Source organism: Diadema setosum, chromosome 7 (genome assembly GCF_964275005.1).
Source record: "Diadema setosum chromosome 7, eeDiaSeto1, whole genome shotgun sequence".
Lineage (NCBI taxonomy): Eukaryota > Metazoa > Echinodermata > Echinoidea > Diadematoida > Diadematidae > Diadema > Diadema setosum.
Window position 1 is genome coordinate 16,452,811 of NC_092691.1, and position 144,179 is coordinate 16,596,989.

At 39.5% G+C, this 144,179-nt stretch overlaps 3 protein-coding genes across 3 annotated transcripts; 2 read left to right on the forward strand and 1 right to left on the reverse strand.

The window, feature by feature from the left end:
* The first annotated feature begins 12,681 nt into the window (after positions 1-12,681).
* Positions 12,682-59,886, forward strand: LOC140230918 (T-complex protein 1 subunit alpha-like). The gene is made up of 12 exons (XM_072311057.1): positions 12,682-12,855; positions 13,869-13,954; positions 26,919-27,047; positions 31,556-31,653; positions 32,230-32,340; positions 33,405-33,586; positions 38,353-38,479; positions 40,398-40,573; positions 44,001-44,124; positions 50,481-50,673; positions 57,714-57,877; positions 59,657-59,886. Exons 1-12 carry the CDS (start codon positions 12,786-12,788, stop codon positions 59,847-59,849), a joined length of 1,653 nt encoding a protein of 550 aa, XP_072167158.1. The 5' UTR covers positions 12,682-12,785; the 3' UTR covers positions 59,850-59,886.
* Positions 59,887-67,720: 7,834 nt separating this feature from the next.
* LOC140231080 (uncharacterized) lies at positions 67,721-115,809 on the reverse strand. Its single transcript, XM_072311232.1, has 7 exons — positions 115,728-115,809; positions 84,614-84,784; positions 72,719-72,996; positions 71,955-72,036; positions 70,148-70,276; positions 69,559-69,646; positions 67,721-68,990 (listed from the first exon to the last, which is right to left on the reverse strand). The coding sequence occupies exons 1-7, from the start codon at positions 115,807-115,809 to the stop codon at positions 67,721-67,723; spliced, it is 2,100 nt and encodes a 699-aa protein (XP_072167333.1).
* Positions 115,810-133,548: 17,739 nt separating this feature from the next.
* Positions 133,549-135,510, forward strand: LOC140230385 (zinc finger protein 862-like). Its single transcript, XM_072310534.1, has one exon. The coding sequence runs from the start codon at positions 133,549-133,551 to the stop codon at positions 135,508-135,510; it is 1,962 nt and encodes a 653-aa protein (XP_072166635.1).
* The last annotated feature ends 8,669 nt before the right edge of the window (positions 135,511-144,179 follow it).

Below are 144,179 nucleotides of genomic sequence, written 5' to 3' on the forward strand. Positions count from 1 at the left end.
ATGTTTGTTAAAGGGGGCACTTGGGGAGTGCCACCCCTGCCGCCCCCCCCCCCCCCCCCGCTTCCAGCGCCCTTGTAATAATTATGAACACTATTATAGTTAGTTTTCACAAAGTGCAGTTCTACGTATCTAGGTAACCTATATTCAAGTTGACTAAAGTGGCTAGAGTAAAATCACAAGAACAGAATAATAGAATTTCAACAGTCTTATACCCATGCATGCTTTTGTAAGGGAAAATGATAAATTATATTGGTCACGCTCATATAAAACAAAGGGGAACTGGCCTCGGGTGATAATCATGCGGATTCAGTGAGTGCAAAAAGTATAAAAGAACTCATTATCACTGAACTTTGAGGAAAATCGGTCAATCCGTTTAAATGTTTTCTATGTTTTAAAGTTTTGGTTAAATCAATGGGACTTGTCATCATCTTTGGATAAGAAGACCACAATTTGCGAAGCAACAGTTTTTAAGAGTTGAAAGAGAACAGGAGAAAATCAACGCAAAATCAGTAGCATTTTATTGAAGAGAATGCCAGTGTCATCCAGAAAGTAACTCTTACCTTTTTTTTAATGCGTGGTCAGTTTGGAGATCAGTCATTTTGCAGCGATGAAGAGGCTTATTACAATAATTCTGCGGCCAAAATAAACACCAAAATATAAGGCTGGTGAAACTAAACAAAAGTATTTTTCTTTTATTCTACCTCACTTTCATATGGTACCATAGAACAACAAAATAAAGAAAATAATGCATGAAATAAAAAAAGATAAGCAATGTCGTTTAGGAATAAGATAATGGGTTATATGCTATAACATGACCACCACTTAGACTTGCAATTTTCTTGTGTGCTTCATGTTTCACAAGGCAAAGTTTAACCACTCTCTCTTTTGGCCTCACACCTTTAAGTAAAGTGGATGAGCCCCTGAGACAGATTCCATCATTAATGTAACAAAAATACTAACGAAAATCTGGAAAATAAACCTTAAAAGCATGCTAAAAATCAATTAGATGTGCATGGTTGATAAGGATGATAATATACACTTAATTTGGAGGCCGGACATCACGTTTTCTTTTAACATCAGCGGGACTATTATACAGTACGAAAGCTGTTTAGGTGGGGTAGATTCAGAAAACACGTGCATTTTTCTTTCTCTTTCTTCCTTAGTGCTATGGTAAAACCTTACCTCTGAGCGGAATTCGAGCAGAAAAGTAAAACCTCGCGAAGTTCAGGACTGGAGAGAAATGAGTTAGTCTTTTAGACATGAAACAGGAAAAGCATTGCATATTTCGTGTTTTTAGTCGATTTTTAATCTTTAACACGTGTGTCTATGGGGGTTGATTTACATATTGTATGAGGCTTCTACGGCCGGCTACGACATGTCACGTGTGTACATACGTCTTGTATTCATGTATAGGTTATAATGTACTCTTTGTACTAATGTATACTCTACGCAGAGGCGGATCCAGGCGGGGCGCACCGGGTGCCCCCCCCCCCCCCCGTCAGTTTTTTGTTAAAACAAAAGAAACAAAAAGAAAAATGGGGGTGCGCCCCCCCCCCCCCCCCCCTTTACGGATACCTGGATCTGCCCCTGCCACGGAGTACTCTGCGATGTGCTCCCGGGGCTTCGATCAAAGCGCCTCAGTGCCATAATAGGGAGCTTCAGATTAGGGAGCTTTAGATTTTAGACGCGCGGACGTTCAAAGGGAAAAAAAAACATGGTCTGAGCGTGCGCAGTAGCTTGACGTGTGCTACTACTGCGCACGCTCAGACCATGTTTTTTCCCCTTTGAACGTCCGCGCGTCTAAAATCTAAGTACCGCGTGTTTTTTTTAGACGGCACAGATTGGGGAAACTAAAAATCTATCGGGGACCCTATCCCTAAACCTAACCCTAATCCTAATCCTAACCCTAACCATCAAACCCTAACCCTAACCCTAACCCTAACCCCAACCCTAACCCTAACCCTAACCCTAACCATAACCAAAAACCCTAACCCAACGTTTTTCCCATAGGTTTAACACGCGCCATGCCCCAATCTGTGCCGTCTTAAAAAAAAACGCGGCCCGGTCCCACTGCACTTACGGATGCAAAGAGGATGTAAAGCGTACAAAAAAATCTTGCCATCCGTTGGAAAACGCTACGAATCCGCTGTGTACCCATCGCATACGTGTTTCATCCGCTCTATCCATCGAGCATCCGTCCACTGTGATTTCATCCGCGCAAAAAGTTTTAAGCTGCTTAAAACTTTTAGAACGGATGAACTTTCCGCTGTGTACGATGTAAATCCGCGACATACGAGCAACAAACGTTGTATGTCCGTGCGGCATCCCTTAAACGGCCGCTGCATCCTCTCTACATCCTCTGGGCATTCTCGCAACTCACATCCGCTGCAGCTAAAAACGGAAAGAGGGAGGAAAGATATGGTACGTGGAACGTCTTTACATCGTTAATAGCACGTTAATAGAAAGGATGTAAGCGTATGCATCTCGTATATAAAGCATTTTGAAAGCATCCCCCCTTCATCCGCTCTGCATCCGCTCTGCATCCACTCTGCATCCGCTTTTTCTGCTATGCGTCCGTTTCGCAATTATCTCCGGTAACCCCTTCGGAGCTGTCATCCCCTTCCATCCGCTTTCATCCGCTAGGCTTCCGATGAACATCCGTTTAACATCCCCGCTACATACTACCCACGTCCGTTCTATTTCCGTTCTGTTACCGCCAATTTTCGTCAATTTCTGGAGCGGATGAAAGCGGATGAAGCCATCCCCGAAATTTTGCTCGTCCGCTGTGTCCTTTCTGCATACGCTTTGTGTCCGTCGGCCAGTGGGACCGGGCTTTAAAGCTCCCTATCATCTCAACGCGGACGCGCGGAGGGATGTTCTGAGCATGCCCAAAATCGCATATCAAACTCCATAGCTCGCGTTGCCTCAGTGTTCACTATGAAATACGTTCTGGGCTATTTTTACGTCCGCTTAATTCACGACGCAGAGAGCGACTTGATGCACCGATCATAGTAATTATGGGGGCGAGATTTTATTTATTTATTTATTTATTTATTCTTTTTTTTTTTTTTTTTGGTAGAACGTCCTACGCAAACGTCTCAATAAAACGTCTGCGTCGCAAATCTAAAGTTCCCTATACTGTAGTGCCTACAACCAGGGGTGAGGATCCAGGAATTTCGTGAAGGGGGCACACGCCCTCCCCCCTTTTTTTCTTTTTATTTAAATTCTTTTTGCCAACAAAAAAAAAAAAAAAATAGGGGGAACGCACCCGGTGCTCCCCTCCTGCGAATGGTTACGCCACTGAGATTTGCGACGCGACCGCTAAGGACGACGCTATAAATATAGGCTAAAACCGCACATGCGGGAGGCAGCTGTTTTCATTTTTCATCTTAATCCAAAATGAAAAAGGGTTCGTGACTTCACTGAGCACGCCAACGATTTGAGAAGGACGCGAATGTCGAAAAAATGGCAGTCCAACATTTGGAAAAGTTTTTCTCCGAATGTGTTCCGACATGGAGCCGAAAAACCATTCTTGAGGAGTTTGTGGAAAGTTCTCACGATGTATAGTACGAATGTCGCGTGTACCATTGGCATTGCTAAACAACGGCAGTCAAATACACGAACAACGCAAATTTTCAAATAATCACGGGGGGGGGGGGGGGGGAGAAGGAAAAACTACGGGATAGCTGTCTATATAGAGTTGAAGTCAAGCATGTCAAGTTATAGTTGTCTTTTGTTTCTCCTTTCTCTCTAACGGTTGTTTGCTGTCTCATGCACGCACGCTTCTTGTGTGTGTGTGTGTGCGTGTGTGTGTATGTGTGTGTGTATGTGTGTGCTGACTTCTTTTCTGACGTCCTACCCCCATAAGCAATATACTTATTTGATTTTCTGTAGGTTATCCCATAGAGGTCAGACGTCAAGGGTTGCGGATTTGCCCCCAAACATATGCGCCAAACGTTTGTGAGAATATCTCAGAAGGTACACGAACAGTTTGCGAATGATATTGTGTCAGAAAAGATCGGAAGAACTTCGTGGATTTCCCGAAACTTATACGTGAGACACTACTCTCCAAACCGTCGGGATCTGTTTGGGGCTATAAGATTTTGCGAACATCGCGCACGTCTTGCGAAGGTCATGCGCGTGTGACGAGGCTTGCAAGACATTTGCGAGAAAAAGAAAACCCGAGCAGATCACGACCGAACTTCGGGTGGGATTTCACAGAGCACGCGAACGATTTGCGAAGGACGCAAATGGCAAAATCCAGCATTCTTATTTTAGTCTGCAAAAGATCGCCAAACAAAAGTGAGGGTTCGGAAGCATCGTCAAAAATTGTTCGCGAACGTCGTTTTTACTTCGGCGAGAATTTCAAAAGAGTTTGAATTTTTTCGCGAACCTTTTCCGCACACTTAGTCGTGATTTGCTCGTGAATTGTTCTCGAAAAGCGTCTTTAAAGCCTCGTCATATGCGCAAGACCTTCGCAAGACACGCGCGATGTTCGCAAAATGTTCGCGAAACCCCAAACAGACTCCGAAACTTTGGAGAATGTCTCGCGTATGATATATGTTATGTGAAATCTGCGAAGTTTTTCTGATCATTTTACGACGTAATCGCAAACTGTTCGCGTACCTTTTGAGACATTCTCACGAACATTTAGCGCATGTTTTGGGGATGTATGACCTACGTTTTCTACAAATCAAAATCGTAGCATACATCTTAACATCAAACAATCATTAACAACTATATAGTAAAAAAAAGACCAGCAAAGAGAAAGAAATGCTTGATTTAAAAAAAAAAAATCGCAGAATCTGAGGTATGCCAAAATTATATTTGACATTAGAGATTATGTGTTGAAGAAACTGAAAAAAAAAAAATCAAATGCTTGTCCAGTGGGGAAAGGTTCTAAGAAAAAACTGTTGGCACACACAATAGTGAAATGAGAGAAAAAGAAAAGAGAAATACAGGGAAAAAAATGAACTCAAAGAGAGCTTCCATGCACCTCTCCTTGGGTACATTTTCTCCCATGATTATTGACATTTTTCTTTGTTCGCATTTCCGTCGCGTGTTCTTCGATACACACGACATTCGCACATACGTCGTGGGAACTTCGCACAAAATGCGCAAGAATAGTTTTCGGCTTCATTGTCGGAACACATTCGGAGAAAAACTTTTCCGAATGTTGGAGTTTGTCATTCGCGTCCTTCGCAAATCGTTCGCGTGCTCCGTGAAATCAATTTGCGAAGGACGAGATCGGCAAAATCTAACATTCGGAAAAGTTTTTCTCCGAATATGTTCCGACACTGAAGTCGAAAACCATTCCTGCGCACTTTGTGCGAAGTTCTCATGACCTATGTGCGATGGCGTGTGTTTTTATTGTTTAAAGCCAGTTACGTACACGAAGAACACGCGACGGAAATGCGAACAACGCAAACTATAGTTTTTTCAATAATCATGGGAGAAATGTTTCCAAGGAGAGTTGATAGCTCTCTTGAGTTATTTTTTTTTCTCTTTCCTGTATTCTTCGATCCTTTCTTTCCCTTTGATTTCTCTGATGTGTGTGTTTACGTGTGCTGACAGTTTTTCTGCGGACCTACCGCCACAAGCATTTGATTTTTTGCAGGTTCCCACACACATTTTTTTTTTCGTTTGTGCTTAAATATGTCTTAGAATGATCGGAAGAACTTCGCGGATTTCGCGAAATATACGCGAGACGTTCACTGATTATTATTAAAGCTACCCTGACACTTGCACGAATTTGGGCTTGCGCACTACCGCATTATGGCGTGCCAGTACGTGGTATTTAGTGACGCGCGGGCCGAATTTCGTCATTTCAAATTTACGAATAGTTCAAGACATGAGTGTTCTCAGTGAAACTCAATGATACGCCATGTTTACGACACATTTACGCATTATTTACGTATTCGCATTCGTTGCGAGGACACTACTTGCAGTATTTTTGTCGACTCTTTCTTTTTTAGATCATAAAACTTTCTTTCACTTCCAAGCACCTGATTGTATCTAATGATAATAAGAAATTCAACAATATTAGAGACTTGTAAAGCTGTTTCAGAGCAAAGAAAGTGTTTATAATGTAGTGACTAAAGGGCTCATTGTTTTTGAGAAACACCAAATCTTAAAAGGAGCAGGAAGCATGAGAAACAAAGGTGGGTAAAGTTGCGATGATGTTTGCCGGGATGTTTGTTATTCCGAAGATATAGTCGAAAAATAGAATACGTGCGTTATTCCGAAGATTCGGTAATCCTAACACGAAATAGCGTTCCTTAAAATCGCATCAATTGTTGCGTTATTCCGAATATTCTTCAGTCCAAAGTCTCATTCATCCGACAATGAAAAGGTTCATTACCCGAAGGTCATTTAATAATCTGTTAATAATCACTGTTTCTGTCGAGTAATTACATGTGGGTGGGAAGGGGCTGATCTATCATGATCAGGGGAACATGCAGGATCCTTTGAAAATTAACGATAGTAGGCCCTACTATGTCTTTATCTTTTTCTCTTTTTTTTGGGGGGAGGGGGTCTGCCTTTGAGTTCATTGTTACTTCTTACAAAAAACAATAATTGTGTGACTCATCCTGATCTTAGGAGAGATGTTCTTTTTTTTTTTCATCAGAATTCAATATTACAAATTAGCATCCCAGTTCGCAAAAAAGTGTAAATCTTTATTGTATGATTGTATTTATGTGTCAATATATTATATAATATAATATGTGTGTGTGTGTGCGCGCGCGCGCGTGTTTTCATTCACTTTTCAATGCTTATGATATCATGCATTATTTAAAAATCTAATGACATCACCGTATACAGTCACTAAAAGAAGTTTATTTCATGACTGGAATTGTGAAACGCATATGTCATTATCGGATTGTTGAACCTTCGTATAAGGAACATTATCCAATTTCGGCATTAACGAACACTGCATCATTAGGATAAACAAACATTCGGAATAATACTATGGTATAACAAAAGGTAATCCTATAGTTGCGCCCAAGCTTGAGTCCACCATGGCCTTAGTCTATACATCGTTACCAATTCTTTTCCCTCTTTTCTTTTAATACAATGTATTTGAAAAATTCAACAGACAACATTATCGTGTATCCCGAAATGCCCTTCCATGACCCACCAACTGTCTTCCTTCCCTTGTCTTTGGCCTTTGAACAGTGTTGGTCTCGGACTGCAGAGGTCCTGTCAGAGGAGGAGTGGTCGGTGCCCATGATACGAACAGATTATTATTAATCTGTATTGTGACAACTGTTCTTGATCACTTAAAGGAAACCAGAACGCAAATATAAACGTGGATTTAGTATAGAAGCAGCAATATTAATTGATCTCATCAGTGAAAGTTGGGGAAAATTTGACATGCCATCAAAGTTATGAATTTTTCAAGTTTCGGTGCCGCCATCGCTGGACAAGGAGACTACCACAGTTTACGTATAGAAAACGTAAAGAAAATTCAACATATTTTACTATTTTAGCATTATGAAAGAGAATCTTGCATACCTCTTTCAGAAACTAGAGGAAATAATATCACCCTTAACCTATGTCAGTAACTTGTTGATTAAATATGTATACACTGTAAAAAACATCGGTGTTAGATTTAACACCATGGGTGTTAAATCTAACACCGATCAAGTGTCAATAGAGGACCACACCGACAGGTGTTGAAAGTATTTTGTGATGGTGTTGAAAAGTGTTCACCTGCAACGGCACTTCATGGTGTTAATTTGACACTGTAGCTGGTGATATTCTGACACTGCGTTGGTGTTAATCTACTATTGACATCACATGGTGTTGAGTTGATATTGTTGGTGTTAATTTCAATGGTATAACACCCGCCCAGCTTCAATAAGGGACCACACCAACTGCTGTTACTGTGGTGTAAATTTTTTCACGCCTTTTTTTCCAAAATCAAGTACTTTATTGGAAAGTTCTTGATCGTTTTGTTAAAATTCAAAATCAACAAGAAAAACAGTAACCAAGTAACTAGTCAAAAAACATTTTCATACTTTGAAGTGACACCAGGAGGTGTTAATTTAACACCAATAATGAGCACCGAAAATTTAACATCAGCTCGGTGTTTCATATTCAACACCGGACTTTTTGCAGTGTACTTTCCATGAAAAATTAAACCTTTTTTTTTTTTTTCATGACCTGTGTACCTATAGTATCCTCCCTATCTAGCAATTACTGCACTGAAAATAAATAAATAAAAAAAATCGTGACTTCTGACTTGACAGGCGATTTTCCTCAAACTTCAGTTGATATGATCTGTTAATACAGCTGCTTTCACTCAGCCCAAATTCATACATGACGATTGTATTTAGGTTTGGGTTTCCTTTAACGCGCATATCATGCGTAGAGTGTGCGGGAGTATTCGCATTTTATGCGCAAAGGACACGCAAGTTCGTCTGAACTAGTCGTGATTTAGTCGTGATTTAGTCGTGAACTGCGTGTCACTAGGTTGATGGACACGCATTAGTATACGTACTGGTACGGCTAGTTTGGGCATAGGTTGTTCATAGTTCACGAAGTGTTCGCGAAACTTGACCAAAAAATTCGTCGTGCCAAAATTTTGAACAGTTCGAAAATTTTTCACGCATTGACGGGATTGGCAAGCATCCTCCCGCAGGTTGCCACGAATGCTTCTCGCATTGGCACGAAATGATACGTGACAATGCCGAAACCATGCGCAAACCCAAATTCGTGAAAGTGTCAGGGTTGCTTTAGTTTCCGGGTCTGTTTATTTTAGGGTTTCACGAAGATTTCGCGAACCGGCGCACGTCTTGCGAAGGTCTTGCGCATGCTTTAGAGACATTTTCGAGAACAATGTCACACAACAAATCACGACCCAGTGTGCGAAAAAAGGTTCGCAAAAACTTCACTTTTTTATTTTTTTTTTGGAAATTCTCGAACGAAACACGACATCCGCGAACGACATGACGACGCTTCCGAACCCCCGTGTTCGTTTGGCGATCTTTTTCAAACTAAAAATTTACGAATGTTGGCCTTCGCCATTCGTGATTTTAATCATTCGCGTTCGCGTCGCAGATCTAAAGCTCGCTAGGTACTGCACTGAAACCCTTGACCATAGAGCTAGAGCTCTATGCCCTTGATAGCGCCAGCTATCGTCCACGGGTACGATCAATGTGCCCGACGACTCGCCCATCAACGCTATGGCTAGGGGCCCGACTCATCGCGTGAAGATTCTTCCCGAAACATCTACTGCACACACATACTAGTACATAGCGATCGCTTCTTTTCGCCCACGTTGTAACCACCGGTTCAAAGAAACTCGTACTGTATTAGGTGTGCTTGCTACCGCACCAACATGCACATTCAGCGCGGAGGATGCAGCAGGTAACAAATCAGCTCGGCCTTAAGACTAGTCAACCCTCGTTCTGTTTGGAGCACTAAAAGTGTTATACAATCTTGTTCAATCTATGGGTAATTGTACTCAGTAATAGTAATGATGAGAGTGATAAATAATGATAATAACTTCTTTATCAACAGCTGTCATTATTATCAAGACTCACATTTATCACCAGATATTCATTTGCTAACTCTCTTGGGGGAGTCTGCGACTTTGAATGCTTCTACAGCATAATATTGATTATGGCGATACAAAATATGCCGTGGATCATCAAGAAGCCAACTTACAGTCCGTGCCCATCTTTTCTGATGGATAAAGCGAAAATGTACACACACACACACACACACACACACACACACACACACACACACACACACACACACACACACACACACACACACACACACACACACACACACACACACACACACACACACACACACACACACACACACACACACACACACACACACAAATTATGCATGCAAATTATATCGCATGAAGATAGCTGTCATCGCCTATTGATATATAGTGGGCTTGATCCTTGGTTATAAAGGTATGAGATCTAAATCAAAATATTTTCAGGTAACAGATGTACAGATATATAGTGCCATACTTGAAACTCCTCTTTTGGTCGACATGCGTTCGCGAATCTGCAAATCCTGTGTCATCAGACTTGAGACCAAGTTGTGTCTGTTGTCCTGTGTCCTGTCTTCATTGTTGTATGGCTGTGAGACATGGACAAAATAGAAGACCCTGGAGAAATTCCACCAGAGAATTTAAAGGGATGATGTAGTATTGGTGGAGATCAGGATTGGGCTTTTAACTTTGTGTGTGTGTGTATGTGAAATACCAAGAAACCACTTATGAATATACAGAGCAAACCATTAAGAAGGATTCAAAGTCTATTTGATGAAAATTGGTTTTGGAATGGCTGAAACATAAAAAAAAGTAAAACAAAGTGATCGTAACCACCTTTTATTACGATTGCTCTGTTTTTGATATCTCGGCCATTTCAAAACCAATTTTCATCAAATACATGCTGAATTCCTCTTGGAATTGCATGCTCTTTTATATTTCATTAAAAAGTTTTCATTATCTTATGACAAATGTTAGATAAGAGAAGTTAGGTCTCAACTAAAACTATACGATCCCTTTCAGGTTGAGAACACTAATTGGAAGTGCTTGACATGCATGCAGTGAGTCGGCACAACAAGCATATTGAATAAAGTCACTGCACTCTAGTCAAGATGGGTACTCTAGCCATATTATACACATCCAATTCAGTGACTGGTGTGCCGATTGCCCAAACTGATCAGTAACAATTATATTTGCATAACTTTTATAAGTAGGTTTAAGTATGTACTCTTTCATTTTGTCATTTTATATTTTATGTTATTCGTATCTTGCACAAGTTGGGTCTATGTATAGGCCATTTAATTCTTAGATGGATTTGCCTCCTTAAATCCCTCTTGTTATTATTATTATTATTATTACTATCATTATTATTATTATTATTATTATTATTATTATTATTATTATTATTATTATTATTATCATTATCATCATTATTATTATCATTATCATCATCATCATCATTATACAACCATATATATATAAGGACAAAAAATGTGACATCTTTGTGATGAATGTTGCACTGAGCACCGAGAAAAGATATAAAAAGATAGAAAAGAGAAACCGTGCTCTCTGCGTGCGTCACCTGCAAACATGCAGCCCCAGGTACTCGGCAATAAAACGTAATGTGTGTGGGCATGCAGACGCCGGGCTATTAACGGCCACTATACAATCGCTCTAATGCACCAAAATTAAGATTCATAATGATGAACGTCCAGACAGAGAGAGAGAGAGAGAGAGGGGGGGGGGGGGGGGACTTATAACAATGGGTTGCAGCCACATACACTGTAAAAGCAAATCAGATCAGTGTGGTAGGCCTATGTGCACGAATGAAGTATGAATGCCGAATCTCTATGAGGGGCTCAAGTATAGGTCGCAACTTCTGATCAGAATTTAATGGAAATTAGACGATTTGACGATGTCATTGTCAAAATCTGTCGCAGTGATTGCCAATATAAATCATTTCAACAAAACTTTTGTTGTTGAAGATGTTCATCAGCCTGAGGAACCTCAAAGAGATCGCATAGTTTTGGTTGAGACCTAATTTCAGGTTTCTAACATTTTTCGTGAGATAATGAGAAACCTCTTATGAAATATGAAAGAGCATATAATTCTATGAGGAATTCAATGTTTATTTGATGAAAATTGGCTTTGAAATGTCTGAGATATCCAAAACAGAGCGATTCTTGAACTTGTGGGACCCACCTTTTATTACGATCCGGCTTTGTTTTACTTCGTTTTTGGATGTTTCAGTCATTCCAAACCCGATTTTCTTCTAATAAACTTTGAATTCCTTTTAAAATAGTATGTTCTGTACTCTATCAAAAGTGTTTTCTTGGTATCTCACAAAAAGTTAAAAGCCCAATTCTCATCTCCACCAATACTGTATCATCCCTTTAATTAACCGTTAGCGAGGAACCTTCCCTTTTCAAAAATTCTAACGTTAGCACCTCTGAAACGCATGGTTGACAAGTCGCCAGATTTTTTTTTTTTTTTTTTTACATTGGTCTAAACTCATATTGTTTCTCATTGTAATTATTGTTGTGATTAATGCATTTACGGTGTACTACGAATATTTTCTAGAATAAAATAAACTAGACCTAATTGCCTTATAATAACGAAAGTAAACAAGTAATGTACATCGTAATTACTCTTAGATTACAATATTATGCGAATTTGTGTATAACGTGTACACGAATGTGATTGCCTTGTGTACTCTGTATTCGAAGCCACAACCTATAATACATCCATATTATGCGTGACATGTGTCAAGTCCGAGTGGTTAGGGCCGAGGCAAATGGAACCTCTTTGAAACTCACGCGGTGTCGGGTCCGCGCTCGCGAGGCACATCGCTCCCTCTCTCGCTAGTAGCTCGCCGCTCGCTGTGCTCTTGGCTCTCACCCATGATCGCCCATCCGCATGTACGCACCGTACCACAGCACACAGCCACAACTAACTAGCCATGCGCTATGGTAAATGGTCGGTTACTTGTAGTATATCGCCGTCGCGTACCGCGCGTCCACATGTTGCCTAAACAGAAACCGGCATGCAACGCAACCGAATTGCCGATTGAGGAGCCTGTGTATCATATCGCTCGACAGCCCGATCCTCGAAGCAATTCTGCAAGTTAGTCAGGAATATCTAATAAGCCTACGACTTACGAGTGTAAGGTAGAAAAGGAAAGAGACTTTCGAACATTGTAACGTTAGGCCTACATTATCTACATCTCTTAGGAAAACAAGATAACAGGGTCCAGATCTGTATCATGTCTACCTCTAAACCCCTTACAGTAAGTGGAGAGAGGACGTCGGGAGATACCGTGAGAACCCAAAACGGTGAGTCACTTTCTCTATGTCCTCAGTGCGGATAGTTATGACAATGACATTAGAAATCTATTTAATTACAGATGTAGAATACTTTTAGTATCCATATCTAACGTAGTCGTTAGACTCCACTACTTAGCATTTAACATAGACTAGACAGGTACTGTATGTCATACATGTATGTGACCCTCCATCACAAAATCAACAAAAATTTCATATCATTAAAAGGGACTGTATTTTAATTACAGTACCGGTTGGGGTGGGGATTCATGTTTTTTAACATTCCTAAGTGAGATAGGGTTCTAGTGAAAAGCCTCTTACAAATGTAGCTCCAGCACCAGAATAATTTCCACTTATTGGAAATCCAGTGTACAACCTTTTTAAAAAGATAAATAATTCAACAAAATGGCTGATTTTTATTTGGTACTCCGGGATACCATTTATGTCATCAAATGCTGAAGATTCCAATAACGTTAGAACCACAAGTTCACTGTTCGATACCGGAAATTTGCAGCTATCGTCCTCAAACTTTTTCTTTGTCGTCCGCTCAGTAAGAATGTGTACGGGGATTCGTGGGATGAATTGTGATTCTGGTGCAAGGACAAGGTGCGAAAAACGTCGTTTATTTCATTACAAAAATCGTGTCCGGAATTATAATGCGATTTTACACTGCGCGAAAAGACAACTTTTGGGAGAGGGGTATATTTGAAGTCTATTTTCCAAAAAACGGAGTGAATATTAGAATAATTTTCATAATTTTGCTGATTTTGTCATTTTCAGGACTTTGTGAATAACTTGTGCTATTTTTGGCCAAAATTTTGTCTTCTGAGTACGGAATTCAAAGCCACGAAAAAAAAAAAGCATCCGGTGATATGATCAACTTTCCTACAATAATGAATTGTTGTTCTGTTGACAGAATTCACATTTTGATCATTGATGGAATAATGTATCTCTACTACCTCAAAAAAAAAAAAAATAAATTTTCCTCACCTTGTTATCGCCATTTTTGGCCGGATAATCTGCAGTCATGGCAGCAGCAGCCATAGCCAATATCGTCAAGAGCTCCCTTGGACCCGTGGGCCTGGACAAGATGTTGGTGGATGATGTTGGGGTAAGTCAAAGAACTACCACTTAAAGTAGTACCGTAGCTCTTTTCTTGTTTGTTTTTCAAATGTCTGTTGATCATGTGGCATGAAAGTGTTTGACATGTTTGAATTGCTCAGGTTGTTGCTAAAGGGGAAGGCAGGAATTGAAGTGATGATAAGCTGTAGTTGTGATAAGAAATTCATTATTACCTCTGTGCAGTATTCTTGATATTGTAGCTTATACCACCACATAACGTATCATATTTGCTGGCCAAAAAGTGGCACTACACATGTATTTTCACAAAATTAAAGCAGTAAAGTCAGTCGAGGCATATGTGACCTGCTACAACAAAATGATCCTAAAGTCGGACGAGGTCGATTATTTGAAAATTGCATGATATAATCCCCTAATCTTTCTGCTTTAAGTTGATATTAACACATTTTATAAAAATAATCGGCTGCGGAGATATCGATGTTTAAAAGAGAGCATGTCGAGACGTCTGGAAAATCACTGTTTCGAGAAAAGCTCCCTAAAAGTCTTCCTTTCGACGCAATTGCGATCAAGGGACACGCAAGTCAGTTTTCACCTCTGGACAATAGAAGGTAAGGCCTAGCAACCCCCGAAGAGTTCATTCAAGCCATAGAGCTCTATTATACGTACTAGAGTGCGGACTCGTCATACGCGCGCACGTTAAGGCTCTGTGATCGCGTGGAGCACGATCCGCCATTACTAAGAGTGGCAAAACTTCAGTACAGTGCGAATCGCTTGTGTATTAGCATATACCGTTGCGTTGACAACCGGGGTTGACAACGCCGGATTTGCTCCTTTGCAAGACGTATACGCGATGAAAATCAACGATTTGAGTGATAATTTGATAATCTCATTCACAAAACCACGCGTTACGCAATATAATTGCTATTTTTAATGTAAATTAAAGCTAAATAATTATCTCCTCAGTAGTGTATCAATTTTCATACGCTGAGCGCTGATTGTTCATCGCGGACATTCAAGTGCAGCTACGCAGCTACAGTGTAATTAGCTCTGATTGATCGAGTGGTGAACGCGACTTGGAGATAACCCCCGGGGCGGGAATCAGTGGCATAGCTAGGATTTCTCCAGTAGGGGGCACTGGGGGCCTCGCAATTTTGTAGGGGGCACCCTGAACTGCTACTGTGATTATTTTTTTATTCAGCATATTTTTTTTTTTTTTTTCAGGGGGTGGGGGTGGGAGGCACATGGTGGCATACAATTTTTTTTTTTTTTTTTTTTTGGGGGGGGGGGGGGCAGGTCTCCAATACCTCCAGCCCTGGGGACACTGCTCTTACAAGTCCTGTATTAAACAATGCCTGTAAAAGGGGTTGTTTTTCATGGACGGGCGATGTATGCGCGTATGTGAAAAGGGTAGCAAAATCGCTGAAATCAGAGGAAAAGGCCATACTTTTACAGAAGTAGCTAGGCTACTTGAAAAAAAAAGGTAGCTTCAGAGTGAATTTGGTGTATTTTGAGATCAAAGGATCATTACTTGTACACACACACACACATACCTAACAAACATAAATACACACACATACACATCCATAACACATCCATAACAAACACAAGTAGGCCTACACACAAACATACACATCCATAACAAACACAAGTAGGCCTACACACACATACACATCCATAACAAACACAAACACACACACACACACACTTACTGAAGGCCCCACCTCAACCTTAATTAGGAATACAATAATTTGAATGGGACATAGTGAATATGCCTGCACACACAAACACACACACACACACACTCTCTCTCTCTCTCACACACACAAAGTCCTGAACATATCACACATATGAATACATGTACTACAGAGTCATTCTATGCATTTAATCTTGTCATGGGATATTAATTCTCAAATTATTCGACATAAATCATAAATGGCTGTTAGAAAATCTGTAATACAAAATACAAAATTATTTAAAGCCCAAGTACGCACTGGCAATATCGTCTGCATGCACAATTTTGGCAGATGCAGTGTGCGTGCATACATGCACTTGCCACTCTCACTTGCCACTCTTAGTAATGGCGGCGAGCTCTCCATGCGATCACAGCGATTTAAATGAGTACGCCCTCTAGCGATATGTAAATACAGCTCTATGATTCAAGCACATCAGCGTCGGCGGTCTCCTCACCAACCAATCAGTGACCAGGATGTGAGAAGCGGCTGAGCATAGCGCACCCCGCCCGCACGCACCAGTCGACTGGGCAGTGTGCGAGCTTCACGCTTCGGTTAGCAGCAAGCAGCAAACTGACCAATGAGATCACTCTGGTCGTTGTTAGGGGCGGAACCTATCTGTGGCGCTCAATCCAAATTTTCGAACCAGTTTCTGCTTCGTTGAAACGCCAAAAAACATGGCTCAGAAAAACGCTATTTTGTGGTCTTTCCTTTGATCATTTTGCTTCAAAATTTCGACAGATGATAGAAGACATGTTAGACTCCAATAATATATCAAAATCAGAAAATCCTAAGTTTTGACCAATTTTAATGCTCTGACTTCAAACTCGATTTTCACGTCTTCGACCGTGCGCGACTTTAGGACCTTTTTGTTGTAGCGGGTCACATATACGCTAGCACAAGCAAATGATTGTCTTTCCCCAGAGAATCAGCTGCCTAGCCAACACACATTTTGTATGGGACTATGCCATGTGCCAATGAGCAATGCAATATGAACCACTGAATTAGTCCATCTTACAGACAATGCTCTGTTCTGCAGTCAAATGACATCAAAATTTATATTTTCATTACCTACCTACAGTACTTATCACTGTCGCTGGTGCCAGTTCAACAAAAGTGTACAAGAAAGCATACCGTAAAGTTCCGTGTATAAGATGCACTATTTTTTCGTCGAAAAACATTGAAAATCGGGGGTGTGTCGTATACACGGGTACAGTCGAATCACGGAAAAAAATCTGTCATGTACACCCAATTTTATAAGGCCAACTTGGGGCCATGTATGCCCATCGACGTTTGGAAGGTAAGCAATCACTAAAACTTATGGATAAATGAGCGATCTTTCAATCTGGACACACACAAAAGCTGCAAATACGACATAAACTTACATCGGCCTTGTGCAGTAACGATGTATCAATCTGGCCATAGACAACAGCTGTAACAGCACTGCTGTATGCTACCGATGTCAGTCTACCAAGCTACCAACAGCCAACCTAGTAGCTGGAATACGCGATGTACAGGTATCATTACTAAATTACCGATACCGTAAAACTTATCAATGTACTAGTATCAATATGGCCATAGACAAAAGCTGTAAAATACGGAGTAGGATCGACACTATGTCACCGTAAATATGAACGATGTGTGAAGCATGCATGCATATCCATGTCGTTCGTTTGCTCTTCATTTCACGAGGCCAGCTACAATGTAGGATAGCATAGCTACACTGTAGCTAGCTAGCTAGCTAACAAGCCTTTGGCAAAGGCAGCAGCTGCAGAGAGGCTTTTGCAATGGACTCGCGTGCACACAGCGATCGGATCGGAGCGCGCTTGCCCGTTGCGCGCTGTGAGTGCAAGTCCATTGCTCTCTGTGTGCGTGTGCTGAAATTATAGCGAGCTGCCTTTTGCAAAAGGCTAGCACTGTGCATACAAGCATGGTACAAGAGACACACAAATGTTACTGGTTATCCCTCCGGGCGAAACAACAGTGAGTGTAATACCGTACGCACCGTACGTCTCGCCGTATGATCCCTCTGCTACACTTGTTGATGTTTTTCTTATTTTTCGTGATGAACCTTCCAGTCTGACATGTGTCAATATGCGAGACACCCTCTGCTATGTATGACAGCAAAGATCGTACTGTACACTCATGAGTATGCTATGCATGACACATGCACCACGATTGAAAGGCGAAACAATAGCAAGTGAGTAGCGAGACAAGTCTCGCATTTTGCGTCTTCCATATTTTGCCGATGTCCGATGAATACCATTAAAAGAAAGTATAAAAGGAAACGAAAAATAGAGCAAATATATGCTGCATTCTAGGGAAATTTTGAGCTGAAATAATATGTATGACACACGCAATATTTGCGTGGAAATTTTCGTGTTTTTTTTTCCTTTTTATTTTAGGTCCAAAAGTAGGGGTGCGTCTTATACACGGAACTTTACGGTAGCGTGATTGCAAATTGGTGTGCATAGCCATTGCGGCGATTGCAATCCTGCACACATCACACAATAGCACTATCTCATGTACTCGGCTATTTGAAAAGGATCCAGTGTGAATGAAGACACTGGTACTAGGCTATTGAAAAAAAAGTGTGTGTGAATGGACACAGTCACATGCTTAGCCATTCTTTACATAGGTCCTACACACAGAAATATCATTCAAAATCCTGACACAAAGTTTGCTTCAACCAGAAAAAAATTAATATAAAACAAACATAAATTACTGTTAGAATGCCCATGGAGAGTTGGAAAAATAAAGTTTCTAAGCGTATAAGAGAAGTAATTAAGTTTTGATCATAACAAAACTCCTTGAGATTTTTTCCCCCCTGTTTTTCATCACAAAAGTCAGGATGCAGCTTATCAGGCGCTGCGGCCTTATCGCCAGTGAATACAGTACATGGGAATCACTCTGAGGTCAGGTGGCCACACAGTTGGGTGGTCAGGTGCAAAGCTTGTGGTTCAAACTACAACATACTCTCTCATTTTTTGAGCACCTGACCTAGAATTTAGCATGTGTGACCACTATCATGGGTAAATGTGCAAGACATCTTTTTTGTCTTTATCCCATCATGCATTGCCATGGCAATGGCAAATTCTTATGAAAATCACACAAAATGTTGTTGACTGAACTACTCTCTCGGTTTTGAAGCAATTCAGTTCTCCCTATTGCCAATACACAAAAACAGTACCCGGATGTGGCTTTTTCGTCAAGATTTAGTGCACTTCTGGGACTCGGGCACTTTCGCTGCGGCCCATATTTTGCACAGCGCTAGCGTGCGCGTACGTGTACCTACCTAGCGCTGTGCTGGCCACGGATAGGCGCCAGTACTCGTGCCAGGCCTTTGATCATGTACTCGCTTGGGTGGCACAACATGCGCACGTCCATTAAAATCTTCGCTCGACGCATTTTTACCTAAGATTGTGTCTTTCCGCTTCCGGTGTACTCGTTCTCTCCTCGTTGATTGGCCGCCAACAGTCATGATCTGAATTTAGAATCACATTTTTCATCTATTCCTACCCAACCTGGCAATGCCAATTTTTATCTATCTTTTCTTATTTTGAGGATGACAAAGTATTAAAAAAGCCTCATTTTGTCAGTTTTCCTAAGAAAAAAATGTAGTACACTGTACTTTTTAAAATCGCTATTTTTAATTCAAACCAGTTTTTTTGTCTTAGTTATCTACATATTATGAAAATTAACAATTTGCTCCTCAAATCGGCCATTTGGTTGAACAAGTCTACTTTGTATGTCCCAAGCTTTTTCTGTAGTAACACAGGATAGGATCTGGTTGAAGCTAAAGAGGCCCCTAGTAACTTTCTTCAGAATCCCTTACTTTTCCTGAAAAATGCTAATATTTTTTTTTTTTTTTTTGGGGGGGGGGGTCCATTTTTTTTTTTTTTGTTGGTCAGGTAAAATGAATGCAGGTGCATGGGCAAACTTGAACACTGTGGTAACCCTTATTACAGATCAGATTGATTTTGTGATCAAGGTCTATACTGTCAGTTTTTAATGAAACAATCAGAGCTATGTCTGCACGATTAGAAGAGGTTTTGGTAAAAGAGGTGATAATTTAGTTAAATGCCTTTGAATATTTTTTTTTTTTTTTTTTTGGGGGGGGGGGGGAGATGTAATTGGTATTTGCACACACAACCCTATAAAGACATGACCAAGAAAGAAACAACCTTTGGGAAATACTGCATGCCCAGTGCCCCCTGCTGAAACAGCCTCATAAAGCCAAAAAAGTGAAATAAGACTTGTTATTAAAAACATGAAAAAAAAAATGAACAGTCATTAGGAAAGAATGGCTCATATTGGTGATGATGTACAAGTAGAAGAGGTGGAAGGGTGGCATACAACGAAGGAGGAGATTTTTTGTGTTTTTTTTTTCAGAACACAATTGTATAAGTTCAGTTTGTCAATAAGTATGAAAGTTTATCCTGTGAGTTCACATGTTCACAAACTAAGGCAAATTAGAAATGTGATTTTTACCCAACATGACAAAGTTTCTTGGGGAATCCTGGTAGGTGATGTATTAGAGTGTTAGTGTAGCTTTAGCCTGTACTATAGATTTCCAATGCATGTAATGAAAACAGGGCCATGACCGCATAATCTGCATTTTATCTATTACATGTATAATGAAGATTAGTGTAAATTGGATTGGTCCTTATACTACATGTAGGTTTTCACTTCTAGGTTCATCACAGGCAGAAACTATAGGTGGACAATTAACTTACGTACGTTAAGACTAAGACTCACAGTACTTGAAGGCCTACCTTTTCCTTTTAATTCTCTGGGAAAACACTTTCAGCAAGATTTTGCATTTATTTGGGATTCTGATCACAACAAATATGTCACATCCACCACATTGGATATCATTAACTGTGAAAAAAAAAACTTGAATGAATAGTTGCTTTAACAAAGACATTATGATTTGACTGGTTAATGAATAAGGATGCCACAATTGCACATCAATTGCGGGTAAAAAAATGTCTGTTCATATCTCATTTTGTCACATCCACAAGGAGTTTCTTGCATTCATACATTGTAACTTGAAAATATGTGGACGCTTGTGTGCAATGATTTGTGTTCTAAAAAAAACAAGGAAAAGTAGAAATTACGCGGTGCGTAATATATGTCCCCGCCGGAAGTAGCATTCAGTAGCAAAATGTACAATATAGGTAAAAAGATGAAGGTCAAAGGTCAAAGAGGTCAAAGGTCAAAATTCTATGTAGAAGTTTTGAAGCCCTCACCTAGTGCCATCACATAAAGCAAACGGAATCGAAATCGGGTTAGAAATGGCGAAGGAGTAGCATTTTGTAGCCAATGTACAATATAGGTAAAAAAATCAAGGTCAAAGGTCAAAGAAGTCAAAGGTCAAAATTCTGTGTAGAAGTTTTGAAGCCCTCACCTAGTGCCATCACATAAAGCAAACGGAATCGAAATCGGGTTAGAAATGGCGAGGGAGTAGCATTTGGTAGGAAAATGTACAATACAGGTCAAAAATCAAGGTCAAAGGTCAAAGAAGTCAAAGGTCAAAATTCTGTGTAGAAGTTTTGAAGCCCTCACCTAGTGCCATCACATAAAGCAAACGGAATCAAAATCGGGTTACAAATGGCGAAGGAGTAGCATTTTGTAGGCAATGTACAATATAGGTCAAAAATCAAGGTCAAAGGTCAAAGAAGTCAAAGGTCAAAATTCTGTGTAGAAGTTTTGAAGCCCTCACCTAGTGCCATCATATAAGGCAAACGGAATCAAAATCGGGTTAGAAATGGCGAAGGAGTAGCATTTTGAAGCAAAATGTACAATATAGGTCAAAGGTCAAGGTCAAAGGTCACAACTGAAATTCTGTATAGAAGTTTCAAAGCTCCCATGTAGTGCTATCATATAAAGCAAACAGAATCAAAATCGGGTTAGAAATGGCGAAGGAGTAGCATTTTGAACATTTTGATCACACACGGACGCACACACGGACACACGGACGAACGGACACACGGACGGACGGACGGACGGACACACGGACACACACACGTACGGAGCCCGTTTCATAGTCCCCTGCTCGAACTCGTTCGGCGGGGACAAAAAGACTGTTCTATGTGGTTCTTGCAAACAGAGTAGGCCCTACTGCTTAACAATTACCAGTTGATGATAAAGACGAATATTTGGAATTCTGTTCTAAATTTCAGCATCATGTCCACCATGTTGGATCCAATTTACTCTGGAAAACATTCAGAGTCCAGTGAACATAGTGTACTGTATGTTGTCAGCTAAAAAAAAAAAAAACCTTATACTTTGATCGTACAGTGTATGTAAGCTGATAAGAATTTCAATAATGGTTTGAACTATTACTATCAAGTATAAATTTGAGAAGACTGAAAATGTCTGTTCACATCTTCAATCCGTCACATCCACCATATGGGATTTCAGGCATTCATAACTTTTACAGCACATGAGGCCTTATCAGCAGTGAGTTGTGAATTTATAGAATATAGTATTCTCGGTGGTTTTGCATGCAAAATCATTTGTTATATGCAAGGTGTGTACAAAACAAAATACAACCGTACCAAGGAAATTGGTGTTCCGTTCACATGTCACATCCGCCACTATTGGCTCTTACTGATGTCATTTATGCTGGAAACAATACTTTCTTGTAAAACAATTTGTTTTTTAGTGTGAACTGACTTGTGCTGACTATTCTTTGGGTAATCATTTGCCTTATTTCTGTTGTTTATTGGTCAAGGTGTAAAATGTCCGTTCACATCTGTTATTTGTCACATCCACCATATGTTCCAGCTGAAATTTTAAATGTAAAAAGATGGACACTCACAATGTTAGTATTAAGTGTGTGTATGTGCCCCAACATAAGTATTATCTCCATGAAATATTACACATCCTGAAGGAGGAAGTGTAAAACAACAGAAACTTTTTGAAGTCATATACCAGGGCTGCACACTAACCCATTTTTTCTGCCGGTCCAACCTGTCTCTGTCGGACTGGTAAATGCCCCGTTTTACCATTTTTTACCGGTCCGAACAGAAAATTTACCGGTCAACAACGACAACCTAAAAAAACATTAAATGACTTGCAAACTTATTTTCTTGTTTTTTTTTTATGGACGTACCCCCTTACCCATGTACATTTTACAGATTAATATTATTTTTTTTTTAAACTTGCATTATTAATTGCACAAGAAATAAAAAAAAAGATAGGAAAAAATGGAATGTTTGTTTGTGAATTACAGTGTAAAATGATAATGAACAAAATCAGATTGTATCAAATGCGTTTGTGACTTTTTCTAAACATCGGCGCACGAACTTGCTGCGTAACCTGCTCTTGGTGGTCAGTTGGATTGCGACGATTTAATGAATTATTTTAGCTGTGATATTTTCTGATGCACGCGCTACAAGGGGTTCTTTATTTTTCTCCCGATAATCTATTCGCATTTGTGCATGCGTTCTTGAAAGGTACACGACATGCAGGGCCGAATTCGCAATCCTTTTTGCGCCCATTTCCACCTCAAATATTAGCGGGATTGTGACGATTTCATAAATTACTTCGGCTGTATTATTTTCAGATGCAAGCGCCAAAAGAGGTTGAAAATGTGTCCTTTATTTTTCCCGATAAACTCTTCGAATTTCGTAAGTGCGTTCTTAAAAAAAGATGCACCACATGGCCGAATTCATGATACTTTTTGCGCCTATTTCTACCTCAAATATCAGCGGGATTGTGACGATTTCATAAATTACTTCGGCTGTAATCTTTTATGATGTAAGCGCCGAAAGAGGTTGAAAATGTGTCCTTTATTTTTCCCGATAAACTCTTCGAATTTCGTAAGTGCGTTCGTAAAACGATGCACCACATGGCCGATTTCATGATACTTTTTGCGCCTATTTCTACCTCAAATATCAGCGGAATTGTGGCGATTTCATGAATTACTTCGGATGTAACTTTTTGTAATGCACGCACCGGCGAGAATGGTTGAAAATGCGTTCTTTATTTTTCTCCCCATAATCTCTTCGCATTCCGTACATGCGTTCTTGAAAGGTATACGACACGGCCGAATTCACGATCCTTTTTGCGCCTATTTCTACCTAAAACATCAGCGGGATTGCGATGATTTTATGAATAACTTCGGCTGTAATCTTTTATGATAACGCGCCAAAATGGGTTGAAAATGTGTCCTTTATTTTTCCCGGATAAACTCTTCGCATTTCGTAAATGCGTGCTTAAAATATATACGTCATGGCCAAAAATCATGATTCTTTTTGCGCCTATTGTTTCCTCAAACGTCAACGGGATTGCGATGATTTCATGAATTATTATTCGGCTGTAATCTTTATGATGCACGGGCCAAAAGGGGTTGAAAATGTGTCCTGTATTTTTCTCCCAATAATCTCTTCGCATTTCGTACATGCGTATACGACACGGCTGAATTCACGATCCTTTTATCGCCTACTTCTACATTAAATATCAGCCGAATTGTGGCAATTTCATGAATTACTTCAGATGTAATCTTTTGTGATGCACGGACTAGCTAGAATGATTGAAAATGCGTTCTCTATTTTTCTCCCCATAATCTCTTCGCATTCCGTACATGCGTTCTTGAAAGATATACGACACGGCCGAATTCACGCTCCTTTTTGCGTTTATTTCTACCTCAAATATCAGCGGGATTGCGATGATTTCATGTATGACTTCGGATGCAATCTTTTATGATACACGCGCCAAAAGGGGTTGAAAATGTGTCCTTTATTTTTCCCCGATAAACTCTTCGCATTTCGTAAATGCGTTCTTAAAAGATACACGACACGGCCAAAAATCATGATTCTTTTGCGCCTATCGTTTCCTCAAACTTCAACGGGATTGCGATGATTTTATGAATTATTATTCGGCTCTAATCTTTATGATGCACGGGCCAAAAGGGTTTGAAAATGTGTCCTGTATTTTTCACCCAATAATCACTTCGCATTGCGTACATGCCTATACGTCACGGCCGAATTCACGATCCTTTTAGCGCCTATTTCTACATCAAATATCAGCGAGATTGCGATATGTCATTAATTATTTCGGCTGTAATCTTTTGTGATACATTCACCAGAAGGGTTGAAAATGCGTTCTTTATTTTTCTCCCGATAATTTCTTCGCATTTGTGCATGCGTTTTCAAAATTATACATTGCATGCAGGGCCGAATTCGATATTCTTTTTGCGCCTATTATTGTTTACTCAAATTCCAACGGGGTTGCGAAATTTTCATGAATTACTATTCGGCTGTAATCTATATGATGCAAGCGCCAAAAGGGGTGAAAATGTGTCCTTTATTTTTCTCCCGCTAATCTTTTCCCATTTCGTACATGCGTTCTTAAAAGGTATACGACACGGCCGAATTCACGATCCTTTTTGCGCCTATTTCTACCTCAAATATTAGCGGGATTGTGGCGATTTCATGAATCACTTCAGATGTAATCTTTTATGATGCACGCACCAGAAGGGTAAAATGTGTTTTTTTATTTTTCTCCCGATAATCTCGTCGCATTTGTGCATGCGTTTTTGATAACCAACACGGCATGCAGGACTGAATTCAAGATCCTTTTTGCGCCTATTATTTCCTCAAATTTCAACGGGATTGCGTTGATTTCATGAATTGTTATTCGGCTGTAATCTTTTATGATGCACTCACCAAAATGTGTCCTTTATTTTTTTTCTCTCTCTCCTCTATAATCTCTTCGCATTTCGTACATAAGCTTTTGAAAGATACAACGCGGCCGGTCGAATTCATGATCCTTTTTGGGACGATTTCTACCTCAAATATGTAAGCGGGACTGCCATGATTTCATGATTTTTTTTCCTCCCTAGTATTATCTCTTCACATTTTGTGCATGCGTTCTTAAAAAGTACACGGAAGAGCCGATTTCGTGATCCTTTTTGCGCCTATCTTCATTATGAGACCATTCTGAGCGAATGAAAATATTCATTTGTGAAATGACTGTGTAAAATGAAAATGAACGCAATCAGATTCATTTACTGTATCGCTGAATATCGAATGTGTTTTTACTTTTTCTAAAAATCGACACAAGTAAATTAGTTCTAACAAAACTGCCACGCTGCTGCGAAGCCGGGATCGGATCGATCTTGCGTTAAAAAATCATGAGTAAAATGAACCAGAAATGCGTGCGCTTCTATCAATGCTTCTTGTCTGGCATGACCGCCGATCGCAAGCAAACGAAAAGCAGTTACACTGTACATGCTCTGCATGTATTGCATTGCATGGCAGTGCGTGAGCAGCGCCAAATGCGCAAGCGCGAGGGCGAATAACTGGTCGACTGCTAGTGCTCAAAACTAATGTATGTTTACTGTACAAAGTGCACCGGTAGACATAAACGAAAACTTGCGTAAAACTTGTTGAACAGTGCGATATCTTGCATTCTGTTTCTCCCTGATCGGGGCTGCTATTTTTCTTTCTACTGACCCCACCAATGGTTTTTTTTACTGGTCATGTCGGACCGGTAACTTGTGGATTTCCTGAAAAGTTACCGGTCCGACAGTGAATTTTACCGGTCTTTGACCGTCGGACCGGCGCCAGTGTGCAGCCCTGCATATACTCTATTTTACACTATATTTTTCCTTCAAAGTGGTACAATTTTCCAATAAATCCAAATAAGAACACAAAATCTGGCACCAAGTTTGCTTAAATATCACTTAATCATGTTACAGTTTCAAATTACCTGTTGGACACATAGTGTTTCAGCTCTATCCATGACATTATAGCACTATCTTTCAGCAAAATTACCTTCATCTCCAATAGAATCATTCATGGTATCAAATATTGCAATAATAATTAAGCTCAGGCATTACATTTTCCATTAAATTCACATTCTTAGGAATAAAAAATCATGACATTCTATCTCCAAAACAGAACTTGAAATTTTGACACCTAGGTTGACAAAAAGTGGCACCTAACTGTGAAACGGGCCTATATTCTTTTGAATCAACCCAGAATGGGTTGATTCATGAATGATTTGAATGAAATCAATCATGGGAGAAAAAAAAAATGCAGCATAGACAATCATTCAATGTATGTGATTTTGTTTTACAGCATTGATAATAGCAGAGACAATCATTCAACATATTTATTTGATTTCATTTGACAGCATGGATGATAGAGAACCAGAAGAGTTAGAATTTTGTGTAATTTGCAGCGTTATGTAATTAACTTGTATAAATTAGAGGAGCTGTAATATTGATATCCCATATTGCATAATCTTCAGGATGTTACAGTTACAAACGATGGGGCAACAATTCTAAAGCTCCTTGAGGTGGAACACCCAGCTGCCAAGGTCCTTGTTGAACTGGCTGATCTACAAGACCAGGAGGTTGGAGATGGTACTACTTCAGTAGTAAGTTTTATGGTTTGTTTGGCTCCTGCTTAAAGGTAGGGAATCCTATTTGCACGCCTTAAATGAAGAGTTGTATAAATACAGTGGTATGTTGAAGAGAGTATCATTTTAGAAACTCCCAGAAAGTATTGAAAGTGGAAGGTAACATTTAGTACATCTTTCTGACCGTTAGATTTTGAATTGAATTGTTTTCGGGGCTCACCGTAAATTCCAGTACATTACTAGGCTACCTTTGCAGACCCATGTACTGCATGTGTGTCCATCATGTATATTTTGTGAAGAAAGTTCATCAACACTTACAAACATTTCTATTTACATTCTTGCCACACACTCTATATGTTATTACATCAGCTCTTGTACTTTTAGATTTGTGTTTATAGATCACAAATACAGAAGAATGCAACAAAAAGGCTTAAGTGTGGCTGACACACAGAACTACTGAGTAGTTGAGTTTTGTGCATTATTCAAATTTTAGATAACTGTTGATTCCGTATTTCTAAGCAGTGGCCTAAGCAAGTCCCCTGAGGTTCATATTTAATGTTTTGCTGCATTTTGGGAGGTCTGTAAAAGGTATCCCCTACCTTTAAAGGGATAGTATAGTATTGGTGAAGATAAGGATTGTGCTTTTCACTTTTTGCGAGATACCTGGAAACCACTTATGAAATAGTACAGAGCATACCATTTTAAGAGGAACTCGTGGTTTATATGATGAAAATCAGTTTTGGAATGGCCGAGACGAAAAAAAAAAAAAAAGGAAAGCAAAGTGATTGTAATAAAAGGTGGGTCCCACCTTTCATGAGGATCTCTCTGTTTTGGAGTATATCTCAGCCATTTCAAAGCCAAATTTGATCAAATAAACCTTGAATTCCTCTTGGAATTGCATGTTCTTTCACGAATCATTTATAAGAAGTTTCTTAGTATCTCATCAAGAATGTTAGAAACCTGAAGTTAAGGCTCAACCAAAAATATACTATCCCTTTTACATCACATTTATTCTATTTAATTTATAAATTGTTTCTTATAATTTTCAAAATAAAATTACCCTAATTGTTGGCCGCACTTCTGCATAGGCCATACCCCAAGTTTGGCCAAAAAAAAAAAAAAAAAAAAAAAAAATATATGTGGAAGGATTTCATTATGCTCAAAAGTTTCATCACTTTTCAGAATTTTGTCAACAAGCATCATTTCTACTGCTGCCTGGTTATGCATGTTTCCGCCATGAAGTGTCACAGGAGACATTATGTTTTCGGGTTGTCCATCCATCCTTCCGTCTGTCCTTCATCAACTTTGTTGGCAATGTAACTTATAAATCATTTGAGGTATCCCAATGAAACTTTGCATATGAGGGTACGAAGTTGTGCCTATCAGCTTTTGGAGGCACATGCTTAAGGTTTAAGGTCAAGGTGAAATTCTTCAAATTTCACAATTCCCCCCATATCTATGCATTGCCTTAAACTTTGAGTATAATTGTGTATAATCTGTGTATGTAGGACTGTAGTAGAGGTCGCCGTGTGCAATGAAAAAAACATACACACAGGTCAATTTCCTTTTTTTTTTTATTTCAACGGATAGTATAGTATTAGTGGAGATGAGAATTGGGCTTTTAACTTTTTGTGAGATACCAAGAAACAACCTATTAAAAAGTACAGACCATACAACTCTTAGAGGAATTCAGTTTATTTGATGAAAATCAGTTTTGGAATGGCTGTGACATCCAAAAACAAAGTAAAACAAAGCGAGTGTAATAAAGGTGGGTCCCACCTTTTGTTAGGATCGCTCTGTTTTGGATATCTCCGCCATTTCAAATCCAATTTTCATCAAATAAACGTTGAATTCCTCTTGGCATTACATGTTCTTTCATATTTCATAAATGTTTTCTCATCTCACCAAAAATGTTATAAACCTCAAGTTAGGTCTCAACCAAAACTATACAATGCCTTCAAGTCAAAATAGTAAAATATGAAGTGATGACATTTAGGATAGGGATTTCAAAATTTTTTGATTCTATGAAAGGGTATAATTCAAGTGATATCGGTCTCATGTTATCACCTAGGGCTACTAGTGAAACAGCCATGACAAAAATAAAAGCTTCACCTTTTCCAAGGCAGAACGACACAGAACCCCTTCATACACACTACACTTGGCAGGGTGTGGCACGAAATACCTCATATGATATAAAGCAATATAAAGCCCATTCCTTTCCTGCCTGTCTACAACTTCCATGGAATTCTTGATTTTGATTGGCTGTTGAGTATTGTTGCCATGGTAGTTACCATTGGATGGCAAAGTTACCATAATTGTAACTTTTATGCAGCGGGCCCCAGAGCGTGGCCAAATGCGGGGCTAATTTTGGCCTCGCATTTGGCCTTTTGCGCGTTTACACTGAAATGAAGGCGGGCTCGGCCGCGGCCGAGCTGCGGCCCAGCCCCGCACTGTAAACGGGGACCTAGAGCTACCAGAATGCTAGACACTAAGGAATAACAAATATCTCCATTTGTAAACCTGCATCAAAAGACCACCGACAAGTCACCAGACATGGATTTTTAGTTAAGGGCAGATGATGGCGGAACAGTCAGCTTTAGAATAAAGTATACTGTAAAACACAATATATTCGTGGCATGAAAATTTCGCGAATTGGAGCCAACGGCCTTTCTCTCAGCATTAAATTTTCGGGACTTGCCACTGGCATCCAATGCATATTGTATAGGCAAGAACTTTCAGGTGCATTTTAATTTTGCGAATATTGCCACTCGCGAAATTCGCAAAATCAAAATGCACGCGAACATTCCCCATTTTACAATAACTCAATACAGATGGACTTTCTTAACCTACAAGTAATTATATCTTTAAGTACAGGAAAGAAAGTACACATTCTGGAAAACTGATTACTGAGAAAAGAGGTTTGAAGTTTAGGTCTATTCATCTCACCAAACTGAGCCCTGTGCAATGAATGGGCAAACAACACACACACACACACACACACACACACACACACACAAAGGGATGTGAATCTCCATAGCAACCACAGTGAAGGGATTATCAGATTAAGCTTAAATTTTGCACACTCTATAAGCATACTCCAGTCATGACTGGAACTTTCAATGCAGAAGCATTGTCTTTATGATTAGAGTTGAAAGTGTATGGGAGTGTATACAGCTTTAAAGGGTTTTGAAGAAAGGAAACAGGGCCTCTCAGACATACCTAATGAAACTATTCTGAAAAAAATATAGAAAAACTGCATAGTATGAAAAATTTCCCATTCTCTTTATGATCCCAAGGTTTAGAATTATATAGAAGAAAAATATTGTTCTTTCAGAGAATACAAACAACCAGAGATTGACTTGAGCCTTTTCACCTGTTTTGGTCCTTGTTTAAAAGTGGGTTTAAAAAAAAAATTAAAACAATCCAACTCCTTCTATAAAACCAGAAAAACTCTCAATACATGTGAGTGCACTTCAAGTTTGTTTATGGCAGATCCTGGACTGCATTGGGGACCAGTTTCACATTAACATCTTTTTGAAAATGCATTGTCGAATTTACTACGAATTTGGCAGGTAATATAGCCAGGATGTACAAATGGACACCATGACCCCTAGGCCCTCAAACCCCTCCCTCCCCCCCCCCCCCCAAGTCTATGTTCTTAGTCTGTAAGAATGCGTGGAGGATGAACTTGCAATACTCAGGTTAGCGCTAGACCCCTAGGCCTACAGGTATAATTAATCTTGCATACACAATTACCAAAAAAGTACTGTTTAAACTGAGAGCCTCTGTTCCAAATGAGTCCATCAATTGTGTTTTTTTTTTTTTTTTTTTTTTTTTTTTTTTTTTTTTTTTTTTTTAGTAGCATAATTTTGATTAGGTGCCTGGGTGTTCTCCCTGTTGATTTTTATTCAAAAGAGAAAGGGAGGTACAAAGAGTACAAAGAGATGCATACAGGTGAAAAAAGAAATGAATTATATTTTCACTATCATTAGTACCATCCACTTGTTTTAGATCATCATACTTCAACTGTATTAGTGTGTTTGATATTTGATTACATGATGTCCTATCTTTAAAAAATGTAGTATCAAGAAGTATTTACGACATATTGTTTTCTCAGTGCAACAAGGTGGCCAAATGTGTAGATACATTTTGGCAAAAATGTAAAATGTGTTTGGGTATTTCAGTTATTTTCCTGCTAGACTTACTAATAAAATACAGAGTACTAGTGATCACTAATATTTGTCTCTATATTCACATTGTTGCAAGTATTCATAATTAAACTGGCATTTGTATTTCCAAATTGCTCATGGACCATTCAAATAGGAAAATATTCAATTTGGTGATTTGACATTGATCATAGTTTATCTTTCTTTGTTGGATTGAGAAAAAGAAAAACATTTTACAGGTGAGCGTTGTACATGCAATGTGAGAAAATAGATGGCCTGTAAATCAGTGGTGGTAATGGTGTTTTGTTTTACTTTCTGTCATTTTGATCTCTTCTGTTGGGTTATTCACTTCCATTTTAGGTTATCATTGCTGCAGAGCTATTAAAGAATGCTGATGAACTTGTGAAACAGAAGATCCACCCAACTACCATCATCAGTGGATATAGATTAGCCTGCAAGTAAGGAGGTCTAGCCTGTCTGGTCTTAGCATGGAAGAATTACATATTTTTGTTTTTAGTTGGATGCTCATAAGATCAGTGATCAATGTAATCAGTGATGCTACTCCGAAGTCAAGCTGCTTTACAGCTTGATATAATTTTGTTAGTTTGCCTCAAATTAAAAAGCTTCATATAGTCACAGGTACTAAATAATCTTTCCTTCAGAAGCTTATAGTTATGATTGATACGTAAAGAGATTAAGTGAAATGGATTAGGGATATGAAATTGAAATTGTATTCTTTGATCTTCAGTGATGTAATGAAGTGCTACTTTTGATTATCAGTCAAATTCACTCTTGACATGAAGAGAGATTAAGTGAAATGGGTAGGTGATAATATGAAATTAAACTTGTCCTCTTTGATCATCAGTGATTTATGGAGAGACTCTTCCCATAAGTAACATGTAGAAACAAAAAAAAAAAGAGCAAACAAACAGAAAATATGGCAGTGAATGGCATCTGGTGAATAAATTGTGGAGGTAGAGCCAAATACACTGAAGCTTAAGACCCTTCATTGTTCTTGACTTGGAACTCTGCAGGGAAGCATGCCGTTACATCCAGGAGCATCTGACCATCAGCACAGATGAACTGGGCAAAGAGAGCATCATCAATGCTGCCAAAACTTCCATGTCTTCAAAACTTATTGGGAGGTGAGATAAAGTTTCAAATGCCCAGCAGCAGTGGAAATGGTGGAATGTCCTGCCTTCCCCAACAAGTACCGGTATTTGTTTGCTGTTACCAACTTTCACTAACTCCTAGCAACTTCCCTGCTCCTAGCATTTACCGTGTCTTGCTGTATTCCACCTTCAACAGGGAAAAAAAAAAGAGAGAAAAATTCTTGGTTGTTCACTCTACTTTTGATGCCAGCAGCAATTTGTGAAAGGATAAAATCTGCAGTGCACTATTGAGTTCAGCCATGTAGTGGTTATGAGATCAGTGTGTCAGTAACAATTGTATGTTGCACATAGTAAGAGAATAAATTGACTGTAATAGCACCTTGATAGTTTAAAGAAGTACATATATTTTTAGGCCTTAGCTTGATTGCTACAAAATGGTGCTAGGATGTCATGAAACCATGCAATTCAACTTCATACCTTTAAAAGAAGGACTTGTCTCCCTATCTGATTTCATGTTCATTTGGTGTTAATTACTCATGAGCAGTCGTGAAAAAAAAAGGGACAACCTTTTAATGCAGCTTGTAGTGAAAAAGCAACTTGCCATGCACTGTTTATTCCCCTTTTCCTGGGGTCTGTCGTACAACAATTGGTCTACATGTTATGAGAGGACTGTTTATGCATCAAGTCTCAAAAATATCAAATACTGTATGCCATGTACACTGTACAGTATGTCGCTGGGTTTTTATATTAGCAAATTTCAAAAGTTGGGTGCTATCGCAAAGTTACCAACATGCAAAAATATTAACTGATCTGGACATGCCATGTGCCTGCATACATTTCTCCGTTCATTACCATACTCCACGATCGCAAATTTAACCACTCGCGAAATTGTTGGGAAGTCCGGATTCATGAAAAATATTATACTCGCTAAATATTATGGCGTATACAGTAAATGATTGATGATTATGGGAAGTGGTAAATGAACAGGTGATTTGATTTCAGACAGATTAAACAAATTGCCTAATTTTATGGTGGAAGACATGTTAGCATGATCATGTTCTGATATAACTTCTTTTCACATCCTCCTGATGATGCAGAGACCCAGACTTCTGGTCTGAAATGATCTACAATGCTGCTCAGGCAGTGAAGACCACTGATGCCAAGGGAGCAGTCAAGTGTCCTATCAAATCAATCAACCTCCTAAAGGCCCATGGCAAGAGCTCCAAGGAATCCATTTTGGTTGATGGCTATGCACTCAATTGCACAGTGGCATCACAAGGTATGATTATAATTCACAGTAGGCATTGAAAATTTTCACAAATTTTGTAGCTTTCAGTTTTCTCCGGTTTTGGCTCGTGTTAGCTTTTATGCATTGTTTCTTCATGGTAGGCATTATGTGCCATGCATACATGCAGTATTAAAAAGTTTACGTTAACATTAACATTAGCATTAGTGATGATCGCCTCTGCCCAGAAAAATGACTTTGAAAGAAAGACTGGAGTTTGTTCTATCAGAATTTGTTCTCTTTCTGTAGGAAAATTGCACATATCGCAGTATCATCTACCTTTTTTCCTATGTAGTTTGCTCCTGTTTTGCTGTAAAACTCATATAAAGATGTACATAGCGATCAAGGCAGAGCTCAGTAGATATTGGTGTTCACTGACCCCAGTAAAGTGCCTCGTTTTGTGAAGCAACAAAAGAGTCTGTTAGCCCATCAGCACATGCTCTATTCATACCTAGGGCCTGATCAATACTTTCATTGTTCGATGGCACATAGTTGACTATGGGAAGGGAATACATGTACCCCTTGACTGCTCTCATACAGGTGGATTACCAACCTGTCCGTTATCTGTCGACCTGCAAAAAGAATCTCGTTTGGGGGCATTGGGGGCTCTTGGAGAATTGCGGGAAGAATGGGTTGATTTATGTTTGTGGACATGTCCAGCGGTTTGGCAGCAGATCTCGTATATTGCGAGACTTCAGCAGAAGATTCAATCATCTGTTTTCTGCATTTTTCACAGGTTTTCTATGGGTGGAAGATATTCATTACATTACAAGATAAGATTTTGTATGCCTGTTCAATATGAAAGTCAGTCATGCAACACTACTCGAAACTCCACGTGATCATCATGACAGTGACAGCTGCTGCTTGCTTGATCGCGTGCATACAACCGAATACAATAAGTAGGTACATGTAACAGAGTACTAGTAGTTGGTGCAGGGAGATAGGCTCACCTACAACTCAAATGCTTTAGTGTACTGTAAAAGTGGAAATTTTCACGGTGTTGAAATTTTTGCGCATTTTGCGCAACCAGAAACTAGCGCGAAATAAAAGCACACAAATATTTTTCTTGCCATATATTCCAGTAGTTGATGTCTTGATTCCGCAGAATTAAAAACATGTGAAACTCATCTTACCCAGCCGGGCACGAAAAATTAGTCACGCAAAATATCCACTTAATACAGTAATACTAGATCACACCACTATGTAGATGGCCAGCAGGCCAGGGACGAGGAGTAAGACAGCTCAATGCTGCACATCCCACAACATTCAATCATTTCAATTGTGTGATTTCATGTACCTAATCCACGAAGTCTTGTTAATGTCACAGTCTACGTTCGTCCCTGGAAATATTCACTACAGAAATAGTATGTAAAATTTAACTCTGTTGACCGGATTTGGTAAGTTTCCTCGATTTTATACATTGATTGTCGGTTTCACAGGCTTTCTTATTTTTCAATTCAATATATAGTGACATTATTTCTCAGAATGCCCCCTCCCCCCCCCCCCCCCCCCCCGAAAGAAACTATAGTATGCAACTGTCGTACATATGACAGCCATGTTTGACTCGGCAAGCAACCTAGCGGTCATCCATCGATATCCCTTCTGTAGTTTTGATCAGCACATAATCTGACAGCCTTCAAAAAGGAATTAATTACTAACTTCAACCACATTGTACATTGTACCTAAATTTGTCAACAGCAGCTCAGTGCAAGGTGATGAAGGCAGTCTCTTCAGCTGTTTTCCATTTTCTGTTGAAATTCTTTTTCTCGTGTTAACACGAAGCCGGAAAGATTGGAAAAAAAAGAAGATTTAGAAGGGACATGTAAGCATTGTACAGTTGATAATTATCTGAAATAATACCTTGGCTGGGTGTAAATGAGAGTGCATTTACTAAAGCCCACGTTTCTCCAAATATGAGCAAAGCAAACGAACAAAACTTTTTTCTAAAGATGTTAAATATTCCAGCAAAAAGGGACAAACTGCCAATATACTAATTAAACACAAAAGTTTTGATAGAACGACCGTTTCGAAATGAAAAGGAAAGGATGAAATGACATGAAAAGAGTCAAGAACTCGTATCAACAGACCAGAGGTTCGAGAACAACTTACAGGACTGAAGTGAAATGAAAATAAAATGTTCGTAGCGACACTTGTGAGAGAGGCTACATACGAAACACATGAAAAATGCTAAGTAAGAACGTACATATTGATCACATCTACAGACACATACACATCGTCACACAAATCATACATGCAATGTGCAAACAGAAACTCACCTCTCAATTGCAGCAAAATAACATTTCTAATCACTTAAAACAAACCCAACAACACTCCCCAAAAATATGTTCATACTTAGAAAAATGAAGGATAATAGGAGAAAGTAGAAGTAAAGGTGAGCAAAAGGTAGAAAATGGATGAGGGCAAATGGTTAGTATAAACTCAAAATGACACACAAACCACTTGATTTCAGTTTCTTTGTTGAGCGTGTACCCACTGAACAAGGAACTGCAGAAAAAAACAACTGCGATTGGTCCGATTTTTGGGCATCTGATTTCGTCAAAGAATTTCCATGACATGCCAAGTTTTGCATTACCTCTTGATATGTGCCAGGTGTCTTTCCAAAGCCAAAATCTCATGTTAGCTCTTGCTTTAGCTATCGTTAGTTTTTCACAAATGTTTGCTTGCATTGTCAACCGTTACTTATCGTCATTGAGAATGTTAATGTTAACATTAATTAACAGAAAGTTTCTTTTGGTATAGACTGTGTGTACCCATGGTCTTCCAATGATTAACTTGAATCAAACTTGAGCCAAGTTTCCTCATGTACAAGTACTTCTGTCAGTGAGGAATAAAAGTAGTTCTTTGGTTACCTCACGATGGCTGTCATTGGTCCAAGGGGCTGAAGACTTGAAGCAAATCTTCATTTGTTATTAGTGGCAGAAGGGACCAGTGGATGGAGAAAGAATATGATTTTTGTCTGTAGGTGTATGTCCTTTTTACTAAATCTACAAAGCCCCTATGGAAGTCTGCAAGTGTGAAAATTGAATAATGTGATGGTGGTGAGTGTCTTATTTTTGTTCCCAGGCACAGATTTTTATTGCCTTGTCTAGAGTGTCCTTTCCACAAAAGATTATTGCAGTTGAATGCAGGCTGTTCATGTAGTGAATGGTGAGCGGGGATGTGAATGTAGGTCTCATACAATACATATATGCGTTATAGCACCTAACTTAAAGGACAAGTTCACCTTCATAGACATTTGGGTTGAGTGAATGCAGCTATATTAGTAGAAGACATCAGTGAGAGTTTGAAGAAAATTGGACACTCCGTTCAAAAGTTATGAATTTTTGAAGTTTCTGCTCAGTCACGGCTTGATGAGAAGACTACTATAGCTTGTGATGTCACATGTGTAGAACGATATAAAGAATAAAGAAAATTCAACATATTTTCACTTTTCTCGCATAACAAAAGAACACTTGACTTCTCTCTTTCAGAAGGCAGGGGGAATAATATTACCTATAATATCATTTTTTAAGTATGTACTACACTTGTCCTAGTTTTCTTCTTCTTCTTTTTCTTCTTCTTCATGCTATTTTACTTTTCTCCTTTTTCTTTCTTAGTTTCCATTTTCTCTACTCTTAATCTTTCTGGTCTCATTTCTTATCCTTTTGCCTGCTTATACAATATTTTTCACACTTTGAATATGTGTATGATTCTGTCAAAGTTATATGCATTTATATTCATAAATCTTCTGTAACATTGTGTGATATTTATGTATATGCCCTGCTTATTCTGTTTATCCAGTTATGTCCTGGGCTTCTCTGTTTTGTATTTATGTATTCCTTTGTTCGATTTGTATATCAATAAAGTGATGAAATATATATACATCAGTGACAAGTCGAAGAAATGTGCACTTTATTCAAAAAGTAAAGTTTTGTGAAATTCTCTTTTTATTTTCCTTATATCGTTGTATGCATGTGACATCATACACTGTAGTAGTCTTCTCATCCAGCAGTGACTGTGCAGATACTTTAAAAATTCACATCTTTTGAACGGATTGTCCAATTTTCCCCAAACTTTCGCTGATGTGCTCTACTAATATTGTTGCCTTCACTCAATCCACATGTATATGAAGGTGGACTTGTCCTTTAAAATGACAAATTTGGTAAGCCCAGGGGGCTGGTGTTAGCCAATTGGGAAAAAGCATGTCAATGGCTAACACAAATGGTGGAGCTCGGTTCAGCAGACAACATGCAACACTGGGCCCAACATAAGCTACCAAAATTATGTCATATCTTTGAGATCAACCTTCTAAAACACCAACTGATTTCAAGTTCAGGATTATTGCTGATGCTAGTGTCGAGGTAGCACTGCCGCCAGCTTTAGCTCCAAATTTGAAATCCCCCATTCAGTAGATGACAACATGCAGAATAATTCATCAGAAGGGTTTTTTACTCTACGCAGGGACTTATTACTGTGTTGAAATAGCATTTCAAATCTTGCAGTTAAAACATCCTGCATGTTCTGGACAACAAAAGCCATCATCTGTTTTAGTTTTTAGGTCAAAATACTTAATGTAAACATACCGTCAACCAGATAAGTTTCATAGTAGCCAGCTTTGCAGCATCACCCTTCAACTCTGTGCACGTAAACATGGTCATGTTTACTCAAATGCTGATCATTTGATATGTGACTAACCAAGATGGTTTTTAATATCTTCACAAAAAGTGCATGTTTGAGACTTTTTTTCTCCCCATCTACAGCTATGCCCAAGCGTATTGTAGGTGCAAAGTTGGCCTGTCTGGACTTCAGTCTGCAAAAGACAAAGATGCATCTTGGTGTTCATGTGACGGTGGAAGATCCAGAGAAGCTAGAGGCCATTAGGAAAAGGTCAGGATTGTTTAAAGTCAAACTATTGTGCCTTGTTCTGTCCCCCCCCCCCCCCAACCCTTCTGTGTTATGATGCTCGGAATCAGTGGGTGGGTATGCTGCACATGAATAACAGCGTCATTGAATTCAGATGACAGACTCGTAGGATACTGGTAAGGGTGTTCTGTTTTGACCATTTCATACCCCATCCCAAGGGGACATTATGAACCATGCTGATTATCCAGGTGCCTGCACTTTCATAAGCTCAGCAAGCTTTACAAATTTTATTGTATCATTTTCTTGAAAGTTTTATCAAATAAGAAAGGAAATCATCATCATGTGTAGTCCCCACCCCCCTCCAATTGTGTTATTTTCCACAGACTACAAATGGTAATACTTCTAGGGCGAGTTCTAAACTTTAAATTTTATGAAGTGATTTAGAAAAAAATTGGCATGTGATGATTGTCATGTAAAGTTGTGCAAAACTATTTTGTAGAGTTAGCAGACCATGTATTTCCATGGTAAGAGCACATTATGGCCCCAAAATCAGGTGAAAGTGAGTACAATTTTTCCATTTTTTAAGTGAATCAAAAGAAATTTGGCATACTTGTAATGTCTGTGTAGCAATATTGTACTCATTACAAATGTATTTACAGTGCATACAGTATGTAAAGTTACTGTTCATTTTTATCAGCAGTGTACCAGTACAGAATTGTTAGATGGGATATTAATCACCTTCAATAATATGTGACCCGCTACAACAAAAGGATCCAAAAGTCGGGGGAGGACAATTTTCTGAAAATGACATCACATTATTCCCATACTCTTCTACGTTAATTTCATATACACATCTCATAGTATAATTACTAGTACTCAGTTGCGGAGATATCGATGATTTTATTGGCGCATGTCAAGTAGTCGAGGAAATCAGAGTTTCGAAAAAAAACGCCTTCAAAGATTTCCTTCCAACGCTATCATGGTCAACAGGAGGCAAGACAGTTTTCACCGCTTGACAATAGAAGGCATGCTCCTAGCGACCTCCATGATATTCATTCAAGCTGAGCGCCAGCGGTCTTTGCACAACCAATCAGTAATCAGGATGCCACGCAGTGACCAATAAGATCCCTCCCTCGTTGCTAGGGGCAGAGTCTAGCTGCAGCACTAAATCCAAATCTTTGGACACGTTTCTGTTATGTTGAAAGTCGGAAAATCATGGCTCAGAAAAACGCTGATTTCTTGCCTTTCCTTTGATCATTTAGCTTCTAAATTTCGGCAGATGATAGACAAAACATTAGACTAGAAAATTATGCCAAAAACAGAAATCCGAATGTTTTGACCAATTTTGATGATGCAACTTCAAACTCGATTTTCTTGACTCAGCTGTCAGCGACTTTAGGATCCTCTTGTTGTAGCGGGTCACATATTTTGAGTTTTTACAGATATGGTATAACACCGAGGAATGCGCAAAATATTCCGTATTTGTGGTGTGGCATCTCTTAAAGGGGATGGCTAGTAACTGATCAGTGGAAATCAGTGAGAATGCTGGGGGATGATTGTTCTAATTCTTGTGGGATTCATTTCAGAGTACATTATATATCTATTGTTTTATGAAAATTATTTGCTTCAGAATGGTCTCATATTCAAGTAATGTGCAGTTTAATGTTTCCAGGTTAGCATGCCTGTACAGTGACGGGGCATTAAACTGCACATTACTTGAATATGAGACCGTTCTGAAGCAAATTATTTTCACACAACAATAGATATATAATGTACTCTGAAATGAATCCCACAAGAATTGGAACAATCATCCCCCAGCATTCCCACTGATTCCCACTGATCAGTTACTAGCCATCCCCTTTAAACCTAATGTTCAGCAGTACCTATTGAAAGGCTCATCTTTCTACTTTATGTGTCTGTGTGTGGCTTTTTTTTTTTCCAGAGAGTCTGACATCACAAAGGAGCGCATCCAGAAAATCCTAGATGCTGGAGCCAATGTGATCTTGACCACTGGTGGTATTGATGACCTGTGCCTCAAGTACTTTGTTGAGGCTGGTGCTATGGCAGTCAGGAGATGTAGGAAACAGGATCTCAAGAGGATTGCCAAAGCAACTGGAGGTAGAATTGTTTCTATGATATTTAGTATAATGTAATATCTCTTCCCCTGTCTGAAAACAGATGGGGATTTATTCACTTCCTTTTTAGCTTGTTTGAGCTGAGTGGTGCAAATTCTGTGATCACTCACTGAACAGTGTCTGTTCCATGGGCAGCCTATATGATGGGGCTCAAATATCCCGAATTAGCTCCATTTGAATGATTTTGACATTTTCATCATCTTGAAAATGGGTTGTTTGATTTTGACCACACTTGACAAGAATCGTAAATGGATGGAGGGGGTTATAGGGTTGGGGTTATTGACATTTTCATCATCTTGAAAACGGGTTGCTTGATTTTGACCACACTTGGCAGGAATCGTAAATGTATGGAGGGGGTTATAGTTTGAACAAATAGTAGTGGTGGTCGTAGGGGAGCTTCTAGGGCTGGGCCAAAACATACCACAAAATTAGGGTGCTTTTGCCCAAGGGGCGTGCAGAATTCCTGGACTCTCTAGATTTTCAAAATAATTTGCCTATGGTGGAATGACTTGGGTGAGCGCTCGACTTACGGATCTCTTGTTGTAAAGCAACAACATACCTGTTAAAACATTCTACGATGTGATACAAGAAGAAGGGACAGTTGTGCCTATCCATCACTGCATTCATCATCAGGCGGGCTGGTGTACCTTATCAATCGTTTTTGAAGGAGGCTGCTGCCAGCCAGAAAGTGAAGTGCTATTGATGTCGGGGGCAATAGCAGCTCATTGTTGGTAGTCAATTTGGAGCAGGCATTTACGGATTTCTGCAAGCAGTCCTTGTATCTCTTTCTGGGTGCACCTTTGTCTTTGTGTCCAGAAGAGAGCTCACCATACATTACAACCATAGGAAGGGGATGGGCTTCCATTCTTGAGACATGGCCAGCCCAGCCCAGTTGGGTTTTCATCAGCATAGCTTTGATGCTTGTGATCTCTGCCAGCTCAAGTACTTTGATGTTGGGGACAAAGTCACTCCAATGGATGTTGAAGAAATGTGTACAGAACAAAACAAGGGACTTTTCCTTGTTGACCTCAATAAAGCCTTCGACATTGTGAGCAAAAAAAAAGGGCTTTAGCAAATTAAGGAGCGCCTGGGTTGTCCCCTGAAGTCCTTCAACATGGTTATCCAACTGCATGAAAACCAACAAGGCTGGTTAGATATAGCAGTGATCTGTCTGAACCCTTCGTGGCATAGGGTTCCAATGGCATACAGAAGGCTACGTTCTTGCACCAATCCTCTTTACTATCTTCTTCAGTATGATGCTCAAACAAGGCATGGAAGACTTCAACAACAAAGATGTTGTTTACATGCGGTACTGCACAGATGGCAGTCTATTCATCTGAGGCATCTGCAAACTCAATAAAACACATTAGCAACTTTTCCGTGAGCTAGTCTTTGCAGATGATGCCGCTATTATTGTTCATTCAGAGCCAGCTCTCCAGTGCTTAACATCCTGCTTCGCAGTTACTTCTAAGATATTTGGCCTCGTAGTTAGCCTGAAGAAAACCGAGAGAAAACTGAAGAAAAACTTGAATTAAAAAAAAACAAGAAAAAAAAAATGCTAAACAAGGTCTACTACCTGGTAATAAAAGTATACATAATTAAGAATATACAGTTGTATGCATGCATTTCTATAATTTGCATTATTTCCTTATGTATTTTTTTTAATCTAATGTATTTCATTGTTTTATAATCTAGAAGAGTTTGTATTCACAAATGGCATTAACTAAAAAGAATCCAATGAAAATATAGTTTGAAAGTGGTATTTGTATTATATTATTCCAGCCCCCATTGACTTCACGCAAAAACAAATGAAAGAAAAAAATCAAATTTTTCTTGACATAGCATGCGAAGATGTGACATAACTCTGTAATCGTACATGCTTGGCATGCAAATTTGGTATTAAAAGTTGTGCAAAAACTCTTTAAACAAAAAAGTCATGAAACAACAGTGCAAAATCTTTAAACTTTACAAAATGATCACAGTTTATATCAAGGGGGGCCTTTTAGCCCCCCCCCAGTCTTTTTAGGGTTAATACTATGTCTGAAATTACTTGCAAATATTTTACCAAAGTCCAGTTTGAAAATGGTAAATTTGTGATGGGTCACAAGATTTATACTTTTCTCTCACTATCATAATTATATAACAATATGCAATATCATAGGCAATGATACCCATGTGTTCGCATAATGAGTAGGGAAACATTATGAGAAAAAAATGGAACTACAAGTACTGTTTTTGAATCAAGATATGTTCTCTTAAACAGAGAATCAAAGCACATTTTAGGAGTAAACAGTAGCAAGCACTCACCTGCTACCTTACAAAGTACAGACAGTCCTGTTGGAATATTTGTTACCTACACCGATTCCTATCACCTTGGCATGGTACGTGTACCTTTGTAACTGCGTATGTTTCTCCCAGAGTTTGACTTTTTATACCCCCGCCAAACGAAGTTTGAAGGGGGTTAGGAATCAGCGGACGGTCGGGCGGTCCGTTGCAAATCTTGCGTCGCGAACTACTTCCTCAGTTTTCAACCGATTCCCATAAAACTTGGCACAGATGTATGCCTTGGGTTGTAGATGTGCAAGACGTATTTTTTGACAGTACCCAAAAGTACGTTGCCATGGTAACGGCATATTATGGGCAAAAATGGGTACAAATCTTGCGTTGCGAACTCCTCCCACAGTTTTTGATCAATTTTTATGAAATTAGGTACAGATGTTCATCTGAATATGTTAATGTGCAAGACACATATTTCCGCAGTGGCAAAAAGTGCGTTGCCATGGTAACGGCATGTTATTGGTAAAATATGGGGCAAAATGCTTCATGGCAAAACTGTTTCATCAGTGTTCTTCCAATTCTCATGGAATTCATATTGAATGTTTGTCTTAGGATATAGGTCAGCATGACACATTTCTTGACAGTGACAAAAAGTATGTTGCCATGGTAACAGCTCACATATTATGAGCCAAAATGATGGAAAATTTTGTGTTGCAAACTACTTCCTCAGTTTTTGCCCAATTTCCATGAAACTTGGTACAGATGTGTGCCTTTGGTTGTAGATGTGCAAGACGCATTTTTCGACAGTACCCGAAAGTACGTTGCCATGGTAACGGCATATTAATGGCAGAAGATCAAGGAAAGATCTTGCGGATTTAACTACTTCCTCAGTTTTTTTGACCAAAGCTTATGAAATGTTGTTTTGACCAAAGCTTATGAAATGTTGTTTGGCGGGGGTATAACCAGTCGCTGTAGCGACATTTCTAGTTTCCCTTTTCTTCATGTTTTGACTTTTCTCACATTGGAAAATCTTCTGGACACACTCACATGTTGTGTAAATGATGTATTATCTCCCTTTCATTTTATTTCATTATTTTTTTTTTCCATTTCCGACAAAAATGTTTCCTCTTCAGCCCAGATGGTGGTGACTCTAGCCAACCTTGAGGGAGAGGAGACTTTTGAACCCACCATGGTGGGACAAGCTGAAGAGGTTGTACAGGAGAGAATCTCAGATGATGAGCTAATCCTCATCAAGGGGTAAGTTCATGAATAGAAAAAAAGTGGAACGTGTTCAGCACAGAAAGCTGTGCATGTATATTAAAGTGTTATTGGTTTTTGGTGGTCACCCAGATACAAACATGTATCATTTGCTTTTAGAAGTTCTCCAAATGACACAGAGAAATTTTAGCTCACCTGAGCCGAAGACTTAAAGTGAAAACAAAGTTCTGGTAAGGGCCTGAGAACCCGACTGGCACCATTTCGTCTGTTATGAATGAGAAGGGCGTTAAGTGGTCGTGAACACTATGGCCCGAATTCACGAAGGTGGTACAAATGAAACCATGGTTTAAACCATGGACAAAAACCATGGAGCGCCAAGTGTCGCATGGAATATTTCGTTACGAAATCAGTCATTTCGTCGATGAAATGATTTTTTGTAACGAAATGACAACATTTTGTAACTAAATGGACATTTCGTCCACGAAATGATAATTTCGTTAATGAAACGGTCATTTTGTCGACAAAATGACCAATTTCGTAACGATAATATTCCATGCGACACTTGGCGCTCCGTGGTTTTTGTCCATGGTTTAAACCATGGTTTCATTTGTACCACCTTCGTGAATTCGGGCCTATGGGTTTAGTGGCAACTTAACGCCCTTATCATTCTCAGCCGACGATTTCATATTTGCTTGCAATATATCGAAAGAGTCTACAAAGAAACTTACCTGGCTGATGCGGTTTGCCAGAATGATGAGTCGTTTTGGAGTATTTTGAGAAAAATAATAAAAGTCGGTAGACCGACTTTTATTCCAGAAGGCTCCAGACTAACTCGGTCTCAGGGAAAACTTGACCCTATTTCAGACAATTTACACACAGTTCGTGATCGCCATGTTAGTACTCTATACTACGGGTACCAAACGAGGCCTTGATGAGCAGACAGGAAAGTGTGTGCTAATCCTGTACAAAACAAATGGACAGCGCGCGGTCCTCAAGCCTATATAGTATACGCACATCACCTCAGTTGCTGAGACGCGCGGTCTTTGAAGTTTTTGTTGTTGTTTATCAAGCGTCTTTGATTGTTTTTAGAGGTGCTTGAGAGGCACACACTAATTTTGCATGCGCGCCAAAGAGGTTTTTGATGCGCGCGTTGTAACAACTCGGACCATTACTGCGAGTAAGAGTAGCCAGAACGCTACAATGTAGTTTATACAGGCCGCTCCCATATGCACAGTACAACGCTGTACAATCCAGAGGGACAACCAATACAACTCATCCCGCCGTCAAGCAAAGCGAGGCCGAGTTATCCCCGAGTCCGAGTCTAGCCTGACCCCGTTTGGGTAAGTTCTAAGACTGAATTTTTTTGGTTAATATTTCCCATTTTCGTCGTTACCCATCGAATATCTTGTTATTACAACGTTATTCCGCACATTTCCTAGGCATACGTTCACATTTTGGAGCAAAATTTGACAACTTTTGCAGGCGTACCAGAACTTTCTTTGGGCTTTAAGTGAGCTATTGCGATCAGTCATCGTCCAGCATCTGGTGCTGAAACTTTTTATATTTTCATCTTCTTAAAAACCCCGTAATGGATTTTCACTTAAGCCTTGTGACGGGGTGGGGGGGAGAGGGTGCTCCAAATTGGGGCCTAAATTGTACATTTTCATCTTCTTCTTGAGGGGGCCGACACATATTCTTCTTGAAAACACATGGTCAAATTTGTCACCAAACTAGGCAGAAATTATCACTAAGGTGACAGTACGTACTGTACAAAATATTGCTTAAAACAAGAAATACTCTGGAAAAAAAATTCATCTGTGAATGTACTTTCAAGGTTATTTATGGTAGATCCAGGAGTTCGGCGGGGATCGAAATTTTTACATTTTGATCATTTTTTTTTTTAAACTACATAGTCCAATTTTCTAAATACAGGGTACTTATACCAGTGTAATAGAATGTGCTAATGGTTATCATGCCTCCCATGGAAGCCTTCAGAGCTACCCCCCCCCCCCCCAAAGTTTGCAATGTTCTCAGGTAATAGTCTGCAAGGATGCATGGAAGGTGAACTTGCGATACTTGGGTGAGCGCGAGACCCCTGGGTCTCTTGTTTTGTTAATCATCAGATGGAAGTACAATATCTGTGATTCTACGTACTAGGTGACCCTGCACCACAAAATCAACAAAAAGTCGCCAGACATGGATTTTTAGTTAAGGGCAGATTCTGAAAGAGCTGACTCTAAGCTTTAAAATGATGTATAAGTCAGTTCAAATGGACTCTCCTAATCTATCTAAACATTGGAAAGAAAACACACACTCTGCAAAAGTGTTAACGGGGAAAAAGGAGCTCTGAAGTGAAGGGTCTATTCAAGCACTTAATCTTTAATAACCCACACTAGCTGTGGGACAGATGGGACAAAAAACAGGATGTAAACCACCGTAACAACAATAATGAAGGGATTATCAGATTAAGCTGAAATTGTGACTGTGCATCATAAGACCAACAAAAAGTCGCACACACTGATTTTTGTGTGAGGATTAAAAATAGGTGACATGGGTTAAAGCCAAAACATAGTTCTGGTACGGCTGCAAAAGTTGTGAAATTTCGCTCCCAAATGTGAACGTATGCCTAAGAAATGTGCAGAATAACGCTGTAATAACAAGATATTCGATGGGTAACGACGAAAATGCGAAATATTAACCAAAAAGGTTCAGAACTTACCCGAACGGGGTCAGGCTAAACTCGGACTCGGGGACAACTCGGCCTCGCTTTGATGGCGGGCTGAGTTGTCTTGGCTGTCCCTCTGGATTGTACAGTGTTGTACTATGGGAGCGGCCTGTATAGCGCTTCGCGTTCTGGCTACTCGCAGTAATGGTCCGAGTTGATACAACGCGCACATCAAAAAAAACCTCTTTGGCGTGCATGCAAAATTAGTGTGCGCCTATCAAGCACCTCTAAAAACAATCAAACACGCTTGATAAACAACAACAACTTCAAAGACAGCGCATCTCAGCAACTCGGGTGATGTGCATAATACGCTTGACGACCCCGCACTGTCCATTTGTTTTGTACAGGATTAGCATGCACTTTCCTGTCTGTTCAATTAATATACAGAAGAATATGGCGATCACGAACTGCGTGTAAATTGTCTGAAATAGGGTCGAGTTTTCCCTGAGACCGAGTTAGTCTGGATCCTTCTGGAATAAAAGTCGGTTTACCGTCTTTTATTTTTTATCTCAAAATACTCCAAAACGACTCTTCATCCCAGCAAATCGCGTCAGCCAGGTAAGTTTCTTTGTAGACTCTTTCGATGTATTGCAAGCAAATATGAAATGGTGCCAGACGGGTTCTCAGACCCTTACCAACACTATGTTTTCACTTTAACTTAGCCAATCTTGAGTTTTTCATATATTCTGAAAGAGCTAGTCTTCTACATTATGCTGAAGGTTAGGGTCATAAAATAAACAGGAAATTATGTTTATAACAGTTTTTCTAGAACACTTTTTTTTTTTTTTTGTAGTATAGTGTGATTAGGTGTGTCTATAGAGGTGCCTTTTCATTTCATAAAAGCTCTGAATACACTTTTCCCTTTCAACACTTATAACTTTAGAAAGGATGATGCTACTACTTTGAAGGTTGGCATTAATCATGGACAGAATGTGGTAATAAAGCATGCTCAATTTCAGCTTGATTTGATCATCCCTTCATTGTTGCTCCTGTGGTTTACCTCCTGTGTTTTATCCCATTCATCACACAGCTAGCATCGTTTGGTAAAGATTAACCCGTTTAGGACGAGTCTCGGGCAAGTGTCTATGAGAAATGCACGTTGTAGCAAAATTGGTCTGTCTTCAACGGGTCAAGCTTATGAATCGACCCTGTACTTCAGAGCCTCTTTTCTCAGTTCACGTTTTCTGGAGTGTGTGCTTTCTTTTCAGCATTTAGACAGGTCAGGATAGTCCATTTGAATTGAGTTATACATCATTTTAAAGCTTAGAGGGATACATCGTTTAACATTTTAAAGCTTAAAGGGATACATCATTTTAAAGCTCAAAAGGATCGTATAGTTTTGGTTGAGACCTAACTACAGGTTTTTAACATTTTTGGGTGAGATAATGAGAAACCTCTTATGAAATATGAAAAAGCATGTAATTCTTAGAGGAATTCAAAGGTTATTTCATGAAAATTGGTTTTGAAATAGCCGAGATATGCAAAATAGAGCAATCTTACTAAAAGGTGGGACCCACCTTTATTCCGATCGCTTTATTTTACTTTGTTTTTTGGATGTCTCAGCCATTCCAGAACCGATTTTCATCATATAAACTTTGAATTCGTCTTAGAATGGTATGCTCTGTACTATTTCATAAGTGGTTTTTGGTTATCTCTGAAAAAGTTAAAAGCCTAATCCTTGCTTCCACCAATACTGTACCATCCCTTTAAAGTCTGTTCTTTTAGAAGCTGCTCTTGACTCTTGTGCAGGGTCACAATTATACAATCCCCTTTAACATGTTCTGTCCATATTTGATGCCAACTTTCAAAGCAGTAGCATTGTCCTTTCAAAAGTTATTGAGTTGAAAGTGAAGAATGTGCATTGGATTTTCAAAGAATTTTCTCTGAGACAAACCTGATCACACTACTCTACCAAAAAGGGGTTGTAGAAAAAAACTTGTGAAAACCCACTTTCCAATTCATTTTATGATCCCAAACTTAAGAATAATGTAGAAGAAGAATAGCCCTGACAGAAAATATGGAAAACTAGAAACTGATTTGGTGGTTGACCTGTTTCACAATTTTTTAAGTCCTCACTTAAAGGACAAGTCCACCTTCATAGACATGTGGATTGAGTGAAGGCAACAATATTAGTAAAACATATCAGTGAAAGTTTGGGGAAAATCGGACAATCCTTTCAAAAAGTTATGAATTTTTTAAATATCTGCCCAGTCACTGCTGGATGAGAAGACTACCACAGTGTATGATGTGACATGCGTACAGCGATATAAAGAAAATAAAAAGAGAATTTCACAAAACTTTACTTTTTGAATAAAGTGCACATTTCTTCGACTTGTTACTGACGTATGTTAAGGGTAATATTATTCCCCTTGCCTTCTGAAAGAGAGAGGTCGAGTGTTTTTTTTTTGTTATGCGAGAAAAGTAAAAATATGTTGAATTTTCTTTATACTTTCTTTATGTCGTTGTACACATGTGATATCACAAGCTATAGTATTCTTATCCAGTCGTGACTGAGCAGAAATTTCAAAAATTAATGACTTTTGAACAGTTTGTCTGATTTTCCTTAAACTCTCACTGATACGTTCTACTAATATTGCTGCATTCACAAACCCCACATGTCTATGAAGGTGAACTTGTCCTTTAAAATCAATGGCCCGAATTCATGAAGGTGGTACAAATGAAACCATGGTTTAAACCATGGACAAAAACCATGGAGCGCCAAGTGTCGCATGGAATATTTCATTACGAAATCAGTCATTTCGTCAATGAAATGATTATTTTGTAACGAAATGAACATTTCATCCCCAAAATGATAATTTCGTTAACGAAATGGTCATTTTGTCAACGAAATGACCAATTTTGTAATGAAATATTTTGTGCGACACTTGGCGCTCCATGGTTTTTGTCCATGGTTTAAACCATGGTTTGATTTGTACCACCTTTGTGAATTCGGGCCAATGGGTGAGACTTTTTGGGGGTTTTGTGATGCACGGTCACATATGGTCATGGCAATGTTTCCTAGCAAGAGGCTTGTTCTTGTGATTTTCTGGTGAAAGGTTAGCATTTATGGAGATGAACCTGAGCATTTATTTCATGCAGCAGTACACTAACAGTGGATAAAGGATGGCTTGGAATCTCCAAAAAGCCTCAGACTCATTTGTGTTACAAAAATAGTCTAAGGTCACCTAAGTTCTTTCAACTGGGTTAAAGAAATTAAAATCTAAGAGTTGCAAGTGATATACGCTGTAAATGAATGGTCTAGGTATAGTGGTAGTTACAGTGTGCCTCAGTCATCTGCAGTGTTGCTTACACAGTGTGTATGCATGGAGAATGTGATAGAATGTTTAACATGGCCCTGCCATAACATGATCATACTTCATATAATCAACGTTATGTCTTATGACAAATGTGCAAATAAACAACTTGCGAGTACAATCAGCAACCACTGCATTGAGTGCATGGCATACAGGTACGTGTACATGATGAAAACAGAAAAACTTGCCCTCATGATGCGTTTATTTTTAAGCGTCATTCTGTCTCATAAAGGTGTAAAAAAATTTTCATAAGTATATCACAGACTTCGTTCATATTCTTGTTGTTGTGTTTTAGTAACTTTGAAAACAAACTAATGTGACAACCAAACACACCTCATTTATGTACCACTATATAGCCCCAAGGTACGCAGTGCAGCCTCCATAATCCTACGAGGTGCCAATGACAATCAGTGTGATGAGATGGAGCGATCTGTCCATGATGCTCTTTGTGTTGTCAAGCGTGTCGTAGAGAGCAAGTCGGTGGTCACAGGAGGCGGGGCAGTGGAGGCAGCCTTGTCCATTTATCTTGAGAACCTAGCTACTTCACTGGTGAGTATGACATAGAGTCAAAACACATCAAAGAGAATGATCGTTGGATAGGAATACACTGTATTTGTGAATAGTATAATTTTGCTTTCTAGTTTCAAAATACGTTGTATGTTATTTATATGTGGACTTGCATTTGTCTTTGTAATGTAGTTTGTAGAAAGTGAATGGCTCTGTTGCAAATGTTTGCCAGAAATGAACTTGCATTCATTAATATTTGATAACTGATCTGTAAACCACATTACCTTCCAACAGGTTGATAAAGACAATATATTTGTCATGGAACAGATATCACTTCAATGTTGATGTGAGCAATGTGAGAGTAATGATGAGGTCCATTATCATGATCATTGGTAGTGTAGTGATAGTGCTTGTAATACATTCAACACATGGAAAGTACCATGCTATTGTGAATATGATACTGTACGAGCTGAAATTTTCACGTACAGATATTTTCGCGAATTGCTACTAGGAGGACATTTGCGCGTGTTGTTAATTTCGCGGTTGCGACGGTCTAACTGAACGTAACTATTTGCGCGTTGTTATTTTCGCGTGTTGTTATTTTCGCGGTTCAAAGGCGATTCGCGAAATTCGTGAAAATAAAATCACTGCAAAAATTTCAGCTCGTACAGTAATTGAATGATACATGTGGATATTGATAATGATTAGATTACATACAGTTCGACCTCTATTATCCGGCCATGTTGGGACCGGCGCTCATCCGGATAAGCGAATTGGCCGGATATGGGAGACACAATGTTATTGTGTATAGCTGACGTCCAAGCTGCAGTCCCAGTGCACTGTCAGCTAGGCAGGTAGCGTACCCCGCAACGGTGGTGTAATCTATGCTAGCCTGCGTAAAATTGTAGTCTCTTCTTCACAAAAATAAAGTATATCTTTATGTGAAAATCATACATGTTTTGCCTCATTAGATATTGAGAAACCTATCATGCACATCTTATGAAATTAGTGAAATAGATCCATGAAAAGATGTTAAAGTCACTGTTTTTTCTCAATTTTTGGATGAAAAAAAAAGTCCTTCATTGCGTGAACGCGTCCGGATAATAGAGATTTCCGGATAAAAGGAGGCCGGATAATCCAAGGTCGAATGGTATATGTTTTTGTGTTTTTTTTTTTTTTTTTTTTTTTTTCATAAGGCTATCTGATAATAGTGCTAAGGAGCAAACATTTTCTGGTCATCTATCTGTATGTTGATACATATACATATTTATTTTTAGGTAAGTTAAAGCATCTTGGTCAAATGTATAAGTGTGCATGTATACATTTATGGTCTTACAAAGATGGACAATAAGCTTCAGAGCATTACATCAAAGGATGCAGGATTAAAGACAGTTACAATTTAGATGCAACATGTATGTATCATACTCAATGAAGCTAAGAATCATGATAAGTAAGCGTGCAGTCTCTTCATGAAGGTGAAGTCTGAAATTTGCATACAATAGTTTTGCTATGATTTATGAAAACATCTTTGATGATTCTTGTTTTTTGTAAGGTACAACCATAGACTACATGTACCAGAGATCTATTTGTTTGCTTGTGATTGAAGAAATATTCTGAATTCAAAGTAGGAAGAGAATATGAATACATAAAAGTGCATTCAATTATGAATTTTGGGGGGGGGGGGGGGGTGACGGGGGTGGGGGCATAATATCTATACACAGTGCAATCGTCATTCAAGCATGGGATCCATTCATAGAGTTACCACATACAATTGTATGTAACTCTATGGATCCATACCTCACCTGTACCTCTGCGACATGCACTAAAGCGCTGAATTAAAAAGTTTGCTGCTGAGGATGCATGCATGCAAGCTGCTGCATGCAGTGGGTAACTCCCAGCAGAACCTTGCGAACATTGCTTCCTTTCAAGCAGAAAAAGAACACAAGTCTGATTGTTGGATTTTATATTTCAACCTATTTTTATGCCTCCGCCACGAAGTGTTATCAGAGGCATTACAAAATTGTATGTTTTCTGGTTGTCTGTCCGTCCGTCCTTTCGTCTGTAATCAGTTTTGTGTACAGCATAACTAAAAATAAAGTTTGCAGTATCCTAATGAAACTTGGCATCTATATGTATGAGAGGGCGAAGTTGTGCCTATCAACTTTTGGGTGCACATGCTCAAGGTCAAAGGTCATAAGGTTGAGGTCAAATGCTCAAACCACTTTTTCCCTCATATGCATACAATGCCTAAAGGTATGTATACTTAGTGTATACATGTACTACCAAATTAAGATTCTCCAGAGAGAGTTTCGAGTCATGAGGTCAAAGGTCAAGTGAATATGTTAAAATTTCACTTATTTCTCCATACCTCGGAAATGGTTCAAGATATCTTCATGGAACTTGGTACATATGCATGTACTGACTGGCAGTGATTATCTTGGGAATTTTGGGATCATAAGGTCAGGGTCAACTCCTCAAAATTCTACTATTTCCCTCATATCCATGCAATGATTTTTCTAGAAACTTGAACTTGAAACTTAGTGTATGCAGATATTACCCAAGACAGATTTACTGGAAAACGTTTTTGCCAAAAGGTCAAAGGTCAAGTGAAAATGCTTAATTTGAGTTTTTCCTCGAAATCTCGAAAGTGGCTCAAGGTATCATGAAGCTTAGTACATTGTTATGCATGTACTACTTGACAGTGATTCTCTTGGGAATTTTAGGGACATAAGGGTCAAACGCCACGTTAATGCTAAAATGTTACTGTTTAATACTGAAATTACACTTTTTTTCTCCATACCTTGGAAACTACTCAATTCATAAACATATGAAAAGCTCAAAAGTCAAGTAAAAATCCTCAAATCCCCAAATACCTGCTCTCAAACAATATAACCATTCATCCATTTAAACCTGGTTCAAGGGAATAATAATAATAATAATAATTGCATTTACATGGCGCTTCATACTGACGTTTCTAAGCGCACTTTGCTACCCATACAAATAGATTAGAAAACACAATAACATTAACAAAATCAGCGTTAACAGTAACAAAAGAAAGAAAAGAAAAGAAAAGAAAAATACATGTGATACAATGGTACAATAATTGATAACTGTGTGCGCCTCCAGGAGAAAAAAAAAAAAAAATACAACTGATTAAACAGGTGAGTTTTAAGAAGAATTTTAAATGATTCGACAGATGAGGCATTCTGAATATACAGAGGGAGTTTATTCCAAAGAGTGGGAGCAATGGAAGAGAAGGCTCGGTCACCATAACGGGTTTTTGTACGTGGGCCATGAAGTAATTGGAGAGAGGAAGATGAACGGAGGGGTCTGGCAGAAGAGGAGGAGCGGAGAGAGACTAGGTTTTGAAGATATATGGGTGCAAGATTACGTGTGATTTTGTACGTCAGAAGTAGGATCTTGAAAGTAATACGGGAATGGACTGGAAGCCAATGTAGTGAGCGGAGAACAGGAGATATATGGTCATGTCTCCTACTAAGGGAGACTAATCTAGCGGCTGAATTTTGGATACGTTGGAGAGGGGATATGTGAGAAAGAGGGAGGCCGGCAAGGAGGGAGTTGCAGTAGTCCAGATAGGAGGAGACGAAGGCATGGACGAGCCGCTCAGCTGATGATTGATCAAGCAGACGCCTGATCTTCCCTATTTTGAAAATACCCCATGATGCAGACTTACAAATGTTTGTGATATGGTGTTTAAGAGTTAAGTGTTTGTCCAAAGTAAAGCCAAGGTCTCTAACACAGAGACCTTAATAATCCCATCCCGAGTAGTTAGATCTGGTAGAGGAACTGTGCTCCTAAACTGTGATGAGAAATGGATGAGTTCAGACTTGTCTTCGTTCAGACGGAGTCTGTTGGCAGTGGACCAGGCTTTGATGTCGTTGAGACATTCTCTCAGTGAATTAACAGCAGCAATCCTATCGCCAGGTGACATAGTTATGTAAATTTGAGTGTCGTCAGCATACATAGCGTAGTTGACTCCATGATGACAATTGATGATTCTGGTGAGTGGACCTGTATAGAGGAGAAAAAGAAGGGGGCCGGCAACGGATCCTTGCGGAACTCCGCAGCTGATAGGACTAGGACGTGAACAGGTCCCATTGATTATCACCCTCTGTGTGCGATCTTGAAGATATGACTTGATCCATTGGATGGCAGTGCCTGTGATGGAGTAGTCATTACTAAGTCGTTGTAGTAGCAATGTGTGGTCGAGCATGTCAAACGCAGCCGAATAGTCAAGAAGAAGAAGAGCAGCCTCATTGCCCTTGTCGACAGCAAGAAGGAGATCGTTGAGCACTTTCAACAAGGCAGTTTCTGTTGAGTGGAGGTTGCGGTATGCTGACTGGTTTGTAGGAAGCAGATGATTACTGTCAACATAAGACATTAACTGTGTAGACACAATCCTTTCAAGAAACTTACTCACAAATGGCAGATTGGCAATTGGTCGGTAATTGCTCAGGACATCGGGATCTAGGTTCGGTTTCTTCAACAGAGGGGAAACAAGAGATGTCTTGAAAGGTATTGGAACTATACCCGATGACAATGATGTGTTAATGATGTTTTTAAGAACCGGAAGCAGCTCATCAAGGCACTCTTTGAGCAGCCAAGTTGGAAGAGGGTCCAGAGTGCAAGATTTTGGTGGAGATAGCATGATGAGACGTCGAAGCTGTTCATCAGTGACCGGATTAAACTCGCTCAGGTTGCAGTTCAAAGAGTTCTCAGGAGCCTGGACGGATAACTCCAAATGGTTCACGTCAGATACAAAGGAAGACACAATATCATCGATTTTCTTCATGAAGAATATACTGAACCTGTGCGCCAGTTCTGAATCAGATGAGTGTTCAGGATAAATAGAAGAGTCAGAAGGGGTGGACAGTTTCTTCACGAAGTTGAATAGTCGTTTAGAGTCAGCATTGGCGATCTCTTTTCTCAGGTACTGGGACTTTGCATCGGTAATCAGACTGTAGTACAGCTCACATTCTTGACGATACAGGTCCATGTCAGTCTGCATGCCGGACTTCAACATGCGACGTTCAGCACGACGCCAACGCCTCCTGGCCTCCCTAATCTCATCAGAGAACCAAGGGGCATTGGGTCTAATTGTCACAGTCACGGTTTTAACAGGGGCATGCTTGTCCAACAGATTACTCAGCATGTCATTATACATTGAAATTGCTTCTGTAGGACAAGATGTACACTGGGAAGTCAACAAAGCCTGTTTAATATCATGGCGGAAAGAGTTGGTGTCAATATTGCGAAGCTTTCTAAAGCTAACTTTCCTTCTAGGGTTTGGTGGGCTTTTAAAATTAATGGCGGAAAGAATGGCGGAGTGATCAGATGGCAAAGATGGCAATACAGTGATATGGGAAATAATATCTTCAGATTTCCTACTAAAGACTAAATCAAGTGTGTGGCCTGCTTGGTGAGTGGCACCCTTAACATGTTGATGAAACCCAAAGGCTTCAACGGCATTGAGAAAAGACTGAGCGAAACTATCAGCAGAATCATCTACATGTATATTAAAGTCACCAAGAAGAATGGTTGGATGAGCATCAACAGCAGCACTCTCGAGGAGAGTTAAAAACTCATCAAGAAAGTCGTTGCTGGTAAAGGTGTGACGAGAGGAATGGGGTGGGCGATAAATGCAATAAACCCGAACAGTAGATGAAGAAGTGAGATGAATCGTGAGATCTAGCAGTTCAAAAGACAAAAATTTGTGTGTGTCATTGACAACACAACGCGCAGCAGACCTATACAGGACGCAGGAAGTGAACAATCAACACATTTGTGACAAACATGTCACTTTAATATTTTCCCAATAATATGAAACTGTTGTCATGCATTGTCAAGATGTACTATAGACCTATTGGGAAAACCATGCATTATGGCGGAGGCATACCAGTCGCCATAGTGACATTTCTAGTTTACCAGTGTGATGGAATATGCAAATGGACACCATGCCCCCAGAGAAGCCCTCAAAGCTACCCCACTACCCCCAAGTTTGCATGTTCTCAGATAGAAGTTTGCAAGAATGCATGAAAGTGAACTTGCAATACTACCTCCAAGTTTGCAATGTTCTCAGATAGAAGTTTGCAAGAATGCATGAAAGTGAACTTGCAATACTCAGGCGAGCACGAGACCCCTGCGTCTCTTGTTTAGACCCTATTATATACCTCATATATAGATTCCTCTCATCTGATTGGTTAAAAGTGGAGTCATGAAAATAGCTGTGCCCCATTTTTGATCAAAATAACGTCATGATTTACTGTGCCCAGGGCACAGAATCAACTGTGCCCTGTAAATAGGTTTGGAGACAGTCGCAACCCTGTACACATAGATCTCTTTACGCACTAATGATACGACCGCCGCGCTGTCGATCAGCGTTGATTACGAGTGCTGTAAAAGAGACTAGAATCTATATTTTCGGTATCTATAATATTTCGGAATCGATATTTTCTGTATAATAAACAAATAATGACAGCTTGATATTCGGGGCACAGTTAAAATTATGTAGGCCCTCGGTGATGTGAAAACCATAACTATGCCCTCAGCTTCGCTTCGGGCATAGTTATGGTTTTCACATCACCTTGGGCCCATAATTTTAACTGTGCCCCTCATAGCAGTCATTATTTGTATTCTGTATAACAATTGTTGATAGTAATTGAAAAAAATATGCAAAACAAAACAGAACAAAGTGACACAGGTCATGCAGGAAATGATTGATCTTCAATCTAACATGTATGCTGAGCATTAAACATTTTGTTTGTCTTTTCTTTTCTCTCTGTGTTTTGTTTGTTTGATACATGACAGCTAGTTACAAATGCTACCACAACTGAAAGAAATAATTGGTTACCTGGTATGAACAAGATATGTATATATACGTACATGTTTTTATATCTATCTTTTCATTTTTTGAAGTGCTTTGAGCATCGAAAGGTGGACCTGTGCACTATACAAGTAGCCACTATTATTGTTGTTGTTGTTGTCGTCGTCGTCGCTGTCCTCGTTGTAATTATATGTCTCTTATGCAATATCTTGGTGTTATTTTCCTTTCTTTCATGTAGAGTTCCAGGGAGCAGCTGGCCATTGCTGAGTTTGCCAACTCTCTCCTGGTCATCCCCAAAACTCTGGCTGTAAATGCTGCCAAGGATTCTATAGATCTCGTAGCAAAGTTGAGGGCTTACCACAACACCTCTCAATTGCAAGCTGAACACTCCCATCTCAAATGGTAAGATTTGTATTCCAACCCAAAGTACTGTAAATGTGAAAATTTTCCTAGTGTGGAAATTTTCACACATTTTGCGCGACCAGAAACCAGTGCAAAAATAAAAACTATTCTTTTTTGCACACATGCTCCAGTGACCCAAACTTCAAGAACTTAAAGATTGAGAAGTTTGGCTGCCAGTGTGGATGGTCGACCAAAGATCGCAAAGACTTCGCAATCTTTTTGCCAGTGTGACTGTGGTTGATGTACAATGGTTATCATTTAAGCACTTAAAAAATAATGCATTCCTTTTTCCTTTTCCCATTCCCATTTTCAATTAGTGGCATAAGTTGCAAAGAACAAAAGGCAGCTTCTGGGCATCTTAGTGCTATGTCAGTCACCTGATTCTATGTCACACTATGTTAGAAAAAACCAAAGCTGGTGTGTAATGATTGCATCTATCTCTTTCACAAATTGTAAATGTTGTCATGATCTGCATATTGTGAGACGCAGCAGTTGTCAGGGCTTGTGGAAACTTGGCCTGAGAAATTGGTGACTTGAATGCCATTTTAGTTTTGGGCCAGGAGCTGTAAATTTATGATGCAGTCAGTTGTAGGATCTCTACTGGAGACCTGAAACAAATGTAGATACAGTATTCATCGCATAATCGGGACAGGTTGGGAGTAGCAAACACGGCCCCTTTAAGCGAGGTGCCCAATTTCGCAGTGAGCACTCGCCATACACTAACGGCATACGACATGTACATGTAGTGCACACACACACACACACACATGCATACTGACATACTGTACATGTACATGAATACACAACCACGCTACCCCTCTCGGCGCGACACTCTAGCTCATTCAAAACTGAGGAAGATTGTTTGTTTTGTTTGTTTGTTTGTTAATTTCCATCTGCGAAGATGGCTGGATAGCCCATATTCAGCTACGTTAAGCTGGTCTTCCATGGGGTCCAGTTGGATGTGAGGTGGGACCACTTCACCGGGTTAGACACCCTGCTCTTTGCAATGAATGAATGAAGCGGGATCTTTTACGTGCATGAGTTATTACTCTCTCATACACGGGACCTCCATTTTATGTCCTATGTTTTGCCTCTTGCTAGAGGGGACGGTATGTTTACACACAACATTGCTCAGTCCGGACTCGGGTTCGAACCCGGGCCGCGTGATCGTGAGGCAGATGCGCTACCGACTGAGCCAACTCACCGCGTGACGTACACACAGTCACAGATCACAGTGTATTGAAAGTTGAAACACTCAGAGACGAGGAATTTGGACTTTGCCCTCAAAGTGTTTGACTGAGATTAAACAACATACACAGCCTGAGCTGTGTGAGCGAGGCATGTTTTTCCATTGGATGTGAGTAGGAATTGCAAGCGAGCACATGGCTTTGCTTATGTAGGGGAGAGGAATGTTCGCGAAAGCATGTGTTTCGCAATGGCATGGATACTTATACACGGCGCTTTCGTGGCTATGCATGTACGTGTACTGGATGGACGGAGGTCAAAACACACCAGTCCGAATCTTTGAAATATTGTTGTGGTATTTTGGTAGATTTTTTGTGTAAAATATCAACAAAATCAAAGATCGTTTGAAGAAAAATTGTCCCATTTATCAGAGGTCCCCGCCCGATTATCCAGCGAAAATAACATGCATTGGAAATGTTTCTGGGAAGCGTTTGTCATTTAAGCGAGGTTCCCGATTATCAGATGCCCGATTATGCGATGAATACTGTGCTAAAGTTTTTTCTTTATTCTTCCTCTCTCTCTCTCTCCTCCAAGGGTTGGCTTGGACCTCGTTGAGGGCATTGTGAAGGACAACAGGGCCTGTGGTGTGTTGGAACCAGCCATATGCAAGATTAAATGTCTCAAGTTTGCCACAGAGGCAGCAATCACCATACTTAGGATTGATGACCTCATCAAGCTGGCTGCAGAGCAGGAGTCTGGACCACCAGGCCACCCTGGGATGCATTAGTAGGATTTGGAGGTCTGCTTATTCAAGCTGATGTGTCATAGTGAAGGGAATGGGGTGGGTGGGGGCAACCTTCCCATGAAGGTGACTGTAGGAAGTGGATTCACTAGTGTGATACGCATTCAGGGGATTAACAATCTTCAAGGTAGCTTTCTCTGTGGCTGGTATTTTGTTTTGCAACACTGTTAGCAACATGAATATTTGCTTGTTAAAATAATTTGATGTAACACACTTGTGTATATGTGTGATGCACAGTTAATTCAAGAGATGATAATACTGAATCCTCCAAATCCCATGTAGATTCGTTGAAGTTGATAGCTTGGTTATCAATTGTCAGAAATGAACCCCAAAGCAGTAGCTTATTATGACACTCTTCTCTGCTGAATGTGGGTAACATGCTCAAAGCATGCCGCTTCATTGTCCACAGAAATATAGGAGAGTATATTACTTTGACAAACTCTGTTGGCTGATTATGTGGAATCACAATGTAGCCATTTTTTTATCCTCCGCACTAGATTTTCTCTTTTTGTGGATTGGGCCTGCAAGTACAGATAATAATAATAATAAAAAAAAAGACTATTAAGTGCTTTCTACTATAATATAATTAGTTAAATAACAAAAACAAACTTATCTGTAATTATCACAAATGTCCACTATGGGTTCTTCTGTTGTTGTTGTTGTTTATTTAACATAAGCTCATCCATTGCTGTGTCTTTACTTAATTGATGTTCACTTCTGTTTTGTCAACCACATGTGACATTTTTTAAAACCTGTGGTGTTCCAGAAGTCACAGCCCCCCTTTTTTTAACAGGAGCTTCTTGTTCCATGAAACCGACCAGAACTCAAGCTGCTGTAAAGCTGTGTGTGCATCCAACACAAGGCAGCATTCTATTTAGACAAGCATGGCTTCATGAACCAAAGCTGTTGTTTTGATCATATCCTAAATAGCTACTCTTGGTGATCACTTTCGATCTGCATGTTTTGAGATGGTCCTAACCACCTTGCTGTTCAATATCCATCTTGTGCAGCAAACTTTATTTCTTTTATGATAGTCTAACATTTTATAGTGGATGACTCATGTTGGAAACAGTGTTAATACAGAGGGAAACTCGATATAACAAACAATGCTATGAGATATCAGTTATTTGTGAAGAAACTTTCGCAGTCCAATTTTCTTTTCACACTAGTCTATGTATAATGCTACACTTATAGCGAGATCAGCTGTTATAAGATAGCTGTTAAAATGTGATAAATTGGGTGACTTCAAAACAAAGAAAAACATACATGTAGTTTAATATTCAAACATGTTGTAGTGAGGTAAAGCTTTTTAAACTGTGTGATCATATGTGAAGATTCTACAGCTCAATGCAACACAAACCGTGTCTTGCACATGTTTCCTATTCTACATCGCACTCCAGCTAGGCTGTGTATGTGTGTGTGTGCATGCTGTATGTATACATGCACAGAGTGTTCTGGGTTACAGCCCGCGTACAGCCCTATGTGTACATGTATCATCATTACACAGCAGGTGTGAGGCAATCTCCTTATGTTGTGATTGGCTTTTTACCAGGGCATTCCCAATCTCCACACATGCATGCATAATGTACGTGTACATTAACATGAAATGTCACACAGTATTATGCATAACATGTTCAAATCTTCCCCACATAACACATGCTTGCCAGAACCATCAAATCATATGTGCACAGACAATCATGGCACGATTGTCTCCATAATAACTGTTAACTATACATTTACAAATCGAAACATTCATTAAAAAAAGAATACACACATTCTTGAAATCATACATTGTATTTCAGTGGTGAAAAACATTTCTTTTTTACACATAAGGTGAGTAATTCTCTCACACACATTGCAACGTTATCAGTATTAATTGCAATGTGATCTGTAGTCCTACATGTACAAATTAATGTTTGTAGATTTTTTTTTTTTAATGCTAACTGATATAACAAGATACCAGCTCTAACAAGGAAGACTGCTTGGTTACAATCTCACTGTTATATCGAGTTTCCACAGTATATCCAGCACCAAGGTGAATTTAAGTACTGCACACAGATCATTCCTTCTCTTGTTCAGTATGTTATGATAATACATTGCTTATTTGTAGCGCATATCACTCCGGTATTATGTATGCACATTAAGGGAGAGGACTGAAAATGGTTATTCAACCTTTGAAGCTGTCCATGTCAATGAGATAGAAAACTTGGCATTCCTCTACTGAAAGACATACTGGTAGTAAAGCAAGAACAGATTCACTGTTGGCATTACTAAAGTAGGGCATAAGGTATCTCCTTTCCTGCTCTCTCAGGGCAAGAGAAGCTGTGAAAGGCTGCCTAAAGTTCTTTTGACTTTGTAAAACAAATTGTTTGGTTGATAATTTAAAAAAGGGAGATAAAGCAGGCATATTTCTTTCAAAAAAGTTTAACACAGCTGCAAGCTGTGGTCATAAACTGTGAAACGAAATTTTCGCATACATGAAATTTCATGAAATTTATGAGGAGCCAAGATTCACTGAAGCAAAATGCATGCAAAAATGTTAATGCATACACAATGCATTGAATGCTAGGGGCAATTTGCGAAAGTTTCATGCAGTGATAAAGGATGTTGGCTCCAATTTTAAAAAGTTTCATGCTATGAAAAAAGGCAGTCTGCTCCAATTCACGAAAGTTTCATACAGCGAATGTTTCTGGTTTTACACTACACTAGTGGCTTTCAGGTCATGTTTACTTATTACCACTGTCTTGTGTACCTGAAGATTTTGTGCCGAAGGGAGGGTTTTTGGTATGTGTGCTCTGTGACTTTTGGTTTTAAAAGAACATGACAGCAAGTTGTGCTCTCCTTTCAGCAACTAAATTGTACCAGAAAACAGTTCTTGTCAGGCTCTGCAAATGGAAAAGATATTTAAATGACTCCACATGATGAAGTCCCCGTCATGCTTGAACAGCCTGCTATATCATTATCCCAAGCATGCCAAGTTGTTAATTGACTACAATTAGTGAGGATAGTATCAATCCCCCCCCCAAGAAAAAATACATATAAAATAAGAATTTAAGTAAGTAAACATGTTAGATTACTTGTTGTAGTGCTGTGTTGTGTGAGTAGCTATTTAAAATATTGCAGAAATGTCATTTTCAAAGTACTCTTGAACATGCACATAATACTCCTTTGTTTTGTGTGATGTGTGCAAAATCAGATGCATTTACTGTTACACCTTTTCTTACTATTGTTTTGAATACATGAACATTAATAAAATGATCAAATTGAGGAGACTACCTGTATATACACTTTTTGTCAGTTCTTGTTGATTTAATTTCCAGATTTACAAAGTTAATACCACATGAAAAATATTTGATATTGCAGCAATACTAATTATCATCTATATAGGAAGATTTAGCGGCGCATTAAAAAGGCATATTTTTGTCCACTCGATTTTCACTGTGCAGTACGAGAGTGTATTGAATGAAATGCATAGATCAATGTTTTAATTCCTCTTAGACCATGCAATAATACACTGTATTTTGTCTCATCTTTTGCACAAACTCGTAATTGTTACAATTCACAAGCATGCAAACATCTGGTACATACGCAAGAACAGTGCCAGTCGCTCCTTTTTCAGGGCAGAGTTGACTTCAAATTCTAGGAGAAGTTTGGTTCCTTTTTACAGTTTATGCCTTCTCTAGATAATGCTTATGTATAGATGATAATAATTATATTGGATGGCTTTACTAGTAATTCATAGAATACCAGGGAATATTGCACTCATTAAAAGGGCCAATATTTCCTGGTATCCCATTCATTGCCATCCAATATGATATAATTGCCATATATATATTTCTCTCTGTATGCTGTATAAGTTTAGAATTTTTAGATGTGAATGATTATTCAGTATATCCAACAGACATGAGGTGAGAAAGTACAAAGGCAATTGTGTCAAAAGTTTCACCATATTCCATCCCTAGCTCCGCAGACTTTCAATAAATACTTGGTTTCTGATAGCCATATGACATCTATTATGTGGCCAAGCTGTTAAATACAATGAGCAACAAATTCCTGTTCAAGGAATAAATTATTATCATCTCCCAAAGGTGAAAAGTTGAGTGTATGCTAGTTGCGTTTCATGCTTCCACAAATAACCTTCTTGGCAGCGGCATTCAATCTTGAGTCCTTTTAATACACTGTGATGAGACATCAATTCAAGGAGCAAAGGACTAATTGGAGACTATTGTGGCTCGTAACATGTAGTTGAAACAAAACGTCTAGGAGAATGTCCGACAAATTTAATACTGTATGTACACCAAATCTCGAAAATACAGGTCTGTACTCAAGTAATAGAAGGAGACATTTTAATGCATCTTCCAGTTGGTGTAGTTATCACAAAATATATCATGGATATGTCATTTTGTCTACAATATTGCCCAAATGACAAACAACGAACAATGTTAACACTGTGTGATCCGTCTTGTCTTTAAACTGAAACTCCATTCTGTCTTCTGTATCACTTTCATAGACAGAGTAAAAAAAAATAAGTTGAACAGAATTGTAGAAATTTTATTCAAATGGGACATAAGGATAATTTTACATCTTTACAAAACAGACATGCCTGTTGCAACAATATATGATTGTACACTTTGTAATGCAAATAAGATGATGTAATAATGGGCCAAATGCATAAAACTAGCAATTGCTTGTAAGCAGTTGCTTCAAGCACAAGCACAAGCTTGTTTATAGAAAGATCTAGCTCAAGCAATTGCTTAAATCCTTATGCCTAACCTTTTGCTTGTGCTTATACCTTTCGCTTGTCCTGCACAAGCAATTGCTTGCGTTTTCAACAAAAGGGATGTCACGCCTGTGCGAACACAAGAACAAAGGCGGGTGTGACAACATGTATTAGAAAGGGTGTGTGTGTGTGAGAAAACATTTCCTGACATAGCAAAAGAGCTATTTAATGACGCTCATAAATGCACACACACATACTGGCTGATTCCCATCACTGCTATAGTAGCCCAGATCTGCCAGGTAGGTTGCACATGGAGAGGGGTCCCCTCGCTCTCCACAGATGTCAGACATCCTACCTATTTCTTATCACATTTGCATTCTAACCACTGGACATTCCCCATTGTTAAAACAAAAAACAAAAAAGTTTCTTACACTGCTTCTCAGGAGGAATTTCTTGTAGATTTTAACTGCTCCTGCACAAGTTTGGTCTTTCTTTTATGAATATGAAAATGATACTTAACCCTATTTCCACTGGGGGGGCAATTTGCCGCCCCCCCCCCCCTCGACGTTTCGCGTGATTATTCCGCAAAGCGTGATGCTCTCGCCGCGACATGTTATGACATTTCTTTCAAGTATCGCGCAACTTTTGAGACCAAATTTGTTGCTCCAGGGCATACCGCTTTGAAGCCACGCCCCTTTGAAAAAAATTCGTCGACCCCAAAATTGCTCAAAAACATGATTTTGTGTACAAATCCAATGTAAATTGTGTTTTTGCAATTAATTCATATAAAGATAAGTATTTTTACTTTCAATGGCTGATAATGATTTATTTTAGCCTGATTATGCTTTAAAAACTTTCTGCGACAAATTTTGACGAAAAAACAAAAACAAAGTTTTAAAAAAACCAAAGAAATTCATAAGAAATTCAATAAACAATAAAATACATAAGAAATAATTATGAAACCGAATTTTTGCTTCAATATTATTGTTGAGGATATTGAAAAGAATATGTTCAGCAAAAATTAGAAGTCCTGGAGCTTTATTTTTTTTAATTTACAGGCAAAAAAATATATATATTTTTGCATAAATTAACATAGATTAATCAATATAAAATACATAAATGAAAATTTGAAAAATCTAACTTTGCATTCTTGTAGATTACATTGGCCTCTACCTTAGTGCAAATTTTCGCGAGGATCGCCTGATCCACGACCGAGATCTGAAGATCAGGGGGGCATTTCATGAAGGAACTTGTCGGATAAAATGTCCAACAAGTCAATTATATCCGACAAGTTCAGAGAAATCAGCCAATCAGACTAAAGAATTTCTCAAAACTTGTCGGATAGAAGAGACTTGTCAGATATTTTATCCGACAAGTTCCTTCATGAAATGGTCCCCTGATCAAACATTCATTGTTAAATAATGATATACACTGTGCATATCTTCAAAGGTGGATTTGCATAGACATTCAGGAGACTTGGTTGAGACGTAGATATCATCTCACCTTACTCGGCATTTGTGTCTGGACTGATGTCAGTTGAAAGAAAATTGATTATATTTTCAAATTTCCTAACCATGTCATTTATATCCAATTTTAACAAAACTTCTGTTCTGGTTGTTTGGTTTTGCTTTAGTCACTTTAAGTTACTGTAAACAAGGAGTGACCTCAATGATTTAAGGACGAATATTGAGTTTGAATATGACATATTATAGTAATACGTGCACATTTACACACTATGTACAAAATAAGTTTGAACTTGTGGCATGAAATTGACACATTCGTTCCAAGTTTATCGGTATGATTATCAGCACTAGGAAAAAAAAGTATTTGCTAATTCAAATTCATCTTGAGAAACTTCACTGACTTGAGCACATTTTTGAAAAGGTAAGAATTTTATCAGATTTAGTATAATCAGCATGAGTAGGTTAAGATTGAATATGACATCTAATCCAAAGGAAGACTGCAGATATTGAACAGTTTTCTATTTATAACTGATCAGACGCCATGCATGAACGTCAAAATGAATTTTTTAGCTACTGACAAAAGCTTAAAATCACTACTAATTGATTCCCTTCAAATGACCTTGCCATGAACTTTCATGGCTGCTAGTTACGGATTATCTGGAGTGCCTGGATGGGAGGGAAAAAATGAAAATAAGAAATATCGAAAGTTCCTGGATGCATTAAATCCGACAGACACTCACTACCGCAGAGCATTTAGAGCTGATGATTATAGCAGATGAGGCAGCTCAGTGATCTATTCGTCATCAGCGATGCAAAGAGGTAGGTTAATGGATGGGCTCGTTACACAGCCGTCAAATGGAGTGTGAAGAGAGATAATGAAATGTCGAAATGGCGACTAATCTTGCACCAATATACTGACGTGTCTGGGCCAGATGAGTGTGGTATGAGACGTTTACGCAATCATACATGTTTTTTTTTTTAATCATAATAAATACATCGTACATCATAAAAAGCATCGATGTCATGGACCACATGCTGATCTTGAAGAAATGTTAAACACCCCACTGGAATGACCCGTGGTTACATACATTGTACAGGAGTAGACATTAGGGAGACATTAAGAAGAAGTGAAAGATTCAAATGATCCAGTTGCACAAGTAAGATATTAACCCTTAATACATCAAATAATTACTTGTACATGATATCATATTATACATATACCAACTTGCTCTTATGTTCTGATTTCTTTTATCATCACAATTCATCTGGTATCATGGCGATCTTTCAGACATCTAATTTCCCGTGGGATCTCAAGAGCAAATGACATTTTTGAAATACAAAAGTGAATGCAATACTGTCTGAAAGACATCTATGTATATCCATATGTCCTTATCTCCATGTCTTCGTTCACTTCTCTTATTGCGGTCCAAATAATGACGGCCAGAATAAAAGAAACAAGGATGATATGCTGATCGTATGGTTCCATCAATCGCTTCACGTGTTCTCTGCATCATAACGCAGCTCTACATGCTGACATGCCCGTTTGACTGCGAAATTGCTTGCCGCTCGCTGATATTTATCATCAGCACCAGCGTCAACAAGTACGGTCGCTTCATTTCTACTGTTTGTGTCCACCGAGTGCACAAACAGTCTGTTCTTCACTGTTTTCAGTTTCATATATGGAGTTCCTCGTAGTCCGAATCAGCATCCCATACGACGGAGATAGGGGATCGCTTTTGAGGCGAGTTGTTGCTTAAAACTGCCAATTCATATTGCGGCAGAGAGTTTGACTGTGAGACAGCGAGGTCATGGTACTCGTGGATCAGTTTTCGTGTGCTCCTCTTAGGCCTATTCGTGCCAAATCGAAGGGCGTCAGCGGTTTCGTAGAGGGGAAGTGCTGTTAGCCCTGACGGTCTAAGGTAGCCGGTATCATCCTGGCTTACGTTCAGGAAACCTCTACGAGTCGACCCATTTCTACTTAGGCTGCACTCCTCCACCTCTTCCCGAGTTTCGTTCAATTCGTCGACTGTTTTCGTGTTCGTTGTCGTCTGGAACAGGTCTATGTAGCCTCCGGTAGGGGCCACCGTATTGCCATTGACATGAATTTGCGGCCCAGATACGCATGGAATATTGGGGAGTGGCATTGTCGGTGTCAACGATTCCTTTCTCCTGTTTGAAGGGGACACCACTGTCGTCTCGGGGGTAAGCGATTCCTGTCTCCGCCCTGTGACAATCGCAGCTGGAACTTCAGGTGTGTTGGATACTTTCCTCTTCTTTTCCGGTGTGGGTGATTCTTTCTTTTTGCCCGTGGGTGTTACAATTGGCTGCTCAGGAGTGAGGGATTCTTTTCGTCTACCAGTAACGGGCATAACCGGTATATCGGGTGTCAGCGACTCCTTCCTCTTGTATAAAGGTAGTGGGATATCTGGTGAGGTTGAAGCTTTCCTCTTATCATTGGGCAAGAATATTTGGTTGTCAGGTGTGGCGGACTCCTTGCGTCGATTTAATGGCAGTGGGATGTCTGTTTGCACAGATTCTTTCCGTTTGCTGTTTGCAGGGTCGACTGTTGGAGCAGGACGAGCTGGTAATGTCTTCAAACTGCCACCAGCACCCCATCGGCTACCCTGGGCGCAACAGCTTGACCCTCGCTTTTGGTACGCCTGCTTTCCTGTGCTCTGGTCCCTGCTGTATTCGGTGGCTTTCTGGGATTCAGAGTACGTTAGGCTTTCAACGAACGAATCACAGGTATCCTCGTGGTCATCAGCGAAAAAGCCCTCATCCGGAACAATGTAGTTGTCGTCATCAATATGTCGACTCTTTCCCATTTGGTCCATCCTGATACAATTCTTGTATCTGCATTGGCCGTCAGCGTTGGATGCATCTCCACCTTTAGCATATTTTCGTCGACGCACGTTGGCCAGTTTTCTTCTGCTATGTTTGATTCTGTGAAGAGAAAACCAATCAATTAAAGGGATGTCACAGTCTCAGTTGAGATGGGGCTTCAGGTTTCTAACGTTTTTTATTTTTTTTTTCAAGATAAAGAGAAAACTCATGAAATATGAAAGAGCATAGAATTCTAAGAGGAATTGAAAGTTGATTTAATGAAGATTGGCTTTGAAATGGCTGAGATATCCAAAACAAAGCGATCGTAATAAAAGGTGGGACCCGTCTTTTAGTAGGATTGCTTTATTTTACTTTGTTTTTGGATATTTCAGCCATTTCAAAACCGATTTTCATCAAACTTTCCATTCCTCTTAGAATTATATGCTTGTTAGGATTTCATAAACGTGTTTTCCAAGTATCTTGCAAAAAGATAAAAGCTGAATCGTCACCTCAACCAATACTATATCATTCGTTTAATAAAGTGATGTGCCATCATGCAATCATATTATTGTGGATATTTCAATATGTAATTATGAAGCAACCGGCAAAAAAAAAAAAAAAAATGCTGCATCGTGACAGATGGGTTTAGCTTTATCACATACCAGTGACTATGTTATTTCAAACTTACTTAATTCTGAGGAGGACAAAGACAAGGAGATTCAGCAGCAAGATGACTACGATAATGCCCACGATGGCGCCGATAGTAGGACCCGATACTACGAGTAAGAACAGAATGTTTGATAGGCATGAAAAGTTACAAGTGATGTAAATGTAAAGCAATAATGTGGCAGGGTACATTTTGATTTGTGTTGGAAAAAAAAACCCAACATTTCGTCAAATGTAGTGGACTGCCAGCTCTTCGTGTTTCTGCCACAAACTTATGGCATCATCCCTGCTCACTTTGTTACCAAAAAAAAAAAAAAAAAAATCATCATTGTGAAGATATAAAATGGACATCATTGTTCCATGATTTTGTGACATCCCTATCCCTGTTCAGCGCCCGAATTACTAGTACTAGAATCTAGATAGTGTCTAATGATTCAAGTATGTTACAATTTTAACAACCATAGTTTGAAGGTTGTATTGAGCACAATTGCAAAATTCTAAATAAATTACAAATTAAGATTTTGATGAATTTCCGGTACCTTGACCGCGAGGGCTGTGACATGTGAGAAACTGATCAGGACCACAAATTTAAATGGCAGTATCGAACTCACGCGCAATCAGCAGTGTACCATCACGGGGCTCGTTGCCTTCGGCCGTTGTGTGGGGTAAGGTGGTGGACGGAGACGTTAGCTCCTTTTGATCCGACGAAGGGGTCATCTCTCTCGTCACAAGAGGATCCTCTGGCAAAGACGGAAAGAGATGGGCATTAGGAACAAGAAGTCATGAACGTGCTATGGCGAATTGAGAGAGAGGACAATAGTGGAAACAAAACAATCCACTCCGACTATACAGCCCATCACCCTGGAAAATAATTACGTCTGTCCCTCTTTATCTATACGGAAAATTTGTGTCTGCAGAGAAGCTCATTTTTAACAGAACTGCCATGTGAATACCAACAGAATACGAATTGAATACTGAGTACTTTCGTACTGTCCAGGGGGGAAATCAATCATGTCCGATTTGACACCGGTATATATATGGTCTCCCAGTGGGCATCTGTACATAGTTGTTGTTAGAACACCATGCTATTAATCGTTATATGCTGTTAACAGGTTTGATTTTGTGTTGTGGATTAGTAGTAAGTGTGAGTTTGTAATCATTTAAATGTGATATTATCTCAAGGCAGAATTCACTTTGCTAAATGTGTCTTCTGACCAGCATGAAATAACCCTGCTTAGAGTGATGACGAGCAGTTATTTAAAACGTATTCATGTTGCCTTTATGATTGACTTAGTCATCTCCAGGTCAACAATTCGTCGGCATTCATCCGGACCGTCGAATATGCAATTTTCGCGTAATTTCAAGAAAATGGCGTTTGAAGTTTACCCTTTTTTTCGACCATGATTGCTACACTTTTATGTCTGGCATTTGCAATTATTTTTGTAATACGTAAGAGTTTAATTCTTACTCTAATGTGTGATGTATTCGTCGAATTGTTTTGTTGGAATTATGCGAGAAATCGCAAGAGATCTACATGTTTTGTTTTTGTTGTTGTTGTGTTTTTGTTTGTTTGTTGTTGTTTTTCTTTTTTGCAAAGACTGTTGTCATTTACCATGTATAGGACAGTTTTGTTGACCGCACGCACTGCACTTGCAGTCCACGAACCGTCGTATATCACTAAGATTACGTGCAAAATCCATGCGCCCGATATACGACGGTTTTTTGTTGGACCGCGCGCACTGTGTTTGCGGTCATCCGAACGAGGACGGCGTATCGCTGTGCTTTAACACACGCGCGTATGGGGAAATGAACAAAATGAAACGAAATGACTCTATAAAAGTGACAATTGCACAAAAATTACATCAAGTTAGAAGCTGAAAATTTAACGTGTATAACGGAATGTCCACTATCGAAATGACTGAAAATCTCAAAATCGAAAATTTGACCGAAAATCGGTATATACGACGTTTCTGATGACCGCCAAGGAATTTATGAAAGAATCCTGGTATTACTTCTAGTATTGTTGATACATTGGTGTGATAAGGAATAGTAGGCCCTATATAGAATTAGCACTGTGAGTACACTTTGATATTGCACGGAAGTCCTAAGATGCGGCTATTATGAACACCCTGCGAGTAACCACTATTATTTTCTGTGTGTATATTATTTTGTTTGCATGTGTTTTGACTTTTCTTCTGTGTCGTTTATTCCCCCTTTTTGAAATAGAAGTGAAAATATTCTAGCAGCAAGCACAAACTGTAATTCAAGCATACGTTACATGATCTTGACTGTCATAACGCGAAACAATCAAAATCTAAATTCATACAATTCTCTAAGCTTTGATATCACTGCAGAAACAAGTTAGCTCCTGTACCTTTTGAAGAAGTGTAATCTGCAAATCATAAATTTCATACGTACTGAGATCCAAGATGGTAATGACCCGGATGTTGTCGATAGCCACACTGGAGCCAGGCATCCTATGAATGGCTTCTACCACCAACTAACATCACCGTTGGGAAGAAAGAAAGATAATGTCCCTCACATTAATTGTGTTTACGGTTTGTGGATTTCTGTGCGTTTCCTTTTCCATCTCTGCTTTCTAACGATTTTTACTATTGTATTTTCATCATCACTACTACAGCTTGTCATTATACAAATGATAAAAATAGTATTGATATTACCATAAGTATTGACAAAAATGACAAAAACAACATTTACAATCATCATCAGTTTTCTCATTCTGCCATCATTTTGCCGACATTATTACCATTGTCTTCTTTATTGTATAATCTTTGTTTATAGATCATTGCCTAATTTGCACGACAAAATGCTGTAGATATGCCCCTAGCTGGCTGTGCATCGGCTTCTCATTCAGCTGTCGATAATTAGTCTTGGATTTGCAGGTTTTGTTTATTTTTTGTTTTCATAAAAGACGCATCATAAAGAACTCCGATATAAAATCGCATGTCCAGTCACAACAGTCGTCGATTTTCACGCGCACATCAAGAGTTATGAGAGGATGCCGACCCTTGGTACAATCGTACATTGCATGTATAGGAACTACAAAAAGTACACCAATACCGATACATACTTATTTACAATCAAAAGACTTTCGCGGAAACTAAGTTAATATTTGGTGAACGTCATATCCAAAGTACAATATATAGTTCATCGACGTGTACCTCAAATGTCTTGTTGCAGGTAATCGGAAAATCCACTTCTTGCCATGCAGCCGTCTTCCCTTGCAGCGACCAGCTAATTTCGTCGTCGCACCCACGTACTTTCAGAGTTGGCAAATTATCAGCCTTCGGTACAGGGTGGAGATGGGTCCATAGGTAAGCACTGAAGCTTAGCCGACCACGACCACTTGACAGCACGAGACTCGGCGAGGTGATCATGACCCGGAAGCTATAGAAGTACTGTCCAGATTGGTTCATCGATCTGGTAAAACCATAGGAGCCTGCCGTGAAAGACCGTGGAAAAGTTAGAGCAAAGGATGTTGCAATAAGGAAAGAAATGTTCAGTTTCACGGTTATAATCGTTCAGAGGCAGAAGGGCGTTATCATTGTTCGAAGTTAAAGAATTAAAAAAAAAAAGCCTTTCTCCAGTGCTTTTGCAGATTACTGGAAACTATGAATTTTGTATTCTCAACAATTATATAGGCCTACTAGTATATATATATATATATTTTTTTTTTTTTAAATTTCAAAGATATCATGAAGCAAAAGGGGGGCACTTCCGGGTTTCATGGGCTAACAAAAAACAAAAACAAAAACAAAAAACCTCTTCTGAGCATGCGCAAAATCGCGTATCAAAGTCAATCTATTTTTTGCTCGCGTCGTCTTGAGTTTTCACTACGAGTTCTTAGCCACTTCTACGTCCGCTCAGTTCACGACGTTGAGAGCTACTTGATGCACGGACAATTACATGGGGGCGCCATTTTATTTTCTATAGGCATGATAGGTTGCGTCTCTGCGTGATCTAAAGCTACTTTTCAACACTACGCAGGAAGAAAGATGAACGTCCAACGCAATCGTCGTCTCAAACGTCCGCGCCGCAAATCTAAAGTTCCATATCATGAAATGAGGAGTTGTACGACAGCCCTATCACGTGATCGCGGTGGCTGTTGTGAGATGGGACACAATTTAGTTAACATTTAGAATGTCATATGCAGCGTTCCTGCTATTTGCTGGTTTATGCTCATTATTGCTTTGGCATCACTGCTTTCTGACATCTAAAATAACACATTTTTTTTTCTGCTTGCCTCCTTTGTGTACAGCCTTGAACAAACGAGGCCTTTGAAAAGTATCATTATAATTCTTATTTTTCTACTTGTCGATATTTGGCATCGTCAACCATACATTTCACAGCTATTACTGGCGCAACAAAGTTAATCATTTTCCTTCAACGTTTCTTCGCAATCTGTGATAGAGAGTCAAGACTTCCAAACTGGGAATGAAGAATTCGAAACGTCAATCCCATCAATCAGCTCTTCTCTTCACTTTATTGGCCACAAATTCATTACCAACGATATAGGTACATCTATTTCATCTGTCTGTGTCGTCTCTTGTTCTATTGCGGTCATTTGGTGGATTTATTTTTTCCTCGAAAAATGTGATTTGACACTCCTGCTGCCCCTCATGGGCGTACCAAACATAATAATCTCGCACCGCGATCATCTCAGTAAAGGTCACAGGCTGAAAAAGTCGGTTAAAGATATAGACGATTGATTAGTCGACTCTCTTCAGGAAAGGACACCATTTTCGTCGCAGAATCTGACACAAAATTGTCCGCTTCCATTTAATTCTGTCCCAGGTCAACTATTGTACATTAGAACCTGCTGGCCATAAGTTATTGTGAGACTGTGTGGTAGTAGGGAGAGAAAGGAGGGAGAAGAGGGATGAAACCCTAAGGTCTTCTTTAACAGATCAGTCCTTGATATCACTAACAGATCATAAAAACCAGTTAAGTCTCTCTTGTAAGATTGATGATAAGCATCTGGGTCTGGTTTACGCCCCAATACACTGTACTAGCTCTTTGGTACTGGATGTTTAATTATCTCGCGTACGGACTGTCGTTGTGTATCCGCCAACAATTTCATAATATTATGCCGTATAATACATGCACATTATCCGAGGCGAAGACCATAATTTTGACTGGAATTTATGCAAATCACGTTTTTCTCATCTTTCATTTTGTCTGCCATATTGCCGTCCTCTTGTCACGTTGTTTTGGATTCATTTGCAGCCGCATGTAAAGACCTATATCATGTCCACCCTCATGGGTCGGCAATATACGTGCTAATCTGTGATCATTACCGACGATATCAGATGCTGAGTGGATTTTGATAATCAAACAACCATGCAACAAATAGCATCCAGACAAACACGTATATAATAAATTCAGATACTAAGTACATGTACAATGCCTGTGAGCATATAAAGATCAATTGGCAAAACTCGACAACATTATGTAAGGAATTTTATTACTATTGACTTTGACGATACGCATGGAGAGAAGACATTTATTTAACTGAATGTAGCTAAAGTAGGGAAGAGTAAACTGACCTAATTCTATTCACCTCATGTAAAATATCTTCTATTGAAGAATGGTTTCAAATAGTATCGACGAAGAGCACATCAAGATCTAAAAAGATAAAAACGAAATCAATATCAACGAAGTAAATATAACAAATACGGAAACGTAGGAGTGTGAATGAAATAAACGTTTAAAGAAAACGAACCCAATAATAGCAATCACAAACGAGTTTGATGAAGAAGGTATATTTCGCCGATACTTTCTTTTCGATGAATGGTAATACTACGGGATTCGTCCTGCTGCATAATGGTGTAATGTCTGTGTACGATGTTATTTTCCGATCATCCCATTTGTATATCATATCGGGGTTTTTTTTTCTGTATCGTTTGGTCATGATAACATGATCAGGGTAAAAAAACAAAAATAGAACCATCCACGAAATATACGATCAAAATATGATGAAATTACATCTTAATGTAACTTGTATAATTACGGAATATAAATATAGTAATACGATAGCCCAGAATACACATTAAAAAACTTGCTGACAGGAAAGTTTTGACTGCCAGGACGTGACTAATACTCTCGCCTTGCCTTCTTATTCCAAGGGCTTGACAACAAAATCACGCAGTAGTGTACTTAAGAACCCGACTATCATGATGGGCGTGATAATTGAGCGTTGAAATTTTGGTGTTTTAATCGCTCGTGTGTTCTTGTTTCTCTGAGCACGTCGTTGAGTTGTGGGCTGTGAGTAAAACAGAGAGTGTGTCTCCCCATTCCTGGGTCAACGGCGTAGCCAGGATTTCATCTTAGGGGGGGCGGTTAGTCTGCGAGGGAGCGAAGCGACCGAGCCCGAGCGAGCGGAGCGAGCGAGGGGGGGGGGGGGGGGAGGGTGTGGGAGGGGGGTTTCCCCCCTCCCACGGTAAGAACTTTTTGCATTTGGATGTTGTAAATGGTGCAATTTGATGCATGTTTTTGCGCGTTTTATCGACGTCGAACAGTCCCACTTGTTTGTGGTAGCAGTTTATTTTGATGTAGATTATTATTGAACAATTTGCTTATAAAATGGTGTAATTTAGATACACTTCTTGTATTAATTCTTTTCACTGAATATCATGAACGCGACTGAACCCGAGCGAGCGGAGCGAGCGAGGGGGTAGGGGAGGGTGTGGGAGGGGGGTGTCCCCCCTCCCACAGTAAGAACTTTTTGCATTTTGATGTTGTAAATGGTGCAATTTGATGCATGTTTTTGTGCGTTTTATCGACGTGAAACAGTCTCACTTGTTTATGGTAGCAGTTTATTTTGATGTAGATTAATATTGAACAATTTGCCTATAAAATGGTATAATTTAAATACACTTCTTGTATTAATTCTGTTCACTGAATATCATGAACGCGACTGAACCCGAGCGAGCGGAGCGAGCGAGGGGGGAGGGGAGGGTGTGGGAGGGGGGTGTCCCCCTCCCACGGTAAGAACTTTTTGCATTTTGATGTTGCAAATGGTGCAATTTGATGCATGTTTTTGCGCGTTTTTTCGACGTGAAACAGTCCCACTTGTTTAAGGTATAGCAGTATATTTTAGTGTAGATTATTACTGAACAATTTGCTTTTAAAATGGTGTAATTTAAATACACTTCTTGTATCAATTCTGTTCACTGAATATCATGAACACGACTGAACCCGAGCGAACGGAGCGAGCGAGGGGGTAGGGGAGGGTGTGGGAGGGGGGTGTCCCCCCTCCCACAGTAAGAACTTTTTGCATTTTGATGTTGTAAATGGTGCAATTTGATGCATGTTTTTGTGCGTTTTATCGACGTGAAACAGTCTCACTTGTTTATGGTAGCAGTTTATTTTGATGTAGATTACTATTGAACAATTTGCCTATAAAATAGTATAATTTAAATACACTTCTTGTATTAATTCTGTTCACTGAATATCATAAACGCGACTGAACCCGAGCGAGCGGAGCGAGCGAGGGGGGAGGGGAGGGTGTGGGAGGGGGGTGTCCCCCTCCCACGGTAAGAACTTTTTGCATTTTGATGTTGCAAATGGTGCAATTTGATGCATGTTTTTGCGCGTTTTATCGACGTGAAACAGTCATACTTGTTTAAGGTAGCAGTATATTTTAGTGTAGATTATTACTGAACAATTTGCTTATAAAATGGTGTAATTTAAATACACTTCTTGTATTAATTCTGTTCACTGAATATCATGAACACGACTGAACCCGAGCGAGCGGAGCGAGCGAGGGGGTAGGGGAGGGTGTGGGAGGGGGGTGTCCCCCCTCCCACTGTTAGAACTTTTTGCATTTTGATGTTGCAAATGGTGCAATTTGATGCATGTTTTTGCGCGTTTTATCGACGTGAAACAGTCCCACTTGTTTAAGGTAGCAGTATATTTTAGTGTAGATTGTTATTAAACAATTTGCCTATAAAATGGTATAATTTACATACACTTCTTGTATTAATATTGTTCACTGAATATCATGAACGCGACTGAACCCGAGCGAGCGGAACAAGCGAGGGGGGAGGGGAGGGTGTGGGAGGGGGTGTCCCCCTCCCACGGTAAGAACTTTTTGCATTTTGATGTTGCAAATGGTGCAATTTGATGCATGTTTTTGCGCGTTTTATCGACGTGAAACAGGCCCACTTGTTGAAGGTAGCAGTATATATATTTTAGTGTAGATTATTATTGAACAATTTGCCTATAAAATGGTATAATTTAAATACACAGTCTTCTTGTATTAATTCTTGCACTGAATATCATGAACACTGTCTGTTCAGCAATAAAACAGAAAAAGCATGCATGCACACGAGGGTGTAGATAGGGGCATATCCCCTCCCACACGAAGGTGATTTTGCGTTTTCAGACCTGAAATTCAGCGATGTGGTGCACATTTTTGGTGCAATACTTTTTCATCGAAGTGTTAAAAGTGTGAATTTAGCTCTTATTCCGAATGTGCACCATCTGTGCGTATGTATAAAGTCTAGAGCTTAGGGGAAGGGGGATTCCCCCTCCCGCTCGCGGAGCTTTTGCGTTTATAGAATTGAAATAAAGCGATCTGGGTATAGCCACAGTCTACTTCTTTGCATGGCGGGGGGGGGGGGGGGGAGGGGGGAGCAGGGAGAAGGCGTGGGCGAGTGTTATCTCCACCCTTCCCTTCCGATGGAGCTTTTATCTTTTTAAGGTTGAAATTGAGATATCTCGTATACACATATTTTATGGAATCAACATTTGGGAAATCACTAACAAAAAAAAAAAAAAAAAAAAAACTGATGGGGGGGGGGACTGAGGGAGGAAAGGGTCGATTAAGAGGGGAAATTCCCCTTATGAAGGAACCTTCAGTTTTCGGAATATAAGTCTTGTGGACTCAGAATTATTCAGAATTTTTTGTAAATCTAAAAAGTGTACTTAGCTAGGGAAAGAGGCACAGAGGGGGAGGGTTTGGGAGGGGGATACCCCCTCCCAAGCACGAGAAATTTTGCATATTTTGAACTGAAATTCAACGATCTGGTGCACACTTTGAGTGAACTATTCAAAAAAATATCTTATTTGATGAAAGGTTGCAAAGGAGACCCGCTTCATGTGCATGCATACAGTATACACGCATTTTTTTTTCCGCCTCCCAAATCCCCGGTCCAAATCTTAGGGGGGGCGACCGCCCCCATCGCCCCCCCCTGGCTACGCCAGTGTCCTGGGTGGCTACTCGTCTTGCGATGGTAAAGTGACATGTTTGTTTGCAAGCAGGAAAAGGCCGATTTTATCACCCTATGCTTTCCAAACGGCTGTTCTAACCCTGTTTAGAAGCAACTGTTGCACCAGCTTGCAAGTATGCTCATGAGTGAGTTTTGTCGGTAACTGCTGACAAGCTTCATCCCTGGTGAGGCAGTTTTGTTTTGTTATAAACACATTATTAAAGGGGAATTCCAGTGAAGTTGAATGTTAGTCTGATAAGGAGTCAAATTTTCTTAGCACAACAATGAAAATTTAATCAAAATGGGAAGAAAAATAAGGAAGTTATGACATTTCGAAGTTTCGCTGGTTTTTGCAGGAAACAGTTCTTGTACAGTCAATACCAATATGCAAATGTGAAGTATATCATCTCCTCACATCTTGCCATGTAAATTTTGTTTATAAGATTTTGAAATTTCCAGTTTTTCATTCGAACGCGATTTCATCCCAGTATCAAATCGGTATAAATCTAACTGCTCATTATTTTGAGGTTATTCAACCAGGAATAGCATTTTTTTTTACACTTTGATAACAGAAGCATTGAACTGTAGTCATTTTTTTTGTACAACATTGTGAGTCGATAACATCATCAGCTCACTCATTTGCATATTATTAATATTAACTGTACGAAAACTGTTCTGCAGAAATTAGCAAAACTTTCATAACTTCCCTGATTTTAGTCCGATTTTGATCAAATTTTTACCGTCTTATTTGTACAATTTTACTTCTTCTTATCAGAGTATCTTATAACGGGACTGAAATTCCTCTCTAATGAAGTAAAGTAAATTATCATGGCGGAGGCAAACGAACGGTAGCGATGAGGTTTTTTTAGTACGGAAACAAGAGGAGGGAGAATGTTTGACGCCAATGTATATCAATTTCATTGTTTTAGTTATTGTTTTAGAGTAAAAAGAATCAACATTTCCATTGCCATCAATCCAATTATTGACGTATCTTACGAAGTCACATGATTTATCTGTTCTACCATTTATGTTTCATTTGCGTTGCATCAGGCTACTACATTGATGCAGTCATCAGAACAGTTCAAAATAAGCCTACTATATACGAATTATTGGAAAGTGGGATTAGAAACTTGCTAAAAAAACTATCAAAGAAAGTTAGATAATCTTATCATGACCCTATCTCTGTGAAAACCAAATACCCATTGCGCGCACCCCTATCATGAGTTGTTTGACCACAATGTGAAGAAATGAACGAGGGTGGGCTATACCTTCTTTTTCTGGTATAAGCGAGGAATGATAAAACAAATCCAGCTATCCATACTGTATGCTGGATAGTGTTGGAAGTCTGAGCAATTTTTGTGACATTATAGCCTCAAAAATGTATGATTGTGTTTGTCTGACATCAGGATCTACCCGTCACTGGACGATCCTTATAAGAGACACTTTTGAGGAATGTTAATTCAGTGATCTCAGCCCTTTACACTAAAACCAAACGCACGTCGTTGGTCTTAACCGCCCTTACAGGGTCGTCCATTCTTTTGGCTTCTTATTGATTAGGAAAAGAACGGTCTAAGATTTATCGCTGATAAAGTTGCACCACGACAAAAGGTTGTTACTAATGTGGACCAAACTTACACCTTGTAGGCCTATATACAATGTAGACTGCACATGACAAGCTCTTTGAAAGAATAATCACAACAATGACTGACGTTATTAGAATTATCTACATTTTCCTACAATCATCGCATTGTTTCTTGTCGTTTCACAACTAGCTAGTACATGATATTAATCAATTCACATGAATCAACCAAAGAGATGAACCAACATTCTCATCCAACCTGAACAATGAATTTATACCCCTGTGCGGAGAGCAGCAATGTGGACAAGACGCATTGCTAAAGGGCAAACGTGGGTTGGAACCCACGAACCCTAACCACGCTCATGTCATTCAGAGACGAGCGCTCTTATCCACTCGGCCACGACACCTCCACTGAAGTGTCAATGCGTGAAGAAGTTGTGCCTTGTAGTTTGTGCGCTTGCATGATGCTATAAAATATGAACGACAAATGAGCATTTTCAATTCCTTGACTTTACCACGATCCCGTTCTATAAACGTTTGTATGGCACTCTCCGCCTAAAATCTCTTGTGATTTTTTTTTCTCCCCTCACATTTTTTTCCATTTGGAAAAAAAAAGAACTAACCAAACAAACATGTAGGCCTACTTATATGGTGCCAGGGCAAGTCGACATTGACAGACTGGTACACAATAGATGACTTTTTCGCTGTAAATTTATATGCAAATCATTCTATGATATCAGTATAATTTTTGTTTTCTTCAATACTTATCTCCTTTTAGGTGCGTTTCGGTTGGCATAAGTCAAGCTATGGTTACTCGTGATTTTTATTGCAAATTCAACTTATGATAACATGTCCCCAAGATGTTTACAAACAATGTACACAGTGACAGCCACTCGGAAAGAAGTTCAACAGATTTAAGAATATGAAATACTAGTTTAATTCGTTTTCATATGAAGAAGAGAAAGCGAAGATTTATCACATAGACACAAGAAATCCTTTTCTTGGCTTTGTCCATTCTCAATAACCCCTACCTATTCCAAATCGATTCCTTCCGTTCATACAAGACGTCCCTCTGGGTTTTACTCTAAGAAGAGAGAGCACTGCCATCGTCTCTCCAAAAATAAACCCTGAAGTTGTCGCTCAAATTTTGCTGTTATGGCAACGATGACAACTCAGTGGCAAATGTTTAATGGAGAGGTTGCCGTGTGACGAGACAAATGTAGACCAAAGCGACCTCAGCCGGTATTTATAGCACACAAATGACCACCTGTCAGATTTAATTTGTGAGCTATAGGATTGAGGTAAGATGAAGTTTCGCATCAGATATTGTTGGCCACTCTTTGATATCCAATACTAGACACTACGATTAAAAAAAAAAAATGTGATAATACTTTTTTTTTTTCAACTGAGTCCATAGTGATCCTCCAAAACAAGATTGGAAGAGAGATAGAGAGACTGGTGAGACACTAGAGAGAAAGATAAACAAAATGAGAAGGTGATACAATGACTAGAAATTAAAACAATCCATTGCTCGGATTCAACCTCCTCTGAAAAAAAAAAGAAAAAGATGCCAACTACCAAGCTGCTTATGACATTTTATGCATCTAAATTGGTACAAATTGTAATTACCGGTTTCGTGGCTTTGATATGCTTGTAATAAAATGCAACACAGTGATTAATGTGCGCGTTTATGTGTTTGTGTCTTCGCATGTAAAAGTTAGAAAGCATGGTCATGCTCCCACAAAATCACCTTCACCGGTAAGTTGTGAAATGTGTATATCAATATCGTTACATAGCTATGTAGTGTCATTAATTAAGATTACATTTAATGAGTTTGAGGTGACAAGAAATGATGCCAAGTATCAAAACTCAACGCGATCGTAAAATTCGCGCTTAGCTTGCTCTGTGTTGTGGGCCGCTCCGATACAGCCCTGTCGCTATTTATACAGCGACTGGGCTGTGTACAGTTACCAAAAGCCCAGTGTGAAACCCCCTATGCCACTATCAGGACACCCTATACAATTACGCACTCTCTATTGGTTTGTAATAGATAACGCTGTTCATCTTGTCGGTCTCGTGGGCCTTCTTTGCCTTGTGTCGGTCTCGTGAGCCTATTTTGCATAATGTCGGTCTCGAGGGCAATGTTTGCGTAGTGTCGGTCTCGTGAGCCTTTTTTGTGGAGTGTTGATCTCATGAGCCTTATTTCGCGCAGTGTCGAACTCATAGACTGTATAAGTCGTGTGCCTATTTTACTTGATGTCAAACTCGTGGGCTTTGTTCACATAATGTCGAACTCGTGGGCTGTATGACTCGTGGGCTTTATGACTTATGGGCTGGATAACTCGCGGACTTTATGACTCGTGGTCGTCGGTCTCATGACGCGCACTCGAAATCCTGCATGTAGCGAGGCTAATGGTACTATTTACTGATAAGCAAGAAGAACTGCTTACTTTTGTTGTGTCATAGTTATCCCCCCCCCCCCCCCCATTCAAGAGAGCAGGCAATACTGAGTGAGTATTGCCTGTGAGCTTTTATCGTAGAACAAAAGACCAATACTATTTTCCCACTCCAACTTTCTGGGTATTCTCTCAAAGGAAAAGAAGAAGAAGCAAATAAAAAAAGTGCCTTTGGTGTCAACGTAGTAGGTCTATCCCCTTATTTGACGGTAACAAAAGACAGCTTGTTGGCATGTTCACTTCCAGGATGTGTCCCCAAGTGTTATGCACCAACAAAACAATCAGGAACAGACTAAACTCAAACACAGCGATACTCGAGTCTCGAGAGTTGTGTTGATCTACCTCTTTTCAAGTCCACGTTGAACACGCACCCTTAAGGTTGTTGTTGTCTTCCATCACATGCATACAATGTCAGTCACTACAATCAATCACTACATCCTACTGATAACTCAAGAAGAAATCAACCCTTCTTATCGAAATTTTAAAGACTTGATATAATCACTGTTTAGACTAAACTCGCAGAAGTTTCTCTGTTACATATTTTGTCAAAGTGAAAAAAAGGTCTATGAATATAAGTCGACGCAATTTTGTTTTCATTTGAATGCATTGTTGTAGACCTTGTTGGGGAAAAGCCTAATGCAGCTGTCTATCACACCTAATTGGGATAGTGCACTCAAACCTATCCTACTTCCAACTTCTATTGAGTCATTCTTTTCTATTTTTTTTTCTACAAAAGGAAAACCTTGAAGAAGGTCGAGCCTTGGTGAACATTCATGAGATCGTCAAATCAACTTTTGGATTGGCTCCAAAAATGCGGATTCCACAGCGCTGCATTTGACCATGGAGCTTTCTGACTGTGACTTGACGGAAGCGCGTTCCGCGGATTTAATCGTTATGCGAATGAAAATAATGACACATTGGTGTTATTCCCATTTTCCTTGCTTTATTACAGTAAATTTTCCGTCTAGATAGGATTTCTAGAACGATTGTTCACATCAGACGTCAATTTGTAGGGTCTACATCCTGACCCATAGGCAACCATTAATTCCGAGACAGGCGTACCATGCAGTGTATGTAGGGAATTACCGCTCATTGAAGATCAAAAGAAGATTAATTCAGTTTCGATCTTTACCTGAGTAAAACTGCCATGGTAGTGTAAAGTAATTTCGTTGTATGCGATCTTACTTTGACAACAAAAAGTCCACGGGTTAAACCGGGCAAGCTACTCTCCTATATGGTCCATGATGCTGCCTTCAGGGAAAATGCTATGCTTACATCATCATAGGCAGCGAGATAAATCACCGGGCATCGAAACAAATAAATAACCTATTTATGGCTATGTGACCCGTTTACCTAGAAACCTGGATCTTCGTCATGTTTGCCAAATAATACTTAAAGTGTGACCAGCTCAACGCTTTAAAACCACTGGATGAAACATACATACAATCTCGAACTCCCTGAGAAAAGGTAATTCTATCTAAATCATGACGTCTTTATTATGGAGTGTTTAGATTGTGTATGGGTTCAACACAACCTCACAGCGCTATTTCATTGACATGCTGTTCTCTCGGACACTCCCATTTAGATCACAAATGCACATCCTTAAACTTACTGTAAATTACTTATGAAACCCTTACTCGCAAACTACCAATCAATTACTGCAATATTTGACCACTTTGTTATGCTTCGAGCATTACGAGAAGGATAATCGTCGGAACGTTATTGTTGAGGTAAAAGCTAGACCTTTTTGAGACGACATGTCTTTCGAAGATTCGTTCTTAGAAAATATATAGAAAAATAATACTTTACCTTGCCCAGTGTTCAAAGTGCGGTCCACTGAAGGACCGTCCCCTCCGCGTCCCGTCGACGCCCTCCTCACATCCCACTGCTCAGTGCGATGCTCAAGTTTCTTCTGCGGGAACGTCACCCGAAAGCCACACAAGGAAGAGCGGGGGTCTTCGAAGTCACAATTGAAGAGTTCTTAATAAATAATCAAAGGAGGGATGATACTTTATTAGAATTATTTTAAAAAGCCACTAAACTTTCAGGATAGAATATCATTTCACCAGACCACAGAAACACCCCCCCCCCCCCGAAAAAAAAAAAATAGCGGTAAAATTCTCATTCTGAAATTTGTCCCTCCTCTAAACGCTAAAGGTGAACCCCTATAATGTGATTACTTTACTCTTATTGATTGAATGTTTCAACAAGTTCCGCACGATGGTATCAAAATAATAGAGCGTGATCAACAATAACCTCGTCATCAGGGGTATGTACACTGTATAAGGCCTACTTCCTTAAGCCAGGGAGGTGGGAATCCCACCTCCCTTCTTAAGCGGTATACGTTTCTAAGAATGGAGAAAATCACAAGAAATCCATCACCTTCATCTTCCCCTTCCCTGATCCCCCTCCCTCTCTCCTCTTCCTCTTCCTCTCCCCCCCCCCCCCCTCCCGCCTAACCACCTTCCTTATGAAGTTTGGAAATGGCTGATGAACAGTCGTGCCGTACAGGTACTGGTACAGATTATATGTTATATTCATTTCCTGCAATAACATGTAATATCGTTGACTAATCTCTCTAGCACCATTAACCGTATATAAAGTCCAAGGGACAGTATTTTCAAAGACTACCCTGTTTTTATTTTGTGTCTTTTTAAATCAATGTGCCCCCTCCCCCCTAGGACCTGGAAGTGGTAAAAATAGCTTGGGCTTTATAGAGTTGAGTCTAATTCGCTGTTTGTAAGCAGTTGCTCAATCAAGTTACCTCATATCTTTGAACAGCTAAGGCTTATTTTGATGTGCCTGCTCCAAAAATGTGTAGGCATTATAACAACATTGATCATTAAGACAGATGGAAGCATTTAAATCTTAGTGGGATAATCACCAAAAGCACATGATAGAGGCCTGTTGATAGTGATCCAATGGACATAAGTAACAGTTGTACGATATACAAAGTAGCATCATCAATCAAAATCATTCTTACAATTTAAAAAAAAGGGACAAAGGACAAAGAAGAAAAATATATTAGGTATTCGAGACAACAACAAAAACCCTAACTTTGGCAGATTATATGTATTTTTGGATTTCACGGATGAAAGGAACAAAGATATTCTTATCTTCTCATTTCTCAGTGGACACATATTACAAAATCAATCATTTTTGACATCAACAGAAATAAAGACGTCTGCTTCAGTTCTTGAATATTTTTAATGCAGCACAACCTGTCTGAATACACTGAAAAAACTGAACAAAAGAAAAAGCGTCACTGACATAATTAGACTGGGTGATTAGTGTATTGACCATAGACATTAATGTGAATGAGCATAAACTAGCCTTAGGTTAATGGTGTGCATCTTCTTTTTTTTTAATCTCTCCGTCAATCCGAGGGGGATGCACTAGTCAATTCACCAGTGTGAATAAGAACGAGAAACACCGCATTAAAAAAGATATACAAAAATGGAGTGGGATGGAGAGAGGGAAGGGGTGAGGGATATGGGGGGAGGCAAGGAAAGTGGAGAGCGGAGGATGAAAATGGGGGAAGGAGGCGCGTGTGAACCCCAATCCTTGCGCCCAGTCTTACGGTTATACTCCCTCTGCTGCCTTAATGATTTCTTTACGGAGATAACATCTTGTTGTTAACCGAGCAATGACTCTAAATATGGAGAACTCTCGTGCAGGCAGAAACAATGTTCTGTCTTTGTTTTTTTGTTTTTGTTTTTTAGTCATTTTTACAATATATCCACTGGACCTGAGTTGCGGATAGTGTTAAATACCTATAATACGCCGACTTGGCCGCGTACTCATGGAAGTCAGGAAGCACGTGACCACAAGAATGAGAAAAAGAAGTGGTGTGGTAAATCCTTGGATTCAGCCTCAAAGGATATTCCGTAGGGCTGGTAATAGGGTAGCATACTATTGCATAGGCATTGGCATAAGTCGCGTCGTGTTGCGCATTATTAGGGAGCTTTAGATTTTGACGCGCGGACGTTTGAGACGACGAGTGCGCTGGACGTTCTCCTCTCCCCTGCGTCGTGCTGAAAAGTAGCTTTAGATTACTCTTGGACGCAACGTATAAAAAATAAAATCGCGCCACCATGTGATCGGTGCATGAAGTAGCTCTCTACGTTGCAAACTGTGTGGACGTAAAAATAGCCCAGTACGCGTAGTGAAAAACTCAGGCGACGCAAGCTAAAAATAGATCAACTTGACGCGCGCTTCTGCTCACGCTCAAAACATGTTTTTTCCCTCTGAACGTCCGCGCGTCTAAAATAAGCTCCCTATTGTGTAGGCATGGCGCACACTACCGTAATGTTGCGTACACTTGCGTATAAACTGCGTATCTTTGCGTCCTGTGCTTTACGCCGAAAGTACACGAACATATTATTCAATTCTTTTCGGGTACCCCGCGTGCCCCTTTGCGTCACTTGGCGTATTGTCGGCGTAAGGGTTCAGCGTAAGCTGGTAGCGTAAGCTCGGCGAAGTCGGTACGCAATACTACGCAACTCTACGCAAGTGTGAAAGCCCCTACTTAATAGTCTAACTAGCTGGTAATCTAAAGGCTGTTTTTTTTTTTCCCTAACGCTACGACAGCAATCACGTGTAATATCACAAAGACAATCAAAAGCATTATTTTCCGAGATTGTTGAATTGTGAATATATATTGCATAACTGTTTTGACGTTCATTATGTAGTTCTATCCATAAAAAAAAGAAAAAAAGAAGAAGAATATACACTGAACGCTAATTAGGGCGCAAAGTGGTTTTAAGAAAGGGTTATAATTCTGGTGAAAAAAAAAAAAACTTCTCCTCGCTTGGTATCTTCTTATTACAATTAAGAAGAGTGGAATACTCTGTAAACTGTAGTTCTTTATCCTTGGAATCTTTCCATATCCATAATTTTCAGGAAAAAAAACAACAACAATTTGTTATCTGTGTACTCAACATGGGTTTCCCACAACACAATATGTATCTATTATTCCTTATTACTTGATTAGTAATACTTCATTCTCTGATCTGAATATGTTTTCAAAATTTGTAGTAAGTAGTGTGAGATAGTAATACCTTGAGACGTCAAAGTTGCAATGGAATAAAAGCTAGCAAGTCCAGACGCAAGTTTTTATGGCTGACATAAACAAATAAGGCGACAAGGGATCGCTTTGGCGAATGCCCCTCCCTATCCTATAAAATACCCCACTGACCTATGATTATCCCTCATACAACTTTCGATATCATTGTAAAACACACACATAAGCACAAAAAAACAGTTCTCCGAACTTGGTAGATTATTCCAAAACGGATGAAATATGAAAAACTATATGATTATGACATAAAAGTAGAGTTGAATTGATAATGGATATTTTGGGCATTATTTGTAGTATTGTAGTTATAAACGGAACGATTCAAAATGAAATAGTCATTAAATACATTACGTAGAATTTTGTTACATAATTTTAAACAAAATTAGCACTTCTCGAAGGATATTAATTGTTTGATAGGCAACCATTCTATTTCTTAGAATAGAAGTATGCTGGTGGACAAATGTGGAGAGTGAAAAGCCCATTTTTATGTAATATTTTTTTAACACGCTCTATATTTTTGTTTGAGGTCAACCCCATGCAACATGGCAATGATCAACATAGCATGAAGCAAGACAGTAAATGACATATCATCTTTAAGATATTTTGAGGAAGAAATTGCTTGCTGTATAGAATACTAACATTTCTGGACAAAGTTAACATAAATTATCAATAACTATCAACTAACACCCGTAAAGATTCGGCATTGTAGACACTGCGTCTACTCTTTCATTTCTGTAATATTAATTACTTTCGTTTCAATTACGGTGCGAGTTGCATATAACTAAGATATAATTAGTTTTAGTTTATTTGCTTTCAATTAGTTAATGTATTCATAACTGAACATTAACATGATCAAGTAAAATTTTGGGACCAGAACCCTTGCGTAAAAAACAAACAAACCACTAATCTTTTTAATTGTGTATCTCACTACCTTTTATACCAATTCCACCTAGAATTAGGGCTACTTTTCATTCTATCAATAGTTATATGGATAACAATTTTTTTTTCAAAATATGTTAATTATATTTTTCTTGATGCATGATAAGTGCGAGACTTAAAGTAATCTTGATTTGAATGGGCTGTAAAATTTGTATTAGAATTTTTCAGGTTAGTACCAATAGGGCCTACTCATTTCATTCATTAGCAGATACTGTAGTAATTCCAAGTACTATCGTCTATTCCTTTTTTTTTTTTTTTTTTTTTTTTGCTGGTTCAGAAATCACCAACTATTGATTTTGTAATCTGACTAAATTCTTATCATCGACGGTTTTCAGGAATCACAAACTTTCACCATTTTGGTGACCCAGATCACCATGTGGCAACGCTGAACTTGTATATTATGTTAGCCTGTGTAATGTCTGGTATCTCGACCTCAGATCTTGTCGAGACCGTTCTCCAATTTGTTGGATTTATATTTTGAGTACCTTCCAGAGTAACTTCTAGAGCCCTACAGCGGGGCTTAATAAACGCCGGCGGCAAGAGACTTCGCTAACACATGACAGCATTATACTGTACGTGCCACAGTCATCCTTAGGGTAAGTAAGCTACCATGTCAGAAATTTGGGATTTCTGAGCATTCTTGAGCTGAAGGTGCTCACTTTACATCACCAATGCTCTTGTCTACAGCCAGACATTTTGTTTTTCCTCTTTCGCGCGGATCGCCATAAGACAATTTGCAGGTGAAGACTAAATTGTAACCTAGAGGTGGAGAGTGCGATCTTGTCTTCTTCGTTTATGTATCCCATTTAGCGTCATAGTATACACGTGCATACACACATACAAACACACATTAATTACATAGAAGGATCAATAAATATCTAAGAATCATGCACGAATTCAATACGTTTGACAAGTATACACGTCTCACTCCAGCAGAAGCTGAGTTTTGGGGTGATCATTTTGCTCGATTCCGTTCCGATTTGATCTGCTATGATTAATGACCGTTTAGTCATGGGACACCGAAGAATATGAAAAGAGCAAACAGGCGGAGATGGAAAATAAGTAGGGCACGTAAGATTCCTATATAGTGTGTGCTCGAGACGTATTTTCCCTGTAGACGTGAGAACAAACTTTCCTATACCCACTGCAGAAAAGAACACAATCACAGGAAAATGATGTATTGATTTAATTTGAAACTAGATCTGACGGCGGCTTCCCTCAATAGTGTTCCTGCAGGAAGCTTACATTGCTATCTACACTTTTACATTTCTCTTTATTAAACGGATAAGATTGTGAGGAGCAAATTTGCTCATCGTGCACAGAATGTGAACTTTTGGTTAAGCTGTCATCCCATAAAATGGCATTCGGGATGGAACGTGAAATATAACTATCAGCCACTATCTAGCCTAGGAATATTGTACAAACTTGGATAAATGATGGCGTCTTATATATACTTATTATGTAAACTGGCACGCTCCTGCACATTAAGAAGAGGTTGACATATTTCGTGGTGTATGTGGATTTGAGTGCAATACTGGAAATGTCAAGAGAAAAAAATCAGTTCCGCAGAACCTATGAAACAAGACGATAAGTGCATAAAACTGGCAACCAACAGAAGCGGTTTGATTGTCAAGACGTGGCCATGTATTCACACAGGGTTGCTGCTGTTCCTGATGCCATGTACAGGTCTCGAGGCACGCGCGTAGGAGGAACTGTAGACTCCTTGATAACGTTGCGGCGAGTTCTAAATAAGAAGTCAATGCCAAAAGCTGTGACAGCAACCGCATCTGTCGTATTGAAAAAAAAAAAAAATCAGAACAAAGCCTGTATGGATGATAAAACATATCTTTAACATTTCATTTCTCTCCGATGCCATGGAATAATCCCATTGTGATAAAACTTAGTGTGTGTCTCGCGGATCTCTTCTCTTATCTTTTCCTCTTTTTTCTCCGCATTTATGTTGTTATTTTAATCACTAACATAATTTACCTACTATACTTTTTTTACCATATTTCCATAAATCTATTACCATTTTCTTTAATTATCAAGAGTATTTATGTAGAAATGAGATGATTATCAATACCCTGTGTCATATGGTCATCTGTAGATACGCGTAAAGTTCTCCAAACGCCAAACGCGTATTCAAACTGTCCCTTGGCCATATCATTTGCTATTCCTATGCTTTGAAAATAAATACTAAAAATCATTTCGAATGAGCAGTTGTGGGATTTTAGATACTCTATTTGCATCCTTTGTATTCGTCAGTTTATTCCAAAAATCTCCTTTGTTTCGTTCGCTTTGAGTGGGTTGTCTTTTGTATTAAAGGAACTATTTTGAAATGCTAAAATACCATTGTAGTGGACGTAAAGTTTTTTTTTTTCATAAACACTTTCTTTTGTTCAGTTGTGAAAGGGCGGTGTATGATGCAAATTTGACAAAAGAAGGTAATCAGTTCATACACCAAGATTTTTTTTCTTGCGTCTTCTTATGAAATGCAGCACCTGCAGATCACAACAAAAATAAAACATATTTTGCATCTGCTTTCTCTTCTACTACAAATAATATCATAAGCATTTGTATTATTATCTCTTTATCAAGTCTTTGAGCTTGATTGATACCGGCTTTTCTGACTAACAAACCGAAGACGAGCTTAAACACATGGTCGTAGACCACCAATACTTTTTGTAAGAGTCGAGAGAGTCGGGCGGTGCGAAGCTTTATAATATTACGTTCCTTTCTGTTGTAATATTCACTTTCAAAAGTGATATGAATCTTACTAAAGTATATAGCGACAATGCCCTGTGCATGCACACCACAAACTATTCTCTAAAACATGCATGGACGTCTTTCATATTCCGCAGGCCTTGTATTCCTTGATCTTTTCCTCTTCTTTCTCAGCAATCCAATCATTACTAACAAGCACGGTATAGCATCAGTATGTGTTGTGGTTGTTTTTGTTTTTTTCTGTCCATCATTACCGTATTTGGTTTCCGGAATAGGATCTTATCTTTCAATTAACCTGTCTGCCATTTATGTTGTATTCCTAAAGCAATTTGAAGTCGGCATTTTCTACTATACTTTTCGGCAACCAGGCAACTGACTTTTATATCTTGAATAGCTTGAAGTCCGTGCTGAGTGGTAAGGTTCCATAGGCCTAATGATGATGCTGGTTACATCGTAATGTCGCTTCTGTTTCTCAGACTGCCCGATTTTACTACGCTGAGAGATCTTCTTTCTTCAGTCCATACGCCGTAGAGTTGAAATACATCTACTTGATCGTGGGCATTAGTGACAAGAGCTTGTGTATCTTCAAACTCCTTTCCTCAAGCGCTCCGCAATGACCAGTCTTCCATGGCCCCTATATGTCTGGTCGCGAAAAATTTTAGTCTCCGGTGGTCCGGTTTCTCTTTTCTCTTCATTTTTTTTTTCATTTGCTATTAAGGGTTTTCCACATGCCACTTCCCCAACATTCCCTCACGACCTAACAATATCAGCATACCTATTATAATCACTAGTATTATTATTGCTGTTATCATTATTGTCATTATTATCATTATTGCTATCATTATTATCTCAATATTTGTCTCGGCATAGGCTTCATGGCCTTACTGTGTAATTTACCTTTTTGTCCAGATTTGGCTGAATTCAAGGAGTTCTTTTTCTTACCTTTTGGATAGTCTGCACCTGTACAAGCAACAGACACTAGAGACAACGATAACAACTTCTCAACAACGATTACATGTAGTTCGATGCTTCTGAATCTAAGTATGGAAAGTGATAGATACTCCGAGAAAAGAACTCCTCTCCGATGGCAAATGCGACACAGAAATTACGCGGTCTTGTCTGTGTCTGCGGAGGAACCAGAAATCCCATAATTGTACAAGATTTGCTGGGATTCTGATAGACCTCGATATTGCAATGATTTAGTCTTTAAACATGGACGCAAACCGCAATGCTCCATAATTTGTGAGTGAGTATATTCAAAGACGATGTAATTCTATTTCAACAACTTCTGAACAGCATTTGTCTAGGATACCACGCAGCTAATAAACGAGTAAAAAGTGAAAACATACTTGTCTACACAACTAGATTTCTCCAAAATGCATGAATCACCATAAAACGCTATACACGTTTTCTTGATTATTTGTCGAGTATCATTCAAAGCCTGCATGTGGATACAAAACGGTCTGTCTTGAACTATTTTTCTAAGACATGAATTACATGGATATCAAAGCAGTCACAAACAGAGCATTTTGTAGGGTCTTGTGATTCGCATCCGCAATTTACCTTTCATTAGCACTGTCTTTTCAGCGCAGTTTTTTTTTTCACAGTAATAATTATGTTTATTCCTCGAAAACACAGACAGTGCAAACCATTGTCTTATAGGCAATTTGCTGTAGTTCATTTAGATCATGGCAGTAGTCCATAGACATCAGTGAAAATCAATTTAAAGATCCACAAATCAATGTAATATCAGTGCGTTATACTAGCTTTCATGTAATACTTAATACATACGTTTGAAAGTGAATATCGCCGTCCCTTAAGCGTATAATGAAGAGTTAATCATATGGATTATGGAAGAACAGAAAAAAAAATACCGGAAGGAAATTTTAATGTTGGATGTAGATGACACTTATGATCAATGATGGGATTATCAGTCTAAATAAATGTTTATGTGTGCGTAGAGATCTAAATCGGCAAGGTAGTGTATAGAAATGTCAATGCATTCGAATCCACCTTTCCAATGAAACAACTCAGAGCTAGTTGTCAGAAAGTCTCTTTACTTATCAATATGACAGACCGATTCTTCTTTCACGCAAACCTAATCACTTCAAGACAGGGGACAATTTACCTTAGAATATGATAATCCATACCTTAATCAACCCCAGTGAATTCCCACACAGCCTTGAAAATGAACGAACACCTGAACCCCAAGATAGAAAACCCTACCATTTATGTTTTAAAAAAATGGACACGATAACAACTTTGTGACTGAGAGCATCAAAGGAAAATGAACTAACTTGTCCAAAAGAACCTCGCAAAATCTCCTATATAATGACTCAGTAACAATACGATGTAAAAACTCTTTCCTTCAAATCGGATTCGCTCTCTTACTTCCCTCTACCCCCTAGCCCCCATACAACTGGCGATGGTTGTGTCTATCATAGTCCGTATCTAACAAGGACGGAGAAGTTTAAAGATATTCCCGGGAAGAAAATGACAAGAAGGACTTCTTGCTAATTGGTAGCGGCAAAAACCTCGTCACGCAATCACCAGGGGATGTCACCCATTAATCAGTACGGGCAGGGGAGACTAAGTCACGAACTGTTGACACATACACTTTATACCACGTGATCACCAGTTCACGTAGCTGCACAGCCTTATCAACAGTTTATCTGAAGCTTGTTTGCGTCATTCTGAGGGCCGAATGAGTTTATGTTTCACGAGATTCTAGTTCTGATTGTTTTGACTTAAATTATTGTCTTTTCTCTTACTTAACTGTTCCTTGAAATGTAACAGAGGGCAATGGAGCTTCATGTATGCCAATGCCGTACGGATGTATGCCTGCGTGTAGCAGAATGTCATATTTTGCGTCACTTACGCAAAACTGATGGTAAGTGTATGCGCGCATCCAGAAATTCAACGACGGCGCTTCAACTGCGACAAAACTGACCCCATTAAGGGGTACCCTCCTCGAGGATTGCCTTCTGCAGCTATCCCTCACTCAATAACGTTATTTTGAAGTCAAACTCAGTGACGATGCCGCAAACTTTTGTGACAGCAAGTTCACGTTTAGGAATGACAATGTGAGGCGCTCAAAGTCAGCGAAATATCTGACATCGGCACCATGTGCACTTTTCAGTTATATATCCTGCTCTGCTGGATCAGTTGACGAATTGGAAGGGCCGTCATCCTGTATGAGTAACACGTCATTGTGAATGTATAGGCGTCCTCATTGTTTCCCTCCCTACCTGGCCCCTTGCCTGAATTAAAGCATCTACAACTATCACGATTCTTAATTCGACAGAGACCTGTATCATCACTGTGTTTTGTTTTTCGATTGTTTTTTTTTCGCCAGTGATTTAAAATGCTAGCTCTTCACGGAATCTTAATTTCTTTTTGTGCAGCATGGATTTGATCTAAATGTCACATTTGCCTTGTTATAGCTAGTTTTCATTGATAAACAGTCGTTTATAGGATCTTGTGACGCCAAAAAAAGAAAGAAAAAAGAAACTTGTTCGGCCCGCACCTTTTGTTTTATGCCCAGTGTTCAGTATAACATTCGACGGGATACCCATACTGTCCGTGTAGGTCGAGAGCGGGGTAGACGACGGAGAAGTAATAGAGGAAGAGAAGAATAAGAATCTTTAGAAGAAGAGCGATAACAAGAAAAAAGTAAAAGAGTAAAAGATGCCTCTCTACCAGAAATTCTGGATGTTAGACGGGCATGAATAAAATGAAATATGTGGCTAGCTGTAATATGATTTTGTCCAGTTTATACACTCTTTGTCATGCACACATTAATTGTGACATTTTCCCCCAAATATGTTTGATAAAATGATATACTTCGCGCCCTGTGCGTTTAGTAGGGCCTACACAGCAACGTAAAGCAAGCACTGTGAATTTGCTAACTTTACATCAAACGAAATGCAGCAATAATAAACTAGGATGAGGAATTTTGAGAGGATCATAATGGGATATTTAAAGGGGATGGCTAGTAACTGATCAGTGGGAATCAGTGGGAATGCTGGGGGATGATTGTTACAATCCTTATGGGATTCATTTAAGAGTACATTTTATATCTATTCTTGTGTGAAAATTATGTGCTTCAGAACGGTCTCATAATTATATTATATTCAAGTACTATGCAGTTTAATGCCCCGTCACTGTACAGGCATGCTAACCTGGAAACAATCAACTGCACATTACTTGAATATGAGACCGTTCTGAATCACGTAATTTTCACACAACAATAGATATATAATGTACTCTTAAATGAATCACACAAGAATTTGGAACAATCATCCCCCGGCATTCCCACTGATTCTCACTGATCAGTTACTGGCCATCCCCTTTAATTTCAGTGGTTCATATTGAACACTAATTGACAAACAATCGTCCTCTGGATTTTTAGAGACATAATGTAATCTAGTTATGTTTTGGGGCAGCCTTTCAGCTACTTTGGACGTTCCATGTTGCATTAAAGCTAACTTGTATTGTCGATTTTGTCAAATTTATGTTTGGTTGATGTAACTATGACTCACTCCAACACTGTACCATGAGCACGAAATGAAGAAAGGATTGCAACACAACAGGTGACATACGCAACTGAGCATATTAGACACCTTTCCTCAACACAGCCTGACAAATGTTTGTTGGCTGTAATCCACCTTACGCTCAGTTTGCCAGGATTCCTAACGTTCAAAATCGAATCAGTGAGAAACCAGATATTGTACTTCGATAAAAACACTGCTTTCACTACCGGTGCGTATAATATTGATGCGCCATTCAAGGAAATCAAAATCATGCGTTAATAGGGACACGTCTTACCATTCCACACAAATAGTAGACTTTACTGTGCATTTGTGACATTACAAAAATTGGGTAGCTCAGACACAATATCCGATCACCTAAGCTCGTATATCAACAGTGGAAAAAAAATAATTATGAGAGGATTTAGGAAAGCTTGTCATCAGTGCTTCATTTCTCTGACGTAGAATTCACCATCGACATCTTGCACCTACAAACTCTGCTATAAAAGAAGAGAGGGAAAAGTTTTAGCTCCGTGCTTGCAAACAAAATGATCATAGAAATTGGTCATCAATATTGAGAGACACCTCTATTTTCTCGGAGGTTTAGATTCTGGTTAGCAAAGTTATGCGCATTCAACATGCATCTCTCACCTCTACGTGCTGCTGCTGACTGTAGCATTACCAGAGTAATTGCAGCGATTAAACGAATCCATGACATATTAATAAAGGACATGGTTGAATAAATCTGATGGACTGTCGAGATATATTCCTTTGGTTTTTGACAACTTAGCCTGGATAAAACGCCGCTAATCACAAAAGCGCAGGCCGCGTGTCAAGTCCGTCGTAGCCGTGGAGAGAGGAGAGCAATCTGACACGGAGTTGTGTTTGCGACGGCGAAGGATTGGTGCGAACAGCAGCGGGACGCGACGAATAGGCAGCCGAAGGAAACTCTGGCACAAACGTGGCTCTGCAGGCAATATGACGTCACCATGCTACCCCTCCCTCGTCAGCTGTTGATCGTATTCTCCTATCTCACGTTGGGGGCTTTTCCGTTGGGTGAACCAAGGTGTGAAAGGGAAAAGGATGAGGGAAGGGGCAACACAATAAGCTTTGCTGTACACCTGTTACTTATTCAACAAATTCAAGATAGAAAGCTATAATTGCCAGATCACTGAATGTGGCATTTTTTTTTGATATTTTTTCTGCAATTCTGTCTCACAGTTTTTTAAATCCATCACTGTAACAATTGGATTTTCAAAAAGATCGACTGAGTCTAAGGTGTCGATGAAGATTTTGACGAGCCATTAATTTGATCAGAATACCTTCGCTACAGTACGTTTTTAAGAGTTAGTATCAGCCAAATTGTCTATGATTTTTCTTGCCAGTGGAATGTGAAATCCGTCGATCTGGGCTAATACATTGACGAGATAGGACTTCGCACTTACGACCATGACCCTCTTTGCATAAGACAAAGTTTGTTCAAGTTCTAACCCTCCTGCGTATGTGCTTGTGTTGTGACTTTGCCTTCATTCATGATATCGTTCCCTCTGCGGCACATTCTCCTTATATTTGCATTCCATTGATTTAGAAAATGATAAATGAACAAGAACAAGACCTCCATTGAATATGAATTTCTGCTGATTATACTAAATCCCAAATTATCATCATAATGCAACGTGACTTAGTGCGATAGTACATCAAACAAACATTAGCTGAAAACTGGTGTTTTTCATGCTGAAAGGTTAGAACGAATAACTAGCAAACACTGTAAGGTGACAGTCCATGTCAATCAGTAATGGTCTGCATATTGTAAACGTTTCTGTGGAGGTTTTAGAATAGAAATAATGTATAATGTTACAAAATGATGTAATCTAATCTGATGTATATATTACTGATTCGGCTAATACAACATAACAACAGTAATCCAGGCTGATTCCGTAATCATTGTTTTATGACTCATCGATCACATCATTACGGAGTGCGAGGTCGTGCAAGTGGAGATATCCACACACTCAAAGGTATCAAAATCACATTTGAACTATAAAGTATGGATTTGCTGACCAGTTATTGACCAGTGTTGTTCATAAGTACAATCCTTAGAACAAGACGCGCAATTGATCACAGAGGACGGTGAGTTAGCTCAGTCGGTAGCGCGTTATAGTCCCGATTCGGACTCTTTTCTTTGTCTTCTTCTTTTTTTTTTTCCATTTCCCCCGATTTGCGGCCTCATAGGCCGGTTACGTAACGCGAAGCTTTTTAATCGCGAGTCGACTACTACTACTGCTGTCTCCCGAAAAAAAGGGCTCTCATTCCCACAACGCCATCAACGACGAAATATTGGTATAGTACTGTGTGGAAAGCAGGACGAAGACAGTCCGGGCATTGGACTAATATTGCGTCTGCCTAACGATCCAAAGAACCCAAGTTCGATTCCCGGGTCTCACTGAGCAATGTCGTTTGTAATCATACCGTCCCCTCTAGTAAGAGGCAAAACACTGTTCCTCTGATAGGACATAAAATAGAGGCCCCGTGTGTGAGAGAGTCATAACTAATGCACGTAAAAGCAAGATCCCGCTCATTTATTCATCGCAAAGAGCAGGGTGTTTAACCGTGTAAAGTGGTCCCTGCCTACATCCAGCTAGACCCCATGGAAGAACAGCTATTGCAGCTGAATATGGGCTATCCAGCCATCTTCTCAGACGGAATGAAACACACACACACATACACACGCACGCGCACACACACACACACACATGACACACAACACACACACACACAATGAACAGGAGTGATTTTGACGGATAACCTCATCTTAAATATTTTTCAGCGTGTCAGCCACCTCAAAGTGTAATTTCGTTTCATTTTCATGGTCATTTCATCAAACAAGACAAAACCAAATGAACAGAATGATAGACATTCCGTTAGAATTTTACACGAATGTTCATGCATTATTAAGTTATTGTCTAGTATGGCTCGTCATAACTCTCAACGTGACGAGTGCTAGCCTGGAAACAAGAAAGACATGAAGACAATATCTGAGGTCCTTTGTATTGCTCCACCCACTGATAACCCAAGGGTTAGTTTTTCGCGACACACACAATTCATACACCTGTAACTGGGGTTTATCTGTCCGTTGCATCGATTCGCTGGTACGTTATTCCGAAGGTTCGGGTTTTTTCCCCGAAAATTAAATAGGATCCGATAGACGAAAGGTTCGTTTCTCCGATTACGAAATAATGTTAATTAGTCCGAAAATGAAATGAGGTTTGCTAGTCCAAAAATAAGATAATACGTTGATGCTTACTTGTTTATTATAGCTTTCTGCTGGCCATACTCTGAAAATAATATTTTGATATGTATGTCTGACTCAACCTGACTCAATTGCCATGCGATGATAGTGATAATAATAAGAATGATAATATAGAGTCTTTTAATGCGCCATGTCTGCCACACAGTAGCACTCCTGGCGGAGAAAGGTAAGACCTCCTCTGGTACTGGTCCGAGAGATATAACTATTCTTTGAGGAAAAGGCTGAATGGAGAATCAGAAGAGGGTGGACGATAAATCACAAGCAAACGTGTAGAGCAAAGGTCACTTTAAATAAACACCTGGAGCAATTCAAAGGACTTAAATTCAACTGATGAAGCTTTCAACTGAATACTTATTAGTTTACTTCTTAACTAAAAGGAGACCGACACCTCTCCTACGCCTCGCTAACCTTGGCACGTGAGAGAATGTATACCCACCAGGTGTAAGCTCTCTTAAAACTGCAGATAGGCGTTTTCACATCAGCCCGAAAAAAATCCAAGCTCGAGATATTTCTTTAACTTCCCAAGTCAGAAAATAGCGCGCTATTTCGAAACATCGGGCTGGTGTGAAAACGCCTCTTCAGTAAGCTTTGTTTCATATATCCCAAGAATGTCAATCTGATTGCCTATTACAAATTCACTGACCTCACATGCTTTGTTTCTCACTGAACGCGCATTCAGAAAACTAAAAGAGACATTCCCTTCAGCTGTCTTACTTTTCCTTGCAATAGAAATACAGTATATTCCTTTTGGTCCTTGGAGTGAGAAAGTTTCACTCTTTGCATCTGCACGAGTTCCTCTCTTGGTAGCAGGTGTCCTATCAATTCCTACAGATCTGATCAATGTGTTTCATAAGAACTGATGATATCATTTTGTTCTGTGGAATCTCCTTTCCAGAGGAGAGGAGGTCTTGAACTTAAGCAGCAGCACATAATTGCGTGGTTGAAAACAAAAGAATCTACCTTCAGGTTATGTCCACTTGACTCACACCCTATTTACTTTGAATGATGAAGGCAGCGCAACAATGACAACAAAAACAAAAAAAGATGTATGCAGAGGCCAGTAGACTCCAGACTTGATATTTCAACGCGTTCAATGAGATTAAAAGCAGAGTCGGACATCGGACCGACACATCTCTCATATACAGCCTGCCTGGAAATCGGAGAACACAAGACAAAATCTGGCTGACCAGTCAACCATCACCATGGCTGCATCAAACGCGCTGAAAAAAACAAAACAAAACAAAACAAAACATTAAACGCCAGCTAATGGATGTACTGTCAGGGGAAGCCATAATGAAAACACTAGTTGAGGCGATTGCTGCTGCAGTCAAAGAAGCCTTAACACAGAGCATCTATGGGGCTATTAACACGCTTGGACGTCGAGAAGTTCTAAAAGCAGCAACCAGCCCTCGAGAAGGAAATCACTGACCTTCATAGAAACTGGCTTCTTCACAGCGTCTCATCGAAGAGCAAGAGCAAAAGTCGAGGAGAAATTGCTTGCGTTTCCTCGGAGTAGCAGAACAACCAAGAAAAGACACAGACAAGATCATTATCGAACACCAATCCCGTCGTCCCCAATGGCAAATGGCGACATCGGTAGATCACATCGAGTGTCACCGAAACCAGGATCCCCACAGAAGGGACCGCGACCCATCGTCATCAATTTTTTGCTATACAATGTCAGATGCCATGTGTACCGATCAAAGCGAGAACTCAAGGGATCACGTGTGGTTGTCTCAGAACATCACAGTGTTTCTCCGTGAAAAGGTGTTGGACATCCGACAGCAAAATCACGGCCCTTGTAACGAACACGGTCAAGCAGACAAAAAGATACGCATTTATACATCGATAGCAGACATTAGAACGATTGAATATCCTCTTTATGTATGTAATTCTATAATCCATTATGATCACAAAGTTCATAGCTCTCAATGAAAAGATCTTGCAATGTTTGTTTAGTTTGCGCCAATATTATTATATAATATACTAATAATATTTGCTGCACATCTTGTAAAGGCTGGTGTCATACATACTGTATTAGTGACGATCTTGACAATGATGACTGGAACTGTCGAAAATGTAATTTTCTTGAACTGCCGGGTTACCATGATTGTTGACAATGCAGTCACTCTTGAATCCAACGTAAATAGCACAGAAGACGATCTGGATGATAGTTTAGAATATCATACCCCATCCATAAACCCGAATATATGCTTGACGATACTAGAATCTTTTTTTTTTTTTTTTTTTTTTTTTGGGGGGGGGGATATTTCACCAGAGGGGTGTACAAAATCTCTGCATTTCAAGTCTGAAAATGCAAAAATCTCCTTCGTTTAGGAAGAACATCCCCTCCAAGACCCTCTCTCCTTCCCTGAATACATATCTTTCTGTTAGTTTTTTTAACAAAAATCAAACATTTCACTAAAAGGATAATAATGATAATGATAATAATAACCTAGCGTTTAAGACGAACACGTTTCGAAGCGCTTTACTATCAAAAATAAACAAACAAACACACATACATAATCATCTACTAATACAAATTTGTTTGTTTGTTTGCTTTTATTTCTGCATTCAATCAGATGCAATTTGAATGCAGACTTCAAAAAGTACAAAGACAAAGAATAACAAGTGCAGTGAAATAAATCGATAACAGTACATAACTAGATTCACATAGGTGATTGCATTGAGCAATGTTGATACACAGAAACATGAAATAAAATATACAGTATTTTTCAGTAAACAACAGAGATAATTGAATGCAGGAGACCACCATCATAAGCGATTAAGCTTGAAATGGATGGAGGCCTCATAAAATGACTATCCAACGACATAACTCTCTTGGAGGAAGGTGATCAGGTGAGTGCAGTGCAGTTGCAGGTGAGAGTGCAAGATGCAGTTGAAGGAAGAAAATAGAGATTGACAATAAGATGACAATCTATACTATAAATATTTGTTAGCTCAATTGGTTTGGAGAATATAATTGTATCAAATATCGTTTAAGTGAAGCTTTCAAAGAATAAATACTTGAACAAGACTTTATATTATCCGGGAGATTATTCCAAATATCCGGACCCGAATATCTTATAGATTTATGTGTCACTAATAATTTGGGATTCAAAAGGTGGAAATTTCTACATATACGAGTAGGGTACGAATGGACAGAAGTATTGAACCTAAACATGTTATCAAACGATGATGGAAGTTGATGATGTATATATTTGAACATAATTACTGCTACTTGAATAATATTCAAATCAAAAACCTTCAATGTTTTAAGCTCATGAAATAAAGAATCAGTATGAGCCAGAAAATGCGATCCTGTACAAATACGTATAACTTTCTTTTGTAATTTAAATATAGAATTTATTTTGGTAGAGCCGCAAGTACCCCATACAACATTGCAATAACTTATATATGGGAGAATTAAGGAATTATATAATAGAAATAAAGTTGAACGAGGAAGAAAAAACTTCAGCTTGGAAATTATCCCTATATTTCTAGAAATACACGTTGTAACATGATGTAAATGCTCATTCCAAGTCAAACTTTCATCTATATATACTCCTAGAAATTTTGAATTCATTTTCTTTTCTAATGGGATATCATCAATGTTAATATGTATCAACGTATCTTCATTATGAGAATGAAGTTTGAAATGAATAAAATGAGTCTTTTTTTATATTCAAAGAAAGTTTATTAGACTTAAACCAATTTGATACTTTACTAATTTCAATATTTAGAGTGTCATTTAAAATCTTAAGATCTTTATGAGAATAAAATATATTCGTATCGTCAGCAAATAGAACAAAAGATAGAAGAGAGGATGTATTTATGATATCATTAACATAAAGAAGGAATAATAATGGGCCTAGAATTGAGCCTTGAGGAACACCACATTTAATTAAAAGGGGGTCAGATTCACAACCATTAAAAATAACATATTGTCTTCTATTAGTTAGATAATCTTTAAGCCATAAAAGTGCTTGTCCTCGAATACCATAATGACTAAGTTTGGTGAGTAAAATAGAATGATCAAGAGTATCGAATGCTTTACTCAAATCACAAAATATACCTGCAACATGTTCTTTGTTTGCAAAAGCACTCGTAATTTTGTCATAAATTTGTATTAGTGCTAAATCAGTTGAATAATTTTTTCTGAAACCATATTGATTGGGAATAAGTAAATCATACTTATTAATAAATTTAAGAAGTCTATTATAAACAATTTTTTCTAAGATTTTGGATATACTAGGCAATAAAGAAATAGGACGATAATTGCTAATTTCATGAGGATCATCTTTTTTATGTACAGGATTAACTTTCGCTATTTTCAGCAGATCAGGGAAAATACCTTGTGATAAAGAAAGATTAAATATATAACTTAACGTTTCTGCGAGTGGATAAACTATTTCTTTCAATAACATCATACTTATTTTATCAGAACCACAAGATTTAGAGCTATTTAAAGATTTAGTGATACTAATGATTTCACTGGGACTTGTTGGATTAAAATAAATAGACTCTTGATTTTGGTCAAAAAGATAATCTGTAAAATGAGCAGAAGTAATATATAATCATTAGTTCTGCACTAGGAATTTCAAGCCTGAAAATGCAAAATTTCCCCTCGTATAACACCACAAGTTTTGCACCCCCATCCTCCCCCCCCCCACCATAATGAAAGTTACCATGGCTATGCATTGTTTAACAATGAATAAATGTATATTTTGCTCACTGATGTTAACATGTACCATATCTCAAGTCAAGTGCTCAAAACCTGAGTAAGATAAATCTAATCAACAATTTCCATGATTTTTATTCAAAAAATGCTGTTACCATGGCAATACAATATTTGACATTCAAAAACATGAAGTTTGCACAATTACATAGTATAACCTTCACATGTGCCAAATTTCAAGTGAAATGCTCAAAAGCTGAGGGAATTCACATTATTAAATGATTTTCATTCAAAATATGCCGTTACCGTGGCAACACATTTTTCAACAATGACGACAGATAAATTTTGCACCTCTGCGTACCATAGTGGTTACATGTGCCAAATTTCAAGCTAAATGCTAATACTGAGGGAGTAATCTGAATCCACAATATTCTTATATGCTTTTTAGTGAAAAATACTGTTAGCATGGCAACGCATTCTTTAACAACGACGAAAGATTAAGTTTGAACATCTACGTAATTTAGCGGTCGCATATACCAAATTTCAAGCCAAGTGCTCAAAGACAAGTAGTTAACTGAATCCACGGTACTTTTAATAATAATGATAATAATAGTGAGACTCTTATAAAGCGCACATTTCTACCTAAAAAAGATACTCAAGGCGCTATAGAACAGAGTACATATTGTGTCACGTTACAACAGTATCACAAAAAATAATAAGACAATAAACCAACAAACAGTAGGCCTATATACGTACACATACTATACATACAGATATACAATATTTTGTAGGATTTTCATTCAAAATAGGCTGTTATCATGGCAACGCATTGTTCAACCATGACGAAAGATTACATTTGCACATGAATGTACTATAGATGTCACTTGTGCCAAATGTTAAGCCAAATGCTCAAAGACTCACTGAGTTAACTAAATCCACAGTATTTTTGAATGATTGTCATTGAAAATATGCTGTTACCATGGCAATTTATTCTTCAACAATGACGAAAGATTAAGTTTGCACATCTACGTACCATAGCTGTTACATGTGACAAATTTCAAGCTAAATGCTGAAAGACTGAGGGAGTAAGTCGAACCCACTATAATTTTGTATGCATTTTAGTGAAAAATGCTGTTACCATAGTAACGCATTGTTCAACAATGACAAAAGAATAAGTTTGCACTTCTATGTACCATAGCGGTCACATGCGACAAACTCCAAGCCAAATACTCAACGACTGAGGCAGTTAACTGAATCCACAGTACTTTTGTATCATTTTCATTCAAAATATGTTGTTACCATGGCAACGCGTTTTTCAACAATGGCCAAATATTAAGTTTGCACATCTACGTACCATAGTGGTCACATGTGCCAAATTTCAATCTAAACGCTAAAAGATTGAGGGAGTAAGCTGAATCCATAATATTTTTGTATGCTTTTTAGTGAAAAAGTGTTGTTACCATGACAACACATTCAACAATGACGACAGATTAAGTTTGCACATATATGTACTATAGAGGTCACATGTAGCAAATTTCAAGCCAAGAGCTCAAAGACTGAGGGAGTTAACTGAATCCACAGTATTTTTTTAAAACAATTTTCATTCAAAGTATGCTGTTACCACGGTAACGCATTGTTCAACAATAATGAAAAATCAAGTTTGCACATCCATGTACCACAGCTGTCACATGTGCCAAATTTCAAGCCGAATGCTTAAAGACTGAGGGAGTTATGAATCCACAATGTTTTTGTATTCTTTTTAGTGAAAAATGCTGTTACCATGGTAACTCATTGTTCAACACCGACAAAAGTCAAAGTCAAATACTCAAAAGCTGAGGGAGTTAGGTGAATCCACATATTCTTGCATTATTGGTAAAAAAAAAAACCTGCTGTTGCCATGGCAACAGAGTTATTACCACACACAGAGGCGTCTTGCACAACTACACATTACATTTATCGTATATCCCAAATTTCAATTGAATTGAGAAAGGAGTTTGATCCACAACATTTTGTAAGATTTTTTACAAATTTACAAAATTTACAGTCAGTATCTTGTTGGACCATCATAACTGTCAATCAGAGCAGCACATCGACGGCGCATGCTGGGTATCACTCGGTGTGCTCTCTCTTGTGGAAGCTTCTTCCACCGACACAGGTCTTGAAGGGTGTCACCAGGCCGGATGCACCTATTTACGGCCACCCCTAGATGGTGCCATATTATTATGGGCTCAATTGGGTTCATATCGGGTGAGTAGGCTGACATAGGATCCATTCGCTCGCTCGATATTGTGCTCCTCCAAAACTGGAGAATAACTCGGGTGCGATGAAGACGTGCGTTATCATCTCTGAAGATGGTGTTTAGACTCCTCTCCGCGAATGGTTGTAGAATGTCATTGATGTACCTTTCCGCATTCAAGTTTTATACCGTTGAGGATGACTTCCTCTGTCCGGTCCTTGTACGTGATGCCTCCCCATACCAGGGCACTCCCTCTCTGTCCCTGCTGTACTTCCTTGACACGGCATCCCTGAAACACTCATTGCTCCTTCTTAAGCCACGCTTTTTTGCAATCGTTGTGTTGCAAACAGAAGCGGGATTCATCTCTGAAGAGCGCCAGTCAGCCCTTGTCCACGGTGCCGTCCACGGTGTTTCATGGTGCCGTGCCCACTGTAGTCTTTCTTCTATGTGTGCAATCTTTTTTTTTTCTTTTTGAATGAATGTTCCTTTCTAGTGTGTACATTTGAAGCACAGTTCTCTCAAATAGTGTCGAGCAAGCAAATGAAAACATACAAAAGCTGGTACATGGTGTAAGCTGTATACAACTTTGGACTTGAAACCAGTGTAAGCTTTTTCGAACTGGTAAATTTGGTCATGTTTCTTAAGTTTGGATACCACCCGTGCAGTAGAGTTTCGGATAGCTTGCAAACACTCTATTTGTTTGATTAACATAGCGCATGACGAAAGCATGAACCAAATGTTGTGCTGCGTGTTGTTTAATAACCTTGTTACGGCACATTTTTGTAAATTGCACATTTTGGTAAATTACCAAAATGTGCAGTTACCAGAATGAGCCGTGATTATGTTTTGGCACATTTTGGTAAATTTTTGGTAACTTTCTGCTCCTCCACAATCATCACAAAAACAAATTGTAAGTGCAGTTGGTTTTTCTCCCCACCGAATGAGTTCGGCAGCCTAAAGGCCGTGTCACACCTTTCCGGGCAAGCTACACGGGCTTGTTACGAGTAAGGTTTTCCCAGCACGTAGGAAAATTATCTCGCCCGTAGTTGCCCGGAGCTGCACACGCAAGTCCGATTTACCCGCAGCCAAATTTTGAGCAGCGCCTCGCAGACAACTCCCACGCAGGTACTTCGCAGTCCCCGTATGCGGTCAGCGCGGCCAAGATAATGACATTCTGTCATTTCTGTTGGACTTCTGCCATTCCTTCAGATGAATTTCTGAATTGTCAGCCCCTACGCGCCTGGCACGCAGGTCACACAGATTACCCGCAAGAAGAACATAAGTAGCACGCATCCAGCAAGTAAGACACATATGCACAACTCGCGAAAATCCTTGTTCGCCCTCAGAAATTGTGCGGTATGCTGGAAAATCCTCACACGCAACAAGCCCTCGTAGCTTGCCCGGAAGGGTGTGACAAGGCCTTAACATGGTTACGGGTAAAAAGGATTTGCGTGCGCACCTCCGGGCGACTACGGGTGAGATACGTGCTAGGTACTGTTACGTGCAGGTCATCTGCGGGGACCTCTGGGTAGTAAAAATTGTTCTTCGTAAGTCGCACGCAAGGCTTGCCCGGAAAGATGTGACACGGCCTGTAAGGCCGTGTCACCTCTTCCGGGCAAGCTACGTGGGCTTGTTGCGAGTAGGGATTTTTTTCAGCACGCAGGAAGATTTTCTGCGGGCAGACAAGAATGTTTACGAGTTTCGCATTTGTGTCTTATTTGCTTGTCTGCAAGGTGCTGCCGGTAAAGGTCTCCTACTGGTGTTCTGCGTGTACTCCCGCAACTCACTCGGAAGATATTTTGAACATGCTCAAGGCCTTGTCATACCGTATCTGGGGAAGTTTGACTTGCGGGGAAGCAAATTTGCTACCCGGAGCTCTCCGCAGTTGGTCCGCACCTGACAGTACCTAGCGCGTATCTCGCCTGTATTTGCCCGGAGGTGCGCACGCAAGTCCGACTTACCCGCAGATAAGTTTACAGCATGACCAAAACTTTTTCCGGTGAGTCGTGGGAATTGCCCGCAGAGGTACACGCAGAACGCCAGTAGGAGGCCCTTAGCGGCAGCACCTCGCAGGCAACTCCCACGCATGTATTTCGCAGTCCCCGTATGCGGCCAAATTAATGACATTCTGCGGTACTTCTGCCATTCCTTCAGAGGAATTCCTTCACTGAGTTGTCAGCCCCACGCACCTGGCACGCAGGTCACACAGCATACCCGCACGAAAAGTCATCGCAAAAGCTTACTCGAGCCTTCAGCTCGGGTGAGCTGAATAAGTGTCTTGCCTGTCTTTACTGCTGCAGCAGGACCATATCACCTTAACTCCTTGACCGTATTATAAAATATCTCAAGCCCATATGGGTTTTTAGTTCAGTTACCAAAATGTGCAGATTGTCCAAAATGTGCAGGTAAATCCACTTTTAACTGCACATTTTGGTAACAGTTGATCCCGTCAGGTACAGGTGCCCTATCGGCACATTTTGGTAAATCACCAAAATGTGCAGTTACCAAAGTGTGCCGATTTACCAAAATGTGCCGTAACAATCCTTCCGAATCTTCCAAGTTTGATATAATGCGAATGAAGCATTCTGAACGACATTTTTTGACACAAGTTTTTCTTTAAGCAATTTATTTATCATCCAAAATGACACCTAAATTTCTACAATTTTTTTTTCTTTGTTTTGCTGTTTGAATTGTATAGTACCATCAAAATCAAGAGACTGTACATATTCAAGTGCCCGAAAACCGAAGAAAAGTGGAAAAATTGTGTTGTGACACTATTCAACTTGTGCCCATTGATACACTCGTTTAACAAACTGACTTTTCTCATCCCCATCATCATTATCATCTTCATCATTGTCACTCACTTCTCTTTTCATTCATCCTTCACGCACAGAAACCTCTTGTGTAACGTCATATTGAATTGAATTCAAATTGAAAAGATTTCAAAATACAGTTACGTACTGTGTAAATGGATTTAAGACAGCAATCATGTTTTGAGTTAAAGACTTCAACTTCTGACAGTAATCATTACACAACTACGGAATTCGTTGAGAATTTCAGAAACTCGAAGAATTTTAGTTTGTTACATGTTAACTCTAGGAGTTTGAATAAGAACTTTGATTCTTTTGAAACCTTTCTTCATACTGTAGATGATTTTCCTTTTTCAGTTATTGGTATCACAGAAACTTGGCTGCATTCTACTTCAGCAAATCTATTTAATTTAACAAATTATCATATGGTTAGAGCAGACCGTGAAGGAAAAAGAGGCGGAGGCGTAGCATTTTACATTCATGAAAACCTGCAATATAAAGTAAGAGCTGATATTTGTTTTGAAGAATGTGAAGTATTATTTGTAGAAATAGAACGTTCCAAGAATAAAAATACAATTGTCGGTTTGATTTATAGACCCCCGATTACTCATAGTGAATTATTTTTGGAAGATTTGGAAAAATGCTTTGCAGCGTTTTCACGTGAAAATAAGCAGATATATCTAATGGGTGATTTTAATGTTAATTTGATATGTGATTATGACCAAGATAGAAACTCTGAAAAGTTCCTTCAATTGATGTATTCAAATGGATGTTATCCACATATAAACAAACCAACAAGAATTAATAATATTTCATCCACTTTGATAGATGATATTTTTTCTAATATTTCTGATAAAGAAATTGTTAGCGGTTTATTATATTTTGATATATCTGATCATCTTCCCATATTTGTTATATGTTATGATGAGTCTTTTGTTAAAAACTCATCCAAACCTGTAATGTATAGAAAGGAAACGCCTCAAAATATTGAATCATTTAAAGCAGATTTGGCATCTGAACAGTGGTTTGATGTTTACAGTGAGTTTGATGTGAACACCTCTTATGATAATTTTAATAGAAAAATACAATATTATTATGATAAAAATTGTCCATTGGTAAAGTTTAAAAAGAATAATAAACATGGGAAGAGGCCTTGGATAACAAAATCGATATTACGTTCAATACATACAAGAAATAGGCTTTATAAGATTTATATAAATGATCCTACTGATTCTAATTTGAGAAAATATAAGATATACCGAAATAGATTAACAACTGTGATAAGAGATTCACGAAAAGTATATTATTCTGATAAGTTGAGTCAAGTTAAGTCAAATATGAAGGCCACATGGAAAATTATAAATGATTTGGTTGGGAAGAAAGAACAACAATTACCAAAAACAGACTTTAAATTAAACGATTGTATTATTGATCAGGAAAATGTAGCAGATGCATTTAATTCTTTTTTTGTTAATGTTGGTCCTAATCCGGCAAAAACATTTGATGATGTAAATGAAGATTTTTTGAAATTTTTGCCAGACCCTATTTCCTCATCGTTATTTTTAAACCCTACAAATCCCATAGAAATTATTAATATTACGAAAAAGTTGAATTCTAGTAAGGCAAGTGGATGTGACAGAATAAGCACATTAGTACTTAAACAAATTATATATCAAATTGCTGATCCACTTACTCACATATTTAGCCTTTCCATACAGTCTGGAAAATGTCCCAATTCTTTAAATATTGCTAAGGTAAACCCAGTGTTTCAGAAAGATGATTCTTGCCAAATTAGTAATTATAGACCAATTTCTATTCTTCCTAGTATTTCCAAAATTCTTGAAAAAATGATATATTATAGGTTTTATAAATTTTTGCAAAATCATGCAGTTCTGAATTTACATCAATATGGTTTCCGAAAGAATTATTCTACAGATTTGGCATTGGTCCAGTTGTATGATCAAATTACAAACGCAATGGCAAATAGAAAACATGTTATAGGAGTTTTTATGGATTTATCTAAGGCGTTTGATACGTTACAACATGATATTTTACTTAAAAAGTTACAGTTTTATGGTGTCCGCGGTGTTGCACTCTCGTGGTTTAGGGATTATTTATCATGTAGACAGCAATATGTTATACATAATGACATGTCGTTTTTACCGATAAAATGTGGTGTGCCCCAGGGCTCAATATTAGGTCCCCTTCTCTTTTTGTTATGTATCAATGATATTGTTAATTCGTCGTCTATATTATCATTTATATTATATGCCGATGACACGAATATTCTTTATTCCCACGATAATATAGAAACGTTGGTATCTACACTTAATGCAGAGTTACCAAATGTTTCCAACTGGTTTAAGAATAATAAATTATCACTTAATATTGATAAAACAAATTATATTTATTTTAAGCATATGAAAACTCACACAGATGATCTTGTAAATAATATAAGAATTGATAATGTATTTCTTGAACGTAATAGTTCTATTAAGTTTTTAGGTATTTTTATTGATGAAAACCTAACCTGGAATGATCATATAGGTTATGTTACAACCTGTATTTCTAGAAATATAGGTGTTCTTTCAAAGATGAAAAGTTATCTTCCTGAACATACTCTTTTTATGCTTTACAATTCTTTAATCCTACCATATATTATGTATTGTAATCTAGTGTGGGCTACAAGTTCAAAAACTAAACTCAACCCTATTTATTTACTACAAAAGAAAGCCATTCGCATCTGTACTGGATCACAATACTTAGCCCACACCAGTTCACTTTTTTATCAGTTAAAAACACTGAATATATTTGATATAAATACATTACATTCTTTGCTTTTTATGTATAAGTATTTGAACAACTTACTTCCAAACATTTTTCACGATTTCTTTAAACTGAATTATACCGTTCATTCATATCCCACTCGTAATTCGCAAAATTTTCATTTAGTAAATCCCAGATTATTAATTGCACAAAAATCTATAAGACACAATGGACCAAATCTTTGGAATACACTCCCAGATTATGTTAAATCGTGTAAAACTTTATATTCTTTCAAGGCTAGATTGAAAACTACATTACTGTCAGTTTACAATCTATGAATATAGCATTTGAATATATATATATATTTTTTTTGTATGATCACATTTCTTTTCCTGTAAATTGGATTTAAAACTACAATAAATATACGCAATGTTTCTGTGTCTATCATTTCATTTCATTCTCATTATCTTCAGCATCACCACTATCACTTCCATCTTCATTATCACATTTTTCTTCATCATTACCCTGTCAACATCATCATACATCACCGTCATCATCATCATCATCATCATATTTCACGTTACTCTTATTCGTACCTATGCACTATATACATATGTAAAAAACAATGTATTTACAGTGTTTTATATTTTGTAGTATTTCTCCATTCCGCAAACAATATAATTTTTTGTGTATTATGTAGATAGGTCCCTGGGCTGCCACGTGCTTAAGATTTTGCTTATAGTGGCAGTCCTTCTTCCGCATAATTTCTCAGATAATTATTTGGAAAATTGGTAATACGATTTATAATTTGTTAATGAAATTAATTTACACATCGATTTTCCTTCTTTGAATCATGTACTTGTAATCTGCTTACTGATATTCCATGTGATATTACTGAAAATAATTTTGATTTATGTATGAAATTGTGTTGGAAGAAAAATAAATCAAACAAACAAACAAACTATTGCGACTTATTCATAGCATAATGATGATGACTGTTAAGTAACGGCACTTTCAACTACACTCAGTGACTTAAAACTCAACTCCATTCACCCAACATTTTCTGATCACTAGATTCAAGACACCCCCCCCCCCCCCCGAAAACATTATTTTGTTATGATTTTATCCACCCTGCTACAGCATGATCGGACCAAAAACCGACATCTTTGTCAAATGTCATAAAAAGTGACTATATTGCTATATTTTTCATATTTTTCTACGATGGCGCCTAATCTCATTCTGACCATGATACCATAGTATAATGCGAATCAAATTAACTACGCTGTATTCAAACACGTAGCGTCAGTTTCACAATTAGTAATGAAATGTCGCTGTGATTCAAAAAAAGAGTGTATTACAAAAAGTTATAATTTTTCTTGAAAGTGCATGCACTTTATCCAAAAAAAAAAAATCGAAAAGCCGAATGGCATTTAACGTGCAGAATATTGTGCCTTTAAAAACACAGTGTTGGCAATTATCGCTGGAAGGGTCAAAGTGGAAGGGTTGTTTCCGAGCAGAACTGCGTGGCCTCAGCCTTAAGCCTCCTGTGTATGAGTATACCTCGTTGATGTGGTTTGCAACCCAATGTCAGTGCTATCCAAAGTCGGTGTCAATGGGTTTCTGTTTCATGTTGAACTGACATAACCCGGCTAATCTCTCCGTCAATTTGATCTGCACCTTGCATTTGGGAATCTTAAAAACGTCGGCTAGCTTCTCTGACCTGGAGAAGAATGGGCAATTTCCTTTTCAAGGGCAATCCTCTTTGAAATCAAGTCCTACAAGCTGAAAGTCAAGAAAAACAACACTTATAAAACGGGGATTGTATTTCGGGTAACAGTTTTGTTCTGCTTCGATTTCTGCAAAACATTGCAAAAAGAGGACGGTTCTTATTAAAGGCGAGCTCACACATCCAGCTCGACAACTCGTCAGCTATCCTGTTACGCGTAGGCCTATATGTAGTCACATCCACGGAACTTTTAGATTTTGATTCCCGTTGAAATAATTGATAAATCTTGACAGTTTTGCGTGAAAACTGAAGAAATGGTATATCGGACGTGTCCAGTATCGACAAGGGTATTATCAAGTGTGTCAAGTGGTATATTCATCAGTATTTCCAATGGGATTTGGGTTTCAGGCGGTCTGTGCTAGCCCGCATACAAACGATTTCTCGTTTTTTTTTTTTTTTTTTTTGAGGTCGCGACTGACTAGTTTTACATACATGAAGAGCACGGACCATGATTCAGCCATGACTTATGACTGTGCCAAGAAACAAGAGTCCCCGCCAAATAAAGTGACGTGGTAATTTTTCTGTTTGCGTGCGCTCATTGTCATTGTGCTCCCATTTGATAGTACATAATTATGTACTGTCTATGCCAGGAATAGGTCTACAGTAACAATGACCATAATAATTATCATCACAGTGTTTGTTTGTTTGTTTGTTTGTTTGGGTTGGGGTTTTTTTTTTAGAATTTGAATAAAGGTATAAGGCAACGTGATATTGCTGCCCTGCTGTCCTGTGTAAGTGAGTGAAAAGAAAAGTATGACCAGGATATGATTAAGTCATTTAAGTTATTTTGCTAAAACGCATCAAAGGCTTAGCAGATGTTTTCGTGTAAATCATTGTCAAATACGGTATTTCATACCTGTATACACGGCGAATAGGTAACACTTTTAATGTGTCTACTTAAAAACAAATGCGTTATACCTGAACAGAAAACATCATGATATGTTCAAAGGGCATCCTTCGAATTTCCTCGGGTGCAAATTGTTGCCTTTGCTCTCTTCTGGATACTTTAAAAAGTGAAAGAATCACCTGTGGGTGATCGAAGTTTGCCCGGTCGAAACATGCTAATTCCTATTCATCTGTTAGCAGTAAGAAGAAACATTCAGTAATATAAGTGGATCTCCAGTGACTATTCCTGTGGCATTACCGGATATTATCGCACTTCCTGTGTGAATCGCTTTCGGCCCTCAACGACGTTCTCAATGACTTGCGCCCACTCATCTTGGGCTTGCTTCACATAGTTGCAGAGGGATGCAACGGATGAGATAAGTTCTTGAAACAGAGCTGGCGATACTACCCTCGGGAGAACGGAGAGTATGCCCACTTCCGGTCGATGACAGACCGCACTCACGCCGAAGACGGGTGTATATAGGCGAGCTGTTTGCAGGACTCGTCGGAAGGCAAGATGTGATTGGGGGATGGGGTCGCTGACGTAATTTGAGACTCCAGGGGCTGTAGGTGGTCGGACGGGCTTCCGGAAGTTTTCACATGTGACAAGCGAAAAGAAAATAATGTTGGAACGGGATAACAAAGCAGCTTGACCTATTCAAAAGGATCATATCTTACGGAGTATGAATAGATTCCTGTATAGGGCATATTCCATGCCTGATGTGTTTTTGTAAAAATTCCTGTCAAAATGAATGTTCTGCCCTTTATTTTTTCTGGGTGGGAAAATACGAGGAAAATAAACAAAAAACACAATTTTATGGACTTCGAAATAATTCTGCGCTTCGCAGACTTTCAATTGATTTGCATGACTGCTTCAAGTCGACGGGATAGCTAAACAAACGGAGTAAGATGACTTGTATGCTCTATAGGCCTATATAAGACGTGAATCAAACTTTTGCCTGCTGCAAGGCGCCACACGTATCCATGACATTCATATCAGTGGCACAATAATCCCAACACTAGCCCCCTCCCCTCCGGCACATGAAGAAGCAAGAGAGCTGACAAAGAAAATGAACTGGACGTCGAGGTATGAAATATCATCGGAAAGACAGTCGACCAGGACTAAAGCTGTCAAATGAAGGTTAAATTCAACCCCTGTAAATTAGGTGAAATGAATATTTACCCGTCTGTCTCCATTCACCCCCACTCATCCCTCCTCCCAAGTCGATGCTGCTACGGCTCTGATTGTTCAACCTGCATGCCATGTTTCGTGCTCTGAATAGTTGCTTTTGTTGCATCGTCCATTATCTTACTGTACGTAAATTGCTCTTAAGACAACAAGTTAATCTTATTTGAATTGATGCTTCGATTTTTTTTTCACAGGAGAAATATTTTGTTCTCAACTACCGGGTCACCACAAAACAAGCAAATCTCTTTGGTAGATTTACGGCTTCTTGCCATTGTGAAAGGAATACTTACGACATTATGACGACGTTTTTAATACTTTTCTTGAATGTATTGGAAAAGTTTTTTGAACATAAACTGCAAGTAAGGATATTGTTGTTGGCATCAAGTTAGTCATATACGTCGCTACCTTTGCCTGTATACCTACGTCAGTTATCAAAGGTACAGTTCTTTCCCTGTCGGAATGTGCAACTCCGTCTTATCATTTGATCGCAACTTTCCTAGTTCAGTAAGGAGCTTTAGAACGTTAGAGGCATTCAGCGGCTATTGACGTTTTAGCAGAGTTATCCTTGCAAGTATCTCCGACATCAACACTTCACAGTTATCTGCCGAAATGGTTCCTATAAATGGCTCCGTCATTCAAGGGGTGAGTGACTTCACACTCCATGGTTCGCTGCTAACGATTTGACAAGATTCCCGCCCACAACAGGAGCCTGTCACACGCCTTATTAGACTTCCACAAACTATGAGCTTGCAATTCATATGTGCACTACCTGAAAATTAAACGAGTGTGGGTTACACAGATATTTTGTATATGTAGGGTATGAGTGAGGCTTTGCAGAGGGTATGTCATTGTTCATGTTCTGAAGCCTTTGGAAAAAAAATAATTTAAATGTTTCCGGAGAGGACATTTTTTGGACGAATTATGTATATTACTTATGTGTCGAACCTTGATTTTTAAACTATGTTCTACATATAAATGTTTAAACTGTATAGTAGATAACAAGATACGAAGGCGCGCGATAAAAATGGACACAAAATGGCTACCCTACATGACGATACAAAATAGAGCTAAGTACTAACTCGGTACACCTAGAAATAGCACTCATTTCCAAAGGTAGTGGTATTTTTATTATCTTAAAAAGATTTAAAAATTATAGGCGTAGCTTCTTCTTTTGTTTGTTTGGTTTTTTTTTATTAAGGGGATTAGTTTGAAGAACGAGATTTTAAAGTAATAGGGATTATTTCGTGGAGGTAAACATTTGGCAACAACATGATCTCATAATCAAAACGCTTGATAAACAACAACAACATCTTCAAAAGAAATTTAATACAGCGCGTCTCAGGCAGAGACACACATCACCTGAGACGCGCTGTCCCTGAAGCCGTTGCTGCTGTTTATCAAGCGTCAAGGCAGCGCGTCTCAGGTGATGTGCGTAATACGCTTGAGGACCGTGCGCTGTCCATTTGTTTTGTACAGGACTCGTAGCGCGCACTTTCGTGTCTTATTAGTTAAGCGTCTTTGCTTAGTACGCAAAGTCCGCCATTACTAAGTGGGTACAATGGCGGCCCCCATGAAATCACTGACTCCATTGTAGAGTCCGCCCTCTAGTGGTGGGGAGGAGAAAAATCTCTTTGCATTTCACAAACAGGTACGCACACGCGCACGTGCCCGCGAGCTCTCATATTACGTTTATACAAGGATGCAACTCACGAACGTGACCACCAGATGGCAGAGGTCTTTGATAAGTCCAATCCTTGAAAATGAAGGACAGTAAAAAGGTGTGATGAGTATGAACTCAATATCTTGTTATAACTAGAAAAGCACTCTTGGCGCCCCGCCATAGCTGAGAACGCTTTTAAAGGGGCATAGTCCCGGTAGTGTAGAGGGCGCTGTTGATGATACTGCCGATCACCGTTAGCATTGATACGAAGATTACCGAAGTTGAGCTGTCATCAAGAGTAAAGTGCGTAGGTGTTGCTAAGTAACGTTGCCTTCGATGTCTTCTCTGCGCATCGCGCAGTCTGTAGTAATTCCAGGGTGCGTGCATATGTGCTTGTTATTATGACATCACAAAAGAAGTTTGCTAAAACTGTCATCCCCCTCAGCCGAATCATGAGCCGAACTGTGATCGGACCACTGACTACAGTGGATCGGACTTCTTCGGACTCGGGGAAGTGGGCCAAAGCGTAAGCGCTAAAGAGGAGTCGATAGCGTAGGTCTCTATAGGAAACTTGCGCCGTGCGCCCGCGTACGCATTCAACTAAAACACCGGGGCCGGTATTCCATAAACTTCTAAGACAAATTGCTTAAGTTTAAGCAATTTGTCTTAGATTTTTGCTTAGCTAAGAAAATTGCCCTAACGGTATTCCATAAACTGTAAGGCATTTTTCTTAAGTTGGGCGATTTGGCTAAGCAAAAATCTTAAATTCTGATGACGTCATAAGCAAGATATTCATGTCATCACTGTTCGCGAACAGCTGCCCCGCGGTGAAAGTCTATGTATTTTACGTGTGTAAGCAACAATCGCAACTACCCTAGCCACCCATGGAAAAAGATGTAGGCCTAATGCACACTTTTTCAGAGGCTTTATATATATATATGTTATGATACAAAATATTTCAACACGTATGCCCCCTTTACTACTGCTTATTTCTGTGTATTTTTGTTAATGCGCATGCGCAGTTGTTTGTTGTTGTCATGGAAGAAATCATAACAAAAGAACGCTTCCATCCACTGAGCTGATCCGAGTCCAACGTTACCGGACACCCCGAACTCTCGCTTGTTTTGTGGATAATTAAACCACAACACCAGTTGATATCGGTAAGTTTGAACAAATGTTAAGTAAATATCATTTTATTCATTGTGTGACAATGTATGCAAATATTGATTATTTACAGAGTTATTAGAAGTAACTTTATTGAAACTTATTAGGCACTCTGATGCTGAAGTAAAGGAGAGTCATTGAATATTGATAGATTACACTTTGTCGAATTCTAGCCGTAATGAATTCATTTACAAGGCTAAATGTGTGCCAGTTAATTTAAGATAAAGAATTTCGTTGACATTCTTTGAGTAAGTGCATCTTGTTCAGATCTTTCCTGCCTCTCTGATGATATGATTTATTTGATGTTGCATTGTCAATGCGAAGGATTGAATTGTTGTAAATGTAGATTTATCTAACGTAAAGAATAAGAAATTTGTGAATTTTGCCATTTTCGTGTGCGGTGTGCCGGTGTCCTAATGCGCTATGTGGCTTACTTTTGGGGCACGCGCGGGGTAGCGCTTTCTTGATGCGCGCAGCCTTTTAGGTGCATGCGCGTACCCCTGCTTGCTACCCTGGATGGGAATATGACGAAATAATGGTGTTATTATGACGTCAACAATACTGTTATTATTATTTTAATAACGATCTACTTAGCATATGTTGTGTAATGAAATTTATCCTGTTTACATTGCATTGTTTGCATGCCATCTACTTGACAGTGAGTAATGATGAAATGGATATGTTTTGCAGGTGGCTGAGGCATACTCTCGCCATCACGGAGTTTGTCAGAAGGACTTTGTTGTCTGTCTCCTGTTTTAACGGTAATTATAACCTTTGTAAATTGTAAATATTTTTAATACAATACTACGTTGGCGAGGCTTATATCCAATATGTTTTTATGAATATTTGTACCCTTGTTTTGCAAAGGTCGCCAATAGTTTGTCACCTGATGTGAGAGATTTTGCAGGTCTTTGCTTTCATTGGTGTATTTCCTCATTTCTTGTAAGATGTATCTTATTATCGACACACTATTACGTGAAAGTATTATTTTACTTCATCGCTATCTTCTTCTCCCTCTTTTCCTTCTGCGTCTTCTTCTACTTCTTCTTCTCCGTTTTTACTTTATCTTCTTATTTCCTCTCTCATTATCATGATTATCTTATCGTGTATTCTTATTATTACAATTGTTGCCATTATTATTAACAGAATAGTTGTTATTTTCGTTGTTATCATCACGTGGATCTGTCTCTTTTAATGTGATGAGATATTTGCAAACTATTGTTGTATCATTTTGTTTCTTCTGATGTGCACAGCCTGGATCACGATGGAGATGGTTTAGCTCTCTATATTGAACACAGTGTTGCGTTGTTTTAGGTTTAAATTTTAATTTCATTCTTTGTATTCTTGTATTCCAAAATATATTATCTTGTAATTGTTATGCAGAATTTCTAAAGAAATAAATAAATTAAATATTTAATCTAAAAGAATTGCTAATAATGCGTTGTTCTTTCTCCCCCAGTCTTCTTATTTGAACAACGGATTTAGAAAATTGCTCTCCCACTTTAATATTTATATTTCTTTTGTATTTACTTAAATACCGAGTGGACGCCTATTTGTCCCGTCGGTGACATAATTTTTGGTGCCGAAACCCGGGAAGATTGAATGAAAGAACGATCACCGCAATTTGTGTTTTAGCGATATCATAACTAAATTCATAAAAATTTAAACAAAACCAACGCAACACTGTGGACTGTGGACCGAGGACTACCTGACCACGATGGATACACCAGGACCACCACATCTGTCTCCCATCACGCCGTGTGAATCACCATGTGACACCCCCGTTTCTCAACGTGCACCCAGCATGACGACAGCAAGGCTATCACCCCTACAGCTGGCCAGATTCGACCCGATGCCTGCACCAGAAGTTCATCATGGACGCTACTCTACCCCGACGCTCCTTGTATCACAGCAGTTGAAGAGTGTTAATGTGTTCACGGGTAAAGGGGGTATGAGTGTTGATGACTGGGTGCGTGACATGCGTTACCTTCTTGATTCTAGAGGAAACATTTCTCCCCGCACGAGTTTTAACGAAGTCGTCAGACACACGGGTGGTAGGGCTCGTGACCTGGTCCTGAATCTAGAGCTTCAGGGAGGAGAACTGTCGGCCGAGAGGGCATTCAGAGAACTGCTCGATGAGTATGGGGATAGTGATGTCACATCATCACCCATGGCAAGCTTCTACTCACGCACGCAACAAGCCAATGAGACGCCGTCGGAGTATGCAGTAGCTTTAGAGGCTAAACTAAGGACAGCACGAGATCGTGGTGACCAGGCAGCCCTCTGTGGAGAGTCGGTCCGTGACGCTATGCTGACCACGCAGTTCATGTACGGCTTACGCGATCAGAAGGTGAGAGCCCGTCTGGCACCAATGAGGCCAAGAGACATGTCATTCCGGGAGCTTCGGAAAGAATTACGGGTCATCGGTGCGGAAGAGAAACTTGCCTCTGCCCAAGTGTACAGACAGCAGACCAGGCCGAAGGAAGGGAAAGAGGGAAACACCCAAGATCTGGATACAGTTGTGAAGATGGTGAACGAGCTGGCCGTTACTCAGGAGAGACAGATGGACCTGTTCCATCAAACGATAGAGGAACAGCACCGTCACATCAAGAGTCTTGAACAGCGGCTTCAAGAAAAGGAACAAGTTAACAAACGAGAAAGACGGACCCGCCGACAACTGTTGATCTGTTACCGATGTAGACAACCTGGGCACATCGCCAGCTCCTGCCCAACCCTTCATACGCAGTCAAACTAGGACGACCCACAGATGAAGGGCAATCTGTGGGTGTAGGAGTATATGAGCAACGCAGCCCTAAAGGAGGAGAGGTGAAGCATGGCCATGGTGAATCGTTAATAGGACCAGTGAACAGCACTACGGTGATGATTTGTGGTCAACCGTGTACGGCTATCTTAGACACTGGTTCTCAGGTAACGACGATCACAAAAGACTTTGTCTTAAGCAACCCCCACCTCCAGAAGCAAGAAATCCAGTTAAGTCCTGTAAGAATAGAAGGAGCCGGAGGTCAAGACATTCCTCATGACGGTATCATCCTATTAGACATTCAAATGCTCGGGACTGAAGTGAAATCAGTGCCGGCTTTGGTAGTCCCAGGAATTGGACAGGATGGACAAGTATCTTGCTTGTTAGGCACCAATGCTCTACGTGCATCCCGTGACAGAATTCACACGATGTACGGAAAGGACTTCATGGCAAAAGTAAAGGAGATGTCGAATCCCTACTTCTTGGCGTTCCAGGTATTGAACTGTGATGGCCTTGATCTTGCTGACGAGACTGGATATGTTGGAGATATACGGTTTGACGGAAAGAAACCGCTAACAATAAATCCAGGACAGCGCATGGAAATCAGGGCCAGTACTCCAGAGTGCACACGTGGGCGCAGTTTTATGGCTCTGGTCGAAGGCTATGATTCGCACGGTATCAAAGTAGATGCTACATTCTCTCCTGTCGAAAACGAGAAGGTGACGGTAACAGTGTCTAACATGTCGGCAAACACAATGACTTTGAACAGAAATACACCACTTGGGAAGTTAGAAATCGTAACTCAAATGCCGGAAATCCAAAATGAAGCTGATGGCAAACAAATTGAGTTGGAAGACTATGCCTCCCCTCAAGAGATATTGGTGAATATTTTCAGTCAAGAAGTCAAGACACAGATTCCTGATTTGAACCTACCGACTGGTGAGCTGACGCCTCCCGAAATGAAGGCACTCGAGGAACTGTTGCAGAGAAACGAAGATGTCTTTTCCAAGGGCCCGGAAGACTTTGGATGTACTGACACCATTGTACATGACATCCCTCTCATTGACCCGATCCCCTTTCGTATGCCTTACAGACGAATTTCCCCATCTGACTTCAGTGAAGTGAAGGACCATTTGAAGGAGCTTCAAGCAGCCGGGATCATCAAACCAAGTAAAAGTCCCTTTGCATCGCCGATCGTTATCGTCAGGAAGAAAGACGGTAGAATTCGGCTCTGTGTGGATTACAGGAAGTTGAATACCCGTACAGTTCGCGATGCCTTTCCCCTCCCCAGAATTGATGAATCCCTGGATGCGCTGCAAAAGGCTAAATACTTCACAAGCCTTGATCTGATGTCTGGATATCTCCAAGTCCAAGTGGCACAAAAAGACCGGCAGAAGACGGCCTTTACTACTCCAATGGGACTGTACGAATACACAAGAATGCCTTTTGGACTGATGAATGCCCCAGCGACTTTTCAGCGTTTGATGAATACGGTATTCGGTGACATGCATCTCAGCGAGTTATTGATATACCTAGATGATGTAATCATCTTTAGTTCAACTCTGGAGGAACATTTGAAAAGACTGGAGCAGGTCTTCACCCGGTTGCGGCAGCATGGCCTCAAACTGAAACCAAGTAAATGTCACTTTCTAAGGAAAGAAGTGAACTACCTCGGGCATGTCGTTTCAGAGGAAGGCGTAGCTACCGACCCGGAAAAGATCGCAGCCGTGAAAGACTGGCCTATTCCCAAGACGAAGAAGGAAGTCAGAAGTTTCCTCGGCTTTACAGGATACTATAGACGCTTCATTCGAGACTATGCGAAGAAGGCTAATCCATTGTTCGCTCTGGTTGGAAGCAAGGTGAAACCAGGCAAACGATCAGCCGTAGCAGATGTCTGGACCCCGCAATGTCAAGAAGCGTTTCAATGTCTGAAGGAGACTTTGATGTCGGCTCCAATTCTGGCATACCCTGACTTTGAACTGCCTTTTATTCTACAGACTGATGCATCCATATCTGGTCTAGGAGCAGTCTTAGCGCAGGAGCAGGACGGGAAGAAGCGAGTGATTGCTTACGCCAGCAGAAGCTTATCACCCGGAGAGGCAAGGTATCCAGCACACAAGCTGGAATTCAAAGCGCTACATTGGGCGGCAACCGTGAAGTTTCGAGACTACGTTCTTGGTAGGAAGGTGACTGCAGTGACAGACAATAATCCTCTAACGTATGTGCTCGGAAAGGCACACCTCGATCCGCACGGTCAACGCTGGGTGAATGATCTGGCTCAATGTAACCTCGATATCAAGTACCGACCAGGAAAGTCAAATGATAATGCTGACAGTCTTTCAAGACTCTCGTCAGAGGATTTTAGAAGGACGCTGGATCTCTCTTGTTCAGGAACCACTCGCACAGAAGAGGACCCGTCGCCAGTAAAAGTTGTTCAAGTCAATGCCATGGAAGTGTGTGATGCAGAGGAAGAGGCTTCAATGGTGGTTCCAGGCATGTCCCTCTGTGAAATCGCCCAATGTCAAAGACAAGATACGACTATACAGCGCGTCATTGAGCTGCTTCAGACGCGCAACAAACCCAAATCACGAGAACTGAAGGAGGAAAAGGTCCCTGTGAGGATGCTGGTTCGTCATTGGAATCGACTAGAGATTTGTGAAGAGGGAGTTCTCTGGTATGTCAGACCGGATGACCGCAAGCTGTTGGTTCTGCCGAAGGGCATGAGGAAGAAGACACTGCATAGAGCACACCGAGATATGGGCCACCTTGGTGTTGAGCGGACACTGGCTCTCATGCAAGACAGATTCTTCTATCCAGGTATGAAATCTGTTGTCCAACAATATATCTCACGATGTCGACGATGCACTGTCAGGAAGACTAAGGAATGCAAATCAAGAGCCCCACTGATGCCGATCAAGAGTACGAGACCACTTGAACTGGTTTGCCTTGATTTCCTAAGCGTGGAGTCGTCAAGAGGTGGACTAGAAAACATCTTGGTGATAACCGATCACTTCACCCGACACGCACAAGCCTTCCCCACCAGGGATCAGACGGCATCAACTGTTGCAAAGACACTTTGGAGTAGGTACATTGTACATTATGGCATACCAGAACGCATTCACAGCGACCAGGGCAGGTGTTTCGAGGCAGCTGTAATTAAGGAACTTTGCGAAGTCCTTGGCATGGAGAAGAGCAGAACCACTCCATATCATCCCCAGGGGAATGGAATGACTGAGAGGTTCAACGGAACTCTCCTAAACATGCTTGGAACACTAGAACCTTCACAGAAGCCTAACTGGAAAGAATATGTGGAGTCAATGACACATGCCTACAATTCCACAAGGCATTCATGTACCGGTTACTCGCCATTCTTCCTGATGTTTGGGCGTGAGCCTCGCATTCCTCTCGATCTCATGGCTGGAAACGACGATGTTGATGAAGACGAGCCCCAGGAAGTATCAGCCTATGTTGGCGATCTACACAACACGCTACGGGAAGCTTATCGCGCTGCCGAGAAACAAGCGGACACTGCCCGCAAGAAAATGAAAGGGATCTACGACACTGCAGCGAGAGAAGCACCGTTTTGCAAAGGCGACAGAGTTTTATTAGCCAATAAAGCCATTATTGGTAGGCAGAAACTCGCAGACAGGTGGCTGGCAACTCCATGGACTGTAGAAAGTAGAATGCCACAACAGGACGTTTATGTCATACGTAACGACGAAGGCAATTGCAAAACGGTCCATCGAAATCTACTTACTGCCTGCACGTTCTCAAGTGATGACGAGGAAGAGGAACTTGCGGTCGAAGAAGCGGCGCAGACTCCAGAAAAATGTCGAGGCTCAACAAGAACGAGGAGGAAACCACAACGCTATGGAAGCGAGCACTCCACCTCGGTGTCAAATGCAGGCTAGTATGTTTGTCACATTAATGTAATAACTTTGTTCATCTAATTCATATTGCACTAATTTCACTTATTGTTGAGGACAACAATAATTTTAAAGCGCTGGTGAGTGTTATGATACAAAATATTTCAACACGTATGCCCCCTTTACTACTGCTTATTTCTGTGTATTTTTGTTAATGCGCATGCGCAGTTGTTTGTTGTTGTCATGGAAGAAATCATAACAAAAGAACGCTTCCATCCACTGAGCTGATCCGAGTCCAACGTTACCGGACACCCCGAACTCTCGCTTGTTTTGTGGATAATTAAACCACAACACCAGTTGATATCGGTAAGTTTGAACAAATGTTAAGTAAATATCATTTTATTCATTGTGTGACAATGTATGCAAATATTGATTATTTACAGAGTTATTAGAAGTAATTTTATTGAAACTTATTAGGCACTCTGATGCTGAAGTAAAGGAGAGTCATTGAATATTGATAGATTACACTTTGTCGAATTCTAGCCGTAATGAATTCATTTACAAGGCTAAATGTGTGCCAGTTAATTTAAGATAAAGAATTTCGTTGACATTCTTTGAGTAAGTGCATCTTGTTCAGATCTTTCCTGCCTCTCTGATGATATGATTTATTTGATGTTGCATTGTCAATGCGAAGGATTGAATTGTTGTAAATGTAGATTTATCTAACGTAAAGAATAAGAAATTTGTGAATTTTGCCATTTTCGTGTGCGGTGTGCCGGTGTCCTAATGCACTATGTGGCTTACTTTTGGGGCACGCGCGGGGTAGCGCTTTCTTGATGCGCGCAGCCTTCTAGGTGCATGCGCGTACCCCTGCTTGCTACCCTGGATGGGAATATGACGAAATAATGGTGTTATTATGACGTCAACAATACTGTTATTATTATTTTAACAACGATCTACTTAGCATATGTTGTGTAATGAAATTTATCCTGTTTACATTGCATTGTTTGCATGTCATCTACTTGACAGTGAGTAATGATGAAATGGATATGTTTTGCAGGTGGCTGAGGCATACTCTCGCCATCACGGAGTTTGTCAGAAGGACTTTGTTGTCTGTCTCCTGTTTTAACGGTAATTATAACCTTTGTAAATTGTAAATATTTTTAATACAATACTACGTTGGCGAGGCTTATATCCAATATGTTTTTATGAATATTTGTACCCTTGTTTTGCAAAGGTCGCCAATAGTTTGTCACCTGATGTCAGAGGTTTTGCAGGTCTTTGCTTTCATTGGTGTATTTCCTCATTTCTTGTAAGATGTATCTTATTATCGACGCACTATTACGTGAAAGTATTATTTTACTTCATCGCTATCTTCTTCTCCCTCTTTTCCTTCTGCGTCTTCTTCTACTTCTTCTTCTCCGTTTTTACTTTATCTTCTTATTTCCTCTCTCATTATCATGATTATCTTATCGTGTATTCTTATTATTACAATTGTTGCCATTATTATTAACAGAATAGTTGTTATTTTCGTTGTTATCATCACGTGGATCTGTCTCTTTTAATGTGATGAGATATTTGCAAACTATTGTTGTATCATTTTGTTTCTTCTGATGTGCACAGCCTGGATCACGATGGAGATGGTTTAGCTCTCTATATTGAACACAGTGTTGCGTTGTTTTAGGTTTAAATTTTAATTTCATTCTTTGTATTCTTGTATTCCAAAATATATTATCTTGTAATTGTTATGCAGAATTTCTAAAGAAATAAATAAATTAAATATTTAATTTAAAAGAATTGCTAATAATGCGTTGTTCTTTCTCCCCCAGTCTTCTTATTTGAACAACGGATTTAGAAAATTGCTCTCCCACTTTAATATTTATATTTCTTTTGTATTTACTTAAATACCGAGTGGACGCCTATTTGTCCCGTCGGTGACATATATATATAGGAGCAACGTCTTCATATTACTCTAGGTCTCACAGTGTCACTGTGCAGCACTATGAATGTCAGTAAACGGCCTACTTATTTAGTAGTAGGCAACCTAGACCTAACAGTTACGTGTTGTTTTGGATCTTTTCAGCCAAAGTTACGGCCTTTTTAGTGAGACTCACACCGCAATCACATCACACCACATTTCAAGTACGACGCCGAGTGAACATCATGAAATCACGGGAATCAAAATCAAAGCGAGTACTTATGTTTACACCCTAACGTTACTAGGCCCAGATAACTTTAAAAAGTATTTAGTATTCCGTACTCGCCGATCCGGTAGAGCCGGAGAGGACGCTTTGTGACACGACTCGCCTGACTCGATATACAAACTGTGATCGCCGGACGTGTACGGAATAAGGCCAAGGGCATGTATACGTCTACGTCTAGTCCAGGGGTTGTGGCATACTAGTAATATACGTAGACTTATCCTGGCGGCTATGTGCGTTCCTCTAGCTGCACTCCGCCGCTAATGCGCGCTGAGAAGGAGGTCGAGGGCACGCATATACGCGCAACACATACACTCCCCCCCCCCCCCGATTCCCCCGTGGCGTTACTGTGCAAGTTCCTACGAGACGCACACGAGACGCTTCGTCAAACCCTGAACTCATTTCATTTACATTACTGATTACTGATGAACTTCTTTATTTAGCAAAAAGATGAAAAATCATGACCTAAAGCCGCCATCTTTTCCACATTGTCATGCTACACCCATAATTTTTTTCTTATTGGAACCCAAGTTAAGACAGCTCAATAGCTGTCTTAAATTTAGGGTAAATTTCTTAGACAAATGTCGTTATGGAATACCGACGGCACATTTTAAAGTAAATATGCTTAGCCAGCAAGCCGAAATCTGTCTTAGCTAAGACAAAAGACAAAATTCTTAGCAAAATTCTTAGCAAAATTCTAAGACAAAGTCTTAGCCAATTTTTATGGAATACGAACTGAAGCTAAGAATTTCATCTTTGCCAGAAAATAAGCAAAATTGCTTAGATTTTCTGACTTAAGCATGCTTATCTAGTTTATGGAATACCGGCCCGGGACATGGTCCCGGTGTTTTAGTCAAATGCGTACGCGAGAAGGCGAGATGTAAGATCTCATCTTCTTGACTTCCCGGGTCCGGGAAGGCGTAAAGGCGAGATGTAAAATCTCGTCATCCAGCAGTTGGAGTTCGCATCCGTTCGAGTTGTCGAGAAGACGAGACCTAACGTCTCGCTTTTTCAGACCCGACATGAAGAGGAGAGATCTCACAACACCCCGTCTGGCTCTGGTCTTGTCGGACCCCCAAAGGTCAAGATGACGAGATCTCATCTCTCGTCTTCTTGACTTCTCGGACCCCTGACGGTAGAGACGGCAAGGAAGGTCGAGAAGAAGAGAAATTATCTAATCTTCTCACTGGCACATTTAAGCAAGAATCGTCTCTGGACTGACTAGTCACTTTCACGTTATATCTACAGAATATGTGCCTTGACAGTTTCAAGACATACTCCTCTCTCAGAATACATTGGATGACTTCACTGTGTCTACACAGTAATGCCGGAATCAGCACGGGTGATCCCGGAACGACGATCCGTGATGATTCATGGTGATATCCCTGAAAGTGTCCAAGGGGATTTACCACCTGATATGTTCCAAGATGACCCTCGGCTACCAGCAGCATGACATGGTGACAGACAGTCCTCCAGCAGCAGTCCAAGGATGAACGCACTGGGCAGGAGTCAAACCCAAGACCTTCTGTTTACAGATCCAGAGCCTTATCCACTACATCTATGTCATTGTTGTATAATGTAACCAGTTATAGTATGCCCTTGGCAACGGCACTATGATACGCGCATGTACATCACCGAAACCAGGGCCGTGAGTTCCGTGCCAATAAAGCCTCAAGCCAGCAAGATGTACCTCTAGTACCGTCTCCGAATAAAACCTTATTTCTGCGTCTCTCTTTACTTTTGTGTTATGAAACTGCCACAAAGTCCTACCCCATAACACAACATGGTGGCTAGCTGCGGGATTAGCCAATCGTATCCTCTGCACTTGAATGGAACAGGCTAGATCGTTCAATTAGATCAGCTTCTTCCATATATTCATTTAAGAGATTGTTTAAGCAAAGTTGCTATTTGTAAGTAACACACGAAATTCATTCTGGGCTTTATCATTCCTGTATAATAGCGTTTTTCATTGTTATTTCGGCATTCTGGTGAACTCTTGCTGTGGCGTGTACTTTTTATGTTACTTTGCAATGTACAGTATGCTGGTATGTATCTACACTGTATTATGTCATCTTCTGTATATACGTTTTGCTATTTAATGTACATATGTTCATCAATATTATTCAGGGCTCCATGGAAGACCACTATTTATTGGTGAATGGACTACCCTGACAAAAGATTAGAAATAAATAAATAAATAAATAAATAAATAAATAAATATTTTTCGTGGACCATCCAAAGACGCGAAATTAAAGAGACATTTCGTCACTTTTGTGGACTGACCGAGCAATCGTCTGATTTGACGCGGATCGTATGCGCGTAGCTTTGACACAGCATACGCATAGCCAACGTTAGTTACGGTACAGGCCCGTAGCCAGGATTTTTCAAGGGGGGGGGGGGGGTGCGGTCACTAAAAAAACGGACCTTCGGTACCAATACCAATGATGACACACACACACACACACACAATTATATATTTATATATATATATATATAATTGTGTGTGTGTGTGTGTGTGTGTGTGTGCAGTCTAACGCTCTCACAATGTTATCATACATAGGGTTTTTCCCTGACTGTTTTTACTCCGGAGCTCTTGCAATATTCAGGCTTTTGTAATACTATCTGACAAACTTTTTACTTTACCATTTTACTTCATAGCTCAGCATTCTCTCTCATACCCTCTTACCCATTACATTTAAATGAAATACAACTAAATTTAGTTTGCGTGCCTGCATAATACTCTTTGGAAATTATAAGTGAGAATGTTCTTAGGTTTTGGCTCACTTCAAAATGAGAACTGTCGAACTGTCACAACATGAGAAAATGTATAACTAATAATTTGTTGGAACCGTAAGCAAATGCCAGCTGAAGGCGAGTAGGCAAGTGTGTTTAAAAGCATTAGATTATGCACGGAGATCGTACAGTTACTTGATAGGTGATCTTTTCTCGAATATTGGTACTAGCAAAAGGGCTAGAAAAAGCAGCTATTATAATTCGTTAGGCATGCATAATGGCCCAATGAGTGTTACAAGAGAACTGGAGTAAGACAGATCTTTCATTTTGTTTTGTCTCTCCTGATCGTTCGTAAGAAATGCTAATTCATGACCACCTTTTCACAATTTGATTGGAGCATGCATTCATAATGGAAAATAGTTGACATAATAATCTATCCCCAGGCATTATCATGCCAACATGTTCTTATATATACATGTACTATATCTTTGTGAGACGTAGATATAAAATGTCTCAGGTTTTCGATTAAAGTAATTTCGAGGAAATTTCTTTAATTTCTATCATATATGTAAACTTGAGGCTATTAGATTTTCATCCACTTACCTCTGTTCCTGTGAAAAAATGCAAGTGTCAACCTCAATGTCATCCACGAATCGCACGTACTCGGGCGGCCAGTGGAAAAAAAAAAGACACCGGTCACAAGCGCCAAGGGCCATGGCATGCAGTGCCAATATAATAATAGCTCCCACAAATTGATACACAACATTTGTGTTTGTGTGCATGGGGACGATCCGATGGTTCATACAACAAAAGGGTTTCGTACAATTATTTTTAACATTGTTAAACGTACTCTTCCACATTTACGTAGCATATAATGTGTCTTTATATTTATTTGGATTGTTATGAGAATTGCTAAAAACAGTTATTATGAAAAAGTGGACCTTTCAGAATTTGGGGGGGGGGGGGTGCGTACGCACCCGACGCACCCCCCTGTCTACGGGCCTGCACAAAGTCCTACCCCATAACACAACAGTCATGGTGCGCCTAATGATGCATCTAGGTTCTTTTGTCAGAATTCTATTTGTGGAATATGCTTCTTTAAAGACCAAAGCTGTTCAAGCTACTCGACCGTCTGAACGTATTCAACAAATGTTTTATATAACTGATAGCTCGTTGAGGCAGTGGAGTATATTGTATGTCATTTTAACATTTCGACAGGTCCCTCAAACTTGTCATCATTAATGTTTTCATTCACAGAAATTTGAGGAAGAGATGCTTCCTCAAAATCATTGCGCAGTTCGACAACATATTCTACGATCAACCAAGTTTCTCACAATGCATTAGGCATGTTATAAATCATTCAAGATAAATTCCACCAGTGAAGGAGAATGGAGAGTGTCCTTCAATCCAGTCTTGCGTTATTGGTCTTCCACACCATGGGATGTAATTGAGCTCATCATATCAATCAAATCATGTCTCAAAAGTAAATGTAACTGCTCGAATACTGATCAGCCTTGTACTCTGTTTACTTGATTTTACTTGAAAAATGCCAGCCCGTTGGTATGGTAACCATAAAATAGAGGTGATACGTTTTGAATATTGTTCTTTCATTTAACACAACAGGAACTATAATTATTCAAATGACTTTCAAGTTTGAAGTAGAGATATATTTCCTTTATACTCGTATGCAAACAACCACTATTACGAGGAGTCTTATACTTAAATATCTTTTGATAATCATTATTATGATGATGATAATAATAATAATGATAATAATAATGTCTTATTTATACACGGTATAGCCTCTTAAGTGTTGTCACTGCTGTACCAGAGGGCCTATAATTATTATTACCCTATCATTGCCAGGTGCCCATTTATATACCTGGACGAGGGGGACATGGTGGGTAAAAACATCTTGTCCAAGGATTGAGAGTCAGGAGTCTTATCCACTAAGCCACCGTGCCCCCACCAGTGTTGCCAGATGGTGATCTTGGTAACCAAAAATAGTGAAATTTGGTGATTTTTTGAAACCCTTGGTGACAAAATTTTATCCTGGTAACCAAATCCATATTTGGTGATTTCTGGTGATCTTTTGGTGATTTTTGGTTATCTTTTGGGGATTTTCGGGTGATTTCGAAAGAAATAAACAAAATCACCATGAAAACTAGTCTATTTTCCAGAAAGCATGGCGTAACACTTTCCCATAGATACATAACATGTGCGTTATTGTCTTGGTATACTGTCAGATCTTATACACACACAAAACACACATCGCACATTGTACGCAATGCATGTGTGTGACTGTGTGTACTGCACGCACACGCGCCGATGCAATGGTCGCCACGCTGCTGTCAGATCATACTCAGCTGTCTACTGCTGATAAAGCTACAAACCGCGGCCACCAGCTGTGCTGGCTACGTCATAGCAGGGAGGTTGGGACAGTGTTGGAAGCAGTACTGGTTGGAAACCAGCGAGCTCACTACTGATAATGAGTGTTCGATATAATTATATCAGTTTGTGGTTATCTTGTAGTTGAAACCCTTACCCACTTTCCCCAGATATCTCGAAAGATCTGTCTTATACTGGTGAGTTGCAAATCTTAAATACTCGAGTAAATGATAAGCTGACTCTAATAGCATCGAGTAAATCATGGTTAGATCTGTAATCGATATTTGACAAATGACAACTACTTGTATACTGTGTAGGACTGTGATTCTGTGTGCTGGTTGTGACTTGTGCGTGTTCGGTGGTGCTGCAATGTGCATTCACGCAACAGTTATGCAAATGGAAAGGATGACTAGATATCTACTAGTACTAGGTAGCTGCCTGCTACTAGGCAGAAGTGTTTGATTGACAACACTCATCCACTATGAGGACATTCATGCTGTCAGTGTAGGAACGGTTTTTATCCAATATCTCCTAAATACTGTTGATCAGTCATAAATCTTGAATTCTTCAGGAAAAAAAAAGAAGAGAGACAACATGAATGATAAGAAGGCTACTACCTCAATTCCCTCGAGTTGCATGAGAATATGTTTCTAGTAGGATCTAGACCACATAACTTTCGAGTTTCAAAGTGATGGCACTTAAACAGCAGTGGTGGTAAGTTGCTTTTTTGAAATTGTAATACATAACGAACAAGGACAGATTAAAATTAATCATAAACATGAAGAATTACAACTGATTAAATTACAAAACCTTAGAACTACTCTGTGTACTGATTTAAAAAAAAAATGAGATGTAAAGCAAAAGTGAATTGCGATTTATCAACCCTTGTCAACAGTGATATCTAATATTGTGATATTTAATTTATATCTTTGTTTTGAAAAGTAATACCAATATGTGCAATTACTATGCTATACTTCTACTACTACAATAGCCCCTTGCCCTTGTCTATCTCTGCACTATTTTCAGACTAGGCATATTCAGTATGGCCACACCACCAGCAAAGAAATCTAAGACCAAGTATGAGGCATCAAGAAAGTATTTGACCTCATGGGAAACTGAGTTTAACTGGCTTACTTCTGTGATGGACAACGATGTGAAATTACCATTCTGTAAATACTGCAGAAAGCAGCTAAAGCCTCATCATGCCTCCTTAAAAAAACATCAAGATACCCCAAGCCACGTTGCGGCGAGAAGAGCTATTGCAGGGAGTTCAATGACCAAATTCGCCACATGCAGTAAAAAGATCCAGCCTGCTGATGCTGTTAAGGCCGCCGAGCTTCATTTGGCTGTTACGACATGCTGTCATAGTCCTCTGAGCTCGATTGATCATTTGTCTGAGACGATCAAAAAGTATGCAGCTGGTAGCACTCTAGAGTCCATTTCGATACATCGCACCAAATGTACAAAACTTGTGACACAAGTTATTGCTCCTACCATAAAGGAGCAAGTAAAGGAAGATATGTCAGAGAAAGCATTTTCTCTGATAATCGACGAGAGTACAGATGTGTCATCAACAAGAGTTCTTGCCATCCTTGCAAGATACTTTAGTGAGGAGAAAATGGAAATACTGACCGTACTCTTGGGGTTTCAAGAGATCTGCGAAGCCACCGGCGAACAGCTCTTCAAGGCATTACAAACCGTTCTAGATGAGTACAATCTGAACCTCTCCCGTTGTGTAGGTCTTGCAACAGATGGAGCTTCAAACATGACCGGAGAACACAACAGTGTTTGGAGCCGAGTAAAAGAGGTTGCACCAAAATGCACACTCATGAAATGTGTATGCCATTCCATCGCATTGTGCGTACAGAAGGCATTTGAGGGACTCCCTTCAAATGTGGGATTCATGCTCTGTGAAGTTCCAAGTTTCTTCAGCCACAGCTTCTTGCGCCGAGAAGCATATAAATCACTCTATGACACATTCTGCGCTGAAGAGCTAGAGGAAGGAGAACTTGCAAGCAAGAAGATGCCCTTCAAAAAAATGTCTACAACTCGTTGGCTAGTCAGGGGGGAGCTCATCCGGAGGATTTGGGAACACTGGGATCCTCTGAAAAACTATTTCCAAATGGCAATGAACGAAGGCACGCAAGATGTCCGTTACCGAGCGAGGATGCTGTTCCACATGTTTGACGACAAGTCAAATTTCTTGTACTTTACATTCCTTGCACCAGTTGTGGAGAACCTAGACCGCCTGAATCAGAAATTCCAGGCTGAAAATGCATCACCGGAAGGGCTCTCAGATGCGTTAGACATGCAGCACAAGTCATTGAAGGAACGGGTGTATGATCACGGTACTGGTGCAAGACGTCCTCTGAATCTCATAGACTATGGTCACAAATTTACAGCTGAAGCAGTCAGGTTGCAGAGGGAGCCTGCCCATCTACAGATCGTAGACAATGTGAGAACCCGATGTGCTGACTTTCTTGCATGTCTCATATCTGAGATAGAAAAGAGGCTACCTGAGAGCAAGAAGACATTCCAAAAATTGTCATTACTTCATCCCAAGAATGTACTGTCGCAAATGTCATGTTGTGCCTTTTCAGACCTTCCTCTTCTTCATCTGTGTGAGGACCTTGATGTGGTTGAGGAACAGTACAGAATGATCCGCTTGCATCTGTGGAAGGAAGAGAAGATCTTCAAAGGCAGCATACCAGATGACAGCCAGTCCTTTTGGAAGGGCATTTTGAATCATGAAAACTCCGACCGACACAAGCCATACAGGACAATAGGACTTTATGCCCTCGGAGCGCTGTCTTGTCCCATCTCCAATGCTTCAGTCGAACGCATCTTCTCCATAGTGACATGGGCAAAAAACAAGTATCGCAACCAGCTTTCGACTAAAACTCTAGAAGCCATAGTCTTAACCAAGACCACTTTTGGCTGCTGTAATAAGTTTGAGGTCACTGCAGCAATGCTTAAAAGATTCAATGCAAGCATCTATGACTAGCTTCCAAGTGTATGCAGTAAACAGATGCGCATCAGTACGTTACGTTCCCTACAACATGAAGGTAAGTGGTTGTATTTTTTCAATTCGTCAATTCAATTCAATCATAGTTTATTTCCGATCAACGAAAATCAAAACATAGTACAAAGTATGCATGTCATGAAATGATATTTTTCAAACATTAAGGATTTGCAAAAGATTCATGTAGTATCCGAGATAAATTATATAACAACATATATTTATATATATATATACGAGGAGGATACTTCGTGGGCGTGCGGAAAATAGATTCGATATGAAAATAGTGATCCACTAAAAAGCAAAGCTTGTGGGACGTGGATCGCTAGAGCAAGATCAATGAATGTACACAATGTATGTTTTTATGAACGATATAGAAAAAAAAAGCACTGTTAGAGCGCAGACCTCTGTCAAGCCAGCAGCTCATTTCCACCCATACACGCATGAACACGCGCATTAGTGTGGGTATACTGAGTCTTTGAATAATGCCTCCGCTGCCTTGAATGCAGACTAAGCTAGCCCACTTGAGATGGCGTTTGCACCCAAATGCATGATCTAGTCCGCGAGATCGTTGTGTCGCGATTAGTCTCAGTTTAGACACAAAAGATATACAAGTCCAGACCGTATTGGCTAAATATTCACAAACCATGTCAATTAGTCACGGCCAGTACGGCACTGGTCACGGCTAATAGATCTTCATGTCGTCAACAAGTGAATCTCGTCGACCATGCTTTCCATCTCTGAATATCTCGCAAAATCTCGGATGCTGAAAAGGACATGCGCAAAAACCTGCGCGTACGCTAATTTTTTTATCTATACACACCTACAGCAGCAGCAGCAGCTCCCGCAGCTTGAACTCCCTTGGAAGTTCATTGATCCTATATGCCAAAAGATTAAAAAATAAAAAAAAAAACTTAAAAAAAAATCAATTAAAAAAAAACTTCGAGAAAAAACATTTTCTCAGATTTGGTGATTTTTTGTGGTTTTTGGTGATTTTTCACAGGCCTTTTGGTGATTTTGTTCCGTTGGGACCTGGCAACGCTGGCCCCCACATGTTTTCGTAACGAGAGTGATTAAAGTTATTTACACGTGATATACAATGCCCGTTGCCACCAGAAAAAGATGTCGGGCTACCATTATTTAAAATAATAATAATAATCTTCTGTTTGCGTCTGTTACATACTCAAAAAGCAGCATATCACTTCGATGATACCTCGCATTTATCCCCAAGTTGAATTATCCTTCGGGTTTATGCCAGGTTTTATACGTATGTGCGTGTGTACCACACACAACACATAGCTTCTGACCATCCCAGCATTGAGAATTTAGGGTTTCTGGGACAAACACTGAACTAGGGCTTTCTATAGCTCAGTCGGTAGAGCACCGGGCTAGCAATCCGGACGTCTCGGGTTGGAATCCGTCTTACCTGCTGAACGCATGCTACTTCCGTTCTACTATCGTTCTACTAACGGACAATATACGGGCACTGCTAAGTACCTGCGTTACAACTGTATATTTCCTGCGTGGGAGTTGCCTGCGAGGTGCAGCCGCTACGGACCTCCTGCTGGTGTTCTGCGTCGACCTATGCGGGCAATCCCCGCGACTCACCCTGGACAGATTTTGGGCATGCTCAAAACCTGTTGCGTTTGCTTGTTTGTTTGTTCATTTTCCATCTGAGAAGATGGCTGGATAGCCCATATTCAGCTACGTTAAGCTGGTCTTCCATGGGGTCCAGTTGGATTTGAGATGGGACCACTTCACCGGGTTAAACACCCTGCTCTTTGCGATGAATGAATGAAGCGGGATCTTTTACGTGCATGAGTTGTTACTCTCTCATACACGGGACCTCCATTTTGTGTCCTATCCGAGGGACAGAGTGTTTTGCCTCTTCAGTGCTCTTGCTAGAGGGGACGGTATGCTTACACACAACATTGCTCAGTCTAGAACCCGGGCCGCGTGATCGTGAGGCAGACGCGCTACCGACTGAGCCAACTCACCGCCCAGGCATGTCAGGCACGTCAGGCATGGTTACGCATTAGGCCTATGCAGATCTCAACATTACTTTTTTTTTTCTCTAGTAGTCAATAAAGACTTGAAATCTGAAATTCTGGCCCGAAAAAAGAAGTGAAGAAGTCCAAAATAAAAACACGCGTAACAAATAATTATCAATCCAATCCATTTTAAACCTTGGTGGCACCGGACACTGCTAATGCATTAATAGTGCATTATATCACTTTGATAACGAGTGAAGTGCCTAACCAAATGAGAACAAAGATATAATATTAATGATGATGATGATAATAATAATAATAATAATAATAATAATAATACAATTATTATTATTGTTATTATTATTATCATTATTTTTATTATACTCATTATTATAGAGACACTTATAAAGCGCTCATCCTACCTAAAAAGATATTCATGGCGCTGTGGAACAGAGTACATGTATCACGTTACAACAGAGTATCACAGAAGATATAAGAACAATAAACAAACAAACAATATACGTACATAATCTATGTACATACAGGGAAACAATTGTCAATCTAAATTCAAAAGGTAGGTCTTGAGGTTCTTTTTGAAAGCATCAATAGAAGGTGCCTGTTTTGGGTCCATGCATGAGAAAGCACAAATGTCATGTGTAACAATGTGCACATGACATAACCACGATCTGGCTATTTACACCATATCGCTTTATCAATGCCATTTCCATAGACAATTAATTGGATTCGAACATTTGGTATACCTTGTTACGACACATTTTGGTAAATTGCACATTTTGGTAAATTACCAAAATGTGCCGTAACTATGTTACGGCACATTTTAGTAACTGCACATTTTGGTAAATTTACCAAAATGCGCAGGACATTGACGGCACATTTTGGTAACTTTCTGCTCCTCCACAATCATCACAAAAACAATTAAGTGCAGTTGGTTTTTGTCCCCACCGAATGAGTTCGGCAGCCTAAAGGCCGTTTCACACCTTTCCGGACAAGCTACGCGGGCTTGTTGCGAGTAAGGTTTTCCCATAGCACGTACGCAGGGAAATTATCTCGCCCGTAGTTGCCTGGAGCTGGGCACGCAGGTCCGATTTACCCGCAGCCAAATTTTGAGCAGCACCTCGCAGGCAACTCCCACGCAGGTACTTCGCAGTCTCCGTATGCGGTCAGTGCGGCCAAGATAATGACATTCTGTCATTTCTGTTGGACTTCTGCCATTCCTTCAGATGAATTTCTGAGTTGTCAGCCCCCATGCGCCTGGCACGGAGGTCACACAGAATACCCGCAAGAAGAACATAAGTAGCACGTATCTAGCAAGTAGACACATATTGCCTGAAGCTGGGCACGCAAGTCCGATTTACCCGCAGCCAAATTTTGAGCAGCACCTCGCAGGCAACTCCCACGCAGGTACTTCGCAGTCTCCGTATGCGGTCAGTGCGGCCAAGATACTGACATTCTGTCATTTCTGTTGAACTTCTGCCATTCCTTCAGATGAATTTCTGAGTTGTCAGCCCCCACGCGCCTGGCACGGAGGTCACACAGAATACCCGCAAGAAGAACATAAGTAGCACGTATCTAGCAAGTAGACACATATTGCCTGAAGCTGGGCACGCAAGTCCGATTTACCCGCAGCCAAATTTTGAGCAGCACCTCGCAGGCAACTCCCACGCAGGTACTTCGCAGTCTCCGTATGCGGTCAGTGCGGCCAAGATACTGACATTCTGTCATTTCTGTTGAACTTCTGCCATTCCTTCAGATGAATTTCTGAGTTGTCAGCCCCCACGCGCCTGGCACGGAGGTCACACAGAATACCCGCAAGAAGAACATAAGTAGCACGCATCCAGCAAGTAAGACACATATGCACAACTCGAACGCGCAAATCCTTGTCCGCCCTCAGAAATTGTCCGGTATGCTTGAAAATCCTCACACGCAACAAGCCCGCGTATCTTGCCCGGAAAGGTGTGACAAGGTCTTAACATGGTTACGGGTAAAATGGGTTTGCGTGCGCACCTCCGGGCGACTACGGATGAGATACGTGCTAGGTACTGTTTCGTGCAGGTCATCTGCGGGAACCTCTGGCTAGTAAAAATTGTTCTTCGCAAGTCGCACGCAAGGCTTGCCCGGAAAGATGTGACACGGCCCGTGGGAAATCGGGCGGCTTTCAGCACACAATGCACGTATGGGTGAAACCACTGATCTCTGTGGAAGAACAAGATCAGTGCGGGTGGAAATGGGCAGCATGCTTGGCGGAGGTCTGCGCTCTCAGAGTGCTTCTCTAGTTTCTTTTTTTTTTATGGGGGGGGGGAGGGGACCACATAGGCCTTCATTCATATTATTTGACTTGTTTCACATGTTGACTAATGACTCCTTATTCAAGTCAGAGAATAAAATACGTCAATACAAAATGCATGAAAGATTGCAGTATGCCTGAACGAATTTTGATACAGGCAAATACACCAAATAGGTATACATCAAATACACGGAAGTTTTAAAAATAAACACACACACACACACACGCACAAGCCTGTAGGTACCGTTGTAGAAGTATAAAATGTAAATGGAGACAAGTAGTGACATGATGAAGGTGGGATGGACGCATTGTAAAATGTCAGGCAGGCTTGGACAGACCGTATTTATGACTGGAGTAATTACATTCCCTCATGGCCGTCAAGCACTCCATCGAATTCTTTCTGCGGCTTATAAAACGCGCATGATCGTGACTTCATATAGAATAACGGGCATTATACGCGCCAAGGTTAAGTTTTTGTTTTGTTGTGTGTGTCTGTGTGTGTCTGTGTGTGTTTTAGGTGGCTTTCCTCTGAAGACTTATTTAATGAAAATAATGCAGTGATGGCAGCTTTAAATCATATATTAAACAATATCAGTGACAAAAGCGTCATAATCTACAAGTCGGAACTCGTGTATGCAATGCCATGCAAGCACATGAAATGAGATGTCGTGCTATACTCAGTATAATATAAGCCGTCCCTTCTACTGAATTTTTACCTTTTTGTGTGCGAAAGATCCCCATTAACACCCATGATGTATTTTGTGGATTACGGGATGACGTATTTTCGGGGTGGGGGGGGGAGGGGGGGGGGTGGGGAGGCGTTGCAGTGACGGATCCAGAGGGGGCGCACCGGGCGCGCGCCCCCTCTTTATTTTTTGTTAAAAACAAAGAAATTAAAAAAAATAACGGAATTCCTGGATCCGCCCCTGCATTGGTGTCTTTAATGATTGTTGGTACTTTAACGTAAGAACGTTATAAACAATGTAACCCCAACAGACATTTTGGGTAGATAAAATTCACAATTAAAAAGTCATATAGCTAGCCCTCTATTAATCATGCACTTGATCTTTGGTTTTTAATCGTCCTTCAGACGCTCTTTGATTGATTATTCCTATAACAAATGAAATAATCGACAGATAGATATTCAAACATACAAAGGAACAAAATTGCTCAATGCCAAGGGACCATTGATCCAATTTATTTTAAAAGGCAAGAGGTATGATATCTGTACATTAGATAATCTTGTATCACCTGCATTAGGCGTTGGGCACATGTCTAAAGTGCGATCAGTATGTGATCTATTCTCCCAGACATTTCGGCCAAGGTATTAATAGTAAAGACATTAAACTTTTATCGCACCAGTCGAAACGTTAGCATTAGCACGATGAGATGATATCTGGGAGGACTTTAGAGCCAGGATTTGGATGAAGGTGCGATGCTCATCGCTCGTCTTCTCTGACGTTGATCACCTTGTGATCCTGGCTCCTTCTGCTCCTGTTTTTAAAATATCACTTTACATGCAGACAAACCTAAGAAGATGAAGAAAGAGAGAGAGAGAGAGAGGGGGGGGGGGGACAGAGAGGAAGGGAGGGAGGAATGATAGAGATCGGAAAGAAAGAACGAGACTGGACAAGATCATCACGAGGATGACATGTAAGTAGGCTACTGTAATTGGTCTTTATAGTATTGCGTTATCTCAATGATATGGAGACAATTATTTCTAGAAAAGAAACATTAAGATATTAGGATACAACAATAATTGCAGATAATTGCTGGCAATGAATTGTTGTAGGCAGTATTACCATAGTTACATTCGGCTTTGGCGGTTGGTATATCGTTCCACATGCTAGTTATGTAAAACCAATAATATTGTAAACCCTACCTAATGCGATGAGAATCATGGTTGCCACTATACCACACCATCATCCTCGTTAACATATCAGATGAATTTGTGCAGTCATGGATTACAGTGAGCATGTATCTCCAGACTTGCCAGCTTGGCAGAAGTGTTGATCCACGCAGTACTGCTCGATTAGCACCATCCTTTATAACATAATTATTCTGAGACAGGCTGTTGCGTGTTATATTCCACCGAGGCAATGGGAAGGAAGCAGGGAGTCAACAGTTAGCATTTAGATTGACATTTTCTTACATGTTATTGTTGTAACTTACGCTGGTTTTGAATTACCGAAAAGTGGGTGGCAATTCTCAGGTACTTTTTGTTGTTCTTTTTTTTTTTTGACCAAGTCATTGGCAACCCTATTCACACATTTGGATTCCTTGCGTAAAAGATATATTGCCGGATACATGCATTGAGAGATAGGTAAAGATGTACCCTACATTCGGATCACTAGTTTTGATACAGATGAAAAGTGGTAGCCCTGGGTCTCCTTCGATCACATGCTGCCTGCATCAGACTATCAATAATTACCTACTTTGAATCAGACGAAATCAATAGGATATCATGATGTCAGGGTCAGGTTTACAAGAAAGGGATATACTGTTATTGGAATAATTTTCGATCTTGAAATCTGATTTGCCGAATATTGCTGTCAGTGGTGCCTATATTTAATACTGGTCCAAAATTGACACACTCCTCTCCTAGATCTCTTTAAACATTTCTTATAAGCAGGGGCCGAAAGCTAAAAACAGAGGTCGAGTTCCACGCCATCTACAAACTAAGTAGACCATGCTTATTTTTAAGCTTTAATTGTAACAAACAAAATTCCACTGGTCTACCTCAAAAAATTTGTTGTGAAAGCCTCGAAATCCAAGATGGCGTCCAAGATGGCCGCCACATTTACTGAATTTGTTATTTGAAAGATAGAATCTGATAGAAACATCAGATTTCAACAAATTTGATGTCATATGAAAGAGAATAAAATTTTTGACAAGTGGATACCATTTTTGTGGGTTATTGTGATAACTAGATTGAGATTTTTAGGAAAAAACTATTTTTTAATATTTTTCTGAAAAAAGGAAAATCATGAAAATGCTTGATTCAGCATAAGTCACAGAAAGACTAAAGGATTGTGTTGAAACGTTTCAAGAATTTTGTTTGACATATGATTAATATTTGGAGAAAATTAGGGGTCAGTACCATTTTTGGTTCAGGAGTTATAATGCCTCAAACTTGAAAACTCATTTTATGTAAAAATGGCCACTTTTTAGTTGTGACAAGACCTTGTTGGTCGTAAAAAGTCTGCGTTTGCCAAGACTATTACACGCACTACTGGCATTGCTACAGGCGCCAGTGCCAGTGGTGCGTGCAGTAGTCTTGGCAAACGCAGACTTTTTCTTCGACAGACAAGGGTTTGTGCCTGCAAACTAACTTTTCATACCAAGTGGTAGCTCAGGTGACGCCGATCGCTATTATTTCAATTGTATCAAAATCGAAATAATACATTTACTTTGGCGCAATACACTAAGTCAGCTTTGATGGCCTGCAATCTTGATTTTTTTTTTTTGAGTGATTGATCTAAATTTTGTCTTAAACTTTCAATAGGGTCTAGCAAGGTTGGTGCCAAGTTTCAAGCTTCTACCTCTATTTGAAAAATATTTTTTGCTTCATCTCATCTGCTTCAGAACAATCTACTTTAAAATGATAGCGATCAGCGTCACCTCAGTTACCACTTGGTATGAAAAGTTAGTTTGCAGGCACAAACCCTTGTCTGTCGAAGAAAAAGTCTGCGTTTGCCAAGACTACTTCATGCACCAGGAGTGGCATTGGCGCGCAGACCTTTTTTACGACCAACAAGGTCTTGTCTCAACTAAAGTGGCCATTTTTACATAAAATGAGTTTTCAAGTTTGAGACATTATAACTCCTGAACCAAAAATGGTACTGACTCCTAGTTTTCTCCAAATATTAACATATGTCAAACAAAATTCTTGAAACGTTTCAAGACAATCCTTTAGTCTTTCTGTGACTTATGCTGAATCAAGCATTTTGTTGATTTTCCTTTCTTCAGAAAAATATTCAAAAGATTAGGTTTTTTGCTTGAAATTTCAATCTAGTTATTACAATAACCAAAAAAAAAAAAAATGGTATCAACTTGTAGAAAATTTTATTTTCTTTCATATGACATCAAATTTGTTGAAATCTGATGTTTCTATCTAATTCTATCTTTCAAATAACAAATTCAGTAAATATGGCGGCCATCTTGGATTTGGAGGCTTTCGCAACAAATTTTTTTAGGTAGACCAGTGGAATGTTATTTGTTACAATTAAAACTTGAAAATAAGCATGGTCTACTTAGTTTGTAGAGAGAGTGGAACTCACTCGAAAAGTAAGCGAGTTTTGGGGGTTTGGCCCTCCGGTTATTAGGGAGCTTTAGATTTTGACGCGCGGACGTTTGAG

Bases quoted from the DNA above. Each gene is read 5' to 3' on its own strand.
- LOC140230918 (XM_072311057.1), top strand. From the start codon at position 12,786: ATGTCTACCTCTAAACCCCTTACAGTAAGTGGAGAGAGGACGTCGGGA. The intron at 12,856-13,868 runs GTGAGTCACTTT...GATAATCTGCAG, and splicing joins TACCGTGAGAACCCAAAACG to TCATGGCAGCAGCAGCCATA. The intron at 57,878-59,656 runs GTAAGATTTGTA...CTCTCCTCCAAG, and splicing joins GAACACTCCCATCTCAAATG to GGTTGGCTTGGACCTCGTTG.
- LOC140231080 (XM_072311232.1), bottom strand. From the start codon at position 115,809: ATGGCATGCAGGTTGAACAATCAGAGCCGTAGCAGCATCGACTTGGGA. The intron at 72,037-72,718 runs GTACACGTCGAT...CGGTGATGTTAG, and splicing joins CCTGCAACAAGACATTTGAG to TTGGTGGTAGAAGCCATTCA. The intron at 70,277-71,954 runs GTACGTATGAAA...CGTCTTTGCCAG, and splicing joins CATTACCATCTTGGATCTCA to AGGATCCTCTTGTGACGAGA.
- LOC140230385 (XM_072310534.1), top strand. From the start codon at position 133,549: ATGGCCACACCACCAGCAAAGAAATCTAAGACCAAGTATGAGGCATCA.